Consider the following 132,197-nt stretch of genomic DNA (forward strand, 5'->3'; position numbering starts at 1 on the left):
TGAACTTGATGAGAAAGTTAAGGGAGAGATATCATTTGGTGATCTCTCTAAAGTCTCAGTTCGAGGAAGGGAAAATGTCTTAATCAAGAGGAAGGATGGAAACCATGCTTTTATCTCCAACGTGTACTATGTGCCAGCCATGAAGACTAATATACTTAGTCTTAGATAGCTTGTGGAGAAAGATTACCGACTTAGCCTCGGAGATAAGCAGATGGTGATAACAAACGCTCGAGGTAAGCTTGTTACTCGAGTATAAATGGCAAAAAATCGAATGTTTTCGCTCGCCATTCAACATGATACGCCAAGGTATTTGAGCGCTATCATCAAAGACTGAGACTGGCTATGACATCTTAGGTACGGACATATGAATTTTGAAAGTTTGAAACAATTGGGAAGCAAGAAGATGGTGAAAGGCTTGCCCAACTTCCACCACCCAAATATGATATGTGAAAGCTGTGTTCTAAGCAAGCAACATAGAAATAACTTTGGAAAGCAAGCCAACTAGAGATCTACCATGCTGCTCCAACTAGTACACCCAAACATGTGTGGTCCATTGAGACCGTTTTCAAATGGACAGAATCGATACTTCCTCACCTTCATTGATGATTATAACAGAAAGACTTGGGTTTACTTCTTGAAAAGGAAGTCAGAGGTATTCGATAAGTTCAAAGAGTTCAAAGCTTTTGTGGAGAAACAAAGTGGCTATCTCATCAAGTCACTTTGATCAGAGCAAGGATGAGAGTACAAGGACAAAGCTTTCTTAGAATTGCTTAGGCAACAAGGGATTTAAAAACAATTCACACTAACCTACACTCCCTAGTTGAATGGTGTAGTTGAGAGGAAGAACCGGACAATCCTTAACATGGCTAGGAGCATGTTAAAGGATAAGAATGTGCCTAAGAGTTTTTAGGCAAAAGCAGTATCATATGCAGTTTATTTGCTTAACAAGTGTCCTATGAAGAGTCTTGATACGAAGACGCCACATGAAGCCTAGAGTACTCACAAGCCCAGTGTGAATCATCTTAGAGTGTTTGGCTCCATAGCCTATGCCAAGATCCCAGAGGCAAAGAGGAGAAATTTGGAAGATAAATGAGAGAAATGTATCCTTGTTGGATACGGCAACAACACCATGGGATATTGACTCTACAATCTCATTAACAAGAAAGTCATTCACAATCGGGATGTCATTTTTTAAGAAAATGAATTCTGGAAGTGAGACCAAGCTAAATCTTCCAAAGATGTAGAATTGACGCTTGAAGGAGAATAACCTACATAGACAAAAGAAGTGGCTATCGAGTCACAAGTTCCTGAGCTACAAACACCTCCACACGATTCACCAAAGAGGAATGAATCTCTATCACCAATTGAGCGTGAAATCTCAGACATGAGGCCTAGAGGAGCCCGTAATCTAGTTGATCTGTATAAAACTACAAAACCAATAGAATAGTATGTTACACTATATTGTCTATTGTTGACTAGCAACCCGGTTAGCTTTGGGAAGGCTAACAAAGAAGACAAATGGAGAAAAACAATGGATGAGGAGATTCAATCCATTGAGAAGAACAAGACTTGGGAGTTGAAAAATCTCCCGAAGGGCCGCAAAGCTATTAGTGTGAAATGGGTTTATAAGACCAAGAAGAATGCTCAAGGAGAAGTTCAGAGATACAAAGCAAGACTTGTCGCCAAAAGCTACAAGCAAAAAGAAGGGATTGATTATGGAGAAATATTTGTCCCGGTTGCCAGGCTTGAAACCATCAGATTACTAATTTCACTATCAGGACAAAATGGATGGAAGATTTACCAGTTGGAAGTGAAATCAGAATTTATGAATGGTTTTTTAGAAGAAGAGATCTATATCGATCAACCACTTGGATATGTGAAGAATGGAAAAGAAGATAGAGTGTACAAGCTAAAGAAAACACTTTATGGTTTGAAGCAGGCACCTCGTGCGTGGAACATGAGGATTGATGACTATTTCCAAAAGAATGGATTTGAGAAGTGTCCCTATGAGCATGCGTTATACATGAAGATGGATACAGACGAAAGCATGCTGATAGCCAGCCTATATGTTGATGATCTAATTTTCACCGGCAACAATCCAGAGATGTTTGCCGCTTTTAAGAGGAGCATGGTCAAAGAATTCGAAATGATGGATATTGGTCAAATGACTCATTTTCTTGGCATAGAAGTCGTACAAAGAGAGAAGGGAATCTTCATCTCCTAGAGCCACTTTGCAAAAGAAGTACTGAAGAAGTTTGGGATGGAAAAATGCAATCCTGTGACAATTCCAGTTGAAACAGGATTGGAGTTAAGAAAGAATGAGCAAGGAGATGTTGAACCCACATATTTCAAGAGTCTGGTTGGAAGTTTAAGGTATTTAACATGCACTAGACCAGGCATACTCTATGGATTTGAACTAGTCAGCAGGTACATGGAGACTCCTATCCAGTCCCACCTGAATGCAGTGAAGAAGATACTCCGCTATGTCAAGGGTACCATCACCGATGGTATGTTCTATTCATAAATAGGTGATTGGAAACTTATCGGTTATTTAGATAGCGATTTGGGGAAGAGATCTTGATGAAAGAAAAAGTATGACTGGATTCAAATTTTTCATAGGAGATACAACGTTTACATGGTCATCGAAAAAGCAACCCATCGTAACGCTGTCATCATGTGAAGCTGAGTATGTTGCTGCCAACTTAGCTATTTGTCATGGTATATGGATTAAAAATGTATTGAAGTATCTGGGATTTCTCTAAGATGACCCCACATAATTCTACATCGACAACCAATCAGCTATTGCACTTGAAAAAAATCCAGTTTACCATGAAAGAAGCAAACATATTGATACTCGGTATCATTTTATCAGGGTCAGAGCATGTTAAGAAGAAAGAAGTGGAGTTGATATCTTGCAGAACGTATGATCAGATTGCTGACATTTTCACAAAGCCACTCAGGCATGATATTTTTGCAAGACTGAAGACAATGCTCGGAATGACAAAACCAGGAGGGTCAAGTTTAAAGGGGGATGTTGAAAATTAAACTTAACTGGAGTCTTCAGCAGCCGCACCAACCAGCCGCTTCTGTTGACATTGGAGATTGGCGGCCACCAACCTCACCAAACCAGCCCACCATTGTTGATTATGATGTTCTAGCGATTGCTATAAATAGATGTGTGTGTGTGTGTGTGTGCAATGTAATGTGTGGTGTAGAGAGGGTGAATAACCACTAAGAAGAGAGTTTGAGTATTTAGAATTCCCTGTAATATTTTTTTTTTCAAATTGAAATCAATTGAGTGTTTTTGCAAATTTTGTGTAATCCTCACTGAGTTTCAATCACAACCAGTGATTGAATGAGTCCCCTCCACCCATCAAATTTGAAGATGTCACTTTGAATGTATATGGTACAAATAGGGTCGATCTGAGCTAAGGAAAAGATAGAAAATAGTTGTCAATATTTCAACTTCTACAATTAAAATGTTAGAATCAACGTGGACTTTCCCATTTACAAGAATTCCGATTTATAGGAAAATAGAATAGAAAAGGGGGAGGGAGAAGCTTAATAGTTGGGATGTAGAAAAAGGGAGGGGAAAGGTAAAGAGTTGGAATTTGTATGGATATTGGACGGAATGGAAAGGGTTGGACGTTCAACTATAGCTTTTTGGGATATATATGGAATAAAATTATTCATGAATACATAACAAAAGCTAAAATTGGATAGAAAATGGTTGTCGATATTTCAACTTCCACAATTAAATGTTAGAATGAAGGTGGATTATCACATTTACAAGAACTCCTATTTATAGGAAAATGGAATAGAAATGGGGGAGGAGAAGCTGAGCAATCGGGGTGTTAAGAAAGGGAAGGGAAACTAAAGAGTTGAAATTTGTATGGATATTGAATGAACGGAATGGGAAGGGTTGGGTGTTCAATTATGGCTTTTGGGATATATGTTGAATAAAAAAAATTTCATGAATACATAACCATGGCTAAAATTGGAATTTTGATTCTTATCACCTTGAGGACTACCATAATTTTGTTTTTAGTCTTTTAGGATTAGTTTAATAATATAAATATACTAATTGTATGATTGGGTTTTTTTTTATTTACTTTTCAGACTTTAAATTTTGATTTTTTCAAATACAAGTTCACAATAAATTTTAAAAATATATCAAGTATTATATTTAAATACAATATATATATATATATATATATATATATATATATATATATATATATATAGACACACACACACACAAATATGTGAAAATACTTATTCATGTCTAATTTTAAATTGATGCACGTACTACGCGTGCATCTACGAGCTTGTATGTTTTTGACTTTCGACTCTGCAAAACGTTGTCATTTTGACTAGGCACATACACAACCCATTTGTGAGTAGAAAGTCACATGTAATTGTATGGGACCATGCACAAGTTTTTTTTTTTAATTAAAATTTTGGCCTTTTTTCTTTTGAAATTTTTAACTTTTTTAATTAGTTTTTCTTTTGATTTGTTTGAGTTTTTTTGCTACCCATGTCAAAACGAGATGCTATCAATACACATACACACATATTATATATATATATATAATTAGAAACCTCAATCCTTTTTAAAAAGTGCATGAACATTGTTTGACAAGTCTTTGATAATAAAGTTATGTGTAAACTATATATTTTTATATATGTCAAACCCATACCAAATTGAGCTTAATTATATATATATATATATATATATGCCTGAGAGAGAGAGAGAGAGAGAGAGAGAGAGAGAGAGAGAGAGAGAGAGAGAGAGAGAGAGAGAGAGAGAGAGAGAGAGAGAGTTGGTGCAGCTAAATTAACCTAACTCCAAAAAGAGATCAACCATCAAATTTAGGACCCTATCATCAAATTAAAAAATAAAAAATAAAATTTAGGACCTTTTATGCTTTTGGATACTTGGAAGCTAAGCTAAGCAAATGCATCTCTTATATATATATATATAGTGAAAGGTGTCGTATATTGTAATGAGCATCTACATATATATATATATATATATATATATATATAAATCTTGTATAATAAGAATTAATTAGTACATGAATTAGCCCACCAACCCCTCCAATATAATTTCCCTCTACCTTGCTTCTATACACATGCGCACACACCCACAAAAATACATATATATATATATATATATATATATATAATGTATTTTATTTATAAGTATATGTATCATTACATTTGGTATCAGAGTTATTCTAAAAAGTACTACCATGAGGGTAGATCTTGCAGAAAAGTGTAAGTCACTTTGATGAAGGCATCAGAGATAGGGTAAGGGAACATGTCACGATCCAACATCGAATGTGTACTAGAGAAATCTTGATCTTATAAGGATGATTTAAGTTCAAATTATCTTCGACGCCTTTTGTAGGACAAATTCGTGAAGTGAGTGGATTAAAGCGGGCAACACTTCACCGGTGTTAAGTCCAAGACCGCTATATATATATAATATCCAAACCTCAACAATTAAGTTAATAAATCAAGTAACCACAATTTAACTCTTAAAACAATGAATGATAGACATTTATACACTCAAAAGGACCAAACTTAAAGTACATTTCAAAGGGTTCCGCATAATTAACCTATATATATATATAACACTTGCATGTTTTAGCATGCACGTAACACAACCATCATAGATATATTGCTGCCCCTCATGATACATACGTCCCTTGGCCGCATGTCCCCGACGCAATCACCACCCTCCCGACCATCATAACATCAATCCAATCATCTCACCTGGTCATCTAATCGGACGGTCAGCCACCCCTGATCGATTATCATCCCACCCACATTATATATAGAGCTAGGAATTAAATTATATATATATATAAGTTAGCAAAACGTATAGGATGCAATTAATATCGCAGATTGTTGCAGTAGTTTTAGTTTAATTTCCCTCATCTCATTTTCCCCAACCACCACGCAAGACCCGGGCTACTCCTCCCCCCCCCCCCCCCCCCCACTAACTATGCTAACACTGATACCTCACCTCTCTCCATCTCCCACCACATTGAAACTAATTGATCACCAGTACTACTCCCCTCTTCTTCATCTCCTTCCTTATCACTCCCACAACTCACCTTTTGATCTCCTCTCCTTCTTCCCCTCCACGCTCTCCTGGTCTTCCGATCGATCCGCACATCTCGATCTCCTCCTTCCTCGCCTTCTCCCCTGCTTCCCCATGCGTTACTCTCCATAACCCTCCATCTCCCTAGCTACGTACCTTCTGACCTTTTCCCTTCCTCTCTTCTTTATTTATACCCTTTCCCCCCTCTCCTTCCACATTAATAACTGATAACTAATTAATTCTTTAAACATGGCTTCTTCTTCTTCTCCTCTCTTAGCGATTTTGGTCACTGCGGTTGCAGTTCTAATGGCGGTTTCGCTTCCCCCGCCGGCGCTTTCCACCTCCAGAAGAGCTCTCGACAATGGTGATGCGGCGGCGGGGGCGGGGATTGGGTTCCGAGTGGCTCTCCGGCACGTCGATTCGGAAGGAAATTTCACCAAGTTTGAGCTGCTCCAGCGCGCCATCAAGCGTGGGAGGCACAGACTCCATAGGCTGTCGTCCATGGCCCTGGCGGGGTCGCCTTCTTCTTCGAACCCTGCCGGGGGAGTGGAAGCCCCTGTGCGCGCCGGCAGCGGGGAGTTCCTCATGAAGCTCTCCATCGGTACGCCGGCGGAGTCGTTCTCCGCCATCATGGACACCGGGAGCGACCTAATTTGGACGCAGTGCAAGCCCTGCCAGGAGTGCTTCGACCAGCCAACGCCAATCTTCGACCCGAAGAAATCTTCCTCCTTCTCGAAGTTATCTTGTTCGAGCAGCCTATGCACCGCCCTCCCTGCCTCCACCTGCTCCGACGGCTGTGAGTATCTCTACACCTACGGCGACTACTCCTCCACCCAAGGCGTCATGGCCACCGAAACCTTCTCCTTTGGGGACGACGCCGCCGCCCTCCCCAAAGTCGCGTTCGGGTGCGGCGAAGACAACGAGGGAGACGGGTTCGTTCAGGGTGCAGGCCTCGTGGGCTTAGGCCGCGGGCCCCTCTCCCTCGTCTCCCAGCTAGACGAGCTCAAATTCTCGTATTGCCTCACCTCAATCGACGACACCAAGAGCAGCTCCCTCCTAATGGGCTCCGCCGCCTCCACCGTCCCGAAAAACTCCAACTCCGCCGTCACCACCCCTCTTCTCAAAAACCCGTCGCAGCCGTCGTTCTACTACCTCGGGCTGGAGGGCATCACGGTGGGGTCCTCCAGGCTGGACATCGCGAAGTCAACCTTCGCGTTGCAGGACGACGGCAGCGGCGGCCTGATCATCGACTCCGGCACCACCATAACTTACTTGGAGGACGGCGCGTTCGAGGAGGTGAAGAAGGCGTTCGTGGCGCAGGTGAAGCTGGCGGTGGACGAGTCGGGGGCGGGGGGGCTGGACCTTTGCTTCACGCTGCCGTCGGGGACGGCGCCGGTGAAGGTGCCGAAGATGGTGTTGCATTTCCAGGGGGAGGCGGATTTGGAGTTGCCGGCGGAGAACTACATGATAGCGGATCAGACGGTGGGGTTGATGTGTTTGGCGATGGGGAGTTCAAGTGGGATGTCCATACTGGGGAACGTGCAGCAGCAGAACATGATGGTGGTGCATGATCTGCAGAAGGAAACGCTGTCGTTTGTTCCCACTAAGTGCAACAAACTGTAAAACGACGTAGTATAGGGGATAATTGAATTAGCATGAGTTGCTGTATTGTACGGGTCTGGCCCTGTATGGTTCTTGGTTGGTTCATTGTGTGGTTTGATTTCATTGATATCAATATATTGGTTTGACTCCATATATATCCTTTAGGATGATGATGATGACTAAGATCAAGGGCTTATGGAATATCAATTAAAAGAAGGAACACCTAGTTTGGGTTTGCTTAATTGAAAAATTATTTAGATGGTGTATCAAATTAATCTTTGATTTTTGCCTAGTTCTTAATTGAAGGTTTTCTATTTGAGTGGCCAATTAGTTGTGGATCGAAGCTTGGCTACATATGCTTTGGTGCTATGCAATGCATAATAAAATATTTGAAGTCAAAAATTATATCACAATCATCTTAAGGATCCAATCCAGAATTACGCTATTTGTCATTATGCTCTCGAAAGAAATTATTAGGTACAACAAGTACTGTATACATTGGTCCTCCAAAATCCGATCAGACACTCCTATCCAATAAAATTACTCTAAAAAGTGAGACTCATAAGGGTACATGTGGGTACTATGATGTGAAATCTATTATTTGAAATGATTTTATTGGATAATAAAGTCTGATGAGAGCTAGGACCATGTTGGTCTTCTAGGAAGGCCTAATTTTTTTTCATATACACTAAATCTAACATTATGTTACCATGTTTATAAAGAAAAGATTACTTAATTTAGTTAAATACATAGAAAGATATGACGAAATCAAATAAGATTTAGTGTATATACACCTAGAGCATCTAATAATTTCTTGATCCCAAGCAAATGTGTGGTAGAACGAGAATGGAGGTATATATGCCCACAAGTCCCTCTTCTCCTTTGCTCTAACTTCTACCAATTGTCTATGATATCACAAGCATGCGACCGAAAGCAATTTTTTTAATTAATTATATAAAATCCACCATGGTTAGATTTAAGCTATTACCCACTCTTTCATCTTATCTGGTACTTTATTTTTTATCTTGTTTATTAAGCTAGCTAAGAAGTATTCTATTCCTATGGGTTGGTGTACAAATCAAAGAGCCAATCTTCACTCAATTTCTCCTTGTGAAGAGAGAGCTTTGGGAAGTAAGGAGTGGTTTCAAAGAACGTGACATCAAAACTAACAAATAATTTTTTTGTGACGAGATCATAACATTTGTAACATTTCTGAGTAGGAGAGTAACCAATAAAAATGCACTTAATGGCACGAGGTTCCAATTTATCTCGATTGTGAGCATGAATATGAACAAATGCAGTACATCCAAAGATTTTCAGAGAGAGATTGGAGTGGAGTCGAATATTGGAAACCATTCCTGGAGTTTCTAGAGAGGAGTGATAAAAGAAAGAACTTGACTAGGCATTCGATTAATGAGATGTGTAGTTGTTAAAATGGCATCGCCCCAAAAATATTTTTTCATATTTGTAGTTAACATCAATGCCCGAGTTACTTCAAGAACATGCCTATGTTTACGTTCAAAAACCCCATTTTGTTAAGGGGTATCCACAGAAGAACTTTGATGAACAATTCCATTTTCTCAAAGATAATGTCCCAAGATATCATTAAAATATTCTGTACCATTATCAGTACATAAATTTGAATGTGAGTTTGGAATTGTGTTTGAATCATGGAGTGGAAACTAACGAAAATAGAACGGACTTCAGTTTTATTTTTCAACAAGTAAACCCAACAAATACAAGTATGATCATCAATAAAAGTAACAAGCCATCTCGTGTGAGTGCGATTAAGAGAGCGTGAGGGGGATAAATCACTGTGAATCATAGTAAAAGGTCTGGATGGTTTGTATGTGGATTTTGGAAAGGAATTACACTGGTATTTTGCAAGTTCACAAATGTCACACTGAAATTCAAAAGAAGTTTTATTTTAAAAAATGGAAGGAAATAAACGTCTTAGATATTGAAAATTTGGATGATCCATCCTAAATTGCCATAACAAAATTTCACTATCCCTAAAAGTAGATGCAGAATCACAAATAACAGTTTTACATTTGTTAACTAACATTTGCCTCCTCAAGGAAGTAGAGTCCCTCACACTCCTTAGCACTATCAATCGTCTTCCCTAATGATAGGTCCTGAAAAACACAATGAGAGGGAAGAAATTTGGCAGAACAATTGGAATTCTTAGTTAATCAGCTAATGGATGGTAAGTTGCAGAATAAATTAGGAACATGAAGAATCGATTCTAGTGTGATGGAGTCAGAGAGTCGGATATTCCCTTTGCCTGCGACAAACGAGAGTGATCCATCAGGAATTTTAACTTTCAAATTTCCAGTATAGGGTGAATATGATGAGAAAAGATGATAGGCATCGGTCATGTGGTCAGAAGCACCAGAATCAAAAATCCAAGAAGTTTTGGATTTAGAGGTTATATTCAAGGCTTGCAAAAATTACCTCTTTGGGGCTAAAGAATGTGAAGAAATATTTCTGGAATTTGATAACCTTTTTATCTTGTGTGTAAAGGCAATCCATAGTTGGCTCTCTCAAATCACAGTCAATGTGTTGTAAATAAGGACGCAGGGCCCGGTGCTTATCTTTTCTTCAGATCTTCAAAACGAAGGACCTACAATCGCCTCTCTCTTCGTTCACCCAAGAAACTCTAGCAGCGAGGAAGGAATCGCAGTCACACTTGACTCAGTTCTTCAGATACGAGTCCATGGCAATGGTGTCGTGGGTTGTGGGATGAGTGAAAGGGATGGACACCCACTGTCCATTCTTGTGGTGACCGTGATTATGAGCATTCACGTAAAGCTTCAGCTCCTTCCTCCTCTGTTCTATCTTATCGGAAACTGCATGAATGTGTTCTTTATCAGTAACCTCCACATGATCCGGTTCCGTGGTTCTTGACGAATGTAATGATGAGTGACTCGAGCGAGCGATGTGCAAACAGCTAACTGGCGAATAGGTGAGGGTATGGCAACACTCGAGGCGAAGGTATGGTGACACCATGAGGTGAGGGTTGTCACAGACTCACAAGACTCCGCGAGTGAGTGATGGGCGGTAGTCAACAATGGTGACAAAAAATGAAGGTATGAAACCCTAACTCAAGAGGTCTTCCCTCTTATGCAGATATGGGGCAAGTCGTAGACTGAAACTCTATGGGAGGACCTCGTGAGATTCAAAGGTCATCGAGCCTCTACTTTGGTTGGCGGTTTCCTCCATTGATAGCTAGGTTTAATCTCCTAGCTCTGATACCATGAAATGAATAATTTATGTATTTCTTGGACAATTTTGTATAGACCAATTTACAATATTTATACTACAATCGGAAGATCTAAACATGGAAATAATCTCCTAAACAAATCTCTCTCAATAATACACAATATATACTTCCCTAAATTACTCCAAGATATTCGAAGATACTTGGGATTTCTGCAGTTGGTTCATGATCGAGTGTTATATTTTGGTTCTGTATTAATTTTTTTTAAGAGATAATTTTATATTTATTGAAAATAAAATTAATTATTCAATTCAATGTAAATATAATTAATATAAAACGCTGAAAATATATAATAAAATGAAATTAATCTTTATATATAGTTAAGAAATACAATAAAAAGGAAATAAAGTTGAGTTGCATAAATTAAACCTTCTGTATTTTTTAAATACAACTAACTAATTTTTAAATATAATTAAATTATAACTAAATGTAGTAAGTAGATCAAGATTGTTAAAACTTGATATGTTGTTAGCCCACAACCTAATAGTTTAAATTTTTAGGTAAAGTGGTAATCTAACATTGTAACGTCCTCAAATTTCTTAATATAAAATGTAACATGATAAATAGAAAATTCAACCCGAACCCGTGGGTAAGGGGGACACCTGTCAATCACAGTGGAAACCTAAGCAGCAGTAAGTATAAAATCTCAATCATCCAACCATAAAACATAATACCAGAGTTTACTACATCATCAAAATACTGTATTTATACACAACTTCCAAAACATCAAAATAACTCTAGGATCATACAACCAAAAATCTCTTGATCCTAGATCAAAATCTTACCCTCCTAGTGGGGTAACTCAATAAGCTCAACGGCGGCCACGACTCGTCGGTCTCTCAGGGTCTCCTGAAAAATTAATTAGGTTCGGGGTGAGATACATCTCAGTAAGGGAAAATAAACTAAATACAGCTGTTTGACAACATGAATATTTAACGCAATTATACATATACAACACATTTCATATTTCTGTAAACTATCATCATATCATACTGAATAATCATATACTTTCATATTTTCTAGTAAATCATATCATACATATAACGTCTGTTATAACTGATAATACTGAAAACATACCCAAGATGAATAGCTAACTGATGTCATGTATTACCCCCCATGACGGGTTGTGCAGCCCGAAGGCGGGACCCGACAATAGCTGGCCGTCGCACTGTCGAATAAAAAATGTCTGTAAGTACAATGGACCCGCCACACCCTGGTCTGGACTGCCAGGTGGATGTCCACACTCTACTGAAAGCCACATTGACTATCCATCTCCCACCCCCTCGTGGGGTGGTTAGCACTAATATGATCATAGATTTCTGATCTATAAGCTACAGTACCGTGCTCCTGAACTGAACTAAACTAACATCCGGGTTCTGATAATATATAATACATAATAATATAGCATCTTTCATAATTTCATAAATACGGCCTCGCGCCGAACATTTCATAAATATGGCCTCGTGCCGATCGTCTCATAAATACGGCCTCGCGCCGAAATCATACATAAATATGGCCTCATGCTGAAATCATACATAAATATGGCCTCACACCGAAATCATTTCAGATATGTATATCATTCTGAAAATAATCAATTTATCATGTATTTTCAACATCATAATGTACTGTATTCTTTCATAATTTCTCAAAACATATTTCATTCATATCATTGTCATATCATGATATTTTCTCATGTAAAACAATATTCATGCCACACATTTGCTGTGTAAAACTATTCATTGTATTATAAAATCATAGTTTTTTTGACATCTTATACATACATATTCATTTCAACATATTAGCAGTATTTTCCCAAATATACAATTCCTTCATAATATACAGATATAATATATGCTTTTTTGAAAGTAAATTTACTCATACATAATAATAATTTGCATGAAAATAACTGCTTTAATTTATTCTCTTACCTGACTACTGAGAAAACCCGCAAAATACCCTAGTCTAACACTCGTAGGATTTCCTGCTCAATACCCTGAAAATGAAAACTCCTAGTACTAAATTTCAGTATTTTCATATGTATATCATTTCCTATAACTACCATAAGACCAAGTTTGGCTTAAAAAGCCTAACCTCAACTCAGAGACAAATTTCAACTCAGCTCTACTGACGATCCGCTCTAGCAGATATGGAGAGAACTTCTCCAGGAGCGTCATACTGACTTCAGATCATCGAACCGGCATAAATCCAGCCTGAAATCGAAGAGAGAGAGAGAGAGAGAGAGAGAGAGAGAGAGAGAGAGAGAGCCGAAGGGAGGAGAGAGAGGGTGAGATTTTTGTAAATTTTGACGTTTAAATCTAGGTTTTTGATATTTATAGGACTGCATTCGTAGACGAGCCACATCATCTCGTCGACGAGTTCTTTGATAATTTCGTCGACGAAATCCACTCCTCGTCGACGAAATTCAGACTACTCAAAACCTCTCTCGATATTTCCTCATCGATGAATCCTGTCTTCGTCAACGAGGTCCTCTTATATCCTCGCCGATGAATCCGGTGTGTTTGTCTACGAGGCCCTGATAATTTCCCTTTGTTATTCCTTCCAAAGTGCAATGCGCGTTCGTCGACGAAGTCAACTTCCTCCTTCTGTTATTGTTTCCATTTCCCTTCCACTTTATTATTTAAATCCTATTATTATTCAAGTTGTCACAAACATGGTATCAGATCTGGTTACCAGGAGCTCCCTAATTCTAGTCTTGTCGCCCGCATATATTCTATCGTATTTAAAAATTTATTGTATGTTTATCTCTCCACGTGCTATCAAGTTGTATGTGCGGGGGAGTGTTAAAACTTGATATACATTGTTAGCTCACAACCTAACAGTTTAAACTTTTAGGTAAAGTGGTAATCTTGCAGAGGTAATGGATAGTAAGTCCTTTGCTACGTATGTTAAGATTTTCCCCTGAAATAAGAAGATATTAATATGTATTAGTGATATGAAATCACTTAAAGAGATAGACCTCTCTTGAAAAAAACTTGTCTTTTTGAAATATATAAGAGGATGTTTGTGTCTTTTTAACAAATCTCAAGGAAAGTCCATGACATTTTTAAAATTTTACATGAGGTCTTTGAAATTTTTGAAACCTCAGGAGAGATCATTGTTTGTTTGTCAAGTCTCAGGGGAAGTTAGTATCTTTTACCCTTTAACTTGATTATAAAATTAATTATTAATCTCCTATTTTTTCGGTTTTATCTACTTTCATAATTTAATTACTTTTAAAAATAACATTATTTAACATGGCATTTTAATCTTTAACTGTTGTGAAATGAATAGTACATGTCACCATCCCTATAAATGTCTTCAACACACCTACCCCATCTCCAATCTCCCTCATGTTTCCCATGTGAATCCATTATTATTATCAGACAAACCCACTTGCCCTTTCAATTATAAAAGAATAATTAAATATATTACTTGTTCCTCCCACAACTATATAAAGGGAATCAACTGATTGAGATAAAGAGAGGAGAAACTAAGAGTGTAGAGTGCAAAATACAGAGTGCAGAATACTAAGCGTAGAATGGAGAAAGAAAAGAACACGCAAAAAATAGAAAAGAAAGAAGCAGGAAAGAAAAGAGAAAGTGAGATATTTTGTAAGGTAAGAAGGTGAGATATTTGTACAAAAGTCAGGTATATGTTGTAATTCTTCTTAACATAGTAGATTTCTGATCCCATCCGCCCGTGGAGTAGGTATAAACTAAACCATGTAAATCCGGTCTCACTTCTTATTTATTTTTCTTTTTGTCTTCATTAATAGACAATTTCATTTTTGTTTATTAATACCGCCTCAATGACTGGTTTTATATCTATACTGCCCATATATATAGTCTTCCTGAAGAGGTTATATATTTAATCTCCCGAAGAGATAAGTCTCATGAAGAGACAATATATTTAATCTTCAGAAGAGATAGTAATTGTTTACCTTTTAAAGAGTGTATATTTTTAATATTTCGAAAAAAAATATTATATTACTATTTCTATATTATTTTAGTTAGTATGTTTCGCTTTTCTAAATCATTTTATTATTGTTAATTTATTTAGATATTGAGTCTAAGGAAAGTTGAATTTGTTCCCCTTAACATCAAAGGCAACAACTATCTCTCATGGATTCTTGATGTAGAAATCCATTTGAATGCAATGAACTTAGGAAATACAATATTAGATGGACTGCAGGATCGTGCTAAAGCCATGATCTTTATAAGAATTAAAAACAGAATACCTTACTGTTAAAGACCCACTCTTCTTATGAAGAAATTTAAAGGATAGGTTTGACCATAAAAAAACAATGATTTTACCAAAAGCTCGATATGAATAGTTGCACCTAAGGTTGCAATATTTTAAAACTGTCAACTCGGCTCTACATAAAATTAGCTTGAAACTAAAGTTATGTGGAGAAAATATTATTTATGAAGACATGTTAGAAAAAAAAATTTACTACTTTCCATCCCACTAATATGCTCCTGCAGCAATAATATAGGGAAATGAAATTTACTAAATTTTTCAAACTTATATCATGTCTTCTTGTCGCTAAACAAAATAACGAGCTTTTGATGAGAAATCACCAAACCCGTCCAACTAGTTCGACCCCATTCCCTGAAGTGAATGTAAACACATCTCGTGGTTGAAGGCGAGGCCGCAGGAATGGTCGTGGGTATGGTTGTGGCTGTGGTCAAAATAATTACCGGCATCGACGTGAGGTAACATATAATGACCTGGAAATTAAAATAATTAGAAAATATAATGAATAGAATGGATTAAAGGATAATAAGAGAAAAATGAAGGATTTTTAGAAGAAATAACAGGCCTCGTCGACGAATGTCCTGTCTTCATCGACGAGTGTCCTTCTAAGATCATTGACGAATTCCAGTTCCTCGTCGACGAAGGAATCCTGAGAGAGTATATTCGAACCTCTGAATTTCATCGATGAAAGTATCTTCTCGTCGATGAAGTCTCTACAGTGCCTCGTCGACAAACCCACTTGTCTCATCGACATAGCCCTGCCTATAAAAAGAGTTTTTCTTCATTTTTAGCTTAAAACTTGCGAATCCTCTCTTCTCTATCTCTCTCTAAAACAGTTTTCCACCTTCTCTCTTTGATTTCAGGCCGAATTTGACCCAGTTTGACGATCCAAAACCGCCATGAGGTTTGTGGGATCATTCTCTGCAAGGCTGTTGGAGCTGATCGTTGGGTTGTGAGGTTTGGGAAACATCCCAAAATCAGGGTAAGTGAATTATTTTGGGATTTTCTTAAAGAATATTATTATTTGGAGCCTAGGAAGTAGTAAATAAGTATTTTTTTTTTCTAAAGATTTGAGTTAGTTGGAATTTATTTTAATTAAAATAGGACTTTTGGTTCAGGGTCCAAGTGAATGCTGCGGGTATCAGTTTAGGGATCCTATTAGCGTAGTTTAAAGTCAGGTAAGGGGGAAATTTACGTATTAAATCAGGTTTTTCATGAATTAAAATTGATTATGTTTTATTTAAGTATATATGTTTTGGTGTGAGATATTAAAATGTCAACCATGTAAAACGATGTTTTCTGAGCCTAGGAATGTTTATATAGCTATGTATATGTGAAAGTAAATGAATGAAAGTGAAAAGTAATTTATGGAGAATTATGTAAGAAATGAAATGTATCTTCAGCATATAAATGTTAAATGCGAGTTGGCCTATTTTACAGGAATATGTATGAATTTTACTGCTAAATTGTGTGGCATGAGTAAATGTAAATTCTGTGCAAATATATGTTAAATGTATGAGGTGCAGGCTAAGCAAGTAAAGCATTGAGAATAAAATATGATATGGACTATGTTACTTATGTATGTTAAATGCAACCGTAAATATAAGACAGCTGAAAGACAGTCATGTTAGCAGATCTAGCACACTTATGTGTAGACTAATTGATAACAGCTAAAAGGAGCTATAGACTAATTGATGATGGCTAAAGACCAACTCTAGTACGAAGGAAAGAGAGGAAAATGCTATGCAATGAAAATGAAATGACATGGTATGAAATGACAATGTGAATGATGTAATGATGAAGAATTACGTAAAGTGAAATTCAATGAAATGTTTAAGCTATGAACATGTATAGATGTGTATGATTAAATAATGACAAAAAGGAATAATGTATTATGATAGTAGAAGTATTTATGTACGTAGAACATGTTACAAGTGGGCGAGGCAAACTCTTCGCCTGAGGGCTTATTGAGAAAGGCAAGTGCACTAGTAGCTTTAGATGTGGTAGTAGTTGCATAACGTACTAGGGCATAGGGAACCTACTTGTATGGGCGGGTAGATTTTCCTATCCTTAGGGCCTTATTAGTAAACTATTGTTGAACTGTGTGAGTACGAGATCAATTTAATACTTGAGAGCTTACTAAGTAAGGTGAGTGCCCTGGTATGCCTTAGTTGTGATATTCGGGTTACCAAAGTATCAGAGCAGAGGGGTGCTACTTGTATGGGAAGGTAATCACCCTTATCTTCAGGTAATCTCGTGGGTTAAATCTTTGCTTGTGAATTTTTAGGTTCAGAGAATGTTTTCAGTGCTACGTTAATGATTTGCAAATGTATTTAAAATGAAATGTATTTAAAATGATATTCATGTGCCTCATGTTAGCCACATGCTGTTTTAATATGTATATTTATTCCCTTACTGAGATCTGTCTCACCCAAATATGATTATTTCTTTTTCAGTACATCCTCGAGATTAAGCTTAGGGAGCTCGAGGGTTTATAGCCTTTTTTAGGATTTTAAAGTGAAAGGGTATATTTTGATATACTATGAGGATGTCAATATTTTATGTTTTATGTCGTTAAGTTTTATGGATGTTAAGTAAGGAATGGTTATGAAAATACTGGTTTTGTGGATTGAGTTTTGGAGTTATGTATATATATGGAAATGCAGGTGATGGATGAATTATATGGAATTTAGATAGAAATAGTAAACTCTGGTATTGCAGTATTATGGTATTATATATGGAGATTATGTTTATGTTTTTCGCTGCATATATTATGGACTATGAAATATTAGGATTTTATCAGGTATAATGCACCGGACCCAGGTTTAAGGGTTCAGGGTGTTACATAACAAACCTCCAGAAGAGAGATGACCCCCAAAAAAGGGATGGCCTCATAAGTGGGCAAATGATCACAATTAGCGACCCAGACACTATGAAACTAAATGTTATAGATGCGGAGGAAAAGGTCATTGGTCGCGTACTTGTCGTACGCCAAAACACTTGGTAGATTTATTCCAAGCATCCATAAAAGAAAAGGAAAAGAGTAAAGAAATTGAAACAAATTTTGCTAATAGTATTATTCCAATTAACCTTGATACTGAACAGTCCAACTTTGTGTATCTTGATGTTGCTGATTTCCTTGTAAATCCATATGAAAATAATGATGCGATATTTTAGGACATATATATAGTAAGTAATACTGTATTTTGATAAATTGTTGCTATTATTATGGTAATGAGTTTTTAAAATATGTTTTGTAGTGAAAATTGTCTTAAAGCTTTGAACGAGCCTAAGATGTCTATGAAAGGAGTTTGTTTAGCTGACAATGCTACAACTCACACAATTCTCCAAGATATAAAATATTTCTTGTAATGACCCGGAAATTTAAATAATTAGAAAATATAATGAATAAAATGGATTAAAGGAAAATAAGGGGAAGAAAGAAAGAATTTTTAAGAAAATAACGCGCCTCGTCGACGAATGTCCTGTATTCGTCGACAAGTGTCCTTCCAAGCTCATCGACAAACACCAGTTCCTCATCGACGAAGGAATCCCAAGAGAGTATATTTGTGGAACTCTGAATTTCGTCGACGAAGATATCTTCTCATCGATGAAGTCTTTATAGCGCCTCGTCGACGAATCGACGTGTCTCGTCGACGAAACCTTGCCTATAAATAGGTTGTTCTTCATTTTCCAGCATGAATTTCGTGAACTCTCTCTTCTCTCCCTCTCTAAAACAAAGCTCCAACCTTCTCTCTTCGATTTTGGACAGATTTTGACCCGATTTGACGATCCGAAATTTCCACGAGGTTTGTGGGATCATTCTCTTCAAGGCTGTAGGAGTTGATCATTGGATTGAGGGGTTTGGGAAACATCCCAAAATAAAGGTAAGTGAGTAATTTTGGGATTTTCTTAAGGAATAATGTTATTTAGAGCCGAGGAAATAGTAAATAAGTGTTTTTCTTAAGATTTGAGTTAATTGGAATTTATTTTAATTAAGTCATGATTTTTGGATTCAGGATCCAAGTGAACGCTGCGGGTATCGGTTCGAGGATCCTACCAGCGTAGTTTGAAAGTCAGGTAAGGGAGAAATTTATGTATTAAATCAGGTTTTTCATGAACTAAAATGGATTATATGTTATTTAAATATATATGTTTATATGTGGGTTTAAAATGTCAACCATGAAATTTATGTTTTCTGAGCCTAGGAATGTTTATATAGTTATGTATATGTGAAAGTAAACGAATGAAAGTGAAAGAGATTTTCTAAGAAATTAAGTAAGAAATGAAATATATTTTCAGTATATCAATGTTAATTATGGGTTGACTTATTTTGTAAGAAATGTATATGAATTTTACTGTTAAAACTGTGTGGTATGAGATTTTGTGCAAATATATGTTAGATATATGAGATGCAGGTTAAGTAAGTAAAGCTTTATGAATAAAATATGATATGGATAATGTTTCTTGTGTATGTTAAATGCAACCATGTAAATGTAAGACGGCTGAAAGACAGTCATGTTAGCAGATTCTAATGCATTTCTATGTGAAAATGAACTGTAGCAGATTCTAGCGCATTTCTATATGGAAACTAACAAATGATGGCTAAAGACCAGCTATAGTACGAAGGAATGAAATGAAACGTTATGCAATGAAATGACAATGAAATGAAATGACAAATGCGAACGATATAAATGGGAAAGAGTCACTTAAAGTGAAACGAAATGCAAAGTTAAGTTATGAACACGAATGAATGTGTATGAATGTATAATGACAGAAAGGAATGATGTATTATGATAATAGGAGTATGTATGTACATAGAACATGTTACGATTGGGCAAGGCAAACTCTTCGCCTGAGGGCTTGCTGAGAAAGGCTAGTGCACTAGTAGCTTCAGATGTGGCAGTAGCTGCATAACGTACTATGGTAGAGGGAACCTATTTGTATGGGCGGGTAGATTTCCCTATCCTTAAGGCTTTTGCTGGTAAACTATTGTTGAATGCGTGAGTACGAGATTAATCTAACACTTGAGGGCTTATTAAGTAAGGTAAGTGTCCTGGTATGCTTCAGTTGTAACCTTAGGGTTACCTATGTATCAGAGCAGAGGGGTGCTACTTGTATGGGTAGGTAATCACCCCTATTCTTGAGTAATCTCGTGGGTTAAGCCTTTGCATGTGATTGTTTAGGTTCAGAAAATGATTTCAGAGTTATGTTAATAATTTGCAAATGTAATTAAAATGATATCTATTTACCTCATATTGGTCACAAGCTGTTTTAATATGTATGTTTCTTCCCTTACTGAGATGTGTCTCACTCGAATATGAATGTTTCTTTTTCGGGACATCCTCGAGGTCGGGTTTAGGGAGCTCGAGGGTATTTAGCATTTTTTAGGAGTATAGAAACAGGGTATATGTTGATAATATTTTGGGAATGGAAATGTTTATGTTTTATATCTTTATGTTTTAAGTTTGTGGAGAAAAGAATGTTTGTGAACATACTGGAATGTTATGGAGTATGTATTTATGGAAATGCAGGTGATGGTTGGTTTTTATGGATTTATAGGTAGAAAATAGAAAACTCTGGTATTACGGTATCATGGTATATGTTATATAGAGATTATGTTTATGTTTTCCGCTGTGTATGTATATTATGAATTGTGGATTATCAGGTATAATGCACCGGACCTGGGTTTAAGGGTTCGGGGCGTTACATTATGGTATCAGAGCAATAATTTTGGGGATTTTAAGGATTTAGGAAATAATTTATACCAGAGTATAGGAAATAGTTAGGATAATGATACTAGATGAATAGGTTAGGTATTGAGAAATAAGTTTGGTGTAGGGAAGTATAGGATGGTGTTTTGTGATTTAGAGGCAAAATTACGTCGACGATTTCCTAGGATTTTTCTGAAGCAATCGACGGCCTCAGAAGAGCCATGGTAAACCTTAGATGTTTGTGTTTCTGAATTATGAGACTAGTACTTATATGGAGATTTTGGATTTTATTTAATGATTATGTTATTTGGAGTTTTAATATGGAATTCTTATTTCTTCTCTGTCTTATTTTTCAGGATGGATTCTGGAGATGAGAATATAAAGGCTAAATGAAGGGAGGATTCAATGACCTCTAGCTAGGAGGAAATAGATATCTCTAAGGTATTGCGGGGTATCATTCGTCAGGTTAAAGCAGAAATGAAGAAGGATCCAAAGGAACAGAACTGTCCACCTGCAGGATAGGGCAGCAGTATAAAAGAATTTATGAGGATGAACCCTCCAGCCTTTACAGGAGGACCTGATCCAGTGGTTGCAAAAAACTGGGTAGAGGAGATAAAGGAGATTATGGTTGTACTCGATTGCATGGACGAGCAGAAGGTCTGTTATGCTGCATTTAAAATGACAGGAGAGGCAAAGCGCTGGTGGCTTTCTGTAAAGTTGCTTGAGGATCAGAAGATCGTAAAGATAGCTCTTACCTGGGAGAGGTTCAAGGAACTATTCTTTGATAGGTATTTTCCTTCGTCTGTCAGAGAGGAAAATATTAAGGAGTTTACTTATCTGACCCAGGGGGATATGACAGTTGCGAAATATGTGGCTAGATTTATAGAATTGTCGCGGTTCGCTCCATTTCTGGTCCCAAATGAGATAAGGTAGGCCAGGAAATTTGAGAAAGGCTTGTGGCACAGAATTTACGAGCTGGTGGTCAGGTTTCAAGTTCAGAGTTTTTCAGAATTAGTCGACAAGGCCTCAGTGTTGTAAAAGAGTATCCAGGGTGGCATTGAGCCTTCAGAGCAGAAGAAGAGACCTGCATCATCTGGCTTTTAGTCTGAGGCCAGTCAGGGATCAGCGAAGAAAGGAAAAGAAGCAACGGGCTCTATATGTCCGAAATGTGATAAGAGGCATAGGGGTGAATACTGGTATGCCACTTCGAATTGCTACAGGTGCGGTAAGCCAGGGCACCACAGGAAAGATTGCCGAGAACCTTTGCCTTTGGTAGCTGCTCAGAATCAAGACTGGGGAAAGCAATAGATACCACTTGGAAGAGGTGGTCCACCCTAGCTGTATACACTCCGAGCTGAGGAGGATGCCATAAGAGAAGCAGGTATGAGATAATTTAATTTAATGAATGATGATTAAATGACTTATGTGATGATATGCATGTTGAGTTCTTATGATGATATTTAGCAAATGAATGTAAAATAATGTGAAAACATGATTAGTTGGTAAAATTTCAAGGACGAAATTTCTTAAGAAGGGGAGAATGTAATGACCCGAAAATTTAATAATTAGAAAATATAATGAATAAAATGGATTAAAGGAAAATAAGGGGAAGAAAGGAAGAATTTTTAAGAAAATAACAGGCGTCGTCGATGAATGTCTTGTATTCGTTGACGAGTGTCCTTCTAAGCTCATCAATGAACACCAGTTCCTCGTCGACGAAGGAATCCTGAGAGAGTATATTTGTGGAACTCTAAATTTCATCGATGAAGGTATCTTCTCATCTACGAAGTCTCTATAACGCCTCGTCAACGAATCGACGTGTCTCGTCGACAAAGCCCTGCCTATAAATAGGTTATTCTTCATTTTCCAGCGTGAATTTCGCGAAGTCTCTCTCCTCTCCATCTCTAAAACGAAGCTCCAGCCTTCTCTCCTCGATTTCTTGCCAATTTGACCCGGTTTGACGATCCGGAACCGCCACAAGGTTCGTGGGATCATTCTCTTCAAGGCTGTAGGAGTTGATCGTTGGATTGAGGGGTTTAGGAAACATCCCAAAATTAGGATAAGTGAGTAATTTTGAGATTTTCTTAAGAAATAATGTTATTTGGAGCATAGGAAATCGTAAATAGGTGTTTTTCTTAAGATTTGAGTTAATTGGAATTTATTTTAATTAAGTTAGGATTTTTGGATTCAGGGTCCAAGTGAACACTGCGGGTATCGGTTCGGGGATCCTGCCAGCGTAGTTCGAAAGTCATGTAAGGGACAAATTTATGTATTAAATTAGGTTTTTCATGAACTAAAATGGATTATATGTTATTTAACTATATATGTTTATATGCGTAATTAATATGCCATCCATGAAATTTATGTTTTCTGAGCTTAGGATTGTTTATATAGTTATGTATATGTGAAAGTAAACGAATGAAAGTGAAAGAGATTTTATGAGAAATTAAGCAAGAAATGAAATGTATTTTCAGTATATCAATGTTAATTATGAGTTGACTTATTTTGTAAGAAACGTATATGAATTTTACTGCTAAAATTGTGTGGCATGAGATTTTGTGCAAATATATGTTAGATATAAGAGATGCAGGTTAAGTAAGTAAAGCTTTATGAATAAAATATGATATGGATAATACTGCTTGTGTATGTTAAATGCAACCATGTAAATGTAAGACAGCTGAAAGACAGTCATCTTAGCATATTCTAGCGCATTTCTATGTGGAAACTAACTGTAGCAGATTCTAACGCATTTTTATGTGGAAACTAACAAATGGTGGCTAAAGACCAACTGTAGTACAAAGGAATGAAATGAAATGTTATGCAATGAAATGAAATGACAAATGCGAACGATATAAATGGGAAAGAGTCACTTAAAGTGAAACAAAATGTAAAGTTAAGTTATGAACATGAATGAATGTGTATGAATGTATAATGACAGAAAGGAATGATGTATTATTATAATAGGAGTATGTATGTATATAGAATATGTTACGATTGGGCAAGGCGAACTTTTCGCCTAAGGGCTTGCTGAGAAAGGCGAGTGCACTAGTAGCTTCAGATGTGGCAGTAGCTGCATAACGTACTATGGTAGAGGGAACCTATTTGTATGGGCGGGTAGATTTCCCTATCCTTAAGGCTTTTGTTGGTAAACTATTGTTGAATGCGTGAGTACGAGATTAATCTAACACTTGAGGGCTTATTAAGTAAGGTAAGTGTCCTGGTATGCTTCAGTTGTAACCTTAGGGTTACCTATGTATCAGAGCAGAGGGGTGCTACTTGTATGGGCGGGTAATCACTCCTATTCTTGAGTAATCTTGTGGGTTAAACCTTTGCATGTGATTGTTTAGGTTCAGAAAATGATTTCAGAGTTATGTTAATGATTTGCAAATGTAATTAAAATGATATTTGTTTACCTCATGTTGGTCACACGCTATTTGAATATGTACGTTCCTTCCCTTACTGAGATGTGTCTCACCTGAATATGAATGTTTCTTTTTCAGGACATCCTTGAGATCGGGCTTAGGGAGCTCGAGGGTATTTAGCATTTTTTAGGAGTATAGAAACAGGGTATATGTTGATAATATTTTGGGAATGAAAATGTTTATGTTTTATATCTTTATGTTTTAAGTTTGTGGAGAAAAGAATTTTTGTGAACATACTGGAATGTTATGGAGTTTGTATTTATGGAAATGCAGGTGATGGTTGGTTTTATAAATTTATAGGTAGAAAATAGAAAACTCTAGTATTACGGTATCATGGTATATGTTGTATGGATATTATGTTTATGTTTTCCGCTGCGTATGTATATTATGGATTATGGAATATCAGGTATAACGCACCAGACTCGGGTTTAAGGGTTCGGGGCATTACATTTCCATTATTTGAAAATATCATCAACGTATGTTAATACAATATCTGGGTCTACAAATTTTATTGAAGACTCCGGAAGAGCTAATATAAAGTTACCCAATGATACTTTATTACAAATCAATGAAGTTTTATATTCTAGCAGATCTAAAAGAAATATGTTAAGCTTTAAAGATTTAAGACTCAATGGGTATCATTTTGAAACCACAAATGAAGGCAGTAAAGAATTTTTTTACATTACTTCCACTATTTCTGGGAATAAACAAATTTTAGAAAAATTGTCAACCTTTTCTTCTGGACTATATTATACAAAGATTAAAGCAGTTGAATAATATAATGTCTTGCACCAAAAGTGCAATGACCCAAAGTTATTTTGTGACACCCCATGGAAGAAATGTTTAAAAGGATTAGATATTACTACTCATATCAACAAGGTGCATATTTCTTTTCGGGAGCCTTCCTATAAGAATTCCACGGTTAAGCGTGTTTGGCTTGGAGTAATCTTGGGATGGGTGACCTTTTGGGAAATTTTCTCAGGAAAAGTGTGAGTGAGGACACAACATGCTAAAAAGGACACGTGTTGGTCTATGGGACTAATCATTAGTCTGATAAGGCTAACCCCCCTGTTGTCTGGTTCAGGTGGAGGAGGAGAGATGCAGTGCTCCTTGATAGACCCAAGTTGGGGCATTACAAAATGGTATCAGAAAAATTACCCAACCGAAAGTGTGATGAGATTCGCATCACCTAGGTTTGGAAATGTGGGTTTGCAACGAGGACGTTGCATTCTGTAAGTGGGAGAGAATGTGATACACCGTGGAAAAAAGGTTTAAAAGGATTAGATGTTACTACCCATATCAATAAGGTGTACCTTTCTTTTCGAGAGCCTTCGCATAAGAACTCCACGGTTAAGCGTGCTTGCCTATGAGTAATCTTAGGATGGGTGACATTTTGGAAAGTTTTCTCAGGAAGTGTGTGAGTGAGGACAAAACACACTGAAAAGGACACGTGTTGGTTTGTTGGGCCAGTCATTAGTCCAATAAGGCCCGCCCCCTATTTTCTGATCTAGGTGGAGCAGGAAAGACGCAGTGCTCCTTAATAGACTCAAGTTGGGGCGTTACATATTTACATTTTAGCATGATTGTCTTGGATGTCCTGGAAATGTAATGATGCGAAGAATCATTGAGAACTCATATGGTCATCCACTAAAGAACCAAAAGATTCTTTTGTTTAGAGATTTCATATGTATTGTCTGCTCTCAAGGGAAATTAATTGTCAAACCATCTGTTTCTAAAGTAAATTTTGAGTCACCCATTTTCTTACAAATAATTCATAGTGATATATGCGGACCAATACATTCACCATCTGAACCATTTAGATATTTTATGGTTTTAATTTATGCTTATACTAGATTAGTCACATGTTTCTTTACTTTCTACTCGAAATGTTGTTTTTGCTAGACTTCTTTCTTAACTGATTAGATTATGAGCTCATTTTCCCGATTATCCAATTAAATCGATTTGTATGGATAATGTTAGTGATTTTACATCCCAAACTTTTGATAACTATTGCATGTCTCTTTGAATAGATGTTGAACATCTTGTTGCTCATACCCATACACAAAATGGTTTAGCCAAATCTTTTATTAAGAGACTTCAATTTATTGCTAGACCTATGATTATGAGAACCAAATTGCCCATATCTGTTTAGGGACATGCTATTCTTCATGTTGTATGCTTAGTTCGTATAAGACCAACTGCTTACAATAATCTTTCACCCATGCAATTCGTCTTTGAGCAACAACCTGATATTTCTTATTTAAGAACTTTTGGTTGTACAGTATATGTTCCTATTGCCCCTCCTCAAAGAACTAAAATGGGTCCTCAATGTAAGCTTGGAATCTATGTTGGTTTTGATTTTCTTTCTATTATTGGATATTTTGAACCTTTAACGGGTGATTTGTTTAAAGCACAGTTTCAAGATTTTCATTTTGATGAAACGGTATTCCTTGCATTAGGGGGGGCAAAATTAGTGTCTGAAGCACAACATGAAATCACATGGAATGTCATGATTTTATCTCATTTAGATTCTCGTACAAATCAATGTGAACTTAAAGTTCAAAAGATTATACATTTGAAAGGGATTGCAAATCAGTTACCCGATTCTTTTGTAGATACCAAGGCAATACTAAAATCTCATATACCTGCTGCAAATATTCCAACACGTATTGATGTCCCTAAAGGACAACAGCCGACTAATAAATCTAACCGCAAGTTAAACATGGAAGGCATGTTGGTGCAAAAGATAAGACACCCAGAAGGAGAAAATTGAAATCTATAAACGCTCCAAAAGAGGTTACAAAGGTAAGTAATCCAATCGACATTCACAAACCCATTTCTCCTGAATATGAAATTCCTATTATAGAATCTCTTGAAGAGAAATCTCCTCCTAAAGAGGAATCTCCTGAAGAGAAAACTACTGAAGAGACATCCCTTGAAAAGGGACAGGTACCTGGAACTAATAATGAGATCTCAATACATTACACAGGAGAAATGTGGGATAGAAATAAAGTTATTGTCAATAACACATTTGCATATGCAGTAGCTACTGACATTACTAGAAGTAATGAGGATCTTGAACCTAAATCTATGGATGAATGTCGATATAGAAGTGATTGGCCAAAATGGAAAGAGGTTATCACATCAGAAATAAACTCTCTTTTAAAAATAGAAGTTTTTGGACCTATAGTCCATATACAAGAAGATGTCCAATTCGTTGGATACAAATGGATATTTGTACGCAGGGGTGATTACACGTCAAAACTGCGTAATTGGACGTTTAACCCGGGCTTTACGGTTTATATTTTTAATTAAATATCTAAAATTGTCCAATATTTTAATAAAATGCCAAAATCATCATTCTTGAACTTTATTGCACTATTTATGAAGTTTTGGTAATTTTTTGTCGCAGGAAAATTCCCAAAAATCAAAACCGAGACGATTCAAATTTCTAGAGAAAGAGGAAACGATTATCTACAACTTTTGTGTTTTGAGTTTTGTGAGATATGGGCTCCAGAAGAGCAGAATTCGCAATGAATAGAGAACAAAAAAATATAATAATTTGGGTCCTCTAAATGGGTCGGGTCTCCTATCTGGGTCCTAGGGCTGTGTTCCCCTCTCCCCTTTTTATTCTCTTTTTTTTTTCCCTTTCTCTCCCCTATTGGGCGCTGCCCCAGCCGCACCCTTCTCTTCCTCTCTTCTTCTTCTTCCTCTTCTTCTCTTGTTCTTCTTTTCTTCTTGCTTGCTATCTCCTTCTTAGGCCTTGTTTCCTCTTTGCTTTATTTTATGTCTCTCTTTCTCCTTCTTTTCTCTTCCCCTATTTTCCCTCTCTCACGCTGCCTTTGTTCCTGTTCTTGGTCTTCTTCTTCTTCTTCTTCTTCTTCTTGGGTTTGGTATTTTTTTCAGTTGTTGTTTTTTCTCCTTCTCGTTCTCTCTTCTCTTTCCTTCTTTCCCCCTCTGTTCTTTCCCCTTTCCTTCTTCCTCTTCCCCTATATCCCTCTGTTCCTCTTGTTTCCCAGCCACAACTGAAGCACAGCAGCATCCTTCTGGCTAGCCACCCGAGGCCTCCTCTTCCTGACAGCAGAACGCAGCAGCCAGCAGCAGTCCCTGCTGCCTGCAGCTCCATCTCCACCCCCGACCAGCAGCAACCGAGCACAATACCCCCCCCCCCCCCCCCCGCCAGCAGCAACACCAGCAGATCTTCTCCTCCACCGCCAGCAACAACAGCAGCAACTACAACACTGTAGCAATCACCAAAGCCACGGCCATTCTCCAGCAACCACACTCTGTTTTGCTCTCTCTCTCACTCTCATCTTTTCTTTTCTTTGCTGTTTTTTTTTAAGTTGCAATGAATGATGTGTTTTTTTTATTTGTTTAAGTTTATTTGAGACTTGGGACTTGAGTATTTGTTAAGGGACTTAATTTTTTTAGTGAAGTGTAATTTTTTGTTTACTCTTATTGTTCTTAATTAAAGTTAGTATTAGATCTAAGGCATTTAAATTAGTCCTGTTTTATTTATCTTCGCTTACTTTAGATTTTGATTTTGTTTCTTAAAAAAAAAAAAATGAAATACGAAAAGAAAAAAAAAAGGAAGTGTTTTGTTTTTAACGAAACTAGAATAGTCATCTTTTCAAGATTTAATTTTTATTTTTCGAAACTTGATTTAGTTTAGGGTCGGTTTTTATTAAAGTCTGTGTTTTTATCATATCTTGTTTTCGTTTAATTCATTAATAATTTAGTTTTAATTCAAGGTTCTTCTTGTTAAAGGTTCATTTTTTTTGGTGTGTATTCATATCTAGTTAAGTTTCCTTTGCGTGTTTTAAATTTATATTCAAAGTTTCCTTCTTTAATTGACACGTGCTTTAATGTTTCCTTAGGTAGATTAGAGTTTATATTCTAGCGTGTTTTAATTCCTTATTTGTAGTTTCTATTTTTAATTAGTGCGTGTCCCAATGTTTCCTTAAGTAGACGTAGGGTTTCTATTCTTGTTTTTTTTTTATTTAATGCATGTTAGTTTTAGGGTTTTTAAATTACGTGTCATTTAATTCGGCAAACGTAAAATTGAACAACTCTTGAAAAACCCGAATCTGAACTGAGTTCAATACCTTTTTAATTTCAATTGGAAGAACGTAAAATCTGAGATTAAACGCATTCCCTGAGGAGACGATCTAGCCCTTGGGCTTAATATTACACAACGTAACTCCTATACTTGGGATAACTTTCGAGCTGCTCATTTTTCGAGTGAGTCAAGTTTTTGGCGTCGTTGCCGGGGAATGTCGTTCTTAGTCTCAAATTTACGTTTTTCCCGTCATTTTTATTAGTTTAAAGAAAAAGAAAAAAAATAGAAAACAAAAATAAAAAAAAAAATTGAGTTTTGAAAAATGGCTGCACCTGCACCGCGCACGATAATGGATTTTTTGCAGCTTGAATATGCCACTGCATCCTCTTCCACTGTTTTGCCTTATGACGAGCTTAATTTCATGATGCAGCGCGGGAGGACGTCATTGTTACCCGAGTTTTACGGGAAGGAATCTGAGTGCCCTTATCAGCACCTAGAAGAGTTTGAGTTAACCTGCAACATGTTTTTCTCTCATGCTAGAGCTGACGAATCTACTAGACTGAATTTATTTCTTACTACTTTGCAGGATAGGGCACTGATTTGGTTTCATTCTATGAGACCTTATTCTATCACTAATTGGTCTGATATGGAGCGTGAATTCCTGCATGCGTTTTGTCCCTCACAGAGAACTCAATTTTTGCAGGAACAGATTCTTAATTTTGTGCAGCAGGATGACGAGACATTTCGGGCTTGCTGGGAGCGATTCAAGGATCTACTAAGCACTTGTCCACATCATGGGTTCGACTCATGGAGGTTAGTTGACTGTTTTTATACTGCTCTTACCCCTGATTGCAAGTGTTTTGTCCAGACTATGTCTAATGGAGAGCTTGTCAACGAGGATTCAGATCAGGTATTATCATTCTTTGATTACTTAGCTGACAATGTCCCACAGTGCAACACACGATACACTCAGGCACCCATGACTGCACATCCTATCAGCACAATTAGTGGTGGTGATGCATATGAACCACCAAACTGCCCGGATATTCCTCCGCCTCAATACCAGCCACCACAGATCTCTCCGAGCTGTACGTCGTCAGACCTTTTCGAGGATAGCATAACACAGATGGCGAACATGCTCCAGCAGTTCATGCAAACTCAAGTCGATCATAATAATGAATTGCGGGACACCATTAATGCGATAGGCGCGCAGTTGGATATCTTAGAAAACAAAGAATTGCTCGCAGAACCTCAGCCTAGTCCTCAAGAGTACCAGCAACCACAACAACAAATGCACGATGATCTCTTTGAGGCAGCAAAGGCCACCACTACTTCGAGAAGCGAAAAAGAATTTCCCCAACCTGAGATGCTCATCGTTGAACAACCAGTTGTCCCAGCACTAGAAGTCATGGCTGAACCAGAAGAGGTAAAAGAAAAATCAGAGGAAACGGGGCCACAAGCGGAGCAGTTAGTTGATAAGGAGACCGATACTCATACAGAGTACCAACCTGTGGTACCTCATACTCCGAGCTCAGAAATCATGAAATCGTCACTCCCGCCTGAATTAGATGTTAAGGAGCTTAATGTGGAGGCAGACTCTTGCAGTGGTTTGATGATATGTCCACCCGATAAAGAGGGTGACCAGTCTGGTATGACGACTAATCGATTGTGGCAGCTCAAATTTGGAGAACCGCCGATGCAATTTATAAACCTGCGGCCACCAGACGAAATTCCTCCAGAGCCTCCGCCAAGACAATTGTGATGTTTTTCTTTCTCTTATTTTCCTTTTATTTTATCTTATTTTATTTTTAGTTAGTTTTCAGGTCTATTTTCTCGTAGTTCAATCTTTGTTTTCCATTATTTCGCCACTCAGGTACGCCTTACTTTTCCCGTGCACAGTATTTTCTATTTCCCATATGCTTTCACATTGAGGACAATGTTCCACTTTAGTTAGGGGGGATGAGCATTCGCATGTGACACTGTGCACGTACACGTACTGGGTTTTAAAAAACAAAAAAATAAAAAAACAAAAAAATCAAAATCAAAAAGAGAGAGAAAGAAAGGAGGAGCACTGAGGAATTACATTGCATTATGCCATGCTTAACACTGACTCATACCTTTCGCATACTTGCGTATAACTTACGAATTACACACTTGAGTCAATCATGCATAGTTTCTCTTTATATGATCTTATGACTCCATGAAGAATCGATTGGTAGTACATTCGTGTTAATTTGACTATATAATTTCTTGTATTTATACGGCATCTCATGAGGCTGAATAAACACATTCACGTGATTCATTGCACTTAGGGTTTCCTGTGAGCATTGAGAGAACACCCGTGGAGACTATGACACCTTGTGAGATATCCTTGAGCTATTTATCGTCCTTTTGAGCGTTAATATTAAATCAGAGTTCATAGAACTCAATTCTATTTTTTTGGATGATTCCTTGTATACTAGTCTTTATTTTTTATTTGCTAGCCTAGAGGTGACACTTAGTGGGGAGATAGAAACCTAGGTCTTGTAGCCTACTCAAGATGTGAAGGCTGAGCCACCCCTAGAGATAAACTTAATTCATAGACCCCTATTCGAGCTCAATTCCCATTGATGGTATGAAGATTACAAAAGAAGTGTTAATATTGTCCTTATTGCTCAAGAAAAGACAGAAAATAAAGAATGAGCAGAAAAAAAAAAAAAAAAAGCAATACACATGCGCATGAAATGAAATGTCAATGCCGACCCAAATACATATCACAGAAAGTCAAGGACGACACATATTTTCCACGTATGAAGATTCTTCAACCGGTTAATGCCTCAGATGTATTCACGACAAGTTTGTGAGTAAGTTGATCTAGGGTGGTCTCAGTTGGATATGGCGAGTAGGTGAGAAGATGCTAGGGCGAAGGACCCGACACCTCATAGATAGGTTAGATCCTTTCCAGACTAGTCCACTCCATATACTTAGCTTTGTTCCTTTTAATATGTGGGATGTTTGATCGCGACACTCGTCCTCACATATGATGAGTGAACCCATTTTCTTTGAGTGTTCTTGAGGGTATACTAGTTAGGCCGAGTCAAAGCGACCATTTTGTAGGTGTCCACTGGCATCCTAGGTGTACTGAGTCACACATATCACACACACCTCGAGAGTTTACCTGTTTATACTCGAACTTATATGATTGCATTAACTCTGAATGTGCCACTGATTAACTTCATATGAGTATACTACTTTCAAATCACATATAAATGATGAAACTTGCATGAGTGACGTACTTTGGAGTCGTGTGCATTGAATATAAACGAGCCTGTGTGAAATTCAGTAGTATTCTTGTATGTGAAGTGGTATAGTTATATCGCATGTGCATTGATTTCATGATCACTGGAGTATGTAGTTGTAGACACCGCCCTGAAATTCATTCACATCATTTGCTAGAGACTAGTAAAACGTTAGTTGGGGGGTGTGATTACGCGTCAAAACTGCGTAATTGGACGTTTAACCCGGGCTTTACGGTTTATATTTTTAATTAAATTTCTAAAATTGTCCAATATTTTAATAAAATGCCAAAATCATCATTCTTGAACTTTATTGCACTATTTATGAAGTTTTGGTAATTTTTTTTCGCAGGAAAATTCCCGAAAATCAAAACCGATACCTGTTCGTATTTTGTACATAACTTTTCCGTACGAGCTACGATCGAGACTATTCAAATTTTTGGAGAAAGAGGAAACTCTTATCTACAACTTTCATGTTTTGAGTTTTGTGAGATACGGGCCCCAGAAGAGCATAATTTGCAATGAATAGAGAACAAAAAAATATAATAATTCGGGTCCTCTAAACGGGTCGGGTCTCCTATCCGGGTCCTAGGGCTGTGTTCCCCTCTCCCCTACTTATTCTCTTTTTTTTTCCCTTTCTCTCCCCTGTTGGACGCTGCCCCAGCTGCACCCTTCTCTTCCTCTCTTCTTCTTCTTCCTCTTCTTCTCTTGTTCTTCTTTTCTTCTTGCTTGCTATCTCCTTCTTAGGCCCTGTTTCCTCTTTGCTTTATTTTATGTCTCTCTTTCTCCTTCTTTTCTCTTCCCCTGTTTTCCCTTTCTCACGCTGCCTTTGTTCCTGTTCTTGGTCTTCTTCTTCTTCTTCTTCTTCTTCTTCTTCTTCTTCTTCTTCTTCTTCTTCTTCTTCTTCTTGGGTTTGGTATTTTTTTCAGTTGTTGTTTTTTCACCTTCTCGTTCTCTCTTCTCTTTCCTTCTTTCCCCCTCTGTTCTTTCCCCCTTCCTTCTTCCTCTTCCCCTATATCCCTCTGTTCCTCTTGTTTCCTAGCCACAACCGAAGCACAGCAGCATCCTTCTGGCCAGCCACCCGAGGCCTCCTCTTCCTGACAGCAGAACGCAGCAGCCAGCAGCAGTCCCTGCTGCCTGCAGCTCCATCTCCACCCCCGACCAGCAGCAACCGAGCACAATACAGCCCCCCCCCCCCCCCGCCAGCAGCAACACCAGCAGATCTTCTCCTCCACCGCCAGCAACAACAGCAGCAACTACAACACTGTAGCAGTCACCAAAGCCACGGCCATTCTCCAGCAACCACACTATGTTTTGCTCTCTCTCTCACTCTCATCTTTTCTTTTCTTTGCTATTTTTTTTTAAGTTGCAATGAATGATGTGTTTTTTTTATTTGTTTAAGTTTATTTGAGACTTGGGATTTGAGTATTTGTTAAGGGACTTAATTTTTTTAGTGAAGTGTAATTTTTTGTTTACTCTTATTGTTCTTAATTAAAGTTAGTATTAGATCTAAGACATTTAAATTAGTCCTGTTTTATTTATCTTCGCTTACTTTAGATTTTGATTTTGTTTCTTAAAAAAAAAAAAAAATAAAATAAAATACGAAAAGAAAAAAAAAAGGAAGTGTTTTGTTTTTAACGAAACTAGAATAGTCATCTTTTCAAGATTTAATTTTTATTTTTCGAAACTTGATTTAGTTTAGGGTCGGTTTTTATTAAAGTCTGTGTTTTTATCATGTCTTGTTTTCGTTTAATTCATTAATAATTTAGTTTTAATTCAAGGTTCTTCTTGTTAAAGGTTCGTTTTTTTTTTTGTGTGTATTCATATCTAGTTAAGTTTCCTTTGCGTGTTTTAAATTTATATTCAAAGTTTCCTTCTTTAATTGACACGTGCTTTAATGTTTCCTTAGGTAGATTAGAGTTTATATTCTAGCATGTTTTAATTCCTTATTTGTAGTTTCTATTTTTAATTAGTGCGTGTCCCAATGTTTCCTTAAGTAGACGTAGGGTTTCTATTCTTGTTTTCTTTTATTTAGTGCATGTTAGTTTTAGGGTTTTTAAATTACGTGTCATTTAATTCGGCAAACGTAAAATTGAACAACTCTTGAAAAACCCGAATCTGAACTGAGTTCAGTACCTTTTTAATTTCGATTGGAAGAACGTAAAATCTGAGATTAAACGCATTCCCTGAGGAGACGATCTAGCTCTTGAGCTTAATATTACACGACGTAACTCCTATACTTGGGATAGCTTTCGAGCTGCTCATTTTTCAAGTGAGTCAAGGGGAAGTGAAAATAATGAAATTACTCAATATAAAGCAAGACTTGTGACAAAAGGTTTCTCGCAGAAACTCGGAATTGATTATGAGGAGACATATTCTCCTGTAATGGACGGAATCACTTTTAGATTCCTAATTGGGCTAGCAGTCGCTGAAAGACTGAGCGTGTGTCTTATAGACGTAGTAACAGCATACCTGTATGGATCATTGGATAGTGAAATTTATATGAAAATCCCTGAAGGATTTGAATTTCCTAAAGAAAAACCTAGTAATTTATATTCAGTCGAACTCCAACATTCCTTGTATGGATTAAAGCAATCTGGGCGCATATGTTATAATCGATTAAGTGAGTACCTAGTGAAAGAAGGATTCATAAACAATCCAATTTTTCTATGCATTTTTATTAAAAGATCAGAATCCGGATTTGCTATGATTACTATTAATGTTGATGATTTGAATTTAGTTGGGACTCCTGAAGAGCTCACTAAAGCTGCTAATTATTTAATAGCAAAATTTGAGATAAAAGATTTAGGAAAGACAAAATATTGTCTTGGCCTACAGATTGAACATTTAAATGGCAAAATTTTTGTTCGCCAATCTAAATATACCGAAGAAGTATTAAGGCATCTATATGGACAAAGTTCATCCTCTGAGATCTCCAATTATGGTGCAATCACTTGATGTTAAGAAAGATTCATTTTTACCCGTGATGAGGGGGAGGAATTACTTGGTCCTAAAGTACCATATTTAAGTGCTATCGGTTCTTTGATGTTATAGAGACCCGATGAGTTATAGCAATTAAATAATAAAAGGAAGGAGAGGAAAAGGAAATTTTAAATCAATATTGTCCTCGGAATTAGATCAATAGCAAATTCTACCTCACGTTCAGGAGCTAGTCCCGACAAATCCTCGGGAAATACATTAGGAAAAGCCCTCACTACCGGGATATCCTCTAATCTCAACTCCTTTTCTAGTACCTCCTTCACACAATCCACAAATCCCTGACAAACCTCCAACAACAACCTCCTCACCTGAATGGCGGATAACAACTGTGGTGGGGCGCGCACACATGGCCCCACAAATCTATACTCCTATCCTCTTAGAGGTCTGAATACTACCACTTTCTGATAATAGTTAATATTAGCCTAACAGATAGCTAGCCAGTCCATTACCAAGATCAAAATAAACCAGTGCCTATAAAGCACTACAAGACCAGCAGACAATATCCTTCCCTGAATGTCCGTAGGACAATCCTTAAACACCCTTCTACATTTTACCATTGTTCCTATTGGTATGGCAACAAATAATTTAATGTCAAACAATTAAGTTCTCATCTTACACATTCTGATATATTCCCAAGAAATAAATGAACACATTGCTTCTAAATCACATAAAACTATAACTTTAACTGAAATTATAGCTTTACTACCTGTCACCATGTCTCCTGCCGCCTCAGTATCTCTCGACATCAATGCATAAACATGCTCCAAAGCAGTATTCATCTGTTGTCCGCCTCGAGGTGCCTAATAGCCTCCTTTATATGGTTGAGGAGTAGCCGTTATCGCTGGAGGTGCCTAACAGTTTCTCAAAATATGTCCAGGCTGATAGCACCAATAACAGACAACCTCCCTCACTTGGCACTCTCCCGGGTGTCTCTTATAGCCTCTGGGACAAGGAGGGGGCATCGATCTATCTTGTACCGCTCGACCTACCATCCCTTGTCTCTAACCTCCTCTGCTATCCTACCTTCTCCACAACCCCTGGCTGAACCCTACCTGAAAATCTAGAGGCGCGGGCCTCTTTCTTTGACTTTGTGTCGCAGCACCTCTCTTTAGGCCACTCTCAATCACTGTGGCTCTATCAACTATCTCCAAAAAATCTAGTCCTAGAAACCTACAACCTGCTCATAAAATCACTGACTCAGGCTCTCCCCAAACTTTCTCGCCTTCTTTCCTTATCTGGAACTAAGTGTGGAGTAAACTGGAACAGCTCGATAAATCTAGTTGCATGCTGTTGTACCGTCATATGCCCCTACGTCAAATACAAAACTCTGCCGCCTTCACATTTCTAACATTAGCGAGGAAGTATTGCTCGAAGAACAACTCCCTGAAGCAGCTCCAGGTCACCGTTATAGGTTCAGGTCTCTGCTCCTCCAACTCACCAACCTCCACCAGCACTTTGCTTCCCCATTCAATTTAAATGTAACAAATAACACCCTCTGCTCGTCTGTACAAGAGAGGACTGCCAGTATGTCTTCTATATCCTAGACCCAGTTTTCAGCTACTAGTGGGTCCGCTCCTCCAGCAAAAGATGGGGGTTGCATACGCGTGAGCTTCTCGATCGAGCAGCTCTGCTCCCTTGAACTCCTCGCCATCTATGTCATCACATGCTGGGTGACGCTACGTAATACCACTAATACACTTAACACACTAGGATCCAAAAATAATCTTCTTTGACCATTCATTTAATCATCCACAATCTTAATTTAAGATTCAATCCTACCACTCAAAAGCAAGAATCGGCGATAGTATCCATGGTTTTCCTAAAATCGTCACCCCAGGAAAAACACAGAAACAACCACGGAACTCATGCCTCCAAGCCGCAAGATAGATCCCCAAATTCCTAATCTCATCCTCTAAAAATAACTTACTTATATTTCAAGCTACCCATCTCCTACTCTCATCAAAATCTATTCCTATACTCAAGTATTATTTCCGCTGCACTCTAAAGTCTATAGAATCTAACAACCTAGACTCTGATACCAAACTGTAACGATCTGCCTAATTTACCATATATTTTTTTTTCGCATAATAACATGCCAATAATCATGATAACCATAAACATAATCCACCCAGACCTATGGGTATTGGGGAATAAACCTGTCATATATCACTGACACCCTAGCAGCGGAAAACATACATCATATACATAACAAACCAACCATCCAAATACAATACCAAATTTTTACAAACCCGTCATATAAATATACACACATCCCAAAATGATCGTAAAGTTCCCTAGGGTCACTACCCAAAAACCTATCTGACCCTAGCATAATGACTTACCCTTCTAGCAGGGTAGATCGGGCTACCACTAACATTTCAGAGCTCTATCCGCTCCTCTACCTGGATTCCCTGAAATTTTTTAGAGCTGGGGTGAGACACCTCTCAATAAGGGAAATAAACTAATATCAGTGTATGGCAACATAGGTATATTCATGTGTCATAAGCATATACTGTATATAAATCATATCTGTGAAAACTGTCGATAATTTACTGAATAAACATATTTAAAAGTAACATGCATGTCATGCTATATCTTTGTACGTGTAAATCATCTTATACAACTATATAATACGTGAAATAAATCCCAGAATGGATAGCTAGTTGGTGTCATGTATTACCCCCACATAAGTGGGTTGTGCAGCCCAAAGGCGGGACCTAGCAATGGCTGGCCGACCATGCTAGATCAAAAACTCTTATCTGTAAGTATGATGGGTCTGTCTAACCTGGTCCGAACTACTAAGGGAACATCTCTAGACTACACTAAAGCCACATCGACTGCCACCTTACCACACTCTGATCGTGTGGTTGCACTATCATAATCTGAATATATATAACTACGGTACCGTGCTCCTGAAAACTGAACTAAACTAAGTCATCCGGGTTCTAATATCATATACAATGTTTCATATACTGAACATAACTGTTTCATCATAATATCTGACATAATAATAATTTCATGAAACTAGCATATCATACATCACGGCCCTTATGCCGGCATATCATATCATGCAAATTATGGCCCTTGCGCCATTTCATATAAATTACGGCCCCTGCATCATATCATATAAATTACGGCCCTTGCGCCGACATATCATAAATTTACGGCCCTTGCGCCGTTGTATTATAATATACTTTAAACGTATTTCTGTACCATTTTTAACAATTTTTTGAAATAGTGATAGCATGCTTATTCTGAAAACATAGCGTTTTACCATTACATAAAATCATAAAATTCTATTCCCATGCCACACAAAAGTAAATCATGTTCTACACATAAAATATGCGCTGAAATCATTTTTCCTGATTAAATGTATTAAAACAATCTCTTGTTAACAGCAGTAAATTTCCCAAACATAATTCTATGCTATACATAATTTTCTGGAATAAAATGTTGTAAAATAGTAAATATTTTCATGAAAAATACTGACTTAATTTATTCCCTTACCTGATTTCTTGAATTACGCCAATAGGAATCCCAAACTGATGCCTGCAGCGCTCACCCGAACCCTGAATCAAGAATCCTAATTCTATTAAATCAACCCTAAATAAAATACTGTTTTAATATTTCCTAAGGCGATAAATTCTAAATAAATAATTATACCCTCAAATATAACCAATTTACTTAATTCCCAAAATCTGACTCTCGCTTCGGAATGGTGCCTAGGAAACCCAAATTTAAATTTTACTCCATCCAAAATGACGACAATCGCGACTAGAACCCCATGGTGGTGCCCGATCGTCGATTTGACTAAAGATTTAAGGAGAATTTGAGAAAATAGGAAAATATTACCTTACCCCAGGAATGGTGCCTACACCGCTCATATGACAAATCCGCTCTAGTAAAAATGTCGGTGGCGGAAAATGGAGTCCAGCAATATTTTCTGATTTTCGATCGAACGAAAATTAGTCGAGAAATTGAAGGAAGTGGGAGAGGGACAGAGGTGAGCAAGAGAGACTCTAAAGGGGGGACTGCGCAGCTTCTCTTCAAAATTTTGAAGCTTCAGGTAAACATATATAATAAAAATAATAATAATAATAATAAATTTTAACCTTTATATATATATATATATATATTATATTACTTAATTCATAATTCTTATTATTTAATTAATTTATTTATTATTTAATTTAATTTTAAATCTTAAATAATTTTTTTTTTTTATTATTATTATTTTTTTTTTTACATTCCCAAACATAATTATTTTCTAGGGCGTTACATAACAGTTGTAGTAAAACTCTATTATTGTGTTGGTTTGATGATTGTGTATGTATATGTTTTTACGTTTCCCGCTGTTTAGGTATCAATGTTGTATTTCAGGTATATCCCTAGTACCCATGGGTCTAGGTTGATTATGAGTTAACAAGATTATTCTATTGTCTATTATTATGGAAAAAAAAATTATTATGATAAAATAGGCAGGTCGTTACATTTTGGTATTATAGCCTAGGTTGTTAGATTCTGCAGACTTTAGAGTGCAGTAGAAACAATATCAGAGTATAGGAAAATGATTTAAGATTTTGTTCTACAATCTAGAGGCAGGACTTACATGGTGGTTTCTGTGTTTTTCCTGGGATGATGATTTCAGAAAAACCATAGTAAACTATTGTCTGATTGTGTTTCTATAGTGTAGGACTGAATCTTGAAATAAGATTAGGAAGTCAAGATAGGGGATTATATTAGAAGTGTAAATTATAAGGATAGTGTCCCTAAGCCATGTTTATTATCTTTTCAAGATGGACCCTGGAGCAGGTAGTGCCCATGCGAGTGGTAGTGATGGTGCAAGGCCCTCGAGTGCAGGCGGGAATGATTCAAATGCAGTACTACGCGGTGTGGCTCAGCAGGTTATAGTTGAGATTGCTAGGAGCTTTAGGGAACAGAAAGGCCTGTCTGCAGGCCATGTTTACACAATAGAGAAATTTACAAAGATGAATTGTCACGCCCCGAACCCAACAATGAGACCTAGGGTGTGATGTAGTAACCTAACATGTCCCTATATCATACAAAACACATACGATACTATACAATGTAAGGGCCAATCCCGTAGGGTTCATGTACACCCTAATCACATTTACCAACATAGTTTACGCAGCGAAAAATAGTCAACTATTACAACATGTCATACCATATCAGAGTCTATACAAACCCAACATCCAGATCCCATAATACAAAACAAAGCCCCGAGTGTCTACAAAACCCAACACGACAACCCGACCATAAACCAGTACTTACGCTAGTACTATACGCAGCTAGACTGACAACCACGCTCCCAACGCTAGGACACTAGTTTCGGCTACTCGAGGGACCTAAAAGACATTTTTATAATCGAGGTGAGACACCTCTCAATAAGGATGAATCAGGTTATATCAGTGTGTGGCATATTAGTGTTATTTTGACATAAAACATGACACAATTCTAGTATTTTCTCAATGCAGATAGTTCCAATATATCGCACAAACACATGATCCATATCCAGTGTCGTCACACTCTTTGGCATAAAGTCGGTCCGCATTACATGGAGTCCCTGACATATGGCACAACCCCAGGCTCCCATAGGTTGCCCGTATGATATCTGGTGAACCCACACCCTTCGGTGATCAACCGGTACAAAAAGTGATATTTCACACCTTCCGCCTACAGTATTATACCAACCTATTTCCACATCTAAGCCTTTGGGGATAAATCGCCGCGCTTCCACTATCATCAACGTTCGGCCTTATTTTGACTTGACATTTTCACAAAACCTAGAACATTTTGGGAACTCACATCCCTATAACTCATTTCAACAAATCATAGCCTACGGTACACAACCAGTTCGGCCTTTCACAAACCTGGAACATTTTCAATAAAATAGTTCATTCCACACTTATTTGGTAAATACATAATTATGATTTCAGGAATACAGTTTAAAAACAAGTCAAGGTACAACCATCTCCTTACAATATACTCAATAATATACATACGATTTTCCCACGAAACCAGAGATGCAACCCAAACCCCCTTTTTCCCAAGAATTGTAACTCAAAAACCCTGTTATTTTACCTATCATATTTTCCCAAATAAGTAGCCAAATCATACATATAATCGTAAACAAAAGTTTCACCGATTCCGATTTCAAAAATAACTGATAGAAACAGAAACCTCTTGCCTTAACCCGAAAACCAAAACACGAACTCTACGACTCCTAAACAGCAAACCAAGTTCCCAAAACCTATAAATCATAGTACAATACATACTTACAATTCCATTCTCCACAGATGAACCGAAACAGATATGAAAACCAAGCCTTACCTCGATTTTGGGTCAAAACCCAAAAATCCTCGAAACGATGATCCGTTCCACAAATCACAAAGAAAATCCTTCCCTAATCCTCGTAGTAATGTCGGATCGTTGATTCTAATGATGAACGGCGAAGAAATCTAGAGAAAGAGAGTGAAGTTTCAAGTTCTAGAGAGAGAGAGAGAGAGAGAGAGAGAGAGAGAGAGAGAGAGAGAGCATTTTGATATCTTAGCTTCAAAGCAACCCAAAAAGATATTTATAGCACCTTTGACCCAACCAACCTCATCGACGAGTTGGCGTCTTCATCAACAATTCAACAAAGGGAGTTCATCGACGTCGCAGTGGCCTCGTCGACGAGCCTGAGATTTCAAAATTTCCCAAAATCTCTCGGCTTCTCCTCGTCGGCGAACTTCTGAATTTCATCACCGAACAATAGAAGGGCCTTTGTCGATGAAAACACTGGCTTCGTTGATGAAGCCTGCTCAAATTACTATTTTACCCCTTCTTATTTATTTATTTATTCCATATCTCACGGGTCGGGTTCTTACATGAATCCTCCGACATTTTCAAGAGGAGTTGATCATGCAACCACCGAGAATTGGATGCAGGCGATCGAGAAAATTTTTGGTAGTATTATAGTGTACGAAGGAGCAGAGAATCCTCTTCACCACCTATAAACTGACAAGGGAGGCTAAGAGGTGGTGGACTACTGTGAGACTTCTAAAGCAACAGAGGACGAAGCCGATAGCTATGACATGGGACCGATTTAAAGAATTATTCTTTGACAGATATGTCCCAGCCACTGTCAGAGAAGTTAAAGTGGAAGAGTTCTTGAATTTGAAGCAGTGACAGCAGTCGGTCCAACAGTATGCGGCGCACTTTATAGAGCTATCCCGCTTCGCCCTGTATATTGTTTGTTAGCCTTACAAGAAAAAAATCTTATTTTGATGATAACAAACAAATGTAACTTAACATATTTGGTTGAGTGATGATATTTCAGATCTCACATATGTGAAAGCAAGGTCAAGTACTCACAAGGATCAATTGAAGCTTATATTCCAAAGGAACAAGATCCTATAAAGCTTAAAGAATATTTAAAGGCATGGATGATCTATTAAAGCTTGACTACTTTGAGAGGATGAACTTGTTATTAAAGCTTGAATAAAGATCCAAGACAAAGCATGAAGACTTAAGTGTTTAACAATGTCAAAAATCTAAGAAGTCTATATAAGTACTTCATTCGATTTCAATATGGATACAAGAAGCTCTTAGGTTAATTTCTTGAACCTAGATACCTTTTAAAATACTTGGAAAATATTTTTATAAGGTGAAAAGTTATTTCAGAAAGGTTAAAATTATGTTTGGAATGAAAAGCACCAAAAAGAGGTTTTTCCAAATGATGTTATTTTTTCTACATCCGCATTGAGGTGCATTTTTATCTATCAAATACTCCTTATTTTAAAAAATGTTCAACATGAAAGTTGTCAAATTTTCTCTTACCTTTATTTTTACACCAATAACACCTAATTTGGAGTTTTATATAAAAATTTATGACCAAAATACTGAATGGGGGTCGAAGTTGTCAGCAAACTGAACACTGTTCACGGCAGAACTTCAGAGGACTGAACAGGATACAGAACCACTTCAGACAACTGAAGTGTAACTTCAGACCTCTAAAGAATTTCTTTAGAAGACTGAATATTGAGTTCAAACGTCTGAAGATTTTTCTGAAAGTTTTCTAAAGAGGCAAAACCACCTCAAACGATTGAACCCTAAAGTTCAGACGTTTGAACACTGTTAACGGTCATTTTTTTAAAAAGCTTTGAAATTCAAATTCATATTTCTTGGGCTCTAAACTTTGAGAAAACTTGAGGGACACTTCAATACACTTGGGGAACATGAAATAGACTTGATTACTCATCTATAAATAACCCTCCAAGGTTAAGGATTAAAAACACCAAGAAAATACAGCAAATAAGCTTTCTTGCTCTCATATCTCCCAATTCTCTCAAAGCTCTCTTGTGCAATCAAATTTTTGAGTTTCACTATTGAGATTTGCTGTGAATTTATCAAGAAAATTCTAAGCCTACTCTTAATTCTTTCAACCTAGAAAGAAGGCTTACGGTGATATCTTCTTGAGCTTCATATTTCCATATTCTGAATTTGATTGAAGTATATAGATTTAACTTGTACTAATCAGCTCTTTGTGAGAGCACTCTTTGTACACATCTATTTATTGTATCTCTTATAGATTGTGACGAGTCTAAGGTATTCGGATCATTGGCTTAGCGAGGGGATATCGCTTAGAGAGGCTGGCTCTAGCCTAATTGAAAGAGTGATCGAGTGAGAGGATATCACTTGGAGAGGTGGGCTCTACCCTACTGAAAGAGTGTGTAAACGGTGTTTTTTCGCCCGAAAAAGGAACTAGTTTTAATTAATCCTTTGGTGGTTTGCCAAAGGCAAGGACGTAGCCTGGGGATAAGCCGAACCTCATAAAAACTCGGTCTCACTCTCTCTTTCCCTTACTCTCTTTACATTCAACTTATATATAAACTACGTGGATGATTTAATTTTCTTAATTATACAAACTATGCAATTTGGAATTTAAATAAACTTTAAAGTTTAATTTTGATTTGGGATTTCAAAAATCAAAAAGGAGTACGTTGGTTGATCAAAGCTTTGTAGAAACCTCAAAAGGAAGTACGTTATTTGGTTAACACCCAAAGACAAATTAACTAAAGAATTTATTTAAATTCTGAGTTGTTTGGAAATTGAGTTGTGGTTTGCATTGAGATACAAATTTCATATATACAAGGCTTGATTCAAATTTATATAAGCAGGACTGCACACAAGTTGAAAAAGCTGAGAATTTCCATTAAGTTGCAACGTATATCTTGATTGAATGTTTTATGATTGATTGGTTTGGATAGAGTGGTTGATTGGTTACTTAATTGTTTAAGTACTTGTATTGTGGTTTTGGATTGAATTTTTTTTTAAATATTTATTGTGTATTTGATAAAACAACAAGAAAACAAGAATTCATTAAAAAGACTTAAAAGAGGTCAAGGATTCTTGAAGAGAATTAAAAGAAATTTTAAAACTCAATTCACCCCCCCCCCTCTTGGGACTACATCTTGGTTTTCATTGTTCCTAATGAAATAAAGAAGGCGAGACAACTTGAAAGAGGATTGAGGCGAGGAATATATAAGATGGTGGTAGTGCTGAAGATACAGGATTTTACTGAGTTAGTTGACAGAGCAGGTTTGGCCGAGGCTAGTGAGCGCATGGATGTAGAGGAGTAGGGACAGAAGAAGAGATCTACACCTTCAAGATTTTAGTAGGGATCTAGGCAGGGTTAGTGGAGGAGAGGAAATTATGGAAGAGGATAGAGGCTGGAGGTCGAGAGTTGCAGACGGTGCAAAATTTTCCTATTTGTCAGACTTGTGGAAAGAGATACTTGGGAGAGTGTCAAGTGGGGAGATTCGTCAGCTATCGCTGCGGTAGGTAGGGATATCTGGTGCGAGATTGCCCTACACCACCATATACTGCTCCTGCTCCCAGAACATAGCGGGGAGGCTATCAGGTGCCTCGTGGAGGCCAGCAGAGGAATGTAGCTCTAGTGAGGGTCTATGCTTTGATGCCTGGAGATGTTGAGACAATCGGTGATGTGGTGACAGGTATGATTAACATGCTTTCATTTAAAGTTATTGTATTATTTGATTCAAGAGCCACATAGTCGTTCATGTCTATGGGATGTATTAGATTATATGGGGCAAGAACATAGTTGTTAGACACTGAACTGTTAGTAACTACAGTGACAGGGTTAGTAATGAGGTGTAGTAGAGTGCTCTGAGGCTATCTAGTTGATATTTAGGGGAAAATCTTGTCAGCTGATTTGATAGTATTGAACCTACATGGGTTTGATGTAATTTTTGGTATGGATTGGTTGGCAACTAATTACGCCAACATAGACTATCGTTTGAAAGAAGTAATATTCAGACCTCCGGGAAGATCAGAATTCAGGTTCATTGGAACGCATGTGCAATCCCCGCCTCAGTTAGTATCCGCCATACAGGCGAGGAAATTACACCTGGATAGTTGTCATGGGTTTGTGCTTTTGTAAAATAGGTGTCAGAGAATGAATCAAAGCTGGGCAATACACCAGTGGTTAAGGAATTTTCAGACGTTTTTCCAAAAGTTCTACCTGGGTTACCTCCTGACCACGAGGTAGATTTTGCTATTGATCTACTTCCCGGGACAGCATTGATCTCTGAAACTCCTTACAGAATGGCTCCAACAGAGTTGGGAGAGTTAAAGGATCAATTGCAAGACTTGCTAGATAAGGGTTTTATTCAACCCAGTGTATCACCGTGGGGAGCACCAGTTTTATTTGTAAAGAAAAAATACGGGTCTATGAGAATGTGTATAGATTACAGGGAAATTAATAAGGTGACGATCAATAACAGGTATCCTCTACCCAGTATAGACGATTTATTTGACCAGCTTCAGGGTACGCGAGTCTATTCCAAAATTGGCCTTAGATCAAGCTACCATCATGTGAAAGTAAAAGTAGAAGACATCTCGAAGACAACCTTCAAGACCAGATATGGGCATTATGAATTCTTTGTTATATCGTTTGGTCTGACGAATGCTCCTGCTGTATTCATGGACTTGATAAATAAAGTCTTTCACCAATATTTAGACCAATTCGTTGTAGTTTTCATTGATGATATACTAGTCTATTCGAGGAGTTTTGAGGAGCATGAGACACATTTACAGCTAATACTTCATATGCTCAAGGAAAATAAGTTGTATGCTAAGTTTAGTAAATGTGAATTTTGGCTAGAAAAAGTGTTGTTTCTAGGGCATGTTATTTTAGGGGAAGGTATTTCAGTGGATCCCAACAAGATTAAGACAGTGTTGAATTGGGAAGGGCCGAAGAATGTTCAGGAAATTAGGAATTTCTTAGGACTGGCAGGTTATTACGATCGGTTTGTTGAGAGGTTTTCAGCTTTATCAGGACCTCTCAAGCGGCTGACCAGGAAGAATGTTAGGTTTGAATGGGATGAGGATTGTGAGCAAAGCTTCTAGGAACTAAAATAGAGGCTTGTCACTACACCAATGTTGATCATTCCGTCAGGAGTGATGGTTACGTAATTTACAGTGATGCGTCTTTGAAAGGGCTCGAATGTGTATCGATGCAGCATGGTAAGGTTGTAGCATATGCCTCCCGACAATTAAAAAAGTATGAAAAGAACTACCCTACCCATGATCTGGAATTGGCTACAGTGGTGCACACGTTAAAAATTTGGAGGCATTATTTGTACGGTGAGAGATGCAAGATATTCTCTGATCACAAAAGTTTAAAGTACTTTTTCACTCAAAAGGAGCTGAACATGAGATGAAAGAGGTGGTTGGAACTTATTAAAGATTATTACTGCACTATTAGTTACCATCCAGGGAAGGCAAACATGGTAGTTGATGCTCTGAGCAGGAAATCAGTGGGACCAGCACTGGCAGTTATGGAGGTTCAGCATCCGATCCAGATGGATCTGGAGAGACTTGACATAAAATTGGTAGAGAGTGATCCTCAGGCATTTATTGTCATCCTGGTGGTGCAGCCTACTTTACAGGAAAATATTAAAACATCTTAGAGAGACGACACAGAATTAGTGGAGCTGATAGCTAAGATGTAGGATGGATAGGGAGATGAATTCAGTATTTCTGATGATGGGGCATTGAGGTTCCGTTCCAAGTTGTGCGTGCCTGCAGATATGGACATCAGGAGGATGATCTTAGAGGAGGCTCACAAGTCCTTGTACACAGTTCATCCAGGTAATACTAAAATGTATAGGGATCTGCAAGAGTCTTATTGGTGGAGCGGCATAAAGAGGAAAATTGTCGAGTTTGTGAAGCAGTGTTTAATGTGCCATCAGGTGAAAGCTGAGCACCAGAGGCCAACGGGCCAGTTGCAGCCTCTTTACATCCCAGAGTGGAAGTGGGATCATGTATCTATGGACTTTGTGACAGGTTTGCCACTAGAACCTCATGGTCAGAATGTTATTTGGGTGGTCATTGATAGATTGACGAAAATCGCTCATTTCATTCCTATTAAAGTCAACTACTCCATGGATAGACTGATGGAATTATATATTCAAGAGATTGTACGATTGCATGGAGTGCCAGTGTCTATTGTATCAGACCGAGACCCACGATTCACGTCACAGTTTTGGAGGAGCTTTTAGGAGGCTCTGGGTCTCAATTATCTTTCAGCACGGTGTTCCATCCTCAGACAAACGGCCAGACTGAGAGGGTGATTCAGATATTAGAAGATATGTTGCGGGCATGTGGGCTAGATTTTGGGGTTAGTTGGACTCAGTATATGTCGCTGGTAGAGTTCGCATACAATAACAACTATCAAGCCAGTATTGAAATGGCACCTTATGAGGCGCTTTATGGTAGGAGATGTCATTCTCCTCTATACTGGGACAAGTTAGGGGAGCGGCGAGTTGTGGGTCCAGAGTTAGTGCAGTAGGCATATGACAAAGTTCGGCTCATCAAAGACAAAATCACTGTAGCTCAGAGCCGGTAGAAGAGTTACGTTGATATTCAGCGTAGGAAACTGGAGTTTGATGTTGGAGATCACGTGTTTTTGAAAATAGTTCCATTAAAGGGAGTTATGAGATTTGGAAGGAAGGGTAAGTTTAGCCCTAGGTTCATTGGCTTGTTTGAGATTCTTGAGAGAGTGGGGTCAGTTGCCTACAGGCTAGCCTTACCACCCATTTTGTCTAGAATACATTATGCATTTCATGTCTCCATGTTGAGGAAATACATCTCAGACCCCTCCTATGTGAACAGGTATGGTGAGATAGAGTTCAGGGATACTCTGCCATATGAGGAGGTACCGGTGCAGATTCTGGAAAGGAAAGAACAGGAATTGCGCAATAAGAAGATTTCTTTAGTAAAAGTCTTGCGGAGAAACTTGCGGAGAAATCATGCGATAGAGGAAGTTTCATTGGAACTCGAGGAGCAAATACGATAGAAGTACTCGTATCTCTTCAACGAGGATCAGTGGTAATTAGGAAAAGTTACGGGTAAATATGTAAAATTTCTTTTGTGTAGGTTAGTTAGATGTAATGATTTTTATTTTTTTTTGTAGTAGATAGTATTTTGGTTGTGGGAGAATTTTATTTTATGTGTATTGTAATCTCCTAGAACCCTGAATGTAACCACGGTATTCCTCCGCCACAAGTGAGGGTAAGTAATAAAATAAGTAGCCCATTTTTCTTTAAGAGATGGTGAATCTCTCATATGGTAAATTTCGAGGATGAAATTTTTATAAAGAGGAGAAAATGTAGAGACCCGGTAAGTTATAGCAATTAAATAATAAAGGAAGGAGAGGAAAAAGAAATTTTAAAGGGGGGTCTCAGCAGGTACTCGTCAACGAATGCGAAGCGTTCGTTGTCAAAGTGGCTTTTTGGGATTGTCGACGGGGACATGTGTCTCGTCGACGAGGAATTACCGAGAGGGCTATTTCAGGGCCCGAAATTCGTCGACGAAGGTTATGAGTTCGTTAACAAACTCCCTTCTTGACCTCGTCGATGAAGTGACATGTCTCGTCGATGAAGACTACTGTATAAATATGCCAAATTCAGATTTCAGAGCAGGAAATTTGCATACGGCTCTTTCTCTCTATAAGAATTCATCCTCTTTACCTTCTCTCTAACTTTTTGGCCCGGCTTTTCGCCGATTCGACGATACGAAGCTGCCACGCTACTCCTAAGAAGATTCTATTCACATCTGTTGGAGTAGATCACCGGTTAGGCTAACTTGGAAACCATCTCAAAATTTAGGTAAGTTAGTTAATTTCAATTTTATTAGGTTTTCTATGTTTCTGGACTGAGGAAAATATGTTATGTGAGATAATACTGAAGTTTTGTTGGGGAAATATCAAAGGGTGTTGACTTGGGGAACACACGGGGGTGATTTTGGGTATTTTGTGGGCTTCCCAAAAAGTCAAGTAAGGGGATAAATTAAGTCAAGTTTCTTATGAAAATGTATTTACTATTTTATAGCATTTAATTTCAGGTCATTATATATAAGGTAGAATTATGTTGGAAATTATGTTGTTGATCAGAAATATGGTTTTCATGTGTAATATCAAAAATATGATTTTAGAACAGGTTTATGATCTGAATATTACCCCTTTTGCATGGCATGAGAACATTTACCATGGGAATTATGATGATGAAACATTATGTTTACAAAATAAGCATGTTATTACTGCTTTCAGGAAAATATTAAAATGATACAGGGATTTTCAAACTAAGGATTTTATATGATATGTTGGCGCAAGGACCGAAGATTTTATATGATATGCTGGCATAAGGGCCGAGGATTTTATATGATATGTCGGTGTAAGGGGCGAGATTTTATATGATATATCGGAGTAAACGCCAAGGGTTTTTATGATATGTTATGCAATATTTTATGAAAATAATAACATAATAGATATTATTATGAAATAATCATGTATCATTATTTGGAAATATATTATATGTTATCAAAACCTGGTTGGCTTGGTTTAGGCTTTCACGAAGCATGGTACCGTAGCTATATGACCACGATCATGTATATGTTAGTGCTACCACTTGTCATAAGGGGCAGTGGAAGATCGGTAATCGATGTGGTTTTATGGTAGTGCAGGCATCTCTCTAATGTCCGAACTAGGAGGGGCAGACCCATCGTACTTACAAACTTATGTTAATCTAGCGTGGTCGGCCAACCATTACTAGGTCCCGCCTTTGGGCCGCACAACCCAGTCATGTGGGGGTAAGACATGACACCAGCCAACTATCCATCCAAGGTATTTTTCATATACAGTTATATGAGATGATTTATATGTATAGAAATTCAGTATGTTATACCATGTTATGATAAAATATGTTTTTTTTTTTCAGATATGATACAAACAGTTTTATCAAAAATGATTTATGTATTGTTATATGTATAACATGAAAATACTCATGTTGCCACACACTGATATTAGTTTATTTCCCTTATTAAGAGGTGTCTCACCCCAGCTATATAAATATTTCAGGAGCCCCAGATAGAACAGCAGATAGAGCTCTACAACGTTAGAGTTCGACTGCTCTACCTTGTAACGACCCGAAGAATAATGTTATTTAAATAATAAAGGGGGAGAGAAATGGAAACAGGAATAGAAGGAGGTAGCAGACTTCATAGACGAATGCGAAGCGTTCGTCAATGACATTGCATTTTGGATATAATAATCCTAGAAATTTTCCAAGCACTCATCGACGAACACAGGGGTTTCGTCGACGAGGGTTCTTCTGGATCTCGTCGACGAGAAGATACCGAGAGAGGATTATTGGGAAGTTTGAAATTTCGTTGACGAAGGGGTAGGTTTGTCGACAAACTTTCTACAGGACTCATCGACTAGGTGACGTGGCTCATCGACGAATTCTGCAGTATAAATATTGCCAAACCTTGGTTAAACACAGAAATTCAGCGCCGCGTTTCCCTCTTTCTCTCTCCTACGGTTCTCCTTCCAACTTTCTTCGATTTCGGCCCCGTCAGTCGCTAGATCGGTGATCTAAGGCCACCATGACACTCCTGGTGGAGTTCTTTTCAAGTCTACTAGGGCGGATTGTCAGTGGGATTGAGTCGAATTTCTCCCTAGAATCAGGGTAAGGTCTTTTATTCAGTTTTTGACCTTCTGGTAGTTGTAGGAAATGATAAAGGCCAAGAAATATTAATATTCTGTCCTGGTAAATGTGGTTTTCAGGGTGTGGAATAGGAAGCCCTGCGAGTGTAGGATCAGTATACAACAGGGGTTTTTCGACAGTTTGGTAAGGGAAACATGCTATGCTAGGAAAACCTAATACGATTTCAATATGAAGTTTATGTTTTTACGAGGTTACTATTCAGAGCATAAATTTATGCAATTTATTATTGATGTTAAAATATTTTAAATTATTGTGTGGCATGAGAGTATGAATACAGTATAGAAATGTAACGACCTGCTATTTAACTTTGGTTTTATATATATATATATACTATAAAATTTACAATGCTCTGATACCAAATTTGATTAAACCCAACCATCAACCTAAGTAGCGAGAAGTGAAAATCAAATAAACATAACGATATATAATTATATATAATACCAGAGTGCTAAAATATTTCCCAAAATATACATATATGATTGTTTCCCAAAATACCCTCAACTGGCTAGGGCTATACAAAATTACTCCCAAAAATACTCACTCTACAATCAGGGCAATACTGAGGCCCCTCTATCTGTGAGCCTGATCCGCTTGCCTACCTAGATCACCTGAAAAATGTTAAAGTAATAGGATGAGTCAACGCTCAGTAAGACGAAATATGTTATTGCTAGAGTATGACAGATGAGCTACAATTCTATGAAAATATATTACTATATAATCATGTATCACTGAATTTGTAAATACAATACCGGTAATATAAACCATAAACTTTTTCCTGTTACTTAACATTTCTGTACTTTAGGTTTCTACTCAAAATACTTCTAATAAATATATATATTTTCTGTCTCTGTAAATCTGTATAAATATAGTAATAATTGAAAACTTCCCTGTGGATAACTATATGTCATGATTTAACCCTTCATGATAGGGTTGTGCGGCTCGTAGGCGGGATCTACCCTAGCTGGCCAACCAAGAATAAATCACTATACTCCATAGGTCTGATCAGCCCTCCTCAACTTATATCTGATGGGGAGCATGTCCACTCGTGGGCTCTATACGATCGACCTTTATACCACGTATTATCTGAATAGGTGGTTGCACTCTATATATTGTATGTAATTACGATACCGTGCTCTGTAAACTATAATGGTCCAACAGGGTCCGATACTATATAATACATCTCTATATACAACTATCTGTTTTACCATGATTATGTAATAACTATATAAACCATGACGTTGTAGAAAATTGTATCTATATCAACTGTGTTTCTGTAATTAACTATAAATTTGTATGTCATGGTACTGTAAAACTGTATAATCATGGTATTTTTGTAATTGCTGTAAAATATATTCACTGTCTGTATATTCTGTAAAACATATCTCCGAAAAATATTGTAAAGGATGTTTCTATACTATATCCATATTCTCAAGCCACACAGTAATTTTAAAACATATTATACTTAATGGATAAACTGTAAAGCTGTATTAATTCCTGCTGTGAATAATAATCTGGTATAAATATATATACTATACTGAAAATCATACTAAATTTGCCTAACATAGCATATTTACCTTACCTGTTTCCTGCTAAAAATCTCTTATTATAATGGGTCCAACACCCGCAGAGTTCTCCACTCAACACCCTGAAAATCAAATATCACAGAATGAAACATCATTATTTCTTTGCCTTCATCATTTCCTACAACTGCCTAAAGACCAAAAATTGACTAAAGACCTTACCCTGATTCTAAGAAGAAATTCGACTCGATCCCACCTATGATCCGCCCCAGCAGACTTGAAGAGAACTCTACCAAGAGCATCGTGGTGGCCTCAAATAGTCAATTCGGCGACTGAAGGGGCCGAAATCGAAAAGAGAAAGAGATGGAGTCATAGGATAAAGAGAGGAGAGGGTTTCGGTGAGATTTTTGCGTAATAAAATGAGTTTAGCACTATTTATACTGCGGGATTCGTCGACGAGCCACGTAACCTCTTGGACGAGTCCTGTAGAAAGTTTGTCGACGAACTTGTACCCTCGTCGACGAATTTCAGACTTCCAAAAATCCTCTCTCAATATCTTCTCGTCGACGAAACTTGCACTTGTCGACGAGACCCTCTTGTACCCTCGTTGACGAATCCTCTGTGTTCGTCGACGAGACCATTAGAAAATCCCCTAGGTTATTATATTCAAAATGTAATGTCGTTGAAGAACGCAAGTCGACTGCCCCCTTCTGTTACTGCTTCCATTTCTCTCCCTCTTTATTATTTAAATACCATTATTCTTCGAGTTATTACAAGAAACATGTTTTTACAGTATTTTCAGGTATATGTTTTACAGAATATACAGACAATGAAATGCGTTTACAGTATCTTTCAGAATACCATGATTTTATAGTTTTACTACACCATAACAGGTAGATTTACAGTTTATCTCAAAAAGATACAGTTGATATAGTTACAGATTATTACAGAATCATGGTAAAACAGTTAGTTGTATATAGAAACGTATTATATAGTATCAAACCTTGATGGATCAGACAGTAGAGCACGATACCGTAGCTACAGATATACGGATATTCAGTTCAGAGTGCAATCACTTAACTCAGATAGTAAGTGGTATGAGGTCGATCGTGCCTAGTTGTGGACAGGCTCCCCATTAGACATGGGTTGAAAAGGGCCGATCTGATCGAGGAGTAGAGTGGTTTACCCTGGTAGGCAAACCAGGATAGATCCAGCTTTCAGGCCGCACATCCCTATCATGAGGGGTTAAATCATAACATACAGCCATCTAGGGAAATATCCTCAAATATTATGGGATTATCAGATTTTCCGAATTAGTAGTATTATTATGAAAAGTAATTTCATATAGTTTGACATGTTAAATTATGTAGTTAAAGGTTTTATAATATGTTATGTAGTATCAGCATTTTCAGTTTTAGTTATCTGTACTACTCTTAACTCAGATTAATTTTTAAATATCTACATCTCAGTAGCCACACACTAGTGATAGCATGTTTCATCTTACTGAACTTTGGCTCATTCCAGTGTTGAATTATTTTTCAAGTGAGCCAGTTGGGCGATCAAAGCAGGCTCGCAGATAGAGGAGCTGTTAGTCTGTCCTTTTTTAGGGTGAGTGTTTTTGGGGTACAATTTTGTTAGCCCAGGTATTAGTAAGAGCAATTCTTGAGAGTACAGTATAATATGTAATATTTGTGGAATATTTAGACACTCTGGTATTGTATATATATATATATATATATATATATATATATATATATATATATATATAAGGTTGTGTTTCATGTTATTTGCTTCCCACTGTGTAGGAAGTTGTGTTAATTTAAAATAGTAGAGAATTAACTTTATAAGGAGGTTGTTACATACCCTGTCTGAAGGGTAAGTCAGTTTGCTAGGGTATGACGAATTTTGGGTGGTGACTCTAGGGCACTTTTTGGATATTTTGGGATGTGTATATGTATATGACAGTTGTAGTAAAACTTTGGTATTGTGTTGGTTGGATGATTGTATATGTATATGTTTTTATGTTTCCCGCTATTTAGGTATCAGTGTTGTATTTCAGGTATATCCCTAGTACCCATGGGTCTAGGTTGACTATGAGTTGACAAGATTATTCTATTGTCTATTATTATGAAAAAAAAATTATTATGGTAAAATAGGCAGGTCGTTATAGATGTATCTGGCAAATTGTACAAGACCTGACATTACATTTGCTGTGAATCTACTAGCAAGAGATAGCCCTACTCCTACTCAGCGACACTGCAATGGAATTAAATACATTAATATCTACGTTATTTGAGGGGTACATCTGATTTGGGTCTATTTTACTCATTTGATTCCAAATCTCAACTAGTAAGATATGCAGATGTTGAATATCTATCTGATCCTCATAATGCTAAATCTCAAACTGGATATGTATTTCTTTATGGAAAAAATGTTATATCTTGGAAATCAGTAAAGCAGACGATTACAACAACATCCTCCAATCATTCTAAAATACTAGCTATTCATGAAGCTAGTAGAGAATGTGTGTGGCTCGAATCAATGATTTCTTATATCCAAGAAAATTGTAGTTTTCAATCAATCAAGGATATTCCAACAGTTTTGTATGAAGACAACGCCACATGTACAGCACAACTGAGAGGAGGATACATAAAGGGTGACAAGACAAAGTATATCTCTCCAAAATTTTTCTATACGCATGAATTCTAGAAGAATGGTGATATAAATGTACAATGGATCTGATCAAATGATAATTTAGCAGATTTATTTACCAAGGTTTTGCAACTACAACATTCAAGAGAGTGATTCATCTTATCGAAATGAGACATCTTAAAGATCTTAACTAGATAAGTTAATATATGGGTGACATTCAAGGGGGAGTGTTGTGAAATGAATGGTGGATGTCACCATCCTCATAAATGTCTTCAACACACCTGCCTCATCTCCAATCTCCCTCATGTTTCCCATGTGAATCCATTATTATTATTCGACAAACTCACTTGACCTTTCAATTATAAAAGAATAATTAAATATATTACTTGCTCCTCACATGGCTATATAAAGGGAATTAGCTTATTGAGATAAGGAAAGGAGAAACTAAGAGTGCAGAGTGCAAAATACAGAGTGCAAAATACTGAGCATAAAAAGCAAAAAGAAAAGAACACGCAGAAAATAGAAAGAAAGAAGCAGGAGAGAAAAGAGAAAGTGGGAATTTTGTAAGATAAGAATGTAAAATATTGGTACAAAAGTCAAGTATATGTTGTAATTCCTCTTAACATAGTAGATTTCTGATCCCATCCGCCCGTGGAGTAGGTATAAACCAAGTCACATAAATCCGGTCTCATTTCTCATTTATTTTTCTACTTGTCTTCATTACTTTCTGCTTATCCCCATTTATTTATTATTAATTCCTGTATTATTTATAATATTAACCAAAATAAGCATCTTACCAAAAAATAATTATTAACAGATGCAACCATAAGGGGACTTCACACCAACCAGATTTCCATATATATATATATATATATATGTGGTATGATGGTGTTTGGCTACCTAGAAAATTCATGGCACTCTATTGCTTCTGAGGTGGCTGTTGACAAAATGGATTGCTGTTCATCGGATTTACTTACCACCTGCGTAATGATGAAGGAAACACCATTGAGAGTAGATGAGAGAGGACTCAAGGCAGGTGGCATGTCTGGGTTTCCTCCAGAGTGAAGATACCTCTTTTAATTTGTTCAACAAAACCATTTCTCGAGTGTTATCGTTAGCTGCTACTATAGTTTAATTCTAAAGATTTTAAATAGCTCTCTCAATAATTAGAGAGAAACTAGTTTGTGTAACCTAGCCCTAAAGGCGAACGAGAGTATCTGTGAGACATCTTAAACTTAATTTCCTATCGGACTGGAGCACTTTGGGTTCTTTGTTTTGAATGGGTTTAGGATATGGAGATGACTTCAATTCCATGTAGTAGCTTGAGTTAGTTGATCCCATGGAAGAACTAGTTGCATTGCTACTTAATAATTTATTTATCAAATTAAAGAGGTATCCAGACTTGTTAGGTTGCCATCTTGAATCTCCTGTTGGTGTCTAGCGTTGGTCAGCCTTTGAAATCTATTGGTTAGTCCAGAGAGAGTTAGGGTGGTTCTGTTGGTGGCCTCCTTAGAGGCACTAGGTTCATGTGATGACCAATGTTGATTATGGCGGGTTATAAATCTATGTAATTTATCCCGAGTTCGGTACGGCTTAAAGGTTCGACTATTCATGGTTTCTAGTCATTAAAAAAATCACAAAGGATTTCGACATCTTGTGAGGATGTATAGACTACATCCAATAAAATAGTGCCACGTAAGCTGTGTGACTCCATTATATCACACAAACTTATATGATGTATACTCTCGAAACAAGAGCGCAAGAGTGTAATACTCTTGAATCACCTTTTTAAAAAAATTTTAGCCCAAGATTTTTCTAGTCATTAGAAATTGGGATGTGGGGTCTTGGAATAGTGGATTTCTAGTTGAAATAAGGACTTAATATTTAAGTTAAAAGAAAGGTGAAGAATTCGGGTTCGCTTTAAGTGAAGTATGTAAAATAATAAATAGATTTAATATATATATTTAATATTTTGCAAATCAAAGAAAAAGAAAATAACGCAATACTAGCAATTCACTTGTCTATATAGGGATGGAGTAATCACAATCCTATCAAGTTAAAAAATTTGAAGGGAGTGATTTATTGGGAACAAGTAAATAAACACAAAACAATATTTAGAATTTTTTTTTTTTTTTTTTTGGGTCTCAATATTTTGGTATGGCATCACAAAAAGAATTCTCCCTCAACTAAACATTGGCTTTGCTTAGAAGGCAAAGAGATGTCACTTCACTTCAAAAATGATAAACCATCTATGAGATGCATAACAGCTTCCAGATGCAAATTAATTGAAATTGACAAATTTGAGAGCTGCTTGGTTGGGAGGAAAATACTTTACCTTTGGGAAAATAATTTTTGTATTTTCCTGTTTGAAACCATACAAGGGAGAAAAATAAAAATAAAACACAACTGCCAAGCATTAAGTCTCACTAGAAGGGATCAGCTTGATGCAATAGATAAAATAGGTAAATATATTTCACAAATTTTTTTTCCAAGAAAAGACAACTTCCCCAACAAAGAGAGTGTGAATAAAGAAAATTACTTTATTCTTGGAAAGTAATTATTTTACTTTCTGTTGATAAATATTTTACTCAGAAGGCCTGTTTCATCCGCAGTTTTTGTTCAATAGCTAGTCCATCCCAAACCAATGTCTTAATCTCAACAGAGAACCAAACTGAGATCAAAGAGCAGGTAACCCCAACAGTTTTTAATGATATTTTCAAATCAGAGACTCAAGAACAGGATTAACTTCAAGAGGGCAGACCCTTGCTTATGAAAGATAAACATTAAAGTTCTGCAGTCAAGCCCCTTAGATGACATTTTTAGGGCTAAGGACCTCAACGTATCACTTCGGCCGATGTTTGTTCTTACCCAACAGCTGGTTTGCACGTTCTTCCTCCTCTTCTAGTTTCTTCCTTCGAGCAGCCTCCTCTTTCTGTCTTTGAATCAGCTCCAGCTCCCGATACCGCTCCTCCTCTTTTCGCTGCTGTTCTAAAGCTTCTCTTCTTTGAGATTCCTCCACCCTTCTTTGATTCTCTTCAAGCATCTTATCCAGCTCCTCTCTCTCTTTTCGAGCTTGTTCCTGTGGATAATAAAAAACGTACCAGTGCATTCACAGGGACGTAAGAGGCGAAAAGGAAGATGACCTCTTCAGAAATCAAAATCTCTCTTTTTTCAAACTTGTTTAGCAGTTGATTGACTGATTGAGTCAAGTGGGTTCAACACTGCTTAGGAACCCAAGTAATGCATACCTTATAACCGCGGCCCCCCCAAACCTAGGGTTTCTCTAATTGAAATGGATAGAATGAAATTATCTCTCTCTGAACTTGTCAGGCAGACAATTGACTTTTTGAACTTGTTAAGCAGCCAATTAACTGATTGAGTCAAGTGTGTTCGACACTGCTTGGGAACTCCAAGTAAAGCATAACTTCCCTTCTAACAACATTAGTAGCATGGAAATATTGGCAGTACAGCTTCAAATCACAAGGCACAAAAGCACCATAACAATCATGGTAGCATGGAAAACTTTATAGTCCCACCTAGAAGTTCATGCCAAAGACATCTAATTCTGAACTACCACATTTCAAAACACAATTCAAAAATTTTTTTCAAGAAACTCTCATCATCAAAAGGTAAATTGTAAAATCGTATGGATCAATTGTGACTTGCCCAATCTCTAACAATGTTTTTATCTCAAGTGAGATTTAGTTATCTTTTCAGCCCCAGGATCTTATACACAGCAAATAGTATGCTAGTAGAAATCCCATTATTTAATACAAGATTTTCAAAAACTAGCAATTCTTGAATTCTCTTGGGAGTAAAAATATGTTCCAAAACATCATAGTGAATGCCATGAACCACACACCATTTTGTTTTTAAAGCATCCAACATGAAGAACACAAGCAACAATACTTTATTTACTGATAAAAATTGCTTACTAAGGAAAACAAAATACAAGGTTAGGAGCCAAAATCAGTCTAACATGCTTACCTCTTTCTGCCTTGCCTCACTAAGGGCAGCTTCCTTTTCTTTTTCAAGTTGAGCAGCAATATCATCAAACAATTTCTTGCGACCTTCTTCTATTCGCCTCTCAATTTCCAACTTAACTTCCTCCGAATTCAACCTCTCCTCAACATTTTTCCGAATTGCTTCCTCCATCCTCCTTGCAGTCTCTTCTTCCAAAAGTTTCAGTTCGGCTTCTTGCTGACGCCTACCAACACAATTGACAAGTCGAATCAGAAAGAGCCAATGATGCAAAGACAAAGCAAAACTAGCAAGGGTATACAACAACAAAACCAAGCCTTAGTCCCACTAAGGGGGGTCAGCCATATAAATCCTTTTCCGCCAATTTATGCGATCATGGACCATTTCTTTTGATAGATAAAACTAGCAAGGGTATAATAATAATAATTTAAGCCAGAGACTGGCATAATTTAAATAGCAGACAAAGATAGCAAGCTTCGATTATTATCATCAATGTTAGTATATTCCCCATCCATCAATCAGCAGGCAAAAAGCTAGTTTATACTCTTAATGCATACCTTCTAACAGGTTTCTGATCCATAACAAATGAAGTTTCAAGGGGAACAGTAGATAAACGAAGCAGCAGTGGATCATCAAATATATCAAGTTGAATTATAGCAGTGACTTCCTTCAAATAAGCCTCTAGAGAAGGATGTCAAGTAACCTGTTGCAGGTTCAAACTAATCATGAAATTGACACAAGTTGTACTCTAGAATCAAAGAAAATTACATACTGAGATGACCTATTTGTATTGAAACAGAAACGAAAAATGGACTAATGATCCGCCATTCTAGAGAATATTTGAAAGGCATCAACTTCATAACAGATTATTGTGCCTGATTCCCAGAGAGTTAACTGACTGAGCAATATTTTCAACATCATGACACCCAATACGTGTTTTTTTTATTTTGTAGAGCACCCTAATTCATTATAGATTACCCTCCTCTTTTCCCACAGAAAAAAACATACATGCACACACAGGCACGCACACACACACACACACATATAACAACTGTGCTCACAAAGTTGAGGGTTTCAATAAAACTATAATTAACAAAAAAAAATTCAGTAGAGATATAAAAGAAACTTAGGATGATAAGTAGATTCTTCAAAGGGAACTTAACACCACTACATAATCCTCGATGCTTGAGAAAGGCGTCTGTTCCATTTGCACAATGCAGAGGCCATAGCAAGATGTTCATGAGGAAATACACAAAAAAGCATTCAAGTGAGCAAAAGGATTGGTTGCAACTCAAATGCAAAAGGTAGATTTCCTTGCCATGACAATTTAGATTATGAAAAAAAAAGGTGGGAATATTTCATGGGGCATAATAGCTCCCCAGGAATCCTCAAATTTCCACCACATAGGATTCCCAAAAGAACATGAGCATCAAGGATTCCGAACTCACATTCCCAGAATTTTTAAAAATTCCTTGAGCCAAATAACCAGTTAGATGACAGAAGCTGATTATGAAAACCTTACCAAGACTGCTTCCAAAACATGGAGGACTCGGAATTAGGGAAAAGGGGCAGAAAATTCCCAAGCAAAATAATAAAGGTATTTAGTTTTCAAACTAAACTACTTTGCATGGGACAGGGTCATAAAATTAAAAATTTTCAAGTCCAATACAAATATGAATTTATCCAAATAGCCAAAACTTCAGCTGAATTTGGACAACTCAAAGCTTTTAATTTTTATAATTATAAGAACAAATCTCGTCAAATTTCAAGCAATTTATACAAATTGTAGGCAGTGTTAAAAGAAAAACAGAATGGCCATTTTCTCCAGATTTTGAATGCAGACTTCCCAAATTTTGCTAACCATTCTGAATTTATAATTGATTTTTCTGAATTTTTCATCAGTTATTCTTTTCTTGCAAGAGAAATACATATATATATATATATATATATTTTTATAACAAAAAAAAACTTTATTGAAGAGAGGAAATAATTAAAACAGAATTGAGGACCAGGCACAGCATCAAACAAAGATAAGATAAGGGGAGGCTTAGATAGTTTGGACATTTGAAACACAAGCCAAGCAGTAGGAGGAGTGAGTTAGTTATAGTTTCAGGTATTAAAAGGGGTAGGGATAGACCTAAAATAACCTAGAATGAGGTAGTAAGGAAAGATTTAATAGCTCTTAAGCTAGCAGAGAAAAATGCTCTCGATCGGCTGAATTGGCGGAAAAGGATTCATGTAGCGACCCCACCTAGTGGGACTTAAGGTTTGTTGTTGTTGTTGTTGTTGTTGTTGTTGTAGGATAAGAATCCTCTAAGAAAGAAAAACATCCAAAAAAAATGAAAATCAAAGCTGCTTTCCAATCCCTTTGACTTTCAGGCATCAAAAGACACCCCCACAAAAGCCTTAAAGAGTGTGCCCAAAAAAAAGCAAGAAAAATAACTCTCCTAAAGCAATCCTAGACCTTTCGAGCCAAAGCAACCAAAGAATTGTAAAAACAGCAGTGTCCCAAAAGATCCTTTTTCTTTCCTTCTTCCCCAAACCCCAAAAGTCCACATTCAAAAATCCTGAATAACTCCGAAGCAGCCCAGCCTCACTATAATATGAAAATAAGTTGTTCCATATGTACCTTGCTACCTTACAATGAATGAAGATATGGCTGGTCATCTCATTTGACTCATGCCACAGCATAAATATCTGGGTTAAGGGCTTTGTAAGGCCTCCTTATTTGTAACTCATCTTGTTGAGTATTAGAGTCCAAATGAAAGCTTGAACCATCTTCTTATTGAAAACAAGAAGTGAGACAACTAAGGAACAGGAAAGGGGGTAGAGAATTCCCTTGTCTAAGGCCCTTAGAGGCCTTGAACCAATCTCTTGGTTGACCATTGACGATGACAAACATAAGGGACGAAGTGAGACAACCCTTAATCCACTTTCTCCACAGATCCCCAAAACCTTTCTTACGCATCACCTTATCTAAAAAGCCCCAATTGAACCTATCATAGGCTTTCTCAAAATGCACTTTAAAAAGAATACCCTTTCTGCACCTCCTCTTCATATCCTCTATCACCTCATTGACCACCAACACCACATCTAGGGGGTGTCTTTCATAAAAGCAAATTAAGCCGGCATGATAGTTTCCCCTAAAACAACTCTGAGTCTATTAACAAGGACTTAAGACAAGATTTTATAAAGGCTTGTTACAAAGCTAATCAGTCTAAAGTCCCCTAATCTTTTAGCTCCCTCCTCAGGGATAAAGGTGATACAAGTGGAATTAGCCCTAGTGTTAACCATGCCCTTATGATGAAACTCTTCAAAAAATTTAAGGATATTTGCTTCCAACATGCCCCAATTTTCTTGAAAAAAAATCCATCGAGAAACCATCTGGACCTAGGGCCTTGCCTCCACTCATGTCAAAAGTCGTTTTCCTAATTTCCTCAACCTCAAACAGTCTTTCCAACCACCACACAGAAATTCTCCACAATGGGGCTCCAATCAAGGCCTTCCACCATTGGCTTGTTCATATTGTCCACAAAAAAAGACCGATTTGTAGAAGTTGGAGATCTCAACTCCTATCTAGTCTTTACCCCTTAGCACCTAGCCTAAGTCCAAAATCAACTCCTTGATGTAGCTTTTTCTCCTTCTCCCATTAGCAACCTTGTAAAAGTAACCAGAGTTACAATTCTCATCCTTATTTAACCCTAGTCAAAAAAGCTATTTTGTTGCCCAAAATCTTTAAGATCTTGAGTCTTAAGATCAACTTGTCTAAGAACAGTTTAGCTGGCATTAAAATGGATGAGAGGTCTTTTTAGAATTTCAAATTGAGTACGGGTTGTGATTCCATTTCGTGGCCCCTAACTTATATAGGCCTTCCCCTTGGAGGTAACCCTAACTCTAAAACCTTTTGGAATCCAGCCCTGGAAAATGTGGCTAGGAGATTGGAGGGACAGAAGAGGGCTTATTTTTTCCTTAGGGGTCATGCGAATCTCATTAGTGCTTCTCTCTCAAAAATCCCGATTTATTATCTCCCTTCGTCCACAATTCCCACTAGAGTGACCAAATCTTTAGAGAGGTTGATGAGTGATTTCCTTTGGTCAGGTTTTGGGGAGCGTAGATTTAGTTAGCAAACCTAAGTTCGAGGGGGGCTTGGGCATTGGGAATGTGATATCCAAGAACATCTCTCTTATAGGTAAATAGCTTTGGAGATTCCATTTGGCATAAGGTGATAAAGAATAAGGGATCAAACAAAATGGTGGGAGATGAGGAGCAGTGGCATCATATCTCACACATATCCCTAGAAAGTTCTCTCTCAAGTAGCTAGTCAGTTCTATCCTCTCATTTGGTTCAAAGTGGGTATTGGCAATAAAGTCCGCTTCTGGGAAGATGTGTGGGTGGGGGAGATTTAGTTGAAACTGAAGGTTCCTCATCTTTTTAAGCTCTCTTCTCTTCATAATGCTTCTATTAGTTCTTTTATTTCTTCTGAGGGGGTTCATTCTTCTTCGGATTTCCACTTCTTCAAGAATCTTAATGAAAGAGAGGTTGATGAGCTCACTACCCTTATTTCCTTGTTGGAGCAACACATACCCTCGTTTAGTGAGGATGAGAGAGTGTGGTAGGGGGATTCTTCAGGTATATTTACTTCTAAATCTTTTCTCTCCTACCTACTGAAAACCCATACTCCTAATCCTTTTACTTAGAACCGCTTTCTTTGGAGGGTTAAGGTGCTGGGGAAGATTCAGGCTTTTGTCTGGACTGTGATTCTGGAAAGAACAAGAATGGCAGAACTCTATGGCGTTCACCCATTTTTTATATCCTTTGGACCTTATGGCTAGAAAGAAACACAAGGATTTTCAAAATTCGATCAACTTCCTCAAGAATTTTGTGGGATAGAACGACTTTCCTTGCCTCTTTGTGGGTCCGCTCCTTGGGTTTCTTTCGGGGTTTTCTGCTGTTTGAAGTCGTTAGAGACTGTAAAGCAGCGCCCTTGTAATGATTTTGTCTTGTATTGTATTTTGTTGTTCATATACTGGTACTTTCCTTCTTGTTCATTGTTTTTCTATAGCTTTTCTAGCTCGTTGGAGAGAACTCCTAGTCCTCCATATTATGCAATTTCCCAGTTTTAACAAAATTATCTTCTTTCTCAATCCAACAAAAAAGAAAACAAAAAACAAAAGCCTGAAGTTTAAGTGGAACTTTTGCTTTCCAAACAGGTTTATTTAAATCTAAGGCTCTTATGAGATTGGAAAAGAAAGATTTTGAAGAGAAAGACCCCAAAGTGTTCCCAATCCAAAGACTTGTAGCGCAAGAAAGAATCCAGCACACCTAGAAAGAAAGTTAACTCATCAACCTTTCTTCCATTGGGACTCCTAAAAAAATGGAAATCCCAAGAAAAAGAGCCGCAACCACCCCCCAACACCCCCCCCCCCTTCTAAAAAAATAGAAAGCTGAAATTGATGCATTGCAAACAGAAGAAAGTCTGATCAAACATGGCACCAACAGATCCAACAGATACTCACCAACTCAAATATTTGAAATCTGTCCAATAAGTTCTACAACACACACACATGTAAACACAGATCCAGAGAGATACATCCTATCCCTGCCATGTCCATTCCCTCCTTTCTTTCAAAACTTCTAGAGTCCATGTGTGCACACTTTGTGATATCACTGTCCTATGATTGACGACATGCTTCATGAATTGCAACTAAATGGTGATGTACACTAATGTTCTTTTCAACATTCAGCAGCAAATGATGGGCAATAAAAGTGTCATCTAACAATAAACAAAAGCACTCTTAACAAACTGTATGTTTGTCATAAGCTCAAATAAATGTCAACTTTACATTTGCGCACCGAAGCATTTCTTTTAATATTATCTCATTTAGTCAAACTCAAAAGTATAATTTCTTCTCTCAAATTTTTATGACCGAAAGAAAGCTCAAAGCATACAATAAACAAATCAGTGAATGTGAATCATATATGAACAACTATGACTACTTGAAACATTAAAGAAATCTTTTACATTAACCGTTATACTAAAATTACCATTTCAAATCACAGCAATGTACAATCTTGTACTCCAAACACCTCACAGGGTAGCCAGCTGTAACAGTGAGCCCTGGAGCAAATCGTCGACTCAAATATCTCGAGTTCAATTCCTTGCAACATCAAACCTATATTTAACTGGCCAGCCGTAGCAGGAGGTTGCTAAGCTAAGTGTCCAACAGGCGGCTTGTCAATCTATCGGCCCCTCCATTATCAAAAAAAAATAGTACTCCAAACAGCAGATAGACAAAGATCAATCCCATTTAACCAGAGTCACCACAGAATACATCGAAAAATTCCAAAGAAATATGAGATAGAGGGAGGATGGAGAGAGTGAGATTTGCTCCTATTTCACAACCAGTTACAAGTGGCTACTTTACTATCAAAGACTCAAAATGAACAAAAATGAACAAGAACAAACACACCACTGGAATGATTTTACAAACCTCGTGCACTAATTTAACACACAACTAAGATGTTTAATTATATTGCCCAAAGAAGTGAAAGAGAAAACCCAGATAATGAATGAGTTAAATAAAATAGGTGAATAAAAATTTAATGCTGTGGATATACCGTTTCTTTTCTTCTTCTTCTGCTATTTTAGATTTATCAATGGCATTCCTATGGTCAACTGGAGCAAGACTTGGACTGTGAGACCTGCGCACTAGAGACAATGAGGAACTCCTACTTCTTTGTCTCCTGGATCGTCTTGGTGTTGGAGACCGACTTTTGCGACGCCTCAAAGTTGGTGTACGACTTCGACGGCGACGTGGGGAGCTAGAACGACTTCTTCTCCTGTGTGTTCATGTACAAAATTGTTATATGGAACACAAAAATAAAATTATGCTCCAGCATCAATGTTCTAAAAGGTGGAGGCATAAGGCGAGGCATTTAAACCCTTAAGAGGTGAGGCTTGAGCCTTTTGAGAATTTCATTGTTAGATAAAAATATGTAGATAAATTACATATATTTAAAAAAATAAAAAAAAAATTAAGAAAATCACAAACATAATGTTATATATATATACATATAAAATTTGCAAACTACTTGTTGGCCATTCAAAAATTGCTCCCTGAATTCATTGCGTAAATCATAACAAGAGATAGCTATAACATGACAAAGTTCAAATTATTTTCAAGATATAAAAGACACAACTGTCATTCATTTTGGAAAAGTTGAGGTTCAAGAGTTCTGAAAAAATCAAGTCACATTATGACATTCCTTTATATAAACATGGAGTTCAAATACTCTAATCAAATCTAGCTTGAGAATCACACACCTAAAATGCATAAACATTGACTAAAAAAAAGACACACAAGGCATGCCTTTTGTATGCGTAAGCCTTAACGTGTAATGCATTAGCTTTTTTGGGATTTGGTATTGTAGATTCAGTCTCATGGTGTTTTAGGCATGCCTTGCCTTAAGGCGGCAAGCCTCAATTGAGCCTTTTAAAACATTGCCCAGCATACAAAGTCACCTCATAAATTGCTCCCATAATCTATAGCAAATAGAAGGAAATGAATGATTGAATTTTGAAGGGTCTAGCAGGAGCAGTATCGAGGTTTTTAAGCAAATATGCTATATCATCATATTGAAGTTTGCAGAGAGTGCAAGAGTTTTTTTTTTTTTTTTGTTAGCAGGGTGCAAGATTTTATTAAAGCACAAGGAGAGTTTTCTTTACAAACTGGATATTACACATCTCTTGTGGCGCTTAATGACTAATTTCTGTATGTTCAACTGTTTTTCATATAACTCTGTTCATATGGTTAACATGAGCATGACGCTGCTCCATGCTAGTTTTTCCTTTTTGTTATGTTTCTTTGTTTGGCTGAGATGATTTGTTTAGTTTTCTTCTATCAGTTGTGAGGCTTTTTGCCCTGATTGTTTTGAGTACAAAATTGTGTCAATTCTGCTTCTCTCTAAAAAAAAAATAAATAAATAAATAAAATTTTAAAAAATAAAACAGCCAACTGATGTACCATTCAGCTGTTTGGTTGGAGAGAAGTGGAGGGATGAGAAAAGAAACTCTAAGGAGAGCACAGAAGGGAAGAAATAAAGAAAAGATACTAATTTCTCTACATATTGTTTAATTTAATAAGAGAGTGGAAAGAAAAATGAGAAAGAAACCGAAGTTTACAAGAACAACCCCCCTTCACCACATGGCCACTACCACCCATTCCACAATGCCATAATGGTGACAACTCATGTAATTCATACACTAGACGTCATATACTAATTTCCTTTCCCAAAGCAAACTACATGGAGGTGGGGGGAGGTACGTTTTCTTTGTGTGCTTTGGGAAGGGAAATTAACCATGGATTGATAAGTGGTCTAGTGTATGAGTTATGACCATTTTATTGTGTTAGTCTATAAATGACATAGTCTACCCAATAATTTCTCATTTCTTTTCTCTCCACTTCTCTTCAACCAACAAAACAACACCTGACAAGTCATATGCTTACTCTTTATTCGTTGGGTAGCCATATGTTTACTATCAATGAAACAACTAGCTGTTCAATTGTTCTTAAAACAAACATTGCATACCATAAATCTCATAGTCACCAGTTGAAACCATAAATGTAGTAAACACACAAAGGGACCGCCCTTTTTTCATTGACATAGAAAAATACCGTTAAATCACACTAGAAGTTAACAATTTAAGCTGTGAACTTCTCCATGCTCAATCTGGGAATGACGCTACAATTCATGGGATAAGAGATAGTGAAACAGAGACTAAGAGATCAGTCTCTTCTCAGTGACCCACAAAAATACACAACAATAGAATGCCAATACACCATTTCCCAGTTCCCAACAAACGTAATCGAGACATCAGCGAAAAATCTTCCTAGTTTTTTGTTTTTTGAACTCCTCTACGTGTAGGGGAATCCAATAGAATCACCTGGTGTGAGAATTGGAATAAGGGGAGCGGCTGCGGTCCCTTCTGCTCCTCCTGCTGCGTCGGTGACTGACAGGGGACGGCGAGTACCGCCTCCGGTGGGACAGCGAGCGCGACCTGCTTCGAGGCATCCCTGCCTTATTGGGTATCAAATTTCAAATCGCAGCTATGCAATTTTCACAAGAACTTCACTTCAAAGGTGAGATCTTTTCATTTTTGGGTTAATTTTCAGTCGAGCAACAAAAGGGTTTTTCGAAAACAAGGAGGAGATGTGTAAATCAGACAAGAAGCTCAAGAACTGAGGCTTAAAGTTCAACTCCAATGGAAAAACCCTAGAGAGAAGAGAAATGACATCATTTGTTTCATAATCAATCTATATTCTAATTTTTTCATTACTAATTAATAGAATTATTCCTCCAGCATAAAGGTCACCAATTTGAATTTTTAAAAAGGTGTGAAGGTGAACTGAATTTTAATAAAGAAGTGTTGGGGAGACTGAATTTTAGGTATTAGAATTTAGATTTTTTTCAAATTCAGATGAAATTTAAGACAAATTTATAGAATATTTTATCAAAATTTAAGATAAATTTATATAGAAGTGTTTTTTAAGAAAAAAAAATTATTAAATTTAATAAGTGCTAATAATAAACAATAAACTGAAAAAGTGTTCAAACTTATAAGTATTGTTTGGTTGTTTTTAAATTAAATTAGATGTTTGGATACTATATAATTATTTTTAACATATTTTAAATTAAAAATATTAATACCTTCTAATTAAAAATTTATTAATTATTATTTTAATTATTTATAATTAAAATTTTTATATATTTTTTAAAAAATATAAGATTATTATTTCAATTAATAATAATCTAGTAATTAATGTATATGTATAACATATTGTTATCCTATTAAATTAAGATAAAACAATATTATTAAATTTTAAGTTTTAATTTATGTAACATTAATTTAAATTCATAAATAGTTCTTGTCAATCTAGAATTTAATTATAATAACTAAAATGTATTTTTAATATATTTTAAATAAAAATATTAATATTTTTATAATTTAAATTTTAATCAATTATTACATTAATTTCCTAATTAAAACTTAAATATTTTATACTAACTAAAATAATATAATATTATTTATTAATTAGTAATAATCTTGTTATTAATGTATATTTATAATATATGATTATTACATTAATTTGTGCTAAAATAATATTAATAACTAAACTAAGATTTTTAGTTTATTTAATGTTAATTAAAATTTATAGATGGTTCTTTTTATTCATTCCATGATTTAGTTATAAATTTATTAATAATTAATCTATTATAATGCATAATATGAATAATATATAACTAATTTTTAATTAATAATTATGTTCGCTATTATTTTTTATTAACATTTAAATATTTTTATTAAATAAAATAATATAATTTTATTTTTTGATTAACAATGATCCCTTTCTTAATTTATATTTATAACATATCATTATCATATTAATTTATGTCAATAATATTATTAATTAAATTACTACTTTTAATTTTTAATATTATTGCAAATTAATATATGGTTCTTCTTTTTCATTCCAAAATTGAATTATGTTTCATTAATAATTAACATAGTATAATGTATAGTAAAATAATATATTGATCATCTTCTAAAGTATTTTTTAAATTATAAAATAACCACTAAATTTTCTTATATTTACAAAATTGACTCCGCTTATGAACAGTGTCACTTATAAGTGGCCAAAAATTTACCTTAAATAGTTTCTCAAAATTCACGTAAATAATTCTTTAAAAAAATGGTTTAGGAAAAATATTTTTTACAATAAGTGTTTGTTGTAGTACAAGTCAAACGTCACTTTTTTTTAGTAAAAGTGGTTATTTTAAGTAATAAATGTTATAAGCTCTTTATTTTAAAACGCTCCCAAACGGGGGTTTAGTCTGATTTAATGTGAATTTTCTATAGACCCAAAAAATTATTAATATTGTTCCATCATTAATTTAACAATTTTTAACGAGACCTTAGAGTCAATGCATAGTGTTACAACAAACTATTGAAATTATTGTAATATCATCACAAACCATTGAAAGTATTTTTATTTTTAATACTTTATGCCACTAAAATTGTAATTTGAATTTTTTAAAATTACAATTCTATGTTCATTAATAATTTTGTTGGCTCCTTCGAGACTTTGGTCTCATTATCAAACCAGAAAAAGTATTAGAAAGGATTAGGCGATACATGTGTTTTAGAATGTTGGTTGATTCTAAACTAATTTCATGGTTGGTGATCTATTCAAAAAGAGGTTGAACTAGCATAATATATACTTCATGTGTAAACTAAAAAATGATCTTTTGTACTTAGTAGTGTGAGGGCGGGACATGTATCTCTAAGTAAAAAATGTCTCATGAGCATTAATAGGGCTTAAATTATCAAGAGGCACCATACAAACATAGAATGTGTCTGAGAGTAGCTTTCAAGGAGTTTTCATATCAACCATTTCTATTCTGCTCGCTAGGCCATCTGTAGCATTCGCAATGACATCTCTTACTTGAATATTCCTAGTAATTGATGTCCTTCATAGTTGACATTAATCGTTTAACCAACTAATATTGATCCTTAACTACCACAACACCATAAACGGTCTTGCATGAGGAGAAAACTACATTAAGTACAAGACCAATGTTTTGAGCAATACATCTTATATATATAGTGTGGAAACACTATATCTAAAAGTTGTAGATTGACTCTCATCATAAAGTAAAATAGGGCAAAATTTAATGAATGAAAATAAATGCCAATAGCAAGCTAATCAGTTGCTTTAATAAGAAATGGGAGTTAGCACTTGACCTTCTTGGTATTATCAAATCATATTCCACTCTTTATTTTTCAAATAGAAGAAATTTCAAGTTCTACCAACTCTCTTCAAAATATCAAGGTGGGAAATAAGGGTTGCAAATCATTATAGACAAATCAACCCATTTTCATGCCATCTGTGAAATCTAACTTTAACTTCATTTACAATTCATTTCTTATTCACACCCCCTCCCCTTTCAAGTTCTACATATTCTCATATCTAAGCTTTGGATATACAACATATATCACTACTAGGATTCGATCGCTAATTTATTTGTTCTGATTCAAAAGTTTTTAAAAAATTAAGAGATTAAAAACCTAATAAAGAAGGATTGGGTTGTATCACGCATATGAAAGAGTTCGAGTTTATAATGGATATTTAAGGTTAAAAGTCCACATAATGTCCATCTATTGCATCTATAATTTTAAATGACACAAAGATTGATTCGTCTAAGAATCAATCATCTATGAGGGGTGTTTTCAAATGCAATAGTTACTTAATTGCACAAAAGATGCTGACCTCCCTTTGACTAAAAGACAGACTTTCTCTGAGATTTCAAAAATCTTATTGACCACTCTTGAGGTTTTAAAAATATCACAAACGTCCCCTAAGATTTGTCAAAAACACACACTTACCCTCAAAAGACTCATCTTTTGCAAAATAAAATGGATGATTTGTGTCATTTTGACAAAACCTTTGGAGAGGTCTTTACAATTCTTAAAACTTCAAAAGAGATTCCTAAAATTTTTGAAACCTTAGGGGAGATTTTTGTCTTTTTGTCAAATCTCAAGGAAGGTTAATGTCTTCTGTCTTATTTAATTCGACATAAAGAATCACAATGTTGTGTAACATATGAATTATTTGTTTCCCAAAATTGCAGAGACGCATGACTTTTCCAACATTTCTTCAAATTTGCAACTCATTTCAGCAGAGGAATAGCAGAAAAGAGCAGAAGCTCATATCCTTTAGAACCATAAAAACCCCAAGAGGATCCACATCAATATACACATGGTTGTCCTCCTAGAGTAATGGGTACAGCAACAAGCTTGTATTGCACTGTGTTTGAACTGATGGTCTATAAACTAGCATAAATCCATATACAATAGATCCAAGGAGTTGATAGTATGCTAATAATGCATTTTCTATTCCTTGCATTTTATGGACATGCATCTATTCTCTTAGATCAGGTTAATTTTATGCTGGAAACTCCATACTACCTTGCTCGGGATAGCTGTATTGCTTCCTGATCATTTGTTGAATCTTCGACCCAAACAAACTCGTGTGACATGAGGGACAATTCTTGATTCCTTACCTCTTCACGTTGCTCCCACTCAGTCCATCTCTCTGCTAGACCCACTCCTTCAAGCATGCCCACCACTTCTTCCATCTTAGGACGTTCCTCTGGTGAGCTTTGAGTGCAGAGCAATGCAACCTGGACAACAGTCTCCACTTCTTTTGGATCATAACTTTTTAAGTTTCTATCCACAACGTCACTTAGCCTCTTCTCCCTCAGAAGTTTCTTTATCTGTTGATATCATAAGAACATTATAATATAACATCACATATAAAGCATTTAGTTATTTTGGTATGAAAATGTATTCATTAAAACATTTCAAGTGATTGAATATGCCAGTAAAACATTTGGGAGATCATATATTAATATATATATTTTCAGATCAGTAGCTAGTAGTAGTCAAGTGTGAGATCCCATTTCCAGATTGAGGGAAGATGACAAAAAAGACCTAATGCAGGAATATTTTTGGCCAAAAACGGAAAACCAAGAAACCAACTACAATATGCAATTTTTTGTACTCTTTTCTTGAAATTGTTTCCAGCAGGTGTCTTTAAGCAATGGAAATTTCCTCACTATCCTCTTTAACCCACACCCCCCCCCCCCCCCCCCAAAAAAAAAAAAAAAAAAAGAAAAGCACAGCAACAAATTTAAAATAAGCTCAACAAAAATTGCTTTGGCAAGCTACTTTCAACCACCAAGAGAAAAGATCTTATTCTCAACATACATAATACAGTATATTTTTCACACATACAAAGAAGTTCTAAGCTCCAAGAGAAAATTTTGACAACATAGCACATAAAGGCTACTCTTAAGTGCAGTAACATTCCCCTCCAGGTCTGCATGGCACAAAAATAGCAAAAGCAAGCAGACCTGAAGAACTAAAATATGTTGAAGCAGACCAAGCATAGGCCTGGAATGGTTAAAGTAACTTCTTCAAGAATAGTTTCCTCACTATATAATTGTTTAGAAGGCACAAATATGGAGTATTCATAGAACAAAACAACCAAAATGCCGTCAAATGCAATAGGGAGAAAAAGAGGAAGCAGGAAGAGGATTATTATTTATCAGAGTCAGATTTAAGAACGGAAAAGGAGCAAGCTGTTAATCTCATGATTGAGAAATTTTGGATTTGGAGGTAATAGGATGCAAAGAATTTAACAGTTCAAGTATATTGAATGATTTCTGAAACAATAATTCAATCAGCGATTGAACGCAACTTGGGAAAAGATGTGTCCTATTCCGATAGCTGAAATTATGAAGCAAGACGAGGATTAAGGTATTGCTGCAGATGGATGGAGGATGTCAGTGACTTGAAGGCAATAGTTTACCTGAATAATATTGTATCATAAGAGAATGATAGGAGGAGATTTAAGATGGTGTTTTTTATTCCAAACCTTGAATGATTGACATCTATATACAGTTTTGCATATATCATGAAGCAAGAATCAGTAAAACAAAGAAAACGACAAATAGTTTATGCTCTTTTAGGTGAGAAATAGGAATGTATCCATCCTCACCAACCACCCCAGGGGGTCAAAAAAGTAAGTGACGCAGAACAAAGTCTTACATGATCAAGCAGTAGAACATCCTCCTCTTCTTCAAGCCGACTCAAATCTATTGCACGCTGACCAGTTATGAGTTCAAGAAGTGTTATACCATATCCAAAAACATCCGTCTTTTCTGATGATTTTCCGGTAGATAAATATTCTGGGGCAATATGTCCCATGGTTCCACGCACCTGAGTTGTTACATGGGTCAATTTTGTATCAACCAACTTTGCTAGTCCAAAATCTCCAAGAACAGCTTCAAAATCATCGTCCAAAAGAATGTTTGCCGCCTTTAGATCACGGTGTATAATCTTAGGAATGCAATGCTCATGCAGGTATACCAAACCATGGGCTGCACCAAAAGCCACGCGTTTTCTTGTTGGCCAGTCTAAGCATCTCTCTCCAGGTTTTAAATCTGTGGAACATATCAAAAGGAAGATAACCATAATAAATTTCAATGTTGAAAATAATAGGTCAATTCATTCAGCATAATTATTCACTATCTAGTACAAGCTATCTCAAGCATAGTTGTGAAATCATGTATTGTGTCGTGTATCAATTTTTCAGTATTCAATATCACATACTTACTGTATCATGTGTCAGAAAATTCTGTCAACAAGCAAAGAAATATTCATAGATGTATATACAGTATTATCAATCTATCTACTTTCACGTATATATGGCATTACAATGTAATGTAGAGTAGCAAGTTTTATATTAGCAGTGCACTTAGGGGTGCCAAACCCATGTAGAAAGACTAACGAAGGTCACAAGAAAACTCAAGCTAATCACTGGTGTAAATTTCTAGAGATCCAAAAAAATAAATAAATAACGGATGAAAAGCATGTTCTTCAACCACTAGTTAAAGGTGAGACAAAAGGACTATATAAGTATTTATTTCAACAATCTGTAGCATTTCATCCCAGAATCATATGCCAAATTTGTCTAACTAGTCCAAGTGCCCGAAGGCACCCCCTGGTTAATGCTTCACTTAAACCTCAATTTTTTTCCATCATTGTGTCTGTGTGTCAATCCCATAAAGACCACTCTCTTCCTGATTGCCGTCCTTTCATACATACAAGTATAACTAAGCAAAGAAAGAAAAATAAATAAATAAATAAGGTAAAAAGAACCTCGAACTGAACTTTATAGGCCAAAATGTCAATTATCAAAACTTCAAATTGTACAAAGGTGTGCCTAATAAACTCCCTTCACTCCCAAAACATCTATAAAAAGAACTTGCTTCTACGTTAATAAAAATAGAAATTAAATGCAAAATTATGAAGGGAAAAAGAGAACTTGGCCTATGCGAGATTGAAAAATGTTGCCAAAGCCACATGTAGCCTTCATAGGATATCCTATAACCTTAAGGTGTTGCAAGCATGGTCTTAAATTTCCGCAAAATGTTTGGAATTTCTGCTTTCTATCACCCTCAAAATCAAACTAGCACTTGAAATCTTATTGAATCTCAAAATCTCAGCAATTTCAGTCGAAATTTTAACTATAGAGTGAAATTTCCTTGAAATTCATATTTGAGATTCAAAACCCAAATTGAGATTTCTCTTTCAATTATCTTGTTTTTTACACAAAACTAAAGATTTTATTATGAAAAGGATATGAATAGCTTTCAAACATTTGAAATTTTATGACAAATTAAACTTGGGTTTCAATTACAACATTTTACTTGACCATTTATTCTATATTTCGTATAATAAATAATATCCACCTAATGTATGAATTTCATTTATATTAATTGAACATGTTTAATATGATCATTATATTACAGTTCTTGCACCTTACACACTCATACCTGTCCTTGATGCATTTTATTTATAATCATTTAGATATAAATGCTGCATTATTATGTCTACTATCAAATAATTTTATGTTTTACTCATAATTTCCGTCATTTTTTAAAATAAATTTAAGTCAACATTGACATCAAAATGTCCATACTTTAGAAGCCTCGAAATTTTAGTCAATATTGAAATTTAAGACATGGGTTCAGAGTCTTGAATTAAAAAAAAAAAAAGGAGGAAAAATGTGTTAGCAGCAACGAGTGTCTTAATTAGGTGAGTGCAGTTTACATTGTATCATATCATGCATTGCATGATAGTATGATACACAAAATGTATCGTAAGATTTTTTGTTGATTAATCCTCAAAAAAAGTACCATGTCGTATATGGTATACCATGTCATGTGTTTGTAAGTATTGGCAACTATTATGTCAACAAAAAATACAGAAGAGGGATGTGACAAGAAACAAGATGTATGAGACAGGAACCAGATCGTGAATAATCTGGGATCTTCTTCAATTACTAGCAACAATTTGGTTCGAACTTGCAGGATCCAGAATGCAAATAATCAGGGATCTTCTTTGATAACTAGTAACGATTAGGTTCAAAAATGCAGGAAAAAGATCGCAAATAATCTGGGTTCATCTTCAACGGCAGGCGAAGGGTTGGTTCATAATCGAGGTTACCAGTTTGCAAGTTTTAGACCGTAAAGGTGGGAAGAGGAGGGGATTTCAAGAGAGGGTTGGGTTAGTTAATTTTAAACCAGTTGGGAAATTAGTTCCCGATTTTTACCGTAATGGGCCTAACATTATTGGCCTAATGAAGTTAAGAAAGGGACTGGTACTGGTAAAACAGTTTGGGCCAAGTGCAATTGAAAGTGGGAGCAGTAAAAGTTGGGCTGTGGTTCAAAAAAATAATCTTGATGGAGTTACCGGGATTAATGAAGACATGTCGCAGAACATACTGGGTTGGGTACGGTTCATTCTATTGCTGAAACAGAACAGCACTTCTTTGGTAAAAAAATGAACTGTAGAAGAAAACAGTAAAGGATGGAAATGATAATTTACAAGGGATAGTGGAAGTCGATACTCCAAGGGGTGATGAAGGATCTGTAGGAGAAAAAATAGTGCAATCTAATAATTCACAGAAGATTATTCCTATGCAAAAAAGCCATTTCTTCTCTTTTTATTTTCTTTGAATAGCCCAAAGAAACAAAATGTGAGCAGCATAAAGTTTTATCTTTGAAAGAGGACGATGTTGGATAGGAAAGCTTTTATGAGTCTTGTCAGATTAACAATTCACCTAAAAGCTGAAGCTATTAGGTTGTGGGCCAACACATCAAGCCTTAACAAGTCTGATGATGATTTGGAGAGGTTATGTGAGTCAGGTAAGGGTTTATTTTTCGGTCAGTTGATGGCAGAACAAGGGATAGGTAATGGATTTTTGGGTTATTCACCAAATAAGTCACAAACTGCAATGCCATCCGTCTTCCTAAGGTACCATCCACTACAATGGATTTAAGTGATTCTTTCTTAGTTGGACAGCTTGAGGGGAATGAAGTTTCTGAAGGGACCTCTAAAGATGCTCAGGTAAATGTTGACAATATGAAGAGCACAAATGATCATTTAGAATATTTAGTCAAAGTGGGGGTTTTGACTACCATTCCTTCCAATGATAGTCTTCCTGTTCAAATCAGTAATGAGTATGCTTCAGTTGTTGAGGTAGTATGGCTGAAATTAAATTTTTCATGGAAAAGCAAGGGGATCTCACTTCCCAAAGACGTACATTAGCCATTCCTTGTTTGTCAAATCCTATTCTTAATTCTTTGTGGTAAAAGGATACATCTTATGACGGAGGGGTCGTGACTATTAACTCATTAGGGAATGATAGAGACTAGGATCCTCAAAAACTCCTTGAGAGGAGGGTAATTAAGATGGTAAACTGTTGTGGATAAGAAATGAAAGTAGCCATTTTTCCTAAGACCTAAGAGAAAAAGAAAAAGAAAAAGAAGGTGCAAAATTGAACAATTTAGCTGCTTTGGTGAATTATGGAGGGAGTTTTTTTTTGGGGGGGGGGGGGGGGGGGGGGGGCGGAACTGTTAAGTCATGGAGTTCATTAGTTGTATTGTAGGGGGTTAGGAAATGTGAGGAAGAGGGGTTTTATTAGGGAAATTTTGAATAAGAGTTCTCCTAGCAATGTTTTTATCGAAGAGATAAACTTGAGTGTGTGAATGTAGCATTTGGGAAGGTAGGTTTAAGGAGTGGGAGGTTCTTCCTTCTCAGGGGCAGTTGGGGGAATCCTTATTTTGTGGGATACTCGTTCAGTTGTTAGAATAGATGGTCTTGCATGGTTTTTTAATTTTTAGGTTTTGTAGGAAGTGAAAGGTAGGGATCAATGGTGGTTTTCGTCCATTTATGGTCCTTCTAGACCAGCTCTTAGGTCTTATTTTTGGGACGAGTTATTTGCCGTTATGGTTTCTGTTATCCTAGGTGGGTTTTAGGGGGTATTTTAATGTGGTGAGATTTCCGAGGGAAAATAAATGATGTGGGTGGTTTACTTCAAGTATGAAGAATTTTGATAGCTTTATTAGAGATTGTGACTTGAGGGATCTTCCTTTTGAGTGATGCTTTATTTTCTTGGTCAATTTTTCAGGGGAGGTTGCTAGTCGTTTAGAGAGGTGAGTGGGAGGATGAATTTCCTAATCTTTCTCAGTGAATTTTATCTAGGCCAATATCAAATCATTTCCCTCTTCTTTTAGAATCTAGTGCAAGTGGGGGCCAACCCCGTTAGATTTGAAAGATATGGCTTAGTCATAGTCCTTCCAATCTTTGGTTAGGAATGTTTGGAGTAAAAAAGTTGAGAAGGGTTGGGAAAGTTTTAGGTCTATGAAAAAAAGTAAAGTGCCTTCAAGAAGAGTCAAAAATCAGGAATGTTGAATTTTTTTTTTTTTTTTGGGGGGGGGGTGGGGGGGGGGTGATTTTAGGGTGAAGAAAGACAACATGTAAATGAGATTATTTTGAAAGTGATAAGGTGAACAGGTTAAAGCTGATTAATGATTTAAAGGTGATTTTTAGGGAATTGAGGAGTTACGAAATTTAAGTGGGTTAGAGAAGGGGGGATTGTAATTCTAAACCTTTCATAGTTTGGCTACTGGTAGGAGGAGGGGCAATATCATTTCAAAATTGGTACTAAAGGGTGGAGAGGTTACTAGTAATTCTTCTTTGATTACTAGGGAGATTACCGAGTTTTTTGCTTATTTGTTTACTGAAGGAGGATGATTGTAGGGCTATGAATGAGGGGCTAGATTGAAGCCCTATTTGTAGTGATTAGATGTGGGTTTAGAATGGCTTTCTTCCAAAATTTTTGGGGTATTGTTAGAGGAGATTTTGTGAAGATCTTCAATCAAATTTTTTTTAATGGCGTTCTAGGTAAAAGCATTAATCCTACTTTCATCACTTTGCCAATGAAGAGTAGGTCTGTTAAAGTTGCAGATTTTCGGCCAATCAGTTTAGTGACTAGCGTTTATGAGATCATTGCTATGGTTTTAGCTAAGAGGCTGAGTTTTGTGATAGGGGATACTATTTCGGAGGCTCAAAGTGCTTTGTTAGGAATAGGTAGATCTTGGATGCTACTTAGTAGCAAATGAAGTTGCTAAGGATGTCAGTAGAAGGAAAAATAACAGTGTGGTTTTTAAGGTAGATTTTGAAAAGGCTCATGATCGATTTAATTGGAATTTTCTTGATAAAATCTTTTGAAGAAAAGGATTTGGTCAAATATGGCAATCTTGGATGAGGGGGTATTCATCTAACCCTTCTTTCTTTGTTATTATTAGTGGAGAGTCTAAATCTTGGTTCAAGGTTTCACGGGGAGTTAAGGCAAGGAGATCCAATCCACTCTCATTTTTTGTTTGTTCTTGTGGTAGATGCTTTGAGTAGATTAGATTTTTAGAGCTGCAAATAGAGGTTTTGTGAAAGGGATTGGGGTGGGAAGTGAGTGGGTTGTGGTTTCACATCTTCAGTTTTCTAATGATACTATTTTGTTTTTGGAAGATCATAGGGAGTCTCTTGTTAATGTGCCTTCTATTTTGCAATTGTTTGAGAGGGTTTTTGATTTAAAAATATATATGGGGAAAAGTGGGTTAGCTTGTATTAATTTGGATATTTCTAGATCTTTGGAATTGTTCACTTTAGTTGGGTGCACTTAGTTTTTGGGATCCTGTGGTGGAGAAGGTATCTAAAAGGTTGGAAAGGGAGCTTTATTTTCTCTAGGTGGGCATATTACACTCATTCAAACTTGCCTTGCTAGTATTCTTCTTTATTTATTGTCTATCTTTAGAATACTTGTGAGGATAGTCAAACTATTGAGAAGATCATGAGAGACTTTCTTGGTCCATGGTGGGGGAAAATAAAGATCATTTGGTTAGTTGGGAGGTTGTTTGTAGGTCTAAAAAGGATTGGGGTTGGGGTTTTGGTAAGTTGGTGCCTAAGAACCTTGCTTTAATGAGTACATGGTTGTGGCAATTTCCCTCAAAGGAGTCTTCCCTTTGGCACATAGTTATTAAGAGTAAATTTGATCTGCAAGATAATGAATGGGGTGCAAATTTGGATTTGAGATGTTCTTGTGATAGTCCTTGGAAGGGTATTTCAAATTTATATCCTCTTTTTATTCCTTATACAAATTTTGTTGTCAGAAAGGGTGTCGTATTTCGCTTTGGGAAAACATTTGGGTGGGGGGTTTTTTGCTTTTTCATCTTTTCCCTGTTTATTTAGATTGTCGTCTTTGCAAAATGAACCAATTTCTTCTTTCTTTATTTCTGATGAGGCTGGTTTCCATTGGATTTCCATTTTTGTACGGCTCTTAAGGATGGGGATGTTTTGGAGCTTGCCTCCTTATTAAGTTTGTAGGATGGTAGGCTCCTTTCCCAAAGGAGAGACTCATTCTTGGGTTCTTGATTCTTCTGGGGAGTATTCTTGTATTTCTTTGAGCATTTAACCAATAAAAACTTGACTTTCCTGCTTCATTGATCCATTTGAAAGGCAAAAGTTCCATTGAAGATTAAGGCTTTTATTTGGTTGGTCATTCTTAATAGGGTAAACACTAACAATCTGTAGCAGAGTAGGAGGCCTTTATAGCTTTATCACCAGATGTTTGTTCTCTTTGCTCTCAAAATTAAGAATCTGCTTCTCACATTGCTTTCCTGCATTGCTCTTTTTCTTGGAGGGTGTTGAACCACCTTTTTGGTTTATTTGGAGATAATTGGTTGGTTCCAGAGTCAGTGGAAGATTTGTTTGGCCATCCACTTTTCATATTTTCGAACGGGTAAGGATGCTTCGGCCTTGTGGAGGTGTGCAATTTTTTTGCAGTTTTGTGGGGGATTTGGTTGGAATAGAGTGCTGATATTTTTTTAGGGGAAGAAGATGTCTTCAGTTATGCTTTGAGGTAGGGTTCAGTGTTTGGCCTCCTTGCGGGTTTTTGCAGTGGTGTCTCAAAGGGTTTTCATTTTCTGATTTACAACTTGATTGGTTGGCTGTCGTGTATTGATTGATGTTGATTTTGTTTTGTAACTTTTAAGGAGGATTTATTAAGGATTACTTATGCTCCTTAATAAAATCTTCTTTTTCAATCAAAAAAATACTCTGCTTCAGACTTGCAAAGACCAGTGGACTGCTGTTGTCTCCAGCAAGCTTAGTGGGCAAATTGTTAATGATCATAATAATCCTTCATGTTTGCGACACTCTACAGAGTGGTTGATGTTTGATGCCTTTCTTATATAGATTTCTCTTTACTGATAAACAACAACAACAACAACAAAACCAAGCCTTAGTTCCACTAAGTGGGGTCGGCTATATGAATTATTTTCCGCCAATTTATGCGATCATGGACCATTTCTTTTGATAGATTCAAAGATATTAAGTCCTTACTCTCCTCCCAAGTTATTTTAGGTCTACCCCTACCCCTTCTACTGCCCCCCACAATAACTAAATCACTCTTCCTCACAAGTGCACTATAAGGTTTACGTTGCAAGTGTCCATACCATCTAAGTCGTCCCTCCCTTATCTTATCTTCTATAGGAGTTACACCTAACTTGCCACGAATATGTTCATTCCTTAATTTATCTTTCAATGTTATACCACTCATCCATCTAAGCATTCTCATCTCGGCAACTTTTACTTTTTGGATATTATGTTTCTTCGTCGCCCAACATTCCGATCCATATAGTATAGCTGGTCTTATAGCTGTCCTATAAAACTTTCCTTTCAATTTTAAGGGTATTCTACGATCACATAGCACACTTGAAGCACTTCTCCATTTTAACCAACCTGCTTTAACTCTATGCATTACATCATCTTCAATTTCTCCTTCAGCTTGCATAATAGATTCAAGGTATCGAAATCTACAAGTGCTATTTATTTCTTCATCATCAAGTTTAACTTTGTCACCAATATTCCTCCTATCATTACTAAAATTACATTTCATATATTCTGTTTCATTTCTACTTATCCTAAAGCCTCTAGATTCCATAGCTTCTCTCCATAATTCTAACTCAGTCTCTACTCCGTCCCTAATTTCGTCAATTAATACAATATCATCTGCAAACAACATACACCATGGAACCTCCTTTTGAATACTCTTAGTCAATTGGTCTATCACTAAAGCAAAAAAATAAGGACTCAAAGCAGATCCTTGATGTACACCTATGGCAATTGGAAATTCTCTAGTTTCTCCATTTATAGTCCTTACACTAGTCATTACTCCATCGTACATATCCTTAATGACATCGGTATACCTGCAACATACACCATTTTTTTCTAAAACCCACTATAGAACTTCCCTAGGTATCCTATCATACGCTTTCTCAAGGTCAATAAATATCATATGCAAGTCCCTCTTCTTTTCCCTAAACTTTTCCATTAATCTTCTTAAAAGATAAATAGCTTCTGTGGTAGATCTCTCAGGCAGAAAACCAAATTGATTTTCTGAGATCTATGTTTCTAACCTTAATCTTTGTTCAACTACCCTTTCTCATAGTTTCATCGTATGACTCATAAGTTTAATTCCACGATAGTTATTACAATTTTGAATATCTCTTTTATTTTTGTTTATAGGCATTAAAGTACTTTTCCTCCATTCATCTGATAAAGAATAATCTTAATCTTGAGGTTATTTGAGTGTTCTATATATATAAGTTTGTTTTTAAGCATTTGAACTTGCAGTAAGATGATCTGCCTCATCTTTTGCATAAAGCATCCCATTATGTGTTGCTTTTTGAATCAGTTATAACTATCACCTGAGATGACCTATACTAACACGAGTCATCTCATTCTCGACAGAACTTTTCATGGCTTGCAATGCACGTCAGAACTTGTGTTTCTGCGAGCATATTTTATGTATCTGCGGTTCATTGTTTTGCAGTCTAATGATGTATCTAGGAGATTATTAATGTGGCTTGCTTGGTTCAATGTTTAAAAGGAAATATTTTAAGTATACCTCCAGTCAACTCTTTATACTCCAAATAGATATGAATAATTTGACTTGCTTTTGTTTTCAAGGAAGCTTATGTGGACTTCGATTGAGTTTTGCTGGCAGATTGTGCCATTGAAATTCTTCGCAACATTTGAGCCAGCAATTTAATAAATCTTGGTATTTTTGAATCTTGGAAAGTTTTAGAACATTGATTCAATAGCAAATCTTCTGGATATTTGAAGTTTATGAGCAGGAATATTACTCTTAATTTGAAATGTTACGGAAACATCTGTTTGCAAGGATTTAATTCAATAATACATTAATTCATATGGGACTTGTTTCCAAATTTGAGATTGATGTTTTGCAAAAATTTGCAGTCATTTTGGAATGCATAATATCTTGGCGGGAATTTAATTGCTGGAATATTATGGGGATATACTGCTGGAAATAAAAGTATAAACATGGACTTCATTAAGGCCAATCTAGTTAGAAACTTGGACCACAATCTTGGGGAAAATTGAAGCCCATCAAACAGTTTGAATTCCCAAACAGCTAGTTGCAATAAGAGAGTTTAAGTTAAAATGTGGGATCATCCAAATGAGTAATATACTGTTATGAATTGTATTGAATCCCTTCTTTGTGAGCGTTCTTCTCATTATATAGCAACGTTTGAGCTAATTACATGGCAGTTACATGGCAGCAGCTAATTACAGGGCCTTCTCAACCCCAAAAGCTAGCTCATGGGGTGAGATTTTCCCTCACACTTAATAACTGACCACCAACCCCTTCCACAACCGATGTAGGATAACCCCAACAATCTCCCCCTCACACATCGGGCTCCAAATCGGCGGCACCACATGCCCAGCATCCTAGGGAGAATGTTGAACCATGGCTCTGATACCATTACCTTGGAGCCCTAAGGCAAAAAAGGCTAACATAATCATCTGCTGAACCATCTCTGGTGTAAGGACAGATTGATCACTAGCTGTAGAAGAACCAGCAGAAGAAGAAGGACCAACCGCAGCCTAATAGGCATGAGCTTGACGGTTCTGGGGACGAATAGGACATTCTTTGATAATATGGCCCAGCTTCTTGCAGTAATTGCAAAATTTCTTTGAACCAGCAATGTGCCCATGTTCCCTACAACTGAAGCATTGAACCCTCCGCATATCCCTACCTTTGCCTTTCCCATGAGCTGCATACGCAACGGCATTAGATGTCATTTTATATTGCTGAAAAATGACTTGTGTTGCAAGACGCTGCTCCTCCCGAATTAATTCTCCAAAACACACATCCAATGAAGGAAAAGGATCACGGTTCATCAAATTAGAGTGAGTTGCCTCGAATTCAGGTCGTAATTTCATCAAAAACTAGTCTCTCTTGCTCTATTCATGAACTTCCTAAACTGCAGAGAGAGATGCAACTGGCACCTTAGCATAAACCATATCAGCAAATTCACCCCATATGTTTTGAAACCCAGAAAAATAATCTTGAATGGAGAGATCGCCCCGAGTGTAATTGGCAATCTCATATTCCAACTGAAAACGTCAGGCTATGTTGTCCTGATTATAAACTTTCTTCAAAAATTCCAACATACGTTTACCAGTTTTGTATGGCCTCAAATATAGGACAATCTAAGGATCAACAAATCCTAAGATCCATGACATTACTCTAGCATCTTTGACCTTCCACTGAACCAAATTAAGAAGCTCAGTTGGAACCGAGTCACTACCATCAATATGACCCCATAACAAATACGCGGAAATGAAATTCATAAGCACCATAATTTTTACCCGTGAAGTGCACACCACAAGAATCTAAGTTGGTAGTCATGATGCCCGTAACGCAACAATAAAAAACAAGACAAAAAATGCGAAAAACACCAACCAGCAAAGCACAAACCACAAAGCCCAATACAGCCCAAAAACAATTGACTTAAAATAACCCCTCTGGCTTAATACACTAGAAGCAGGTCAAAACCAGTCCAACCAGGAAAGCCCAAACAGCCCAACACAAAGAAAACAGCCCAAAACAATTACCTGCCCTAGAATGAGAAGCAACCGTGTGTGCAATACAATCTGTCCAGCACAACCAGCCACCCCAGATCAAGCCGACAGCCTCCAGGCCTCTCAGACAGCCACAAACTCACACCAGAATGTCTCTACAGCTCCACAATTATGCACAGAAACTACTGACCACAAAATTCTCCCAAGAATGTCTTGGCAGCACCACAATGATGCCTAGACACTACCAATAGCCACAAAACTCACATCACAATGAACCTCTAATGCCCAGAGATTCCCGAAACCAAAGAAAACTGCCTAAGTTGACTTAACAATCCTCACAATCACAAAAGAAATTGACCCAGAAAACCTAATTCAAGTTTTAGACTCTGATACCATATAAATTGTATTGAATCCCTTCTTTGTGAGGGTTCTTGTCATTATATAGCAACGTTTGAGCTGATTACATGGTAGTTACATGGCAGCTAATTACATGGCAGTTACATGGCAGCAGCTAATTACAGGCTCATTATGGCTTGATATAATCTAACTGAGAACTGTGGCCTCTAAGACATCTCATCTTGAACCAAAGAAACAAGTTCTTATTATTTCTCACCTTCTACATTATTGAAGAACTCATTGAGAGAGAATTTGTTTCCACTGTTGTCTTGGGGGTTGCATGTTCTCTTTGTGAATTTTTGAAACCTAGTGTTTGGGTGGGTCGTGGACCCAAGTTTTGTTGAGAGTTTGTAAGGAGTGAGAATCCTCAATGAAAGTGCTAGGTATAGCATATATGTAACTGATCTTATTGATATTGGACTCAGAAATACTTCTTGAAACAGCAGACATAGGCACAATTAGAGACCCGATCACTGTAAACGATGCTATTGTTTAACTTAAGATTTTTGAATCACTGGCCTAGCAAATATATATATGAAGCACTTGAATTTTTGCCACACCAAATCTATCTTCCCACCCAAAAAATGCAGCAGCTAACCTGGTCAACAATCCTCATTATACCTGACCATTAAAAATATTCTCTTCCTAGTGTTAGATTACCACTTCACCTAAAAGCTTAAGTTGTTAGGTTGTGGGCCAATAATGTATATCAAGCTTTAACACTACCCCACACGTGCAGTCCAACAGCAGGTAGAGAGATAAATAAATGACAAATAACATCCATTACACATAATATAATAATCTTTCTAAACACCACACAGTGAGCACGGGCAACAAGACTAGAACCCAGGACTTCCTAGTAACCAGCTTTGATACCATGTTAAATACCACTTTACCTAAAAGCTTAAGCTGTTAGGTTATGGGCCAACAATGTATCAAGCTTTGAAAAGCTTGAATATGAAAAGCAACATGGCTGAAAAAAAAAATACTTATGAAGTTGAAGATAAATCAAGGTTATAAAATCCAAGAAATATAAAATTTTAGGCAACTTTAATTTGCTAAAGTTAAAACTTTAACAATAAGAATTGAACAGTTCTCTGCTTTGATTTAGAAATCCTGTATCATTGAACCTAATAAAGGCTTTGCAAATGTTAGTTTGGTTACTCTAGTTATATCAATGTCCATTTTGATAGATATAAAAAAAAAAAAATTTAAGCCACAACATACTTACCAGGCAACCTAATTCTATTTGTTAAGTATAAATATATTTAAGAGAAAGTGGTCCATTTCTTACTTTCTTTTTCCTGTTTTTTTTTTTTTTCTTCCATGCACCGGGGAGGGGGCTTACTGTTCACATTGATCAATGGTACTTGTGGAGGCATACCTCTCAAATGATTTGAAACACTCAGGTTTTTCATGAATGGGTAAACAAGGATTCTCTCGGATGATGTCGTACAAAATCCAACCAATCGAAGAAGATTTCTATGAACAGCTACACTTATAAGTTGAACTTCCCTCTGGAATGCAGCCTCTCCACCTGGACTGTGATAATCTGTAAGACGTTTCACTGCAACCTTTGAGCCATCTAAGAGAACACCTCTGTAAACCTTACCAAAGCCTCCCTGGCCAATTATGTTGCTTTCACTAAAATTATCAGTAGCAAGCTCCAGCTCACGGCATGAAAATCTTCTTATCTGGTCGAAGGAAATTTTGTGTTCATGTTCACCTAGAGGAACAAAATATTTGATGTCAGTTTGCCAAGTCTCAATGGATGCCATATGCAAAGGTCATCAGCTTAAATTACCATGGCTTCATGCAGATGCAGAATATGCAAATCATAGCAGCCATCACAATAGCAGTTCTTTTTTTCATGGAAAGAGAAATTTCTAGAGAAGGAGAAGAAAGAAATACAATCGAAGGGAGGACAAAAAACTGAAAGTATCTAGTATGCACTCATTAGTCATTACAACTTCAAATAAAGTAGGAGTTCTCCTAGATTATTAATTCGTGATAATTTGTATATTTGTTTGCCCTGGTAGAGGAAATCAGAAAACTGGACTGGGTTTTTGAAATAGAATTGCTAGAACAGCTCGGCAGCAAATGGCACCAAGTGTGTATATGAAGTTTTCCCTAGTAATATCATGGCTTTAATCATCTCCTCAGGTTGAAGCTTCCACATTTTATTTTATTTTTTGATAAAGAAGAAATTATATTAAGATGGAGAGGAGTAAAGATCTCCCATGTAAAGTTAATGAAGTTAAGCACATGAGATTGCATTAAAAAAATGAAAAACGGAAAAGCCATAGGACCAGATGACATCCCAATTGAAGTTTGGAAATGCCTAGGTGATAACAAAATTATATAATTAACTAATTTATTTAACACAATTATAAGAATTAAGAAAATGCCAAAAGGATGGAGGAAAAACCCTTTAATACCTACATATAAAAATAAAGAGATATTCAAAATTGTAATAACTATCATGGAATTAAATTTGTAAGTCATACATGAAATTGTGAAATGTTAATTGAACAAAGACTAAGGTTAAAAACGAGGATCTCAGAAAATCGATTCGGTTTTATGCTAATTATAGAAGCTACTTATCTTTTATGAAGATTAATGGAAAAGTTTAAGGAAAAAAGGGACTTGCATATGCATTTTATTGAATTTGAGAAGCCTATGATATGGTAACTAGGGAAGTTTAGAGGTGGGTTTTAGAAAAAGAAAAAAAAGAGAGTAGGGGGTATGTAGGAGGTATACTGCCTTAAGGATAAAGTAGTGACTAGTGTTAGGAATACACATGGAGAGTCTAGAAATTTATAATCACAATATGTATACATCAAGGATATGCCTTGAGCTGTTATGTTTTTGTAATGATGATGAATGAACTCACTAGGAGTATCCAAAATGAGGGCGGGCCTTGGATCAACGGTAAAGTTGTTCCTTTGCAACCTGAGTTTAAGTCCAAGAAAACAACCTCTTTGCATAAAAATAGGGATAAGGCTGCATACACTATGATGACCCTTCCCCTATGTTGGGCTTTGTGGAGCCTAGTTGCGTTCGATCTGGATGATGACCCGACTTTTCCTTAATGAGAGATTTATATCCTAAGGCTTAGTCCATGGAGCGACGAATTGAGCGTGCGATCGATTTTTCTTTGGCGTGTATCAGAGCCTAGGGTTAGGTTCGAGTGGGAGCAACGGTAGAGGAAGCAGGAAAGGCGTCTGGAATAGAAAAGTTTGATGGCACAGACTTTGGATTCTGGAGGATGCAGATCAAGGATTATCTCTATAGGAAGAAGTTGCATCTGCCGCTTCTAGGAGAAAAACCTGCTACTATGAAGGACGAGGAATGGACTCTCCTTGACAGACAGGTACTGGGAGTTATCAGATTAACTTTGTCTAGGTCTGTTGCACACAACGTTGAGAAGACTACAACAGATCTAATGAAGGCTTTGTCTGGGATGTATGAACAACCGTCAGCAAATAACAAGGTACATCTGATGAAGAAACTATTTAATTTGAAGATGGCAGAGAATGCATCAGTAGTACAACATCTGAATGAGTTTAACACTATCACAAATCAATTGTCATCTGTAGAAATTGATTTTGATGATGAGATTCGTGCACTGATCGTTTTGGCTTTATTGCCAAACAGTTGGGAGGCAATGAGGATGGCAGTAAGCAACTCTACTGGAAAAGAAAAACTTAAGTACAATGATATACGGGATTTAATTTTGGCTTGAGGAGATTCGCAAAAGAGAAGCGGGTGAAACTTCAGGATCTGGTTCTGCCCTAAACCTTGAGACAAGAGGCAGAGGTAATGACCGAAATTCAGATTGAGGCAAATCAAAATCTAGAAATTATAATCGCAACAGAAGTAAATCTAGATCTGGCCAAAAAGGACAATGTTGGAACTGTGGAAAAACGGGTCACTTTAGGAGACAATGCAAAAGTCTTAAGAAGAAGAATGAGGATGATTCTTCTAATGCTGTAACAGAAGAGGTACAGGATGCATTACTTCTTGCAGTAGACAGTCCACTTGATGATTGGGTTTTGAACTCAGGAGCTTCGTTTTGTACCACTTCACACCATGAAATCATACAGAACTATGCAGTAGGAGATTTTAGTAAGGTGTATTTGACTGATGGTACAGCCTTGGATGTTGTGGGTATGGGAAACGTCTGGATGTCGTTGCCCAATGGGTCTATTTGGTTACTGGAGAAGGTATAACATATACCTGACCTGAGAAGGAATCTGATTTCTGTCAGACAGCTTGATGATGAAGGGCATGCAATGTTGTTTGCTGGTGGCACTTGGAAGGTTACAAAGGGAGCCAGAGTATTGGCTTGTGGAAAGAAATCTGGTACTCTATACATGACCTCAAGTCCAAGAGACACAAGAAGCAAGTACTAATACAAGCATATGGCACCGCAAACTTGGTCACATGAGTGAGAAAGGGATGAAGATGCTGCTGTCAAAAGGGAAACGACCAGAATTGAAGTCCGTTAATTTTGACTTGTGTGAAAGTTGCATCTTAGGAAAGCATAAAAGGGTGAGTTTCTTGAAAACTGGTAGGACACCGAAGGCCGAAAAATAGGAGTTAGTGCACACAAATTTGTGGGGGCCTTCTCCTGTTGCATCCCTTTAAGGTTCAAGGTACTATGTTACTTTCATTAATGACTCAATCAGAAAGGTATGGGTTTATTTTCTGAAAAATAAAATTGATATATTTGAAACTTTTAAGAAGTGGAAGGCTATGATTTAGACAGAGACAGATTTGAAAGTAAAGTGTTTGAGGTCAGACAATGGAGGAGAGTACATAGATGGAGGGTTCAGAGAATATTGCGCTGCACATGGAATCGGAATGGAAAAGACCATTCCTGGGACACCACAACAAAATGGTGTGGCTGAGCGCATGAACAAAACTCTCAATGAGCGTGCTTGGAGTATGAGGTTGCATGCTGGACTACCAAAAACTTTCTAGGCTGATGCTGTTAGTACTACAGCTTACTTGATAAACCGAGGACCTTCAGTTCCCATGGAGTTCAGACTTCCTAAAGAGGTTTGGAGCAATAAAGAGGTAAAGTTTTCTCACTTAAAAGTTTTTGGTTGTGTTTCTTATGTTCATATTGATTCTGATGCTTGTAGTAAACTTGATGCAAAGTCTAAAATATGATGAGAAATTTGGCTATCAGTTTTGGCATGAACAAAACAGGAAAATCATCAAAAGTAGAAATGTGATATTTAATGAACAGGTTATCTACAAGGACAGGTCAACTGTAGTGTTAAATGTCACAGAGATAGATCAGAAGAAATCTGAGTTTGTTAACTTAGATGAGTTGACTGAAAGTACTGTCCAAGAAAGGGGTGAAGAGGATAAAGAGAATGTAGAATCACATGTAAATCAGAGTACACCTGTAGATGCGGTCCGTAGATCTTCTAGGACCATTAGACCTCCACAGCGTTATTCACCTGCTCTAAATTATCTCCTATTAACTGATGGTGGTGAGCTAGAGTGTTATGATAAAGCCTTGCAAGATGAAAATTCAAGCAAGTGGGAGTTAGCCATGAAGGATGAGATGGATTCCCTTGTTGGGGAATCAAACATGGGAACTAACTGAATTGCCAGTAGGGAAGAAAGCTTTGCACAACAAGTGGGTATACAGAATAAAGAATGCACATGATGGTAGCAAGCGTTACAAAGCCAGATTAGTGGTCAAAGGGTTCCAGCAGAAGAAGGGCATTGACTTCACAGGAAATATTTTCTCCAATTGTGAAGATGTCGACAATTAGACTGGTACTAGGAATGGTGGCTGCAGAAAATCTACATCTTGAGCAATTAGATGTGAAAACGACATTCCTTCATGGTGACTTGGAGGAAGACATCTACATGATTCAGCCATAAGGGTTCATTATCCAGGGACAAGAGGATTTAGTCTGCAAACTGAGAAAGAGCTTGTATGGTCTAAAACAAGCTCCAAGACACTGGTATAAGAAATTTGACAGTTTTATGCATAAAATTGGGTTCAAGAGATGTGAAACTGATCACTGTTGTTATGTTAAGTTTTTTGACAATTCTTACATCATTACTGTTATATGTAGATGATATGCTCATTGTAGGGTCTAGCATTTAGGAGATTAATAATCTGAAGAAACAATTGTCAAAACAGTTTGCAATAAAGGATTTGGGAGCTGCAAAGCAAATCCGTGGAATGAGAATCATTAGAGACAAGGCCAATGGTACATTGAAGCTTTCACAGTCAGAGTATGTGAATAAAATTCTCAGCAGGTTCAACATGAATGAAGCTAAACCAGTGAGCACACCCTTGGGTAGTCATTTCAAACTAAGCAAAGAATAGTCACCGAAGACAGAAGAAGAAAGGGACCATATGAGCGAGGTGCCCTATGCCTCAGTTATTGGTAGCTTGATGTATGTTATGGTGTGTACAAGGCCAGACATTGCACATGCAATAGGAGTTGTGAGTAGATTCATGAGTAGACTAGGAAAGTAGCATTGGGAGGTAGTCAAGTGCATTCTGAGATATCTGAGGGGTTTATTAGATACATGTCTTTACTTCACAGGTGCAAGTTTGAAACTGCTGGGTTATGTAGGCGCTGATTTTTCTGGTGATAATGATAGTAGAAAGAGTACTACTGGGTTTGTGTTTACTCTGGGTGGTACAGCTATATCTTGGGCTTCAAATCTGCAAAAGATTGTTACTTTGTCTACTACAGAAGTTGAGTATGTTGCAGCAACTGAAGCTGGAAAGGAAATGATTTGGCTATATGGTTTCTTAGACGAATTGGGTAAGAAGCAGAAGATGGGCATTCTACACAGTGATAGTCAGAGTGCAATTTTTCTCACTAAAAATTCGGCTTTTCATTCAAAGTCAATGCATATACAGACAAAATACCACTTTATCTGTTACCTTGTTGAAGATAAGTTGGTAATACTTGAGAAGATTTGTGGATCTAAGAACCCAGCAGACATGTTGACTAAGGGTGTCACTATTGAGAAGCTAAAGCTATGTGCAGCTTCAGTTGGTCTTCTAGCTTGAGGACAGGAGGATGAGTTGCATGGATGAGGGATTGTTCATTTGGAGGATTGCGGTTGATATTGGTGATTGAACTAGTCTCCAAGTGGGAGATTTGTTGGGCTTTGTGGAGCCTAGTTGCGTTTGATCTAGATGATGACCCGACTTTTCCTTAATGAGAGATTAGTCCATGGAGCGAAGGATTGGGCCGTCGTGGGGGTCCCCCCTGGGAAAAATTTTTTGGCCCGTTTTGTAACCCATTCGGAACCCTGTGTGTAACATATAAAACGATTGTTGTTGGGTGATTAGGTTAAGTCGTCACATTTCGCGAGAGAGCGAGAGAGAGAGAGTATTGCACCGCCGCACTCTCTGTATTTTCTTCCTAATAATTGTGAAATCCCTGCAACTCCGTGGACATAGGCAAAATTGCCAAACCACGTAAATATTGTCTTGTGCGTGTGATCAATTTTTCTTTGACGTGTATTCTTTCTCTATTTTATTTCTCACAGGTTTCAGAAATTTGTTGTTAATTCCCAACACCCTACCCTCGCAAAGCAGGGAGCCTTGTGGCCCGAGGACTCTCTCTGTTTGGTGTATGTTGCTCGCAGATGACATTGTCTTGATTGATGAAACTAGGGGTGGAGTAGAATCTAAGTTAGAATAATGGAGAGAAGATTTAGAATCTAGAGGTTTTAGGATTAGTAGAAATAAGATAGAAAATATGAAATGTAATTTCAGTCATGGTAGGAAGAACATTCGAGAAAAGATTAAACTTGATAGTCAAGAAATAAATAGCACTACTTGATTTCAATATTTTGGATATATTATGCAAGATGTTGGAGAAATCAAAGACGTTAAGCATAGAGTTAAAGCATGGTTGGTAAAATGGAAAAGTGATTTGGGATTGTTGTGTAATTGTGGAATACCTTTAAATCTAAAAAGGAAGTTTTATAGAACGGCTATAAAACCAACAATGCTATATGGATAAGAATGTTGGGCAACTAAGAAAAAACATATCCAAAAAGTAAAAGTTATCGAAATGAGAATGCTAAGCCTTATGTTCAAAATATAGTGGGGCTTCTTCTTATTTTTGAAACGGTCTCGAGGTTGAAGACTAGTACGGAAAAGAGTGGAATCTCGGCTATTAATGTGCTCGTAAAAAGTGTTCAGTTTTTTGCTTTGGAAGTTGGTGTGCTTAGTTGGGGTGGCCAATGTCTTATTTAGGGGTTCCTTTGGGGGACAACTCTAGAGTAGCTAGTTTTTGGAATCCAGTGGTAGATAGAGTGTCCAAGCATTTAGACGTGTGGACGGGAGCCCTTTTTCCTTTGGGAGGGAGGATTACTCTAATTCAGGCTCATCTTTCTAGTATTACGTTATATTTTCTATCTATTTGTTAAAATTCCAGTGGGAGTCACTAGTAAGATAAAGAGAATTATAAGAGTTTTTTTGTGGTCAAGACTAGGGGATTTTAAGGATCACTTGGTGAATTAGGAGGTGATGTGCAGGATTAAGAATGAGGGTGGTTTGGGTCTTGGAAATTTGGTGTCTAAGAACATGGCACTTTTGGCTAATTGGCTTTGGCGGTTCCTGTTAGAGGTTTCCACCTTGTGGCATAAAGTTATCAAAAGTAAATTTGGACTTCATGGAAATGGGTGGGATACTAATTTGGGCTCTAGATGTTCTTCAGAAAGCTCGTGGAAATATATTTCCCATATTTATCCTCTCTTTATTTTCCATACCAAATTTGTCATCAGTAAGGGATGCAACATTCAATTTTGGAAATATATATGGTTGGGGAATGCTGTTTTGGCCACCTCTTTTCCTCGCTTATTTCATTTGAGCTCAAAACAAAAATGATCCCATTTCTTCTTTTATTGTAGATTCAGGCGGTCCTCTATCTTCTTGGGATTTTCGTTTTAGGAGAGCCTTGAATGACAGGGAAACTATTGAATTATCTTCGTTGTTGGTTATGTTGAACAATTGTAGGGTATCTTCTGAGGAAGATAGTCGATCTTGGTTGTTGGATTCCTCCGGTTTTTTTTCGTGTAAATCTTTCATTAATTTCTTGGTTGGTACCAATCATTCCTTTCCACTCTACAATTTAATCTCGAAGGTCAAACTCCCCTATAAGATAAAATCATTTCTTTGGTTGGTTGTGCTTGATAGGATAAATACTAATGACTTGCTGCAGGTGAGGAGATCTTTAAAGGCTCTATCTCCTAATACACGTATGCTTTTTTTTTTATTGTTCAGTATCTGTTTCTCATCTTTTCTTGCATTGCGATTTTGCATGGAAGGTTTGGAATAAGTTATTTAATTATTTTGGAGAAATCTGGGTTTGTCCAAGAACAGTGGTATTCTTGGCAATGCCTTTTTTGAGGTTTGGAAGGTAGAAGGCAGGTATTGCTTTAAGGAATTGTGCTTTATTTGCAGTGTTATGGGGCTTGTAGAAGGAACATAACTTTCATATTTCTTCACGGAAGAAGATTCCATTTTAGTTGGTATGGGAGAAAGTGCTTTTTATGGCTTCTTTGTGGTGTGTGGGCAATGGAAATTTAAGGTATGTGTTTGACAGATGTTCAGCAGGATTGTTAAGTCCTTCTAAGGGCGTGCTGATTTGAGTTTGCTGTACTTTATTTTTTTTGTTTTCTCATTTATGTTTTGTTTTTCTGCGGATTCCCGGATTTCATTAAGGAGATGTCTTCTCTCCTGATTGTACATTCTTTCTTTATCTAATGAATTTCTTTTTTCCGTAAAAAGTATATATATTTGACATATGTTAGGCATAGCACCTGTAACGAGATGAGGCGCAGTTCAGATGGATTGAGCATCTGCAACATAGGTCAATAGTGCACCAATGAGGAGAAATGATCTAGTTACTAAAGGGGCAGGGATAGACCTGAAAATAACTTGGAATGAGATAATAAGGATTTAATAGCCCTTAAAATTGTTGGAGGGAATCGCACACAATCCTGTAAACTGTATTTTTAAGTGGATATGGAAGTTGTAGTGACAGTGTCCCAAGAGTTTGAATATCACTTGAAGAACCACAATGGCCCACAAACCAAGATCAACCTCAGAAAGCAATTTCTTACAACCCCATCAACCCAACATGCCTATTTAGGGAGTAATTCTCATCTGCCTGGAGAATAACAGAAAACATGGTTGACCATATGTGATAGCCATACCCTTTAATTTACAATACTTTCATAGGTTGCATGGTTGTTGCATTTGCTTTTGTATTGAATGAGTTTGTGCTACGCATTTCTTTTTCTTGATAGCAAAAGAAATTTCACTAATAGAGAGAGAATTTACTAGAAGGAAGAAAAATATATCTCCCAAAGAAAATCTGGTACAAACCAGAAAAAAGAACTAAAACAACAAAAAAAGAAAAACATCAACCAGCCAGTTCCTCCAATCCCTATGTAAATCCTAAAGACTAGCTTCCCAAAAAATTCCAAACCCGACACACCATAAAGAAGCCATATACTGAATATTTTCCCATGTTAGTATCCAATTCAAATTCTTCCCAGAAAATATCTGTGCATTATGCTCCTGCCATATAAAACTGCAAATATGCCTCTCTTCCACAGAGCTGCCTTATCCTCCCTTCATCCAAATCCAACAAATGAGATGGCTAACAAGTCTTCCACTGAATAGGGGCAAACCCAACTCTCTTCCATAATACCAAACAGTCTGTTCCATATCCTCCATGCAAAATAACATTGCAAAAAGAGATAAGATGTCTCCAAAGTCCTGTAACAGAGCACACAAACATCTGGAGAGGGAGCCTTCAAAGATAGCCTAATCTGCATCAAGTTATTGGTATTAATTTTGTTAAGCACAACCAACCAAGTAAATGCTTTTATTTTTGGGGAAACTTTAACCTTCCAAATAATAGGATAGAGAGGAAAAGAAGAATTAGAATAGGTCAAGAATTCATAGAATGATTTGCAAGTAAACACGCCTGATTGATCTAGAGACCAAGAACAAGCATCCCTTCCCAAAGATAGGTTGCATTTATTCAATAAGAACAACAAGGAAGACAACTCCACCATCTGAAATGGAGATTCCAAGAACCCAAAGGGCTACTCAAATTGTCAAAAAAAAAAAATAACTCTATTCGGCTCTGAGCACAACCTAAAAAGCCAAGGAAAGAAGTGGAAAAGGAAACATTCCCATGCCATGGGCCTTTCCAAAATAAAATTCGGGAACCCCTCCCCACCTCAAATTTAATGTGAGGGGTGAAAAGAGAACAAATCTAGGAAATAGACCTTCAAGACTCCCCAAAGAACATCCCAAACTAGCAACGATATCCCACTCATTCTCATCCAACCCAAACATACTTCTTATAATTCTATGCCACAGGGAGTTTTCTTTTAAGGGAAAGTGCCAGAACGATTTAGCTAAAAAATCGGTGTTTTTAGACACCAAATTACCAAGACCCAACCCCCTTCCCCTCCATTTTAGACCTACAAACCTCCACCCAATCACTAAATGATCCCTACGACTCCCCACGCCATTTAGCTAGGCATGTTATGCATTAATTAAGTTGAAGTAAAAAATATTTGAATTTTATTTAATTTATTAGATGAAATGAAACTCAGAAAGCCCATGTTAAAACACAAATAACACAGGTTTTGGGGCAGAAATAGAGAGGGGAAAAAAAAGGGGGGATGCTGAAGCGAGGAGCAAACACTTGGCAGACAGCTGGCAGCAATGCAGAGCATACTTGGTGCAAGTTGCTACTGTCTTGATCAATTGCCAGTTATGGCCTAGCAACAATACAGTGTACAATTAACTTCTGCTGTAGGCCAAGAGAGACAGAGGAAGGAGAAGAGAGAAAATTCTGCATAAAATCAGGAAAATTATAGAAACCAGAGGAACATCAAAATAAATTAGAAAAGCTGATAACCAAGGTAGGTGTTCTAAATTTTCACCATTCATATAGGGATAATGGATGAAATTGGAATCCTCAAGCAAAAAGGTTAGGAACTTGCATGTAATTGCCTCCTAATAGGAAAGCATTTATAAATTGTTTATTGGTTACTTAGTATTTATAGCGACACATGTATATTAGTTACTCAGTATATATAGCAACACTTGAGTTCTCTTTGGTTTTCACAGCTACATATTATTTTTTCAGTAGATTGTCAATCTATTTGCCATGGCTATTGGCCTTGTAAGGATGATAGTGTTTGCTCACTCTGGTATAGCCTCTGTGTGCATATATTGAATTCCTATTGTGTGAAACACCTGGAAGTGCTGTTGCACTATGTACGCTTTGTGCCAGTGGCATTGTGAAATTTGAGCAATTAGGAATTGTGTCTCCCTAAAACTCCAGAGGATATTTCCCCTTGAAGCGATGGTTGGCCAAGCTGGAATTTGGCTCTTGTTTGAGATATTACCACCGTGTTGAAATGACATTGAATTGTGTGCTATTTGGATATCTTTGATCTAGATATAGAGACTCCTTAAAATAAAGATGTTTTCATGAAAATATGCCAATGTGTGCATACAAAGAAATCATGCCTTAAAATGGTGAAGTCACCATATGAATATGGGGGATAAAATGTGGGGTTGCTCACTCTACTTCCGTAACAATTTGAGGTTCAATTGAATTATAGGAAAACCCCACTTGCTGAGTTTTCCAAGAGAGTGCCACTTTTTGACATGTGCTATGGGTTGGCAAGAAGACACAAACCCCATGTTTTCTGGCTGAACATATTTAGACCAATAAAGTGAAAAAGGTTGAATATAAAATAGAGTCCAATGTAAATATTGTACTTGTATATAAAGTAAATCCATGTAAGGAGACAATAAGTACATAGAATTATAACAAGTGAGATAATTAAGGTTCCCTGCTTGTTCTCAAAGCTCCATCTCACAAGCCCTAACAATTTCGTCTGTTCAAAGATTCATGTTCAAAGCTCCAGCTTGTTCTTCTTTGAATCAATGATCATCTTGTTCGGAGACTCGAAAGCTGTCCTTCGAAGGCTTATTCAAATTTATAGCAGGGTTCGCACTCCAAAGTTTCCTCTCTTCTCTTCAACAGATCCAAACTTCAGATAATGTTAAAAAACTGAGGATGGGTCTCTCTTTGTCTCGCGCAACAACTCTCTCCCCCTCACACGAACACGATCATGGCTGTGTTAGCAGTAGGCAATTTTAAAGCACTCAGTGCAGATTGAAGGAAAATCCTTTGATCTGAAATTGGATAAGGAGAGGGAGACCCCTTTACCGTGTGTGCTCAAGAATAATGTTTATCAAAATAGGTGGGTAAAATTTATGATGGAGGCAGTTTCCTAGCTTACAGATGGTTTATCAACTTTTGGTTTGGTTGGAAAGGGGGTCAAGAAGCATTCACAAGGGACACCTCCATTTCTGGATGGTGCTTAGGTGGACGAGGGTAGGGAAGTTTTTGCAGTTAGGATGAGGGGGAATGGTAAGAATTTTTCGGTGTTCATTCCTGGAGGCATAAAAGGAATTGGATGGCGAAGTTTTGCAAACAAGTTCTGCAAATTTGCAAAGGAAATTCACCACTATTATGAAGGAGCAAGCATTGCAAGCACTTCAGCTCCCAGATCATGTAGTAAGGTGGTGATGGAAGGAAAAGTAGGTGAAGGCTGCTCAAGTAGTCCACAATCAGAAAAATTGTGTCTTAGTTGTGGGGCTGACATTCGATTGAAGGAATTAGGGAAGCGTTACCAGATTACAGCGCCATTCGATCAGAGGTGAATGTCCATAAGGTGCAGGGAGCTAGCTTCCAGTGGTTGCTGCTAATCTTACAGAAGCGGCTATGGTTTCAATAGGGGACCACGAGGCTACAAAGTCTGGGCCTGGTCATTTGGCACTCATCTTGGATTTGGGCCAGGTTTGTGAGCAATGTGGTGCTTCTTTGTTAACAAAGTTGGGCCATTTAATAGAACAGGCCCAGTGTTTTGACAAGAATGCTATCGGCCCTTCTCTGGATTCAGAAGAGTGCTCTTATAAACAGGGGCTTTCACAGATGGACCTCATATCTAAGAAGGCCCAGTGCAAGGATATGGATGATCAGGCCCTTCCCTTGCAGAACCCTGTTTCTGAACAAGCCCACTTTCCTAGCCAAAATTTACATACTGGAGAGGTGGGTATTCAGCAAGATGGTAACAAAATACAAAATTGCTCTCCAGCCCTCCAAAAAAAGAATATAACGGATCAACATTCAGAGCTTAATCAGGATGACTTTGATTTGTTTTTGAAAACAGTTTGTGACAAAAATGAGGATAATAATATAAGTGTTAGATTGGCTGTTGATTCAGGTTTTGCAGAGGGATTAGAGGCTGGTGTCACCAGGACTAATAAAAAAGAAGAAGCTGGATTGGGTAGGAAATCTGGTGTTTCAGGATTTAATTCTGAAAAATCAAAGAGTCCTAAGGTGTATGCTCGTTGGAAGGCTGCTACTATGGATGCAGAAATGAGGAAATTATATGAAACAAAGAGAGCATTCTGGTAAGATGAAAGATATAGCAAGTGATGGAATTAGCAAAGAAAGGAGGCTAAGAAATGGGGAGACTTTCCATATAACGAGAGTGATGACATCAATGAGTTTGATTGTGATGGTGGTTGCTGTTGGATGAGGTATGGGAAGAATATGGATATATTTCTGATTCCTGTGATGTTCTCGGGGACCTATCATAAGTACATCCTGCCCCATCGGAAGGATTGGAGGGGGTTCCTATTTTTGAAAACAATGGGTTGGACAATAGATTGCAGTGCAATGATGGAATGTTACCTACACCAGTGAAGTTGATTCTAGGAATGACTCAGAAACCCAAGATATAATGGATCAATTGGATTTAAAAACTTGTGATGCTGGTGGAATTGAAGTGCAGTTTGATGGGAGTTAAGTACAAAGCCAAAAAGGGCCAGAGGGAACTTGCTAATTTAAAGAGCTCTGTGAATTATGACGGAAAGGGATTGAAAAGGGGTTTTCTTGGTTAGGAGTACTATTCGGTTATTTTTTATTCTTATTTTTCATTTTTATCATTATTTTTTGTTTTGTCTCATTTTTTTTTTTTTTTTGGGTGTACCTCTTGTCCCCTTAGGTTGTAACTTCTCTTTCTCTCTCTAATATACCTTCTTTTATTATCTTAAAAAAAAGCCATGAAGTAAAACCTTTTTAGTTGCATTATAAAATTTAATTATGTATCTAGAGTTTAAACAAATAATCTTTCTTAATTGGCTTATTACTTGTAATTAAATGATGATTTTTGAAAAACTATTTCTTCACCGGGCCTGGTGCTAACATCAGATTCTGGATGGAGTTAGAGCTGGTCAAGTTCCAGATATAAGGACTTACACTGTAGGGAGTCCACTAAAGAATTTCTGAGATGGAAATAAATTCCAATTCCATACTTATAAGGCTAATAGAGAATTCAAGGTTATGAAAAGTACTAACGGAATGGAAAAGCACCCCAATTTAAAAAACAAACACAATGTAAAAAAGAACAAACCTGCAACATCAACAAACACGTCATGTTTGAGTTTATGAACTTGACGATGTCTGCAAACAAAGATACCCACTAGCAGTAAAAGTATGAATGTGCCACAGCTAGCAGCAGGAATAACCATTCCAAATTTGGACTTTCCAGTAGAAACTGCCAAAAAACATCTAAAAAAATTGAGTCCCTGCATGGAAAATTCAAACATCAATGATCCCAGAAACTAAGCAAGGTATGAATATTAAACCTGGAACATACGAACTTGAAACACAAGGTTGTTGCACGCTTGAGCCACATATAAGATGAGTTCCTGTAAAACTGACATAAATGTGAAGTAGAAGATAGCTCTGCTGTCAATATTTGCTCAGAATAAATCAAAAAATAAAAATATAGAAAGTAAAAACTCAAATAGAGATAAATTATGATGTGAATTACTTGAATATTGGGACCGAAAACAGTTGCACTGGAATTCTTCCAGTCAAATGGTTGGATGAGAGATCCCTGAAGAGAAAAGAAGAATCTTAGCTAACATGTACATTACAAGAATACCCTCACACTTCTCATAACCCTGTAGTATTTGCAAGACAATATCCAATTAGTTTATTCCCACTTAACTCCCACAATCACATGCAATATTTTTATTTAAACAAACAGGGTAGTTAAAAGTTTCATGACCAACAAAATTTGTAACACCACTAAAAGGATTATCATGAATAAAACAACTTTGTTATTCATGTCAAAAGAACAAAGAGTTTCAAATTTTCATGGCACTTACAAATGCTTTAGGTTTGAAAGTTGGCCCCAAGACATAGGAACACAGCCATAGAAATTATTATGAGCAAGATTTAGACTTTGTAGCTGTGTCATGCTCTTAAGGTAATCAGGTAACACACCTGACAGATTATTACCCTGTAAGTCCCTGCAAGCAATCAAGCACTTCTGAATAATACACTTACAGTTTGCTCAAGAATATCAATTATTATCAAAGATGAAAAATGACATAAAATTAATATTAGATTCTTTAACAATGATGAGAACAAATATTTAACAATTCTTGAAGATTTGCTAAGCATTAAATTTTTTCAAGATGACATGACGAGATCTATAGAGTTAAAATGCTGTGCACACCCATCAACCAATACAATTTATGAAGAAGTTAGTAGCATATGCCTTATCCCTTGAATCTTCCATTCTTGAAACTTCAATCAGATACAGGGATACTGTGAAGTAGTTGGAGCATTCTTGTATCCTACATCCGAGAGGAATTGATCACTTCTTGCTGATTCGTCTTGGCTGTAAATATTTGTAGTAATGCAAAACTCCATGCTACAAGAGAGAAGTTGCAGCAGATAGAAGATTCTTTTGGTTTGAAATTTGGCTATTCTTTGCTATTTTTAGGGGAATTATTGTAATTATATTTATCACTAGATTTTTGAATTTATGCAGTTATCTTTGGGGGTTAAATTTTTAGGAAAATATTTCTGAAGTACTTTTAGGTCATTTAATTTTGGAAACTAGTGCCAAGGGCTTTTGCTTGACTACAAGTATTACCCCTATAAATACCCATTTATAATATATTTTTAATTAAAATATGATCCAAGCTGTCGAATCTCATTTCTATCACTTTTCTTTCTTTCTATTTCCCTCATTCCTTTCTCTCCCTTGCACTGCCAGAGTTGCTGCTGCTGTCTACAGTTGTTCTCGTACCAGACCAACACCACCATCTTGATCAGACCTCACTGATTGACTGATTGACCAATCCTCTCGCCCAACCACCAGCTGCCCCACATGCGGCCTTAAATCCAACTTGAAATCTCCTTCATTACTGCTACCGCCAGTTTTCAACCTTACCAGAGTTTTCTGACAACACCATTGCCCATGAGTTCAGAAGACGGATCCCAACCCCCCCCCCCCCCGCGCCAAGTGTCTCCTAGAAAAAAAAAAAAGCAGATATAGACTTAGGTCGGCTTATCCATGCACCACTGCTACACATGGCCACATCCTTAGTGTGTTTATATACTTATATGTACTTATCATGCGTGACACATACTAGATGCTCCCCGACAAGCCACTCACTCCCAACCTGGTTCCAAGCCGCATCTTTAGTGTGTTATATTCACTTGCGTGCCCAATGTAAATCAATTAACTCCTAAAGGCTGTGCTCTCAAGTGTATTTTTCAAGGTACTTGAGTTCTCAAAAAGGGTAGAGTGTTACTGTCCAATCTTCTGTTGTTTCTTTGTCTCTTCAAACGTCATTTTTTTTAATCTACTCCCTGGTTAAGTCTTTGAGACCTGTGATCTCGATGTCTCCTCTCCATTACCTACTCTTCTTTCCCCTCTTGATCTGAGTTATTCATCAATCCTTTTGGCCATCTGGATCACCCTAATTTGCACATGTATGCACAACAAAGAGACAAAGAGGGGACTAGAGGAGACCCCTCCAGACTCTTTTGCTATGCCTTTGAAGCCTTTGGATATAGATCCTGATGCTCATGACATTGATCTCCTTATTATTGCTGGAAAAGTTAAATGCATATATGCTCAGTATCCTGTCTTTAAGTTTGCGTCATATGATTCTTTATGACCTTCCTATTACTATTTTTATTACTTCCTTTTTTTTATAACAAAAGAAGAGATTTCAATGATAAGAGGAGAATTTACAAAAAGGTCAAAAAGACTTCTCCCATCAAAATTCTAGAATAATCCAGAAAAAATAAACTAATAAAAATATTCAAGCAGACAATTCCTCCATTCTCGTTGAACCTCTTAAAAACTAACTCCCTGAAAGCAATCAAAACCAACAAACATGCCAGGTAATGAACCTTCTACCGTACCAGCTGCCAATTCAATTTTCTCCATAAAAAAAAATCCATGCATTACGCTCCAACCAGAATCCCCACAACACTGCAAAAATACCGCATTCCCAAAGTGCAATCCTCTCCTTCCTTCTACCAAACCTCTCAAAAGAATAGACAAAATTCCTCCACCAATGCCGAGCAGACCTAAGATTCTCCCATAACGTCAAATAATTTATTCCAGATTCTTCAAGCATAATCAGCGTAAAAATAGGTGAGGTGCCATTTCAGAATTCAATAAACATAGCACAGACGTTTTGCCCCACTCCATTCCCAAGTTTTTATTATTTCCTTATCATCCATCTCTATTCCCAAGTTTCCCTGAAATTTTGCCCCACTCTAGGTGGGGAGATACAATGCTTGAGGAGATGCATTCTTTAAGGCTAATGATAATGGGGTGCTTGTGCAACTTCCTGCTGATAAGTTTATGTTTGGTCATGATGCATACTGTGAAAGTACCTTGGTTGATGGCTCGACTAGTAGCAAAATGCTACACTTGTGTATGGTTTGAATTGTTTAGATGCGTTCTTTTCTGTGGCCAGCTCATTCCAATGTGTCTACTTATCTCTTTAGCCACTACATTCCATTGGCCTTTACACCAGCTGGATGTGAAGAATGTGTCCATGTTGATCTCCAAGAGAAGGCTTGCATAGAGCGAATTCCTAAGCTTGTTTCTTAGGGGGATTCAGAGTTCATATGTTGTCTAAAGAAGTCTAGTAGCATAAAGAAATCTCTTAAAGCATGATTTGGTCAATTCAGTGCATTAATTTGGTCTTCAAAGATGAACATAGACCATCACACAGCAGTAAACTTCTACTGATTGTTTACAAGGATAATATTATTAGCACTAGTGACAATAGTCACGGTATATAGCATTTCAAATAGTTTCTGCAGACTAAAGATTTCTGAGATTATTTGAAGTTCTTATTGGGATTTGAGATATCTAGACTTTGTTCGGGGGTTTCCAAGTCACAAAGAAAATATGTTCTTAATTTGTCGGTGAGAGTATAAGACAGGTTTATTGGATTCAAACCTATTGATACACCCATGGACCCTAATAGTAAACTAATGCTAGATGGGGGTTAATTGTTGACTGATCTTGGACAGTACCAGAGATTATTGAGGAAGTTAAATTATCTTGCAGTCACTCAGCTAGACATCTCCTTTGCAACAAGTCAATCCCTTGATTCTCTTAAAAGCAATCACTAGTGGCTGTCACTCGTATCCTGAGATTTCTCAAATGTGTGCTCAGGAGAGGTCTTTTGTATGAGGATCAGAGTCATACTCATGTTGACAAATACACATGGGAAAATTAGGCATGATCATGCTAGACAGAAGATTCACAGCTAGACACCACATAATTGTTGGTGGCAACTTGGTTCCTTGGAAGAGTAAGAAGCAAACTGCAGTTGCAAGATCAAGAAGAGAGTTTTGAGTACAGAGTCATGAGTCATGACATATACTACCATTGAATTGATTGGTTAAAGAATACGCTGGAAGAGATTGGGTTTTAGCATTCACAACCTATGGTGGATTACTTGTCCCCTTTAGTTTGTAACTTCTATTTCTCATTCTAACACACCATATTTTCATCCAAAAAAAAAAAAATGGAGTCGATGTCTGATAATCAAGTAGCTGTTAAAATGTTCATGATTTTCATGAGAGAATGGAACACATTGAAGCTGATCATCTTTGTTTGGGAAAGCCTTGTTCAAGATCTCATTATGACCATGATGAATTGTGAACATCAATTAGTTCAGTATCATACGTAAGAAGATGGGAGCATGTGACATGTATAGCTTCAGAGGGAATGTTAAGGAGAAAAATTGGATGGATTTGGAAGGAAATTCAAGGATAAATGATTTATGAAGGCTTCTAGAATGGTTTCTACTTGTTCTTTTGGAAAGTATTAGGTATGCTTCTCTCAATTATTAACATTTTATATCCCTCTAAAATGTACATGGTACTTAGGCCGACTTTGTGGAATTCTATATTGATTTGGTAAATCACCTTTTTTGCAATTTATCTGTCATAGTTTTAGAGCATTTTACTTTTACTTTGAATATATGATCATGATTCTAAGTGCCTATGTTTGTGTGTGAGTGAGTAAATGAGTGATTGTATGTGTATCTGTGGCCCTCTCTTTGTGCATGCGCGTGCATGTGGCAATAACTATATGCTATTCCTATCTCAAAAATGCCCAATATTAAAGGTCCAAGGCATATCCTTTGCAAGATATAGAACAAATATCTGAACCCCATCATTTCAGTAAATGCAAATATGTGGGCCAAGATGAAAACTTACAAACTAAGCAAAAACTTCAGTTTGGTAATTGAAGGTGAAAATGTTCCAGAAAATCCGTTTGATGCCAGACTCCTGCAAATTACAACATCTGAAGTTTGAATGTACTGTACAATATACAGATTCAGCTGGCAAAAGCTTTGTCAATTGTTAAAAGTGAAAATATTGCCATTACCTAAAGAATCTTGTAATAAATAAATGAAATAAAAAACCTAATATATGATAGATTAATTGAATAAATATTATTCTTCTTGGCGAAGCACTTACAAGGATACAACATGTCCATTCCTACAAGTGACATGAGACCAACTAAAGCATGGGCTCACAAGACTCTTACTCCAATCTGTAATTCGATTACTGGAATCATTTAAAGCCCTTAGAAAGTCAATCAAAGCTTCACCTGAAACATTAGCAGAAATTGCATGCCCAATCATCAAGCCAACAATACAAGCATTTTTAGATAGCCAGCTTTGGCTGGGAAAAAATGCCTATTAAAAATAACACCTTTCATTTTATCAATAAATAATAAATATGATAATATTATTTTAAATTTTTATCAAAAAAATAGAACCTAGTAGCAATTCCAAATATACTTCATACTGTTAATCCAATGATTATTGGGGCAGTCTGACTGTCGAGGCTTGATATAAATAGTTGGCCCAAAATGTGACAGCTTAAGCTTTTAGGTGAATCAGCTCTTTACGATGGTAACAAACCCACCATTGCAAAGATGTCTTTGGTTCAGTTCTTCTTGCCAGTATTTATCACTTACCCATTGAAAATATCATATCCATAAAGGGAGTTATCCATTATTTGTCCACCTCTTCAGTGCAATCAGGTTTCATGTGCAAGGAGTTCTGGAATTGTTGGCCCACAACCTACCAGCTTAAGCTTTTAGGTCAAGTCATGATTTAACACATAGCTTCATGGCAATTAACAAGCCTCAATTCAAAAGATAATATCTTGTTCATCACATTTCTTAATGTACATGCTTTTTTTTCAGTTAAGTGATGGCACGTGCCTTTAAACGGTAACATGATCAATGAAACTATATTCATCCTTTAAATAAAAAAAAAAACTGAAGAAAGTAAATGCTAATGAGGAATTGCATCAAAATAGGCATTGGAACTGAAACAGGAGGCACAGATTCCAAATCCATTATTGGTTTGCTTAATAGGCCAATGGACTTAGAATTGCAATTTCATGATATCCTAATTCACAATGTCAGTTCCATATCGAAAGCAAGACTTTAAAATTCCAAACGATATCCAATTCTGTGGAACCACATACAACCTTGTGATGTGGGACAGCATCAAGGATCTGCAGCCATGAAAGAATGTAGGAGAGGGGAAGGGACGGAAGAAGGAAGAAAGGAGATAAAAGGGGGAATCACACGTTCACGTTCACTTTCAAATTCAAATTCAACAACCAACTTCTACATGGCTTTCACATACTATTTTTAAGAAAGCTTCTAAAACATGGAATTACACATATACCCCCAAAACTAAATGGAATTACAAACATACCCCCAAATGCCCAAATATTATAAACAAGCACCCAAAATACATAATCTTACTACAAGCAAACTAATCAGACATAGTAGAAAACTAATTGACTAAGAATATTTTAGTTTAGGATTGACCCGATAATCCATTAACCCTATTCTTTGACATAGGCCTCCAAATTGGGTTGAAATGATCCATCCAATACCCACTTCTCATCCTACATCAATTCCCTCCTTCTAAAAAGAACTCAAATCCGTTGAGTTGGTAAAAGCCCTAAGGAGTCCATCACCATGAATAGAATCATCTAGCTTCATGAGAAAGGAACCAGCAGTATGCTTCAACTTGGTCAATGGAAGAGCTCAAGATGGCATCAACTTATATTTCTTCTTGTCATTGGAGAAGGAATTAGAATTCTCATAGCCATCATCCTTAACCTTCCTATCAATTAACCATGGATGGCCCAAAAGGATGTGACAAATTTTGAGAAAAATGCTATCACATTGGACTATCTCCACAATTGAACCAATCTCGAAAGTAAGCAAGCAACGACCATAGACCTTCGAGCTGGTATTGTTCACCCAAGCAATTTTGTATGGATCAGAATAAGATACAACTTCCAAAATTAACTTCTTCACAGCTTCTTTAGAAACTACACTTGTACAACTACCGGGATCAAACCAATCAATAATCAAAGTATAAAGCTGCTTTTGGCAAATCCCCTGAGTTTGGAAGATGTTGGTCCGCCTCCAATCTTCTTTTTCTTCAACTATGTGGGAGGAGAATATATGTCGAAGCACTAAACAGATTTTCCCATTGCCATATGATCTAAGTCACTCAGAAATTCTGTTTCAACTTCAAATACTTGAATGTAATCATCATCATCATCTTCTTCTTTTTATGCAACAGCCATGACTCGGTTAGGACATTGTGGAGCTGGATGTCCAAAACCTTGTTGAAGCATCCAACTGATGGTTGGCCTTCAGAAGTTGCTCTGGAATTCCAGGAATCTTACGACGGGTAATAATTTGAACTCCTGTATCCAATTGCTCAATTTTCTTCTCTCGTACAACTCCACTCCACTAGGACTCTTCTCAAATCAAAGGGTGGTTGATGTAGCTCTAGAAGGATTACATTGCATATCCTCCTCAATCTAAGTGGCAACATAAACTGCATCCCCAACTGTAATGAAACAACATACAGCAAGCTTAGAGGCAATAGCTGGCTTCAACCTTTCTTGTACAAAACTATCATTACATCCTCTTTCCATTCTATGTCAGCACGAGTAGCCAAATGATAGAATCCACCTGTGTACTCTGTCAAGGCCTTTTCTTCTTGCTTCAAATCAAAAAGTTGGATATGAACACGATGCTGATAATTGGGAGGCGCAAATTGCTCCTGCATGGCTCATTTCATCTCATCCCACATTGTAATCTCACCAAATCTCCTTTTTCTAAAGATCTCTTGTTGTTTAATCCACCAAATTTGAGCAGTTCCCTTCAATTTTGATTCAGCCAAATACAATTTTCTAGCCTCATTCATGTCATACCATCAGAAATTGTACTCCAAAGAATACACCCAATCTTTAAATTCATCATAAGAACCATCACCATTAAAATCTGAGGCTTCTAGTTTAATTCCCTCACTCAAATGATCACTTTGTCCTTCATGCAACTCAAAAGTATAAGGGACAGCAGCCACCTTCCTATTTGGTAGGAAAATCCATGGGCCTTTTACCTAAGGCTGCAACTTCTGTTGTTAGCCTATTCAAAGCATTGGTAATAGTCTCCAAAGCGTTTTCCTTGTTTTGTACCCTAAACGACAATAGTTCCACCTTCGCAAACAATTCAACATTGGTCACCATGTTGCAATTATGTATCACCAAGGATTCTTAAAAAATTTGCCAGCAACCTTCAATTGTTCTTGCAAACCACAAATCTGATTCCCAATTTTCAAGAACTATTGTCAGTACACCTTTGGTCTTGAGTATAAAAAAAAAAAAAAAATTCACTTAGAAAATTCACAAAATGCAGCAAATAAACATGATTTCTGATGCTGGAAGCGACAATTTCTAGCTTTTCATATCAAATTATCACATTTGCTTGAAAGTATTAAGCTCCCATGCAAAACATCACCCTGCACATCAAAATATCATGGAAGAAACCCAAAATATCATGGCTGGAGCAATTTGTCGCAAGACTGGAAATTACAGGACTGGCAAAGTTCCTCACATGCGTCGCCTGCACATGGGACACGTGAACTTCCAGTGAGGCTCCTCTGGCAAAGAGGTCTCTTACAAACGTAGATCAGGGAGTAGGGAATACAATGACGGTGACTCTGTGATGATAAAAACACGGGATGTTGGGGATTTCGAAGGAGGTTCGGCCAGAAATGTTTCAGCCAGTACATGGAGCTTCACCATTGGCCAGAAGGTAATGAAATTTTTAGGGAAAGGGTTTCAGGGTGTTCTGTCTCTGATGGTGCAGGGTGGTGGTGTGAAATGTTAGCTGGAAATTAGGGTTTCTAAGTCAAGGGGCATGGCTGAATGCTTCTGCTTTCTAGGATTTTCATTGATTTGAATGGGCAGTGATTGGAATTCAGAAATCAGAGAGAAATTTGAGAGAATCAGAAGAAGAGAAGAGAAGGGGAAGAGGAATAGAAGAAGAAGCAGAGGGCAGATGCTGCTGGGCAGCAGGGGATTAGGAACAGAGAGAAAAGGACAGAGTAGAGAAAGGTTAAGATAGAATGGAGAAGGGTAGACAGAACAGAACAATGATGGGGAAGGAAGAAGAAGAAAGAATAAGGGAGAAGGAAATAAATTTGCAGAACAGCGCTGAGAATGGAACAGAATAGTGAAGAGAGACAGAAAAAAAATCAGAGGCAGAAACAAAGAGAGAGAATGAAGAAGAGGGGGAGAAGAAGAGTGAAATGGGAAGATGGGGGGAGTTGAAAAAGAAGAATGGTGTCACCGTGGCTGCACTCTGATACCAAATGATGTGGGACAGCATCAAAGATCTACAAGCACGAAAGAATGTGGGACAGGAGAAGGGAAGAAGAAGATGAAGAAGGAAGAGGGAAGAAAGGAGAAAGGAGAGACAAGGGGGAATCACGAGACAAAGGGGAATCACACATTCAATTTCAAATTCAAATTCAACAAACCAACTTCAACATGGCTTTCACACTCTTTATAAGAGAGCCTTAACACATGAAATTACACATATACACCTAAAACTAGATGAATTTACAAACATACCCCTAAAATACACAAATATTACAAACAAGCCCCCAAAATATATAATCCTACTAAAAGCAAACTAAACCCTCATAATAGTCAACTAATAACTAAGCACATCTGGGTTTAGGACCAATAGCCTATTAACCCTATTCTTCGACATACACCTCCATTGAGTCAAAATGATCCATCCAAATACCTACCTCTCATCCTACATCACTTGGTATAACTAATGGCCAATCAGGATGATATAACAACCAGCATATAATTTTTTTTATATAAAGTTTCTTCAAATCAGAAGGAATAAATAGATAAAAAAAAAGATTCCTTTTGTTTTGAGTAACAGAGTGAGCATATTTTGATCATGAGAACATTCAGTACAGTCACAAGATGCCAGATAAATGAAATCCATGCTTTTTTCATCATTATTTTGATACACCTAATTGAAGACTGAGTTACATGTTGTGATTGGAGAGCAAAAAAATCAAATAACAGGCTTTTTAATAAGATAGCTACAAATTGGATAAAATTACCAACCAGTTTATCATCTAATAAGTTAGTAAAGTTTCAGATGTTTTGCATATTTCAGGAATTATATCTATATGATCTCCTATTTTCTATGGAACCCTAAGAGGTATCAATCAGAAGAATATTTTATCTCTCTTGGGTTTGCTGGACTCGGTGAAGTTGATGCTAAAGAGGAGGATACACAGTTGGACTCTCTCGGCACTGGGTGCTATTCAGTTCGATCTTTTTATCTTTTCTTGTTAAGACATCATCTCTAATCACCTACTTTAATTCAATATCTGGGCTTACTTCTTACAGTAGTGCAGTTTTTGTTGGGTCCTTTCAGCCTCAGCTCAGGTTTGTTCGGATGGCATCTTCAAGGTCTTAGCTGTTGTCATTTGAAAGTGTGGCAATTGATTCCTGCAGCTATTTGTTGGGAAATATGGAAAGAGCAAAACTGTCCTTGCTTCAACAATGAGTGTGGAGGAGAACAGATCATTTCTTTTATTTTAGGAGAACTCTTTTCTTGTGCTTGTTTAATGCTGGAACTTAGATCTTCCTCTTTTTCCAATTTTATTGGTCTTCTTGCTCATCTTTTTGTGTAATTTTTTTTTTTTTCTTATTCTTGTGTACCACTCATATGCTTGAATAAATTCATTATTGTTCCCAATATATATATATATATATATATATATATAGTCCCATTAAAGAAAGCAATACAAGCCAGTCAACAGTCATTCATGCCTAAATGCTGATACTGTATGAACAAAGATGAATCACACAAACACCAAGCAGAGAGATGACCAACCAACCTTCATTCTTGTAAAATAACAAAATTAGATAAACTATGTCTACAAAATCGAATTCAGATAAAAATATTTCCACGATACCCTAAAATAATATCTAGACTTGCACACAATTTAAATTTCATTGTACCTTCAACATCAAGCCCATTAAGGGAATAACTCATTTCTAACATAACAAGGAGAGCGAGCCAGTTCATAAATAGTTTTACATTGGCATGACAGTTGGAGAAGACTCTCCACATATGAATGTATCGACCTTTCATCAAAGATTTAGCCACTCGTCCTCTGCCTCTTTTTGGTAATTCTAAGTAATAAGAAAAAAATTGAGTTAGACTAAACCCAAAATATATATATATTCTATCTCCTTTCTTTTCCAAGCTACACTAAGAGCAGGAAACATATAAAAACAGAAAATTAAAATTTCTAATATTAGACATGAAAAGAAGATAAGCATTAGCTATTAGAAGATTAGGGAACTGCATCATTTGAAAACAATGAGACACTACTCAATACTTGCAATATAAAATGTTAAAACAGATTGAAAGTTCTAAAGTTCTACTGTTCTAGAAACAATTAGACATCTTAGCAGCATAATTAAGTCGTTGCTATTCCAAGCATATTGAGAATATTCTTATTCATAGTTCAAACATCGCTAAATACTACATGTTCACAGTTTCCAGATCACAACCACAGTAACTTGCCTAATAACGGATTTGGTCTGGATGATCCCATCACCGGCAATGCATTTCACTTGTCCAAAGAATATTGCATGTATAAATTTAAGATAAGCAAGTCAAAATTGATTCTCCCAAACATTATCACCAATGACTGCAGCATCCTTTACTCATATTCTTACTCACAACCCTTAATGTCACGAGCCAAGCTTGTCCAAGGCCTTATGCTTGCCTATGACTACTTTTCTGGTGCACATCAAATGGGTAGCCATTACTAAATAATAGTACCAGGTTTATTCTTCTTTGAGTAGAGTAATGCCTTAGAGAACACAAGGAGTATGACTCCTTGGTCACATTGAAGTTTCTTTGGTGCTAGAGTTTGATTTGCATTAAGAGCTCTTTAAGGAGGCAGAGTGTTCAACATTGTATAAGTCACTAGCTATTGTAAATGTGTTTAGCCTCCTTGCCACCCTCACTAGTGGTGTTTCTGTAGGATCTACTCCAGTGTTCAGAAATTGATTAATCGGCAAAGATACATGTACTTGATGTCCCAAAAAATGGACAAATTCCTTTTCTTAGGAACACATACAAGATTCATCACTAGCCTACTTGCCTCCCTCACTAAACACAAGTTGCCTACAGAGGTGTAATGAGGTTAATTACATTTCTTTCATGTTTACCATGATTCTCGTGTTTACAACTTGCTTACTTACTGCTTATTGCACACTTTCTGTTCGATGCTTGTGAATGTGTTAACGGTGAACCCACACCTTACTTTTGGTTGACTAGTTAAGCTTGAGTGATGCAGCTAGTCCTGCATAGCCCTTGACATGGTGTGAAGTATTTGGCCTATGACACTTATAATGCTAAAACATTCATGCAGATTTTTTTTATAGGAAAAAGAAAAAGGCGTACTAATATGAGGCAAATTATAGTGATGAAGGCTGCAAGCATGTGAACACACAAATTTGGATACCGATGGGCATCCATTGCCCATAAGAGGTCATGAAACGGAAGAGGCTCAACATTGTAATATTAGAGAAGCCCAACAATCGAAGAGAGTTCTAAAAAATACCCAGGTCATGCCTCCTATAATACATACCAAATCAAGCCATGAGTCGCCAAAATCAAAAAAACCCAAATATCTATAATAAAGACGCGCAAAAAGGCTTACCTGATCCAGCCATGGCTGCTTCAACCAAGCATGAATCAAGAACAACCCGAAAAAGAAAAAGAAGAAGAGGATATTAAAGGCGTTGCTTATCACCATCTTTGTCAGGATCAGCATCATTTCAATTACATTATGGATTGGTGCAGGGACCCACAAGCCATTGATGATAAAAAGCACGAAAACATAAAAGGAATTATTGAAGAGAACTAATTCTGGAAAGGCCAATGGCAAGGTGCAACTGGGAGCTGCTTTGGAGGGGGTCCGTGGTGGGGAGAACCGGAATCCCACTGACCACTCATGGAAATGCTTCCTGCTTTTGCTTTTGCGTTGTTATTTTATGACCATGTGAGGATTCTGATGCCGAGAAGCTGTCCTGTCCCCGAGGGAAACTTCTTCCAGCTCACAATGATTGTATTTCACCATTTGCGAACGCAAGCCATGTCCGTCTTCGTTGTGCCATCCACTGGGAAACCATGAAGGCCTCGGATGGTTTCACGGCGGCGCGCATTATAGTACTTGTGGTTAAAATATAAGGCTGCCACTAAAGCCTAACTTTGATTTCTTGCAAGCATGTTTTAACTTTGATTTGTTTTTTATTTAGTTGCTTACTTTTTTTATATTTATGATACACACCATACCAATATTATTGTTAGGTTTTCCACTATAACTTAAAGAATTTGACAAAAACAAGCTCGATACTATGATTTTGAATATGTCGATCGAATTTTAGGCATAAATAAGTTATTGTCTATGATTATTTTTTAATTGTTGGATGACTAATTTTTAAATATATATTTAAGATAGAAAGTAAAAAATAAGAATAAATGTATCCTAGGGTAATTTTTGTAAGTAAGTTATCTCAAGAGAGCTTCTAAATAGAGCTCTTACCAAATCATTAACAAGATGACTTTACTAGAGTCGGAGATACCTTACCACTATTTAATAGGTTTGCCAAATAAGCTCGATTCATTGAATTTTAAACTTTAAGAGTCTAATCTATATTAAAAGTCAGCTAAGAGCAAACATAAGTAAGACACAGATATCTAAATTAGAGTCACTCGAAGTGGCTTGAGAGGATGTTTTTTTTCACTATGAGAATCACACTTATTGCATGTACTTCTCATTATCCTACAATAAGAATAGCAAAACAAAATTAAGGAATAAGTGGACTAATTGAGTACTTCTTTTTCTTTGGTTTTGAAATTAGAGAGAATTCTCTAAGTCATCGTATTCTCCTTCCAAAGATATTAGTTAATTCAAATCATTAGAGAAATTTCTTCAGTTGTATGAGGCAAATAAAATTAGAGCTTTTGAATCATCTTAACAAGTCTGTTTATTTTTCATGAATTTTTTTGTTTTGTAATGTAATTTTTGGAAGTTTGTCACAACTAAGAACCAACAACTAGTGATTTGTTGTTTTTGTTGCATGTAGGTGCTTCCTCTAGTTCGATCCTCTAGTCCGTGTTTTGCTTGAGGCGTGTGATTGTTGGATGTTGGAAAGGTAATTTCATTCGTGGAGGGTAGAGGCTCTTTCTTTTTCTTTTTCTTTTTCTTTTTCGTTTTTCGTTCTATAGTTCTATTAGTCATGTTTTGCTAAATTATTGTAAAGGAGATTATTAAAGTTTATGGTATAAAATCGTGTTTAGCATAGAGGATGGGGAGAGAAGAGTGTATTGCACTTGAGGTCTTTTTGTAATGGAAGTGGGAAAGAAAGTAGTTCTCATTGGAAATGCTTCTTTTTGTTCATATTTGTTGATGTTCTGCCACGTATCCAGCTCAAAAGGAGACACTTGGCAGCTAGCAACCATGTGGAGCAGTAACAACACACAAAATATCATAAATTCCTACAATGCACTATAGTTCTAAAGAGAGAGATACAAGGGGAAAGAGGAAAAACTTTGAGAATAACAAGAGAAAATTAGGGAAATTGAAAATTAAGGTGGGTATTCTTAATTTTTTTAGTTATTCATCTAAGAAATTTGGGTAAAAATGGAATTTTTCTTCATGAAAATAGTATAAACTTGCATTAAATTGAATCCAAATAAATGAAAGATTTAAGTTTGCCAGTTATAAACACTAAATATGGTTGCACATAGGTTAACGTAGCTACCAATTTTGTTTTAGTTGGCAAATTACATATGATAGATATTGATCTCGTAAAGACGATAGTTTTACTTGGTATGGCATAGCTTGTATTTTTGTATCTATTGAAATGATATTATATAAAATAGTTGGCACTTTATACGTTGTTTGTGGCTATGATGAGATTTGATCAAGTAAGTATCATGTCTCCTTTGTGTGAAAGGCCCAAAAACTCTAGAGGGTATTTTCCACATTAAGTCGTGGCTCATCAAGCTAGTATTTGGCACTTGTTTGTTTGAGATAAAAATCGCACTTAGTAACTTCAGATAAAAAGAGATTGCTTTGTTATGGTAACTCTAGATAAAGAGATTGCCTAGAATAAAAGTTTTGTTCATGCACCATATGATTATGCATGCACATAAGAAATTATATCTCAAAGTGTTATAATTTTTACTTAAATAAAAGGAATCTAAGAATCCCTACTAAGCTTGTGGTTGTTTATCTTACTCCTTAGCAATCTTAGGTTTGAATTGAAGGAAAACTCTACTTATTAAGTTTTCCAATAGATTTCCATTTTGACATGTACTACGAGTTGGAAGAAATATACTAAAGATACTAAACATGAATTTTGTTGGTATTATGTATTTAGTCTAGGAAGCGTGACTAATGTATATAAAGTAAAATATTTTTCAGTTGCTTTATGAAATATATTTATGCATACTGTGTTTCAACGAATATCATTCTCAATTAACTTCTAACTTGCTTTCAAGTGATGGTTTGGGAAAACAAATTCTTGCTTAGACATTGTGCCTCTATTAAATGTTAGATGGAGCCACAATCAGTCATGTGTCAAAAATAGAGGCGTGGCATTAGTTCCATATACATGTACATGATAAGTGCATTAGACAAGTGCATTTTCGACTACAATTGGAGTGTGCATGTTGCCTAGGCATTGTGCTTTCAATTGTGTTGAGTTCTATTTTGTCTGCTCTCTTATGAGCATCATGCCAATCAAACACGTGGTTTCGTATTCTTCTCCCTTATAATTAAAAGAGAGACATAGTTAATATTTGCTATAGAGAAGGAGATAGGACTTGGTTTTTTCAAGAAGAAATAATAGGAGATGATTCTCATTAATCTTCTGCCCTTTTGCATTCCATTATCAACACAATATTGATCCATTTCGTCCATTGTATAATACGATAGAAAATGCCATATCAATATTGTTACATTTTTTGCTTCAAATTTGTTAGGTGCACAAAAAATAAAAGAACTATTTCATTTTAGATACGTTCCAACAGCTACATGTGTTTTGTATCATATCATTACATAAGCTTTCATTGTGTAAATAGTATAAAAATGTAGTGTTATTTCCCAAAAATTCTATTACTATTTGCATAGCACAAGTATAGTGAATAGTTATTGAGTTTTTATGTTTTGTAATAACCTATAAACATCAGTGTGCACTTCCACTATGGTCTTTTTTAATTTTTTTTCTTCAAGAAACTTGAATATTTTCTTTTGTTAATTTTATCCTAAGTGACGATTTTAAGATGACGTCTTGTGATAGATGCACGCATAATGCCATTTATTAAGTGGTTTTCTATAACCTCATTAAGACTAATAATTTTAATGCTTCCTTATTAATTTTATATGTGATTTGAGGAAGGAAATCAAATATTTAATATGCTTTCTCAACACCAAAAATATAATTTATTACTGGGGATGTTAATTTGATATACTATTGAAATTGTGTGTATTTTATTAATTTGTGCACTGTAAATTGTCATTGCACCCACAAAATCAACTATGACAATGTCACAATCTAGGTGCTAATAGTGGGCATCAAAAGTAGAACTCTCTCTTTTACTTCCTTTATATGTGAAATTCTTATATCCGTTCATCTTTTAAATAGTTCAAAAAACAATAGGGAAAATTCTTCATTTGGACTTCCTACTTAATTAAAACTCAATCCATCTAGGTTCATATACCTAACCTCAAGCAACACCACCAAACAATGAGTTTCTGAACCTTTTGAACATCTCTATAAGTTGTTTGTCAATTTCACTAGTATGCTACTCCAACAAAGCCTAGTTTGCCACATACCACCTTATTCAATCTCAGTGAACAAAGTTTGCACCTAGTCTTCCATCTTTGTCCATGAATTGATGGAGATATAAGGCATATATGTACACCACAAAAAGGCTTTTCTTGTTAAGGATGTAGGGAGAAGATATAGTTTCTTTGAACTAATTTTTGGTTGCCACTGAACTATGTTATTAGTCTTCATCTATGCTCACTTGTAGTTGTAGTTCTATTGTAATCTTTTGGTAATTATGAGGGGCTACTATATACTTTCAAATTCCTACAAAACTTAAATGCCATCAGTCCTTTTTGGCTAAGGTTTCCTATGATTTGACTTTATCAACTCTTATCATTGGACTATAGGCTTGCTCAATCACTCTTGTCAATCAATCTTTATCTAGCTAGGTTATCTATAAGACACGATATGATATGGGAAAAGGCTTGCCTATATAGTTTTCGATAGTTAGCCGCTCCATCCCTATGCACTAGTGGCCTCAACACAAGCAACACTTTAGTAATGCTGCTAAACAATATAAGTAATTATCAACCCAACTTAAAACCCAATTCACTAAAGATCAGGACACCACTACACAATCACTAATGATTAAATAATTTAGAGATATATATTACTTTTAGGATATCCTCTCATGGCAATATTTAAAATTTACAAAAAAAAAAAAGTAATATTGAGCATGTCAAGCAATATGCTAAATGTTTATTTTTCTAAATAATTGAAAGCTAAATGACGGGAGAAAAGTTATTGACTTGTTAAAAAATAAAATGGTGTATGAATAATTGGATCACTTACAATTCGGAATATTTGAGAAACGACCACATGGGACCATATGATTTCACAAAAGTCGAACTTAGAGGGTGGGACTGATTGGAATACTTGTTGCGACTGAGTATTGTACAATGATGACAGTGACAACAATATTTGAAATTTGAGATTTTTTTTTATAGTTTATTGGCTTAATATCTAAAATGCATCGTAAGAGCAATTAAACTTTGATGAGAATATCATTGTTAGACTCGATGGTGTATGCTAAGAAGAGCTCCTTGCATGTCGTATATGTATCCTTCTTCAGTGCAACTTCAGTGATTGTAGAAGAGAAGAGATGGAGGTCCATGTTATTATATTTGGCTATAAAAGATTAATGGTAAAGTTTAAACGTTTCAAATGACGCAATAAGATAAAAAGTGTCATTTGTTGTTGTATATGTTAATGGGATATAGGGAACATTTGAGCACGAAAAGGACACGGTTGTGTTTAACGCAAAGCATATAATTATCCATTGATGTTCTACTTTGAAAATTGAAAGGTTTAAGCTCTATATAAAACATCGACTAAGGTTGAGTCAATAATTGATTCTGCATATCAATTTAATGTGAAATGGTTTCATAACTTTCAAACTACTCAAAGACAATGAAAACAAAAAGTTATCGTTGGAAATTATAAATACAACGAAAAAGCCTAATTGTGGCAACATGAATAAACTTTCAATTTTAGTCAATATATAATACACATTAATGTTGCAGCAACAATGACCAAGTTCTAAAAAACGATTATGATGTAAAATAATAAATGGATTCAAAATTAATTAATAATGTTGGGAATTAATAACAAATTCCTGAAACATGTGAGAAACAAAATAGAGAAAGAATACACGCCAAAGAAAAAAAAAATTAATCACACACACAAGACAGTATTTACGTGGTTCGATAATTTTGCCTATGTCCACAGAGTTGCAGGGATTTCATTATTATCAGGAAGAAAAATATAGAGAGTGCGGCGGTACAAATCTCTCTCTCTCGCTCTCTCCCGAAGTGTGATCACTTGCCTTAATCACCAAAAAAATAATAATTTTATATGCTGCACACGGGGTTTTGAGCAACTAGGCTCCACAAAAGCCCAACAAATAATTTGGTAGAATCAAAATGTAATAGTGCCTCCAAGCAACGAGGAGGCATACCAAACCATTAAACAATAAAATAGATTGATAATGCATGACCAATTTATGGGCAAAACAGCATTAAATAATAAAAAATAAATTGTTGATAATGCATATGTTTAACTAAGATATAAAATCTCCCTATAGTTTGTAGCCAACAGTTAAAAACTAAAGGCATCAATGTAGAAATTTGAGTACCAAATGATGAGGAATGCATATGATATATTTATAGAACACATACTCACCCACAAACACGATAACTAATAATTTACCCCTCTAAACACAAGCACATGATGATGTTCTCAGTCATTAAATTATACATCTTTGATACATATCAACGATTGCATCTTTTATAACCACCGTTGTAACACATGAGAATATTGAGAAAATAAGTTTATTTTATTGTAAGTACAAAGATGCCCCGGAGACTTTACGAAATATAATAATTTAGAAAAACAAAAAAAAAGAAAAAAGAAAAATAGATCATAGTAGATCATAGTAGTGGGAGTTGTGGGTTGAAGCACGAGCTTTTTGTTATCCTAAAATCGAATTCATTGCGGTTAACAAATGCTAACACATGGTCTTTCCATTTAAAAATACTTCAAATGGAAATCAATAATATGCGCCGACACACATACTTATATACATACTACACTTTGCATGAAATTCGTATAACAAACAACAAAGAGTAATTTAATGTGCAAAAATAATACAATTTACCACAAATTGTAAATTAGACAAAAAATTTGTTTATCACAATGTCTTGAATAAATTTTCCTCTCTCGCTTCCAAAATTGAATCTTCTATTGGGCTGTGGATTAAGAAAATGGGATTGAGAACAACTTGGTCGATTACGATTCAACAAATTCAAAGAAATCAACGAATAGTTTTTGAGAAATTAAAAAATTCATCCAACGCAAAACTCTACGAAATTAAAACTTGCATGAATAATCAAGTAAATAGCAAAGCTTGTTTGGATTTCTTGTACAAATATTGAAAACTACAAAAACATAAATTATTTAGTGTATTTTGCTTTAAGGTCGTGTATTTTCCTGTTATATATATATATATATATATAACAACAAAACCAAACCTTAAGTCTCACTAGCACTAGGTAGGGTTAGGTATATGAATTCTTTTCTACTAATTTATACGATTATGAACAATTTCTTTAGACAGAATCAAGAATATTAAATCTTTACTAATTATCTCCTCTCAAATATATATATATATATATATATATATATATATATATATATATAATTTAGTAGTTAGCATCCCAACAATGCCATCCTCAATAGGATTTGTCCATTTTAGATCACTACTAGAATCATTGACACACACACATATATTCGACTAAAAAAGAGAGAGAATTTATTCATTCACAAAAAATGTTATTTTATTTAACAAGCATTATTGTATGAACAGTTAACAAAAAATAAAAATATCTTATTAATAAAATGAATAACAATAAAAAATTTGTTTGTTTGAAACCAATTACAATGTTGAGAAACATGCTAAATTTATAAAAAAAAATTAAAGTATGCAATACAAAAAAAATTGTCTACTCAATTAATTAGTTTGTGTTAGGGATAGCAAAGCAGATTAACGGGTCGAATTTGAACGGATCGTGAAATTAGGAATAGCTTCCCAAGAGGGGGGGTGAATTGGTTTTTTTAAAATTTCTTTTAACTTATTTTAAGAATCCTTAACTTCTTTAAACACTTAACCAATTCTTTAACTTGTTTATTTAATTTCACCAATCACACAAGAACTTAATTCTTTTATCCAATCAATAACACAATTAAACAACCAATCAATTAAACACAATCTTCAAACCAAACAATCAATTTATTTGCCAAGTACAAGTTAAACATTAAACAACCAAACCAAGATATAAAGTATTCAGCACTTTGGTTAACAAAAGATCTTGAGATAGTTTGTTTATTTGTATAAGTCATGTGATTATGAATTTGTAAGCCCTGTATAGATGAACCAAATCACTCTTTCCAAATATTTAGAACTCAAATGAACTTTTGGTCAATTTATCTTTGGGATGTTAACCAAGTAACGTACTCCCATAAGGTTTTTGCAAGATATGGTGTAACCAACAAACTCCTTTTCGGTTTTCGCAACCCAAATCAAAATTAAACCTTAAGTTTGTTTGATTTCCAAATATTACATAGTATATATGATTATCAAATAAACCATTCATGCAATTTAAATATGCTGAAAATAAAGAGTAAGGGAAAGAGAGAATAAGACGGAGATTTTTACGAGGTTTAGCTTATATCCAGCCTACGTCCTCGCCTTTGGCAAACTACTAAAGGATTCACTAATTCAATTCCGTTAACGGGTTGAACAAACCTTTACAACACTCCTTGGTTAAGGTTAGAGCCCGCCTTCTCCAAACGATGTCCCCTTATTCGGTCACTCCTTTAGGCTAGAGCCCACTTGTCTAAACAATATCCCCTTGCTTAGCCAACGATCCAAACAATCCTTGGAACGTCAAAGAACTACAAGAAATACAAGATAAGATCTGCGTACGATTATACTCTCTTAAAGAGTAAGTTAGTACAATTTCAGCACTATATACTTGAATGTAAAATATCAATATGAAATACAATGAAGCTCAAGTGTAGAATTCACCAATATCCTTCTTAGATGAGGATTAGCGGTAGAAATTCAGAGGAGGAAGGATTAGCACTTCAGAGTATTTCAGCAAAAGAGTTTTGTAATAAGTGAACAAGAGAGCTTTGGAAGAACAAGAGTGCTTTCAGCTATACAAGCAGATTTTTCAATTCTTAGATGTATTTTGATTTGTAAAACCATGTATTTATAGGCTTTCAAACTTGTTTCCATGTTACAAAAGTTTCCTTAAAGAGTTTCCCAAGTTGTTAGAAAAATTGGAGCTCAAAACGGCTATATTTTAAAATATTAGAATTTAAAAATTTACCCCTTGAATAGTATTCAGACGTCTGAAGTGCCGAGGTCAGTCGTCTGAAGTTCCTTAAACCCTTAAAAAATAGAACTGGATACAGAGTCAAATGTCTGAAGTCAGGGTTCAGACATCTGATGTCGCAGGTTCAGATGTCTGAAGTTGTAAGTTCAGATGTCTGAACTTGCTGCTGCAACTTTCTGCCTGTTATGGAAATTCTTCAGACATCTGAGGTCATCTGTTCAGTCATCTAAAGTCCCTCCCGTGAACAGTTTTTAGATGTTTGAAAATAGTGATCCCATTTCAATGTTTTGGCCATAACTTTTTTTGTATAACTCCAAATTAGGTTTTCTTGTTTTAAAAAGAAAGATAAGAGAAAATTATACAACTTTCATGTTGACCACTTTTTAAAATAATTAGATTTTGATAGAAAAAAATTTACCTCAATGCAGGTGTATAAAAACTAATAGCATTTAGAGAAACTCTTTTTGGTGCTTTTCATTCAAAAAATGATTTTAACATTTTTAAAATAATTTTTGACCTTATAAAAATATTTTCCAGATATTTTAAAAAGTATCTAGGTCTAAGAAGTTAACCTAAGAACTTCAAAATATTTCAAACGATATTTTAAACATTAAAGCACTTACATGAAAACTTCTAAAACTTTTCTCATTCTAAATTCTTGAGTTTTCGTGTTTTGTTTCTTCAAACTTCCATATTTTCTTCAAGCTTTCATATTCTTTGAACTTTCTCATTTTGCTTTTCTTTGGTTATTTGGACTTTAATATGCCTTAACTTTCAATAACTCATTCATGTCCTCATATTCTTCAAAATTTCATATATCATCTTTAAATTCATGTTTTGACTCATTTAAGCTTTATTTGATCCTTGTGAACACTTTCACCTTACTTTTTGATATATGAGCCCTGAAACAACATTATTCACACAAATATGTTAAATTCCACTTGTTTGTTACTATCAAAACAAGATAACAAGATTTTAAGTCTTATAAGGCCAACAATCTCCCACTTTTTGATAATGACAAATAAGGAGCAAAAATGTGAGTAAGCCTTAAAAATGCTCCCCCTTTTAATAAGCTTCATCTTAACAAGATTTTAATATTAATTTCATCAATCATGCTCATCACTTTCTTTTAGTTTTACAAGCTTTTTCAATCAATATTTTCAATCAATATTATGCTCATGCTTAATTATGCTCAATTTTTTCTTCACAACTTCTCCTCCTTTTGACATCAATCAAAAAGAAAATAAATGATTTAAATTCAAACACAAATCATTTTAAGCATATCAATAACCATATATTCCAAACATATGTATACACTCAAGTTATTGTTTTTCAATATAGCATGTGTAGTGTGTAGCTCACAACATTTATTCAAGATACCAGCTGATATTAATTTGATGGTTTTTATGATACCAATTTAAAATTTAAAAATTAATATGATACATGCAGTATTCATGACACTCCCCCTGAATTCAATACATTCAGTTTTGTTGCTTTTATCATCTCATGTAAAATATTGAATCATATTATGTATCAAATATCAATATCATGCTAAGATCATCAATGTCACACCATGCTCATAAATAATTTGACTTTGTGATACCAAGTGAGCTTTTAGATTTGATATCCATTGAAATTTTTAACATGTGAAACCAAAAATACTTTATAGATACCAAAGCTTAATATCACATAATGAATAGTTCATGGATATCAAAATAACTACTATATCTTTCATAGCTCATAGATAAAGAGCACTATGTTTATCCATGTAATTCATTTAAAATCATGTATGTTCAAGAATTATCCTTATATAAAAAATTTATGCTCAAGCTCAATAACCTCATTCTCAATTTTCAACATAGTGAGTCATACTTTTCAATATAAATCAAGTCAAGTTAATTAATACACATGTAGTATATAATATCAAGGCGCTTATATAATAAGCTCAGATTTGATATTTTCTATCTATTTCTTTAGTTAAGCCTTGTAAAAAGTCATCCTATGATTTTGGCCAACAATGTCATTTTCTATTTTATATAAGTGTGAAGTCATTATTTCATTTTTGATACCCATATTTTATTTTATTTTTGGGTCCGAAGGATTTTTCAAGGGAGGTTTCTTTTATTTTCTATACTTGTTTGGTTTTAACACCTTTCCTCTTAAAAGGACATTCAAACTTTGTATGCCCATTTTTCTTGCATTGATAGCACATGGTGTTTGTGTAAGCATTAGAAGATATGCAAGTATAGTTTTTGGATTCTTTCGAGAAATATCTCATGTAGGAATTCTTTTTCTTTTTATTTTCAATTCCATTGAAACCAATGTATTCTTTATTTAGAGACATTCTTTGTAAGCCAATCATCTTATCAAAGTTTTCCTTTCCTTTTGTGAAGTTGTAAATAATTTTATCCTTATCTTTGATTTGATTATTGAGATCATTTAACTTTATGTCTTTCTTATTATCAACCTTCTTTAATGATTTCTCAAATTCTATAGATAATTTTTTGATTTTATCCTCTAATTCGGAAATATAAATATCTTTCTCATATACAGTAGATGATAAGGATCGAAGGTCTTCTATCATTTGGTCATTATTGCTTTCTAGTTTCTCAATTTTCAAGTTATTTTCTTTTTCAACAAGATTTTTGGATTCTATTTATTTCATTGTTAATTCATACTTATGTTCTAATTGCTTGAGTTTTAAGTCTTTATCTCTTTCAGCATTCTTTAGGAATTCTAATTATTTCATTAAACTTTCATTCTTATTCTTCAATGAGATATTTTGTTTATTTGCTTTCATCAGCATCTTATGTACTTTGGATAGATCATTTTGAAGTTCATCATAAGATGACATACCCTCATCACTTGATTCATCACTACAAGGATTATTTGAAGATTTAGTTAAGGAGCTTTATTCATTATATCACACCATAAAGCACATGTAAGCAATCTCTTGGTCACTTATTTCATTCTCCGAACTACTTGTACTATCCCAAGTAATGGCTTTCATGGCCTTCTTCCTTTTCTTCTTAGATTCTTTCTTTAGTAGTGGACATTCCGGTTTGATATGTCCAGCTTTGTTGCAATTGTAACACGTAGGAGTTTTATTCTTTGATTTCTTACTAACTTCTTCTTCTTCTTCATCTAATTTAGATTTTTGAATCATTCTCTTGAATTTGTTTCTCTTTCTTAGTATCCTTGCTAGTTTTTTAGACATGAAGGCTTCTTCATCTTCATCCATTTCACTACTTAAGTTTTCTTTTAAGGCTTTAAAGGTTATTTTTTCTTGGGCTTTGGTTTTCCCACTCTTTTCATTCATTACCATTTCGTATGTGAGGAGAGAACCTATCAACTCATCTAAGGATGTGTTTTTCAAATTTCTACCTTCCGTGATAGTAGTAGCCTTTGGTTCCCACATGGAGGGAAGACCTTTTAGAATTTTTCTTATCATCTCATAAGTAGTATAAGTTTTTCCTAAGGCATTTAGGAAATTTATTATATGAGTGAACCTAGTAAATATATTTGTAATTGATTCATCCGGGTTCATCTTAAAGGCTTCATACTCGCTTGTGAGCATATCAACCCTATTATCCCTAACATCCGTTGTTCCTTCATAAGTAACTTCTAGCTTATCCTATATTTCCTTAGTTGATTTACAAGCCATTACTCGATTAAATTCATTACAATTCAAGGCACAATATAAAACATTCATAACACTAGCATTAACTTGTAGCATCTTATAGTCTAGGTCGGTCATATCATTTTTCTCTTTGGGAACTTGTTTTCCATTAACTATCTTAGTGGAAATTTGATCACCTTCCATGACAACTTCCCATGCTTTCCAATTCATAGTTTGAAGATATATTTACATTCTCTTTTTTCCAGAAGGTATAGTTCAAACCACAAAAGATTGGTGGCCTAATTGAAGATTGTCCCTCACCGAAGGGAGCTACGCCTAAGTTAGCCATTTAGATATTTTTATAGCTATTATTTAAGATTTGTTATAACCCTGCTCTGATACCAATTGAAATTAGGAATAGCTTCCCATGAGGGGGGGGTGAATTGGCTTTTTAAAAATTTCTTTTAACTTCTTTTAAGAATCTTTAACTTCTTTAAACACTTAACCAATTCTTTAATTTGTTTGTTTAATTTCACCAATTATACAAGAACTTAATTCTTTTATCCAATCAATAACACAATTAAACAACCAATCAATTAACACAATCTTCAAACCAAACAATCAATTTATTTGCCAAGTACAAGTTAAACATCAAACAACCAAACCAAGATATAAAGTATTCAGCACTTTAGTTAACAAAAGATCTTGAGATAGTTTGTTTGTTTATATAAGCCCTGTGATTATGAATTTGTAAGCCTTGTATAGATGAATCAAATCACTCTTTCCAAATATTTAGAGCTCAAATGAACTCTTGGTAAATTTATCTTTGGGATGTTAACCAAGTAACGTACTCCCATAAGGTTTCCGTAAGATATGGTGTAACCAACATACTCCCTTTCGATTTCCGCAACCCAAATCAAAATTAAACCTTAAGTTTGTTTGATTTCCAAATATTACATAGTACATATGATTATCAAATAAACCATCCACACAATTTAAATATGCTAAAAATAAAGAGTAAGGGAAAGAGAGAATGAGAAGGAGATTTTTACGAGGTTCGGCTTATACCTAGCCTACGTCATTGCCTTTGGCAAACCACCAAAGGATTTATTAGTTCAGTTCCGTTGATGGGTTGAACAAACCTTTACAAAACTCTTTGGTTAAGGCTAGAGCCCAAAAATAACCCCCCCCCCCACACACAATTCTTTCAGGTTGTAAGACACATTTCATTCAAATTCAATATAAGTCTCAAAAGTGCAAATAAAATTAGCGGGAGGGGTTAAACTTATTAAGTTAACTTGAACTTCTTGAATTTGAATGAAAAAAATTCATATTTATATTTTTTATTTATTTCCTTCCATTTATAATTAATTTAAAATTATAAATATTTTTTTTATTACTTACTTTTTACCTTTTACTTTTTTTACATTTACAATTTCTAAAAATAGAATAATTTATTTGTTTGATTTAAATTAAAAACAAATAAAAAAAATGCGGATATGGTCGAATGGTAAAATTTCTCTTTGCCTTCTCCAAACGATGTCCCCTCGTTCGGTCACTCCTTTAGGCTAGAGCTCACCTCTCTAAGCAATATCCCCTTACTTAGCCAATGATCCAAACAATCCTTGGAACGTCAAAGAACTACAAGAAATACAAGATAAGATCTGCGTACGAGTATACTCTCTCAAAGAGCAAGTTAGTACAATTTTAGCACTATATACTTGAATGTAAAATATCAATATGAAATACAATGAAGCTCAAGTGTAGAATTCACCAATATCCTTCTTAGATGAGGATTAGCGGTAGAAATTCAGAGGAGGAAGGATTAGCACTTCAGGATATCTCGACAAAAGAGTTTTGCAATAAGTGAACAAGAGAGCTTTGGAAGAACAAGAGTGCTTTCAGTTATACAAGCAGATTTTTCAATTTTTAGATGTATTTTGATTTGCAAAGCTATGTATTTATAGGCTTTCAAACTTGTTTCTATATTGCAAAAGTTTCCTTAAAGAGTTTCCCAAGTTGTTAGAAAAATTGGAGCTCAAAACGGCTATATTTTAAAATAGTAGAATTTAAAAATTTGCCCATTGAACAGTGTTAAGACGTCTGAAGTGTCGAGGTCAATCGTCTGAAGTTCCTTAAGCCCTTAAGAAATAGAACTGGATATAGGGTTAGATGTTTGAAGTCAGGGTTCAGACGTCTGATGTCGTAAGTTCAGATGTCTGAAGTCGCAAGTTCAGACGTCTGAACTTGCTGCTGCAACTTTCTGCCTGTTTTGGAAATTCTTCAAACGTCTGAACGTAATCTTCAGACGTCTGAGGTCATCTGTTCAGTCATCTGAAGTCCCTCCCGTGAACAATGTTCAGATGTTTGACAACAGTGACCTTGTTTAAGTGTTTTGACCATAACTTTTTTTGTATAACTCAAAATTAGGTGTTATTGGTGTCAAAGTAGAGCTAAGAGAAAATCCTACAACTTTCATGTTTACTACTTTTTAAGATAATGAGTTTTTGATAGAGAAAAATTCACCTCAATGCAGGTGTATAAAATTTGACAGCATTTAGAGAAACTCTTTTTGGTGCTTTTCATTCCAAAAATGATTCTAACCCTTTTAAAATAATTTTTGATATTATAAAAATATTTTTTAGATATTTTAAAAGGTATCTAGGTCTAAGAAGTTAATCTAAGAGTTTTAAAATATTTCAAATGATATTTTAAACATTAAAGCACTTACATGAAAATTTCTAAAACTTTTCTCATTCTAGATTCTTGAGTTTTCATGTTTTGTTTCTTCACACTTTCATATTTTTTTTCAAACTTTCATATTCTTTGAACTTTCTCACTTTACTTTTCTTTGGCTCTTTGAACTTTAATATGCCTTGACTTTCAATAACTCATTTATGTCCTTATATTTTTCAAGGTTTCATATATTATTTTTAAATTAATGCTTTAACTCATTTAAACTTTATTTAATCATTGTGAATACTTTCACCTTACTTTTTCATATATGAGTCTTGAAATAATATTACTCACACAAATATGTTAAATTTCACTTGTTTGTTAGCATCAAAATAAGATAACAAGATTTTAAACTTTGTAAGACCAACATATTGTAAATGGGTCGGGTTAAACATGTTCGAATATGGTCATTCCGGAAAATTCCATGCCCAAATTGGAGAAAAAAATAAAAAGAAAAGTAAACAAAAAGTAATAATACGCATTACAGATTCATCCATTCACGTCTCCCTCCCCATTGACGTCTCCCTCCCCATTGAAATTCTTTATCATCACTTACATCACAGCTCTGCATGTACACGTGGCGCTCATCTAACCGTCAATCGGGGAACCTTGCCATCTTCAAACTTTGAGGTTCTATCATGAAACAAACCAGAAGTCCAGAAAGCGAAGGCAGGGGAAGGGAAGGGAAAACAAGTCCACCGCTTCACGTGCTCCCCGTGTGATGCTGCATCCATTTTTAATCTCCTCTGTACCATCCCTTTCTTTATTTCTGAATCAATCCACCTGCAATGGAAGAGATGGAACTTTCCACCTCCGGTCAGAACCCACTTCCCAAAACGTCAAATCCATCCACCGTAAAACAGAGCAGAGCTTCGTTCGCCAGCTTGTTCGCAGCTGCCGACGCGCTGGACTACTTCCTGATGCTGGTCGGAAGCATTGGGGCCTGCGTTCACGGCGCCGCCCTCGCCGTGTTATTCGTTTTTTTCGGACGCATGATTGATTCTCTGGGTTGGTTCTCCTCTCACCCAGAAGGCTGCGAGGTCGTGCGTGAGCGTAGGGTTCCTATCCTGAGGCTGGGAGTGAAGGAGATCCGGAGATGGGTAGCCACTAGCCAGGAGTCAGTGAGGCGGCGAGGCCGTGCCTGAGCGTGAGGACCGAGGGTCATGGAGCTGAGAGTGAGGGAGATCCGGATATGGGTGTCAACGTGTATATATATATATATAAAACAAGTTAAACGGTCAATTAGGCGGGTACTCAATCCATCTAATCCATTTAAGAAAGGATCGAGTTTGGGTTAATCCGTTTATAAACGGACTGGCTTATGTTAAATTTAAATTTAGTTTAAACGGATAAGTCACATATCATTCATTAAGTTTCGTTTATAAACGGACCGGTTTATGTTAAATTTAAATTTAGTTTAAACGGATAAGTCACATATCATTCATTAAGTTTCGATTAGTTTTGTCACTCTTAATTTGTGTATAGAGAAATTAAAGAAAACATGTTTCGTTTATGTGCAATAAAAAGTAATTAATGAAAATGATAATTGAGTAAAAGAGTAATATAGTGAAATTGGACTCAATAGGTCCCAATTCCTAAGGCAAAATTAGAAAATTAAGGACAACGAAGATGTAAATGGACTTGTTGTGTGTAGCTTGAGAGACCCCACGATCCTAATTTGTTTATAGTCCAAGTGGCACTAGTGTATGGTGAGGAGGAAGGATTGAGGCGATACCATGTCTTCATCTTGGTCTTCTGCGATTTCAACCCAACAAAGGTTTCAAAGAAAGAAAAGAAATAATTTGCAAACAAAGAATTGTGGAGAACATTTAAGAGTGGAAAGACAAATCAATACGGTAGGAAAAAGTTGAAAAATGTAAAAATAAATGCATGGAGCTCAATAAATATATGAAAGGGA

The 132,197-nt window shown here is 36.2% G+C and overlaps 3 protein-coding genes across 7 annotated transcripts; 1 reads left to right on the top strand and 2 right to left on the bottom strand.

The window, feature by feature from the left end:
- Positions 1-6,019: 6,019 nt before the first annotated feature.
- LOC131160392 (aspartic proteinase nepenthesin-1) lies at positions 6,020-7,863 on the top strand. Its single transcript, XM_058116043.1, has one exon. The coding sequence runs from the start codon at positions 6,362-6,364 to the stop codon at positions 7,733-7,735; it is 1,374 nt and encodes a 457-aa protein (XP_057972026.1). The 5' UTR covers positions 6,020-6,361; the 3' UTR covers positions 7,736-7,863.
- A 50,638-nt stretch (positions 7,864-58,501) lies between these two features.
- Positions 58,502-69,467, bottom strand: LOC131160286 (uncharacterized protein At1g10890-like). Its single transcript, XM_058115763.1, has 4 exons — positions 68,907-69,467; positions 66,581-66,802; positions 59,969-60,188; positions 58,502-59,060 (listed from the first exon to the last, which is right to left on the bottom strand). Exons 1-4 carry the CDS (start codon positions 69,032-69,034, stop codon positions 58,824-58,826), a joined length of 807 nt encoding a protein of 268 aa, XP_057971746.1. The 5' UTR covers positions 69,035-69,467; the 3' UTR covers positions 58,502-58,823.
- Positions 69,468-72,663: 3,196 nt separating this feature from the next.
- Positions 72,664-115,373, bottom strand: LOC131160494 (probable LRR receptor-like serine/threonine-protein kinase At5g63710). Of its 5 annotated transcripts, XM_058116251.1 has the most exons (12): positions 114,847-115,373; positions 113,129-113,302; positions 107,219-107,351; positions 106,955-107,026; positions 102,571-102,714; positions 102,231-102,296; positions 102,043-102,113; positions 101,808-101,951; positions 87,889-88,002; positions 87,661-87,813; positions 74,634-75,028; positions 72,664-73,297 (listed from the first exon to the last, which is right to left on the bottom strand). In XM_058116251.1, the coding sequence occupies exons 1-12, from the start codon at positions 114,857-114,859 to the stop codon at positions 72,986-72,988; spliced, it is 1,791 nt and encodes a 596-aa protein (XP_057972234.1). In that variant the 5' UTR covers positions 114,860-115,373; the 3' UTR covers positions 72,664-72,985. The 5 variants fall into 5 exon arrangements, with proteins under 5 accessions (XP_057972234.1, XP_057972233.1, XP_057972232.1 ...); XM_058116250.1 differs by having other exon boundaries at positions 87,661-88,002; positions 114,940-115,373; XM_058116249.1 differs by having other exon boundaries at positions 87,661-88,002.
- Positions 115,374-132,197: the final 16,824 nt, after the last annotated feature.

The sequence above is a fragment of the Malania oleifera genome, chromosome 7 (assembly GCF_029873635.1).
Source record: "Malania oleifera isolate guangnan ecotype guangnan chromosome 7, ASM2987363v1, whole genome shotgun sequence".
Lineage (NCBI taxonomy): Eukaryota > Viridiplantae > Streptophyta > Magnoliopsida > Santalales > Ximeniaceae > Malania > Malania oleifera.

What these genes read in the sequence shown, in the direction of transcription:
- LOC131160286 (XM_058115763.1), bottom strand. Translation starts at nt 69,034, where the DNA reads ATGCCTCGAAGCAGGTCGCGCTCGCTGTCCCACCGGAGGCGGTACTCG. An exon ending in GAAGAAGAAGAAAAGAAACG is followed by an intron (nt 60,189 to 66,580) that starts GTATATCCACAG and finishes TTGTGTTGGTAG; the next exon opens with GCGTCAGCAAGAAGCCGAAC. An exon ending in GTGAGGCAAGGCAGAAAGAG is followed by an intron (nt 59,061 to 59,968) that starts GTAAGCATGTTA and finishes TATTATCCACAG; the next exon opens with GAACAAGCTCGAAAAGAGAG.
- LOC131160494 (XM_058116249.1), bottom strand. An exon ending in CTGAAGTTTTTGCTTAGTTT is followed by an intron (nt 102,715 to 106,954) that starts GTAAGTTTTCAT and finishes GATTGCTTGCAG; the next exon opens with GGACTTACAGGGTAATAATC. An exon ending in CTTTCAAACCTAAAGCATTT is followed by an intron (nt 102,297 to 102,570) that starts GTAAGTGCCATG and finishes TTTTCTCTTCAG; the next exon opens with GGATCTCTCATCCAACCATT.
- LOC131160392 (XM_058116043.1), top strand. Translation starts at nt 6,362, where the DNA reads ATGGCTTCTTCTTCTTCTCCTCTCTTAGCGATTTTGGTCACTGCGGTT.